Source organism: Carcharodon carcharias, chromosome 6 (genome assembly GCF_017639515.1).
Source record: "Carcharodon carcharias isolate sCarCar2 chromosome 6, sCarCar2.pri, whole genome shotgun sequence".
NCBI classification, from domain to species: Eukaryota; Metazoa; Chordata; class Chondrichthyes; order Lamniformes; family Lamnidae; genus Carcharodon; species Carcharodon carcharias.
Genome location: NC_054472.1, coordinates 82,824,282 through 82,968,460, shown reverse-complemented (window position 1 = coordinate 82,968,460; position 144,179 = coordinate 82,824,282). Strand labels below are relative to the sequence as shown.

Below are 144,179 nucleotides of genomic sequence, written 5' to 3'. Positions count from 1 at the left end.
CAAAGTCAACCAATTCGTTTTGTACGTTTCCTTAGTGCCCATCTTCCATTGCCTTTGCCTGTCTTAATGCTTTTACAGTATTAGACTAATGATTGTTGCATGGCTGGTAGAATACTCTTGAATTTCAGTGGGGGAGACTACAGATGGCCTTGTAGGATGACATCAAGCAGTATTCACACCAGAAGACATAGCTGCAGAATGCACCATTGCGGCAGGTGTGGCAGCAGTATGGGCTGGTTGGTTGACACTCAGGCAACAGCAAGGGCACTGGCAGAGTGGCAGTGATGGGAAAATGAATCCTGTCATCCTGAGACAAAACAGCATGTTTCTGCTCCACAGAGCCACCACCACTCTCATGGGGCAATTGTGCAATCCTTTCAATCTAGGTTTGCATAGGATCAAACTGAGCTTGCATGAAAGCCATCTGAGCTTGGGTTGCAGCAAGTGAGTTTGAATTACTTCACGGCAGTACCCAAATATTGGGTGGCTTTTGCTTGTGCTGCAATGGAAGCTTAGGCAGCAGCCATCGGACGCTGCACTACGAATGGTGCTGCAATCATTCTTATGGAGCTAGCCAACATCTCCGTGCTGGAGAGGATGGACTCCAAGCCCTGCACAGACATGTGCCAATTTTGTGCCAACTAGCTGAAATACTGAGTAGGTTAAAAAAAAATTATAAAGAAAAGGTACCAGAAAGGCTGGCTGCACTTAAACTAGATAAATCACCAGGTCTGGATGGGATGCATCCTAGGATGCTGAAGGAAGTAAAGGTGAAAATTGAAAAGACGAACATAGGTGCTAGTCATAACCTTCCAATCCTCCACTTATGTAGGGGCAGTGGGAAAGGAAGGGTGTGGAGTGGTGCTAGTACATGGGGATTGGGGAATTGCAAATATTATATCCTTATTCAAAAAAGAGCATAAGGATAAATCCAGGGACTAGAAACCAGTTAGTTTAATCTTGGTGGTAGGGAAGCTTTTAGAAGCAATGATCCAGGACAAAATTAACTTGAACAAATGTTGATTAATTAATGAAAACCAGCACAGATTTATTAAAGGCAAGTTGTGTTTAAAGAACTTGATTGAGTTGAGGGCTCTGCAGTTAAGGTGGTGTATCTGGACTTCTAAAAGGAAATTGATAAAGCGCCACATAATAGGCTTGTCAGCAAAGTCAAAGCCCTTGGGAAAAAAGGGGCAGTGAAAGGAAACAGTGACTTGCAGTGAATAGTTGTTTTTTTGGACTGGAGGAAGGTATACAGTGGTCTCCCCCAGTCTGTACTGAGACCACTGCTTTTCATGATATATATTAATGGCTTGGACTTGAGGTATGGGGCCCAATTTCAAAATTTGCAGATGACAATAAACTTGGAAGTGTAATGAACAGTGAAGAGGGCGATGATGGACTTCAAGAGCACAGACAGTCTGATGAAATGGGCATGCATGTGGCAGATGAAACCTAACACAGAGTTGCAAGAAGTGATATATTTTGGTAGGAAGAAAGAGGAGGCATATCAATTAAAGGCTGCGATTCTAAAGGGATGAGGGAACAGAGAGACACGGGCTTATACGTGAACAAATTGTTGAAGGTGGCAGTTCAGTCTGAGAAAAAAGGATCCTGAACTTTATAAATACAGGATTAGAGTACAAAAGCAAGGAAATTATGTTTCTTCTGTTCCTTCACTGTTGGTCAAAATCCTGGACCTACCTCCCTAACAGCATTGTGGGTTTACCTCATGAACTGTCGTGGTCAAGAAGCTGGCTCACCACCACCTTCTCAAAGGCATTTAGGAATGGGCAATACTGGCCTTCAGTAACCCTCACATCCCATAAAGAACAAAAAAACTTTATAAAACATTGGGTCGACCATAACTGTAGTATTGTATCCAATTCTGGGCACCTCACTTTTAAAAGGATGTGAAGGACTTGGAGAGGATACAGAAATTTCTTCTGAGTAGGTTCCAGGGATGAGGGACTTCTGTTACATGGATAGATAGAAGAAGAGGCAGTCAAAGAGAGGATCTAGACAGAGTAGATAGAGAAAAAAATGTTCCCATTGGTGGAAGGGTCGAGGACTAGAGATCACAAATTCGAGGTGACTAGCAAAAGAACTGGAGGAAAAGTTTTTGACTGAGTTTAGTGGCACTGCAATTGCAGAGGGTACACTTCCCACAAATGCATTTGCACTGCCTGCCATGTCAGAGCCAACAAATGAAGAACATTGATTATTAAAATACAGCATATCTGTAGAAAATTTGAAGTAGATTACTGCAATTCTCTCTGGATTATAGTGCATTGTTAGCCCTAGTAGAAATAGCTCAAATGGCAATCAGTAAACTTTGCTTACATTTTGCTGTACCTTAATTCCCAGACTGTGAACATGTTCACTGGTGCTTACACTGTATAATTTCCTACATTACTATTTTGAAAAAGTTGATTGTGGTGTGAAAGATATCGAGATTGCCATGCATGTAGTCAGACGCAATATTATTTTGGCACCCTAAAATAACTGATGTTACAACAGCGGACTAACAGTACCAATGATCTATGGGCAATTTTGAACTTTTTGAGGAAGACTTGTGTTCTTCTTTTAAAAAGAAATACAAGTAAAGACACTGAGATAAAGATAACTGATAATGTGCAGTGACTACGCCCTGGAAAATTCCATTGTGGATTATAGTTGACCGACTAGTCCTGAGAGAAAATGGAATGTTGCACCTGAAAAGTGTCATGGACTTCTTCAAACAGATTTGAAAAGGAGGTAGGGAAGATGCCAAAACTGAACTTCAACCTCCTGTGGTTGCAGAGACAAAAGACTGATTGCACGTCTCGGCAGACATCCGAAATCTATCTCCTGTTGATTTACACCTCAGAATGTGTAGATGGTTTGGGGTTAACAAACATGGATTCTGGTTGCAAGTCATTGTTTTTCCCTTCCGTAATACACAGTGAAAATTCAGTTAAAAAGCTGAGATGCTGGTGATGTGTGACTGAGTGTGACAGAAAGCAGAAGGACAAGCTAGCCACACCCCTCTTGCTTGCAGGTAATCTGACCCAGCCTTTGACACATTTTGATCACATTATCCATCTTCAGTACTCCTCCACTGTCACTCGACTGGCTGGGATTGCACTCACCTGGTTCCATTCTGATCTACCTAATCATAGCAAGAAAATCACCAACAATGGTTTCTCTTCCCATTCCTGCAGGGTTACCTTTCATGTTCCCCAAGGATTTACCTTTGGGTCCCTCTTATTTCTCATATACATGCTGCCCCTCAGCAGCACCATCCAAAATCACATCCAGTTTCCACATGTATGATGATGACACCCAGCTCTACCTCACAACGACCTCTTGACTCCTGCACTGCCATTAAACTATCAGGCTGCTTATCCAACATCCAGGACTGGATGAGAAAAAATTTCCTCTAAAATATTGGGAAGCTGGAAGCCATTGTCTGCAGTCCCCACCACAAGCTCTGCTCCCTCAGTGCCAATTCCATCCCTCTCCCTGGCAACTGTCTGAGACTGAATCAGACTGCTCGCAACCTCTGTATTACATTTGATCGTGAGATGAGCTTTCAACCACATATCTGCACTGTCACCAAGACTTCCTATTTCCACATCAGAGATATCACCTGTCTCAATATCTGCCTTAGATTTTCTGCTGCTGAAACCCACATCCATGCTTTGACCTCCAGATTTGACGATTCTAAGAGGACTGGCTGGCATCCCAATTTCCACCATCTGTAAACTTGAGGTCATACAAAACTGCCTGTGTCCTAATTGTGCTTCTGTGCTCACTGACCTACATTAGCTCCCAATTAAACAGCACCTTGATTTTAAAATTCTCATCCTTGTTTTCAAATCACTACATGACCTGGCCCCTCCCGATCACTATAATCTCCTCCAGCCCTGGAATCCTCTGAGATATCTGTGTTCTAGCCTCTTGAGAATCTCCAATTTTAATCACAATTACTGGCAGTGTCTTCAGTTGCCTAAGATCTGGAATTCCCTCCCCAATCATCTGTACCTCTCTTGCCTCCTTTAAGACACTCCTTAAAACCTACCTCTTTGATCTGTCCTAATATCTCCTGGGGATGGATTTTACAGACCACCTGCCAGGTATATTTTTGGCTAGGGGGTGGGGGGGATGGGGGGTGTGGACCATGTGAGATATGACAGGTGGCTAGCCCACCACCTTCTGCCCACCCCCAGCCCACCCCCTAAGGTATCCTTAGTACCCATAATACGGTGGCTGGGTGGGCACCGAAATCGGCAGCCCAACTGTCATTTTCCAATAAATAATTAATGAACAATTGAACTTCTTACCAAGCCAATTGACCTGAATATTATGCTGCCCATGCCTTAATTCGGTTGGCGTGGACAGGCGGGTGGGTGTGGTAGGCCATTTTAACCCAACTGCTTAAAAGGCAGGAACGTGGGGGTGCCCTGTGCGTATCATTGGCACCCCACCCACCCCCACCAAGATGTTAGCACACCCCTTTGTTCCTCCTGCCTTACCTCAAAAATCCATCCTACAACCATCCCCCCTCCTCGCCTCTTCCCTTGGTTTCCCACTCCTTCCTTGTCCAAAACCCGGGAATTATCTGGATCAGGAGGCCATATTGTCTTCATCCATAGGCCTAGTTGCTGTCACAGCTGTGCCTACTGTTGAGATCTGGCACTGCTGTGACTGCTAGAGCTGCCAGCCAATCAGATTTGACAGCAGCTCTCACAGGCGGGATTTCCTCCCATTGAGGGGCAGAATCTAACCCTCACTTCATTCATGCCACCCTCAGCATGCTATTGCTGCTGGGTGGTCTTGTTTAATGTGGGTTGGCTGGCGTCTGACATTTCTTATGGGGGGGTGAGAAATACGCTGCCCAATAAAATTCAGCCCCTCATGTGGCTCATTGTCATATTTTGCTTTATGATGCCTCTGTGAAGCACCTTAGGATATTTTAGCACATTAAAGGTGCTATATAAATAGCAGTTTTTGTTGTAGAGGTGGAAAAACTGACTGGTCCCTGGCTGCTTCATAGATAGGGATCTGCTGAAGATTCCTAGTAAGCTGTCACATGTTTCATTGATGTCTACAATGCAGCAAAGCAACCCTGATGTTCCTGCATATGAAAGCCGGAGACTGAACCGACATGCCTGCCAGTTTTTGCATGGCTTCAGAGGCAGATCATAATGCCTGCAAGTAGGAATGATGTTCCTCAAGCATTGTTCTTTTCATGCAAGTACCTATGAGCTCAGTGTCCCAAAACTTTGAAGTCATGAACAGTCTTCATCTACGCTTCTACTGTGGCGGTGGAAGATCCTTACTCTACACTCCTCCAGCTTCCTTATGCTCTATGCCCATTTAGTGCCACATCCTCACTAAGATTATATGATAGTGAATAGATTGAAAACATTTAATCTGGAATACTACTTTAAATTAACCAGTACATTTATGACAAGGGGATATTGTTCAAATTATTAAAGTTAACCTTAGTACTGACATTAAGAGATTTTTCTTCATGAAAGGCTTTAGAAACAATTGGATGCAGTAATGGGGGAAATGTAGGGCTGTTCTGGATGAATTAACTAAGTTGGGCCAAAGGCCTTTCTCATCCATAAATATCTTGTGATCTTGTGTCTCATCCTAGGCCTTTGCAGGATTCTATAACTCACATGTGTAGGGTTCTGATGTACTGGACAGAAACTCTGCAATCCATCATGAAGTATATGGCAGCTGCAGTAGAACAGTCCTACGGCAAAAAAAAAGTTATGGTCAGTCATAGAATTTCTCTGGAATGCTTATATTATTGACATGCAGTCTCACTGTCCTTGGACAGGAAAGATGATTATACTGAGGGAGTCATTGATCTTAAAGGATCATACAAAAAGAAAATACATGCTTCCCCAAGCACATGGGTCATCATACCTATCCAGAACTTCATATGAATTTGGTATAACTTCCCTGATTTTGCATTCAATACCATTATTTATAAAACTCAAGATCCCACGTACTTTGCTAACTACTCTCTCAATATGTCCTACTACCTTCAAATATCTGCACATGCACCCCAAATCCTCATGTCCTTGTATACTCTTTAGAATTGTGTCATTAAGACTATATTGCATTTCCTTATCCATCTGCCAAAATGCATCACCTCACACTTCTACTTGCCACTTGTCAGCTCATTCTACAAGCTTATCTATATCCTGTTGTAGTCTGCATTCTAATATGGAAGTCATTAATATATATGTATATATATATATCAAAAAAGCAGCAGTTCTAATACTGATGCTTAGGGAGCACCATTGTCTATCAACTTCTAGTCTGAGAAACAACAATTTAGGATGGCTCATTGTTTCCTGTCTTTAATTCAAACTGGCATTGACCCTCCTATTTCTTGAGCCTCAATTTTGTTAACCAGCCTTTTATGTGGTACTTTGTCAAACGTGTTCTTAAAATCCAAGTAGGCAATATCAGCTCCATTTTCTTCATCAACCTTCTCTGATATTTCATCAAAAAATTCAATTCGATATGTCAAGTAGGATCTGTCTTCTACAAATCCATGCTGGCTCTCCTTAATTAACTCAAGCCTCCAAGTGCCTGTTGATTTCTTTCCATGATTATTGATTCCAAAATATTACCCACCACTGATGTTAAACTGATTGACCTGTAATTACTAGGAGTGTCCTTACATTCTTTCTTGAATAATAAACATTTGTCACTCTCCAATCGTCTGGCACCTCCTGAAAATCAAAGGAAGGGTTGGAAGTTTATGGCAAGCCCTTCTACTATCGCCACTCCCAGTTCCCTTAGCAACCTGGGATGCAATCCACCTGGAACAGGTGACTTATCCACTCAAAGAACAGCCAACTTTTCCTGTGTCTCAATTTTTACCTTATCCATTGCCTCTACCATCTCTGTTTCTACCAACATTTTGCCAGCATCCTCTTCCCCAGTAAAGACTGAAACAAAGTATTCTAGTCTTACACTGCATCTCTAAGCATACCCTAATAGGACTCACTCTGTCTCTTACTACCAGTATCAAGATTGTTGGGTTTCCTTTCTGTTGATTGCCATTCTAATCTCATTTTCTCTCTTTGCCAGTCTTATTTTCCACTTTACCTCTCCTCTCAACCGATTGTATTTGACCTGGTTCTCACTTAATGAATTCACCTGACATGCATCATACACCCTCTTTTTTTGCTTCATCATATTCTCTATCTCTCTCGTTATCCAAGGATCCCTGGCTTTGGTGCCCCTACTTTTCACTCTTGTTGGAATGCACCAAGCCTATACCTGAAGCATCTCTTCTTTAAAGGTCACCCATTGTTTTGTAACAGTTTTCTTGTCAATCTTTGGTTCCATTTTACCCTGACTAGATCCCTTATCATCCCATTGAGCTTAGTCCTCTTCCAATTTAAAAGTTCGACTTTAGATTGTTCCTTGCTCTACTCCATTATTAATCTAGACCTTAGGATATAATGATCACTTTTACCCAAAGGTTCTCCAACTGATGCTTGGACGGAGTGTTTAGGCCCCAACATGGTGGCTGGAGGGGGGGAGCTTAAAAGGGGGTGAACCATTCAAAAATCCATAGACTTTGGCGGTATCGTAAAATGCTGCTGGCATAAAATTCCACCCTTGGTCTACTTGGCCCATCCCATTTGCCAGTACCAGATCCAGCTATGCCTCCTTTCTAGTTAGACTGAGAACATAGGAAATTCTCCTGAATACATTTTAGAAATTTGTCCCTGTGCTAAAATGGAGTACTATTTACCTTTAAGATAATGTAGTTAACTGACCATGTGACTGTATTGACTAATTGCTATACAGCGTGGGCTACTTGGGTAACTGTAAGTCTAGAGCAGGAGGTGATTGAGAAGCGCACATGGTGTTAGTGCTCTGTTCTTAGTTCCAATAAACCACCAGTGTTTATTCAGTTAATCAGTCTCTTTACTGATATTGTTTCAAGCACCAACTAATGTGTTAATATCAAGGGTGCAGCTAGTATTTGCTGGACAAAGTGAACCTGATAACCAAAAACATAAAACTGGTGATGAGGATAAACCGGATCAATTGATGGCAGTCAAGAAAGTCGTAGTAAGCCAGCTACGTTACTTCACCTCTACCTTGAAAGCAGTTTGAAAGCGCAGTCTTCTTAGTCATCGAGTATGCTGCAGTTTGGACATTTTGAACCATTCGACCCCGTTTTCGATGACTGGTCTCATTACGTTGAACGCCTAGAGTTCTTCTTTACTGTTAACGACATCGCGGGGGAGGACAAGAAGAGGGCAATTCTTTTGTCCACATGTGGGAGCAAAACATAATGGCTGATCCGCAGCCTCATGTCACCTAACAGCTCTGATACAAAAACTTTCGACGAGTTAGTTAACATTGTAAAAAACCACCAGAAGCCAAAGCCCTCAGTCACTATGCAGCATTTTAAATTCAATTCGAGGAATAGGCTTCCAGGAGAGACAATCGCTGGCTATGTAGCTGCTTTTAAGCGATTAATGGAAAAATGTGAGTTTGGAACTTCAATTAATGACATCTTGAGAGACCAAGTGATGTGGAATTGGGGATGATGCTATTCAAAAGCGATTGCTATCTGAAACTAATCTAGATATTAGTAAGCCTTTAGAGTTGGCAACAGCCATGGAGGGCGCAGCTAGAGACTCGGAGGCAATAAAAGATGCACAAACATCTTGTTGGGCGGGAAGGACCGCTAACAAAAGGTGCAAAAACGTTGGACTCTGCAGAAAGGCGGGAAATGTCCACTATGTACAGGCCATTGAGGAGCAACAGTGCTGTAGTGAAAACCCATGACATTAATGAGGGAAATGCATCCAAGCAGTCTGCATGCGATTAACAGTTCAGAAATATCGAATGTGTTTTCTGCCACCACAATGGTCACATAAAGCGGCTCTGTAAAAATAGGCTGAGGCAGCATTTTAAAAGCAAAGGTAGAAATTGTGAAATCTGTCTTGTTGGAAAACCAGAGGAAGCAGAATCTGACATCTATTCATTATACAACCTGAAAGTGGGTAAAACTGAGCCAATCCAGGTAGTCATTAGGGTCAATGAACAACCCATCAAGATGGAGGACGATACTGGGGCATCAATGTCTGTCATAGGAGAACATACTTTCAGATACTTGAATAAAGGAGTCCATCCTTTAAGTTTGGAAGAGTCAGGCACTAAATTAAAAACATATACGGCTGAAGAAATAAGAGTGAAAGGGACTTGTCAAGTCCTGTTGCAGTTTGGGAATCAGTCTGCAAATTTACCCCTTATAGAAGTAGCTGGGGTGGGCCCCAGTTTAATTGGTCGCAACTGGCTCAAATAGATTTAATTGCAATGGACTGAGATTTTTCAAATCAGAATGCGAAACTTACAGGAACTGTTACAAAAGTGTGCTCCCATTTTCAATGACAAGCTAAGAAGGATTTGTGGCCCAAACGAGGCGTTAGGGCCATCCCCAGAATTATCAGAGCCAATCGTTTGATTGTATCAATATACTTGACTACCCTTCAGGGTCTCATTGGTATGTGCTATTTTCCAGCATACCATGGAAATTCTACTTCATGGTCTGCCCCATGTCGTTTTTTATCTGGGTGATGTTTTAGTCACTGGACAAACTGATGAAGAACGCTTAGCTAATTTGGAGGAGGTGCTGAAACGCTTCTCACAAGCAGGAGCACGCTTGAAATGACAGAAATGTATCTTCTAAGCTAAGGAGGTTGTTTACTGGGGCCATAAGATCGACGCACAGGGCTTGCATCCCATGGAAGAAAAGGTCAAGGCTATTTGTGAGGCACCTGCACCGAGGAACACTACGGAACTAAAGGCCTTCTTAGGTATGATAAACTGCTATGGGCAATTTCTCCCAAATTTATCAACTGCACTGGCTCCATTATACACATTGCTTAAGAAAAACCATAAATGGATTTGGCAAGCCCTGCACCACGAGGCCTTTCTGAAGGTATATAAGTTGTTAAGATCATTGGCCCTACTGGTTCACTTTGACACAAAGAAAGAATTGATTTTAACTTGCAAAGCATCCCCTTATGGAGTAGGGGCTGTACTTTCATTTCAGATGGCGGACTGCTCTGAATGATCCATTAGTTATATATCTCGCTGCTCAGTGCTGACGAGTGATGATATTCTCAAACTGAGAAGGGGGGTTTGTCTGTTTTGTTTGGTGTTCGGAAATTCCATCAACACCTCCAGTGTTGCCATTTTCACATTATATCCGACCACAAGCCTCTGCTGGGATCATTTGAAGAAGATAAGGTGATATCCCCCATCACATTTGCTCGCATCCAGAGGTGGGCACTGATATTGACTGCTTATGAGTACACTTTTATTCACCGATTGGGAAGCCAGATTGCACATGCTGATGCGCTGAGCCGCCTCCCCCTGCCAGATATCAACGTGAAGGTTCCAATTCCTCAGCAACTTGTTTTAGTACTAAATCTTTTGGATTCCTTCCCTGTCCAAGCCAAACAAATCCATGAGTAGACACACTGAGATCCACTTTTATCTCACGTCCGGGAGCAAGTCTTGAATGGATGGTCAGGAGAACCAAAGTCTGTTGACATGAAGCCTTATTTCAATTGCAGATATGAGCTCACCTGCCAGGACGGCTGGGGAGCAAGGATTAACGTGATCCTGAGAGGGCAATACATAGCGCTCACCCTGGCATTAGTAGGATGAAGATGCTCATATGCAGCTACTTGTGGTGGCCAGGGATGGACGTGGACATCGAAACCCTAGTCAAAAGTTGTCTTCAATGCTAACAGGTACAAAAGCTACCCGCTTAGCTGCATTGTACACCTGGGAATGGCTGGGGCGGCCATGAGTGCGCCTCCATATCAACTACGTGGGGCCCTTCTTGGGCACGATGCTCCTTTTACTAATAGACACTCACTCCAAGTGGATGGATGTCTACGAAGTACAGTCACCCACGTTTGCTGCCAACATAGACCATTTGCGACAGAGTTTTGAGGTGCACAGGTTACCAGAGGTGCCTGTGTCATATAACAGGACTGCATTTACCAGGGGGGAGGGTGGAGAGAAACTAAAAGGCCCAGAAGACCAGACATGATAGCCATAGTTATGAAAGAAATTTCAGGGTGGGAGACACAGTTCTCACAAAGAACTTTGGAGGTGGGCCCAATTGGCAATTAGGCAAAGTGAGTGTCGTGACAGGACCTCTCTCCTATAATGTATGGATAAATGGGAGAATAATTAGATGACAAGGGTATTATCTCTGGAGAAGAGAGACAGTCCCCCAAGAAAGAATGCAGTTATCACTTGCACTTGAGTCTGCACCACACGTGGAAGAAATGCCACATGATTTGGAAGTACCAGTGGGGCTTATTGGACCTGAGAGGGCCAAAGACACAAATTTGCCCCGACTTCTACCGAAGAGCCTCGTGGACAGTTAACCCCCGAGAAGGGGGTCTTGGAAAAACCAGCCGAGATCGTTGCGCTACGAAGCTCAATGCATCCGAGGAAGCCTCCTGAGAGACTTGACTTGTAAATTGTTAATTGGGATGTTGTGAAGCTTGTCAATTGTACTTTCAAGTAAAGGGGGAGGGATGTGGTAAAGTGGAACGCTATGTACCTTTAAGATAATGTCGTTAACTGACCACATGACTGTATTGGCCAATCGCTATACAGCGCGGGCTACTTAGGTAACTGTAAGTCTAAAGCAGGAGGTGATTGAAGAAGCACAGATGGTGTTAGTGCTCTGTTCTTAGTTCTAATAAACCACCCATGTTTGTTCAGTTAATCGGTCTTTCTACCTATGTGGTTTCAAGCACCAACTAATTTGTTAATGTCAAGGGCGCAGCTAGTGTTCGCTGGACACAGTGAACCTGATAATCAAAAACACAAAAGTGCCCCTCCTTACTCCAACTCTAAAAATCAATATTTGAGTAATTAAGGTCCCCTAATATCAGCATTCCACCATTCTTAGGCATGTCTATGACTTCCCTGCAGATTTACTTTTTTTTATTCATTCAAGGGATGTGGGCATCGTTGGCTCAACCAGCATTTAGTGCCCATCCCTAATTGTCCTTGTTCAGAGGACATTTAAGAGTCAACCACATTGCTGTGGTTGCTTTTGCTTTTCCTCTTCCCTTTTTTCTCTCTCTCCCTTTCTCTTCTTCTCCTCTCATATCCTAATGCTTGGAGTTCGAATTTTTTTTGTTCCTGTTCTAGCTGCATTCTCAACAACTCTACTTATTTCCGGGTTCTTGCCTTACGTTCGCGATGTAATGTTTCAGCTACCCACTGTAATATTACACATCTCATCTCATTCGAGGGAATCTCTAGTCCTAAATGCCAAATTAGCTCTTTTAACACTTCGAGGGACAGAACTTTTAAATCCTCAAAAATAACTTCCCCTAATTCTTCTAGAAAGGACTGGCAGCAAATGTGGACATTTTTACACGTTAGTAGTATCGAGTCAAGAAAGCCTTTTTGAAGTTTCTAAAATTGGTTTCAAAGGAGCAATTTACTTTCCCCACTCTAGTTCTTTTGTTTCATCTGTGGGAACAATTCTGGCACTGAGCAACCAATTTGTTACGACCGGTCCCCTGGCAAGGTCCTGCAATTTGTCATGATCCTGGATGAGGTACCCTGAATTGCTATGCTCCTGGGTGAGGAGGGATGAACGGGCTCCCCTTCTTTTCTCAACCCCTCAGTTGGTCACAACAAGGTTAATTTAAAAAGGATCCCTTGTGGATACCTTTTCTCAGTCCAATTGTATTTATGTTTAAATGGAGCCAATTTAGCCAGGCTTTCTTGCGTGAAAAAAAGTGATTATTAGTTGCTAAAATGTGAGAAAAAAAATAAAAATGCAACACACATACACACAGATTAGAACTGAGAAGAGTCCAGAAATAAAAGTTAAAATAAAGATATACAAATTAGTCTTTTGGCTTATCCGTGAGAAGTAGATGGTGAAACGTTGCGGCCGTTAAGTTAGGTGATTCTGGTAGAGCTGACTTTGGCAGTTTAGTAGTAGATTTGGAGATTCTTGGTTCTGCAGGTTAGCTAAAAGGAGTTGTCCTATTTCCCTTTTGAGTGTGGCTTTGCTGACTTGTGACTTGCTTCCAGCAATCAGAGAGAGGACTTTTTTACTTGCAAGTGCAAGGATACATAGTTGGTGTTCTTCAGCTGTGACCTTCACAGCACACACTAGCACCAGAACAGAACACCAAAACGAGCACACAGAACTAAGGTTGCATTTGGCTTTTTAATCCCTTTTCTTGTGTATTCCTGGAAGGGAAAAACAAATCTTTCACCCAGATCTGCTTTCTTTTCAACTCACATCATGTCCACAGTCTGGGATTTAACTCACAGGGGATGGTTTCTTATGAGATGATAATCAGCCTTCATTATCTCCGCAACCACAGCAGATTACAGTTCAGTTTTTGCATTGCATATTTTCCTTTGAAGTGCCTCTGTCTGAAGTAGGCTGTATTACACCTTTTTGGTGCGACATTCCGTCCTCTTTGAACTAGTTGGTCAAGTAATCCATGTAGGAATTTTCCAGCAAATGGTTACTTTACAGTCTCAGCAAGATTTTGCTTATAGGTCCTTTTTTTAAAAAAGCACAGATCTTATTTAAAAGTTCAATATGTCCATAAGTGATCTGGGGTTTTGACCCATGGTCCTGACAAATGTCTCTTCCATTTCTCATTCCCCATGACAATTTCTCCTGTTTTTGCCTATAAGGGACCAATGTTTACTTAGATATTCACCTTTTTATATATTTCTAAAAGCTCTTACATTCTGTTTTTATATTCCTGGATAGTTTACTCTCAGAACCTAATTTTTCTCCCCTTTTTATCAACCTTTTGGCCACCCTTTTCTGGTTTCTAAAACACTTCCAATCCCAGGCTTAATACTATTCTTGACTACATTATAGTTCTTTGTTTTAATCTACTACTATCCTTAACTTCTCTAGTAAACCATGGACAGATCTTTCTTGCTGAGTTTTTGTATTTTAATGGGATGTATTTCTCTTGAATATTTTGACTTGCTCCTTTCAATGTTTGGCACTGTTTATTTATCGCTCGTCTATTTACCAATAAACCTTGGCCAGCTCTCCCCTCATACCTATGTAATTGGCTTTGGTTAACTTTAAGATTCTTGTTTGTGATTGGAGTATGTCACTTTCAAACTTAATCTGGAATTCAATTGTATCATGATCACTAATTCCCAGATCTTTTACTATGAGATTACGAATTAAACCTGCCTCATTGCACAACTCTGGATCTAAAATAGCTTTATCTCTAGTTGCTCCACAACATATTGTTCCAGGAAACTGTCAGAAAAGCACCCTACAAATTTATCTTCCAGGCTATCTTTGTCAATTTGATTTTTCTGGTTTATATGAAAGTTCAAGTCCCCCACAATTATTACATTGAATTTGTTACAAGCTCCAATTATTTCTTGCTTAATGTTCTGTCCGATGGCAGAACTATTGTTAGGAGGCCTGCTCCCACCAACATTTTCTGACCTGTGTTATTCATAATCTCCACTAATACCTATTCTACTTCCAGATCTTCTGACTTAAGATCCTTTCTCACTATTGTTCTTATGTCATCCTTTACTACGAGGGTCACTCCTTGTCCTTTTCCATTCTGTCTTTTTGAAATGTGTAACCTGGTTTATAGTTGAGGATTAATAGATCAGCCATGATCTCATTGAATGGTGGAGCAGACTAGATGGGTCAAATGGCCGATTTCTGCTCCTATGTATTATGATCTTATGGACGTCTCCTGTACTTTCACTATGGATTCGAGTGCTGCTGGGCACGGCAGGTGGGAGGGCAGGTCAGGTGGGCACTCGACCCCCGCTTTTCTGATGAGTGCCTTGCCGTCATCCTGGAGGAGGTGGCTGCCAGGAGGGACGTCCTTCTCCCCAAGGATGGGAGGAAGAGGCTACCACACCTCACAAAGAGGGCATGGGAGGAGGTTGCAGCAATGGTGAGCAGCTACGAACTGGTATGGTGCACCTGGGTCCAGAGCTGGAAGCGCTTCAATGACCTGCCACGCTCAGGAAGGGTACCATGTTGGCATGGGTCAGTGTGCAGAAGTGTTAAGGTGTGGCTGTCCCCCCATGGACCTCAGGGGTGCGAGAGTCTGAGTGCCGTCTATCAATGATGCTAGAGCTGGCCAAAAGGGTGAGCCCTGGCTGCATGGTCTGAGTGCCTTGCGGCTCGAGGCCCACAACTTGGACGTACCCTGCCAGGTGCTCCTCAGTTGTGATTGGCCAGGCTACAATGGAGCTGCAGGTACAGAGCGGACTAATCAATACTTCTCTGCTGTTTCAAGAGAAGAAGGCCCAAAACAATATTAAAACGTCACGGACCCGCTGCTTCTGAATCCTTTCCAGATACTAGCAAGATGCCCTGGAGCTTGAGAATTGGCACGCAACCGGGTGTGGAGAGGCAGAGGTGCCAGACCAAGATAAGAGTGTAGTGAACAGAGGTGAGATTTTCGGATTGTGCAACCATACTAGTGTAGTCTCTTCATTGATGTGACCCTTGAACCTGGAGTCCGCATTGATCATTGGAAGACGGGGGCACCGTGATGCAGATATCCATGCTCTCACCAGGGTACCTGGCATGCACAGTGACGGTGTGATGACTTTACTTAATGCCATTTCTTTGTCCTCCCTTTTAGGTTCACCAGCAGGCATGCACACTGCAGACACTGAAGGGCCATCCCTGAGACCAGAGGACCACTGAACTTCTGTTGCACCTGCATCACACCCGCGCTCTAAAGCAGGTACCAGTGCAGATACAGTACCTCGTTGGGCATTAGACCAGTAACGAGTACCTCAGTGCACTATGGTGAGGGCATGTCATACTCTCTTGACGTGCAGGCGGAGGCAGAGATTGCCCAGGGCGCCGGCAGTCGGAGGACTGCTGGAGACCAGGATGATGCTCAGTTGAAGGCTGATGATGAGCCTCTGGAGTTGTCCATGTGGCAACAGATGCTGGATGTCCAGTGAGATGTGCAGGAGGATCTGGCGGAGATCCTGAGGGTCTGCATGTCATGGTGTCCATGATGGAGGAGCCCATGCAGAGCATCAGCTCTGCGTTGACCTTCATGGCCGAGCACACTGCCTCCTCCGTTGAGAGAGTGACAACTCTCATGGAGACCGCAGTTCCAGGAACAGAATCAGGGATTTCTGGGGTTGTGCTCGGAACTGCAAGCCCTCACACAAGCACTGACCTCAGGTGGTCAGCGTCTGTGTGGGAAATGGATGCTGCACCCAGTATTCCAGGTAGGTGCCCGTCCAAGAATAGTGAGTAGGGAGGTCCAGAGCAACCTCACATTGGCGCACGAGCTGCATCTCTGCAGGCTCCTCTCAGGGTGCTCTAGATGATGGCAACAGCTCCTACACCCATCTGCCAGTGACTGTGGCACCTGATGAGGCTGCTGCAACTTGGGAGATGCCAGCCGTGGCACTGGCCGCTCCATCCCAGTCGGGGCCAGCACAGGCTCCACTTGCCATAGGACAGCCACCAAAGTCAACAATGCCAACAAGACACCAGAGTTATCAGGCTATCTCCAATGCCGGCTGTCTCCAATGCCAATGCCAACGAGAGGGTAGCACCAAGACGTAGCACTCACAAAAATAAGCTAAAAATATCATGAGCACAAGAGAGACAGGTCATGGGTGATTTTTATGTTCATTTATGTTGACTTTATGAATATTGGTCTGGGATTGAAGACCAGAAATGTTTATGTAACTATTATTGAACTGTCAGAATGAGATAAATTGTGTGTTTGTCATCATGGCCTTAGTATGTTTACCTTTTTATTTCATTGGTGCGGGGAACGCCAGTATGTAATGCTGGATGTAGGTGGCTCCGAACTTTATTGTACAGGCACTGAGTGTTCCTTGTGTTCAAATGAAAGGGTCCTTTCAGCCATCTGGGATGGAGATGGCAGCCTGGCATACGGTTGAAGGTGATCTTTGGCAGCCACCTGAAGGAGCATTGGATCAAAGCATCCCTGGTGTTCCTGCCTTCCTGCAGGTTACCGAGGTCAGGCTCTATTCCCCCAGCGTTCTCCTCATCGTGCTCATCCTCGAGCTCACTGCTGGGCTCATCATCTGTGGCCTGTATAGCTGTGTCAAGATCCTCTTCCTCCAGTGTGTCCCCTCTTGCCAGTTCCAGATTGTGAAGAGCACAGCATGCATCAGTGACCCCCTCTCTGGTGGGAGGTTATTGTAGTGCACCCACTGAATGATCCAGGCATTGGAAGCGCATCTTGAGAAGACCAATGGTCCTCTCTACCACTGCCCTTGTGGAGGCATGACTCGTATTGTAACATTTCTCTGCCTCTGTTCTTGGATGGCAAAGAGGCGTCATGAACAACCTCTTCAAAGGATAACCTTGTCACCCAGCAGCCATCCGTCCAGTCGGGCTGGAACACTGAAGAGCCACAACACCTGGGAGTGTCTCAGGATGTAAGTGTCATAGCAGCTGCCAGGGTACCTCGTACAGGCTGCAGAATATGCATCCTTTGGTCACACACAATCTGCACGTTCATGGAGTGGAAGCCCTTCCTGTTGACGAAGGCACCTGGCTGACCGGCTGGCATCTTGACGGCCACATGTGTGCAGTCGATTGCACCCTGGACGCAGGGGAACCCAGCAATTGCTGCAAAGCTTCTGGCTCACTTAGCCTGGGCTCGTCCGTATGGTTAAGGGGAAAGGTCAGGACCCACCTAAACAGAGCTTCTGTCACGAGCTTGATGCAACTGTAGACAGCTGATTGGGAAATTCCACACAGATCTCCCACTGACCCCTGAAAAGAGCCAGAGCCATAGAAGTTGAGGGCCACTGACCCTCAGAGACACTGGTATAGACTATCCACCCACACAGTCGGAGCTGATCTCAGGCCCTGTCATCTGGCAAATGGAAGTCTCAGTCTCGTTTGAGAGGTGGAGCCTCCTTCCGCATTGCACCTCAACATATTGAGGTAGCTGCATCACCGCCTGTAAACCTTGGCAGCTGGATAGTGGTATCTTCTGTGGCCCCTTCCGCCTTGAACTTCCTGCTGGTCTTGCGCCCCCTGTGCCTACACCTCTCTTCCCACAGGTGCCTCCCTGGAAGTTGCATTTGGACACCTGGCCTCCACTCCCTTCTGCCCCTTTCTTCCTCCTCAGAGGAGGTGTCACCAGCAGAGATCACAACCCCCATTACAGGGGTAATGACAGGCTATCTGATACTTGGAAGGGTCCACACGGTCTGAATCCTCCAGGCGCCTTGCAGACACCAATAAACCCTGAAATGAAGCCTGGAAATTCTAAGAATGAAGCCCTGAACAGAGGTGAGGCTGCCAAGTAGCAATAAGCATTCTGCAAAACTCCTCACCACTCACACTGGCGATGCTGCTGACCCTTTCTATCCTGCCCGTGGATGAGGTTTTGAAAATGTTGGCTGGCCGCCTGCCCATTTTGCCTGTATTCAGCGCGAAATTGCATGGACAAGGAAAAATCGCTGCCAATTGCATTGTCAAGGGTCTTAAGTGGCCTCTTAATTAATGGCGGGTGTGGCTCTGGCACCCATGTGTGCCCACCGATCGAAATATCGTGTGAGTGCACAATGACATTGGGACGCTCACCTGATGTCATCATGTGCAATTTTACACCTGATTGGGTCAGGCATGCACCCTCCCGCAAGACGTAAAATTATGTCCTAGATCTTGTTTGGTCTGTTTGCACTTTAGAACAAAGAACAAAGATAAATACAGCACAGGAACAGGCCCTTCAGTCCTCCAAGCCTGCGTCGATCATATTGCCTGTCAAACTAAAACATTTTGCACTTCCGGGGTCCGTATCCCTCTATTCCCATCCCATTCATGTATTTGTCAAGCTGCCGCTTAAACAACACTATCGTACCTGCTTCCACCACCTCCTCTGGCAGCGAATTCCAGACACTCGCTACCCTCTGCGTAAAAAACTTACCCCACACATCTCCTCTAAAGTTTTCTCCTCTCACCTTAAATCTATGTCCCCTAGTAATTGACTCTGCCACGCTGTGAAAAAGCTTCTGACTATCTACTCCGTCCATGCCACTCATAATTTTGTAAACTTCTATCAAGTCCCCCCTCAATCTCTATCACTCTAGTGAGAACAATCTGAGTTTCTCCAACCTCTCCTCATAGCTAATAACCTCCAGACCAGGCAGCATCCTGGTATACCTCCTCTGCACCCTCTCCAACGCCTCCATATCCTTCTGATACTTAAAGATTTCACTATGTGAATCATACCTTCATCCATGCTGTTAGACATGGAGAAGTAGCAGTTTGGTCTGTTACCCACTTCTCACACATGTCTCTGAATGCCTGACCAGTAAATTGTGGGCTGTTATCTGAAATTATCTGAGATTATACTGATGACAGCATTTAGAATATGTGCTACAGTGTCTTGATGTGTCTTCTGACTGGCAGATGATAGGATGCTTGGAGAAATAATCAGTGACAACTAAGAAATCATTTCCGTGGATGTGGAAGAGGTCTGATGCAATCTTGTCCCAAGAATGAATAGCAACTTTGTGTGGTAAAAGTGGTTCCTTGTGCCAATTTGGCATTTTTTCCTGACATGCCTTGCACTTCCTGACTGTGACTTCAGTGTCATTGTTCATAGCCAGACAATAAACTGTCTCCTTCTGTAGTTGCTGACACATCTGTTGTACTAAATTCATCAGCTCAATGGGTAGAATATCTTTGTTACACTTGCATGGTGGATCAATCGATGATATGGCATCCTCTCTCAAGTGTAACATTGAACTCCCTTGAAAACTGCTGATTATATTGAAACACTCGGGATACTGTGATGTCAGATCGCTAACTGAAGTCTTCTGATGCTGATCTGCCTTGTGGTATCTGGTTGATTTCATGGAAGGTTACCAACATGAAATTTCGACATGCCTGCTGACCTGTAATCGCTGGCCCTTTGGTTTCTACTACATAGGATATCTGTAACACATAGGATGACTGGCTGCATTTATACTCTGGCACAATGGATCCTACACATGGAATTACTGAGCCATTATATATTGAAAGCTTAATGATAATGGGTTTTGCTGTAATTCTCAGAGGCAGTTTGTTGGCACTTGCTCCTGTGTCTATTTTTGCTGATAGTGTTTCCTGACCTTTTTACTGATCAAATCTTTTTGGGATCTTTCTGTTCTTCTCCTGTGAGCCCAAATCTGTTGAGTTGATGTGAACCTTCATTTCCAATGACTAAACAATTTTTTATGGCCTGCTTGTCTAGATCAGACAGGCTGGAGTTAACAAACCATAATTCTGTGCGCTGTTTAAACCAGTTTAAACTCAGATAGTAGTTAGCCTCCTTCTAATTTAAGCTTTAGAATTTTTTGCCCATTTTTGCAATATTCCCTATCCCTTTCTTCTCCTCTGCCATTTAAATGAATATTCCTGCTATTTTACTGACCAGGATCTGAATACATCAAGCTCACGTTAAGTACGCTTTAAATATACTTCAAATACATGGCAGTGTGCTTGTTGCTTGTAGTTACTCAATTGACCACAGTGTGTTCCACTGCTGTTGCGGCGCTTGGGATGGTCATGTTGCCGCTAGAGCGCGTACTTCTGAAGCTCAACCCATGAAGCTGAGTTGTGGCAGGAACAACCATGATGCTCCACAAAACAAATGATGATGCTGAAGACTTTTCCAGCTTCCATCAACTCCTGATTTTGCTGGTCATCTTTGCAACTTTACTTGGCCCATTTTATGTGATGTTTCTCAGTTTTCCCTTGCCTGTGATTGATCCAGCCTACATTACAGCTACTTACCTTTCCCTACTGAGCACTTTCCAGCACTGAACCTCTTGACATGCTGTCTCTGCCTGTTGAACCCACAGAGGCTGTGCACTGCAATCTTTGGTTCAAGGCCACATACTTTGCATTGACTGAGTGGTTTTAAACTTCAGGCTTTTCTGCTTACCAGCTTCTTCTATCAGCACTGGCACCGTGTTGAGTATGGTGTGTGTAAAAATGTAAAATTCTCCATCACTAGCAATACGCTGTGTTTTTCTTCCCCTTTTGCTTATTAGATAAACATGAAGGCACCACAAGGCACCAACCACACACAAAAGATTGGTTAACACAAAAATACATAGGTTCATTTATTAAGAATTTGAGAAGTTGATAGCAGTATTACATAGTTTGAGAACTTGCACACGTCTGAGTTGGCAACTTCCTCAGGACAAACTGAGACTAAGTCTGAATCACACCATACCTTGCACCATTTCTCCTTTAGTACAGAAAACATAACCAAACCCCAACAACTTCTCCATCTGCAGGTGTGTAGGCACTGATGGTGAACATACAGCCTGACATTCTTTCCAATTCTTCTATTCTTCCAAACATATCAGACATGGAGATTCCTATCATGAAACATATTGGTTTCAGTAATGGTACCAGGATTGAAAAACAATTATTCTAGTTGGTGCAAAGTATTATGGGAGCCAGCAGAAAACTGTTCAATGAGTCTTGCTACTCAACTATTTAAACCATTAACCCTGACTGCTGTTATATTTAGGAGGAATTACATTTGGTGTTGTCAGTAATCATGGCCAGGAAATGATGGACAGCTTGCTGTAACTGCCACATGCTCATCTGGAAATTTGAGTTAGGTATATATATGGGACAGAGAAATGGGACAGGTTAGGGTGCAGCTGTCAGCAACACAGCAATGAGCCATGCGTGCTGATGGTTGCAATGGTCAACAGTTGTGAGAAACTAGAGATTTAAACTCAGCTGCTCATATAATGGCATAAAACTGCCATCATTGGCACTGAGAGGTTTGAATTTGTGAACAGTGAGCTATTGGACTCATGAGAAGGACATGACACTACTGGCATCACTTGGGCATCAGGGGTAGGTAAACGAAGCTATGATGAACCAATGAGTAGAGGGTGAGGGAGTTGAGATGGAAGCAGGCTACTCTGACATTGGAAAGAGTAGCGAGGAGGAACTTCAACAGATGTATCTTCCTGGTCAGCAGGAGGCCAGAGGAAGACAAACAGGGGCTGAAAAGGGAAGAAGGCACCACCCCAATGCATTGACTGTACTGTCAGCTATCTGCAAATACCAGACTGCCTATGCTACAGGAGACTGTCCATATTCAGGCCGTTGGTCTCAGATGTTTGCGTTCTGGTCCACAATGACCTGATACTTCATTTCCCCATATCAGTGCCCTACCTGCAGCCATCAAGGTCAGCATGGCATTGATTTTTCATGCATCTGAGTTGTTCCAAGGATCAGCTTCGGACCTGGACAGCATCTTGCAGTTGGCAGTTCATAATGCCATTTGGCAGGTCACAGATGTCTACTTCCAGAGGCGGAGGACTACATCGATTTGAGACAGATGGGCCAGCACAACCACAGAGGACACTGGGTTTTGCCACCATTGATGGATACTCTCAGGTCAAGGAGGTCATTGTATCCATGTAGCCATCAAGGCATCAACAGACTAGCAAGCCAGATTCCTGAATGAAAAAAGCTTCCACTCAATGAATGTCCAGTTGTGGTCTGTGACCACACGAAGTGTATCCTGCCCCAGATGCCGCACAACTTCAAGCCCACGTCCACTCTCCATGAGTGGCTGCTGGGGCTAAGGTTTATTCCTTAACGAGGCAGCTCCTTATGCCCAGCTGGTACCCAGCCAAGGATGCAGAGATGCACCAACTAAAGCCATCTACTAACATGTATCTGTATTGAACAGAACATTGTCATCTAGAAGACGCACTTCCATTACTTTGACTGCTTGGTTTGAGCCCTCCAGTATGAACCAGCCAAGATGTCTCATATTGTGGTCATCTGCTGTGCACTGCATAACATATATATATACTGAAAAGTCTGGAGCTGGATAAAAAGGGGAAGCTGGAATGCCACTTTTGCTCAGAGAAGGATGTGGGGGGAGGAAAAAAAGGGGGATGAGAGGAGCTCAATGCCCAGGCTTTGGAGGAAGTCTGCTGAGGCTGTTGCAGGGCTCAGGGCAATTGGCAGGCTGGCTAAATTCAGCAACCTTTCACCTGAACAGCTATTAGCCCTTATGACACCTTTCACCAAAGAGAGAAATTATCCAATAAACACATACATCTGAATAATCCCATTACCATTCTCAAGAACCTCCTTGTGTGTGAAACCCCCCAGGCCCAGCATCTATGCCCAGTGGAGCATGGCTATCTATGCCTGTCCCCCTCTGAAGGGGTTGGCCCACAGCTGAATCTGCCTCACCCTCCTCCTCCTGCTCACTGTGTGGTGCGATTCACTCAGTGCTCCCCATTCTAAGATACAGACCCAACCGAGGTGAGTGTGTCTGCGCTGATGGAAGGTGTGAGGTATAGTACGACAGTGCTGCCTCAGAGACATCTCTCCTTGCTGTGGAGTCCGGCAATGTCTTTCTTCCCCGCCTCAATTGGCCCTGTAAGAAACAGAAGAAGACAGCAATGAGAACTCAGGTCACTCAGCATGTGCCTCAGCACAAACAACCCAACAGCTGACAGTGCTTGTATAGCAACAGTGTGGGCAGGAGTGATCTCCATGCTCTTCACCTGTTGCTTGAGCTATAAAATGACCCAGCTTTGGACGACTTCTTGTCTTGTCATCACCCATGAATTGACGCCATCTCCCATGACTTGAAATGATCACCCTCGCAACCTCCAGTGCTGCCTCCCCTTTGGGGTTAGTGTGTGGAGCTGCAGCACATCATTATCCATCTGAGACATTTTCTTTGAACTATGTGCTCCCTTCTTTTGAGGGTGAAGAGAGAAAGATTTATGAGAAAACTGCCCTCCCTCACTCATTCCAGCACAACATAGACATAAGATGTCGTGCTCCTCAGTGATTCCCCTGTGTGAGAGTTACTGATGTTTTGGTGATGCAGCTGGCCACTCGAACTGAAAATGTTAAGGAGAACTTTGGGTACTCAGTCTGCTCAGTTCGTGTGTATGCTGGTACATACAGAGTTAGAGGCCTCTATCAAGGTGTTGCTTGCCTTTCCCAGACCTTATAAGATCATTGAAGTTCTTTCTGTACTGCACCCATGTCCTCCTAATGAATTCCTGGCTGTTGACCTCTGTGGCCAGCTCAATCCATGCCCTTTTTATATGGCTTGGAGGATTTTTCTTCCTGGTGGAGTGAAGAGCACAACTGTCTTCTTGGAGACAGCGTCCATCAAAGGCTCAAAGGAAGCAAGAGAAAAGCATAGGGTCACCTTGGGATGTCTGTCCACGCTAGCGTTGGCCCCCTGATGCTCCATACTTCCAGGCAATGGGAAGTCCAGTCATGGCTACTACTTGCCCTTTAAAATCACCTTCTGTAATGAAGTTATGCCTCCAGGCTGCTTCAAGCACTGTTAATTAGATGTCAAACTCACCTCTGGGACATTTAGGGCTTTTGTATTGAAAGATCATGCTGCATCATTGATTTTGATGCACATTGACGGGTTGTGACCCAGAAATGACACAGGCACTGGGTTCCTAACTCTGGATTGAAAATCCAAATCATGGTGTCACAGATCTGTGTCCCCTTTTCCATGCCATAACATCCCGTGAATTGCTCAAAGGGCCTTAATGACATGAAAATTGACCCCTTAGGTTCCAGCATCACTTAGTAGTTTCATAATAATATAACCCTTAAACTAGCATTGTTATTGCTCAATGTCATAATAACACATTCTGCCATCTTACCTTTATGTCACTATCAACACCTTCTCTAGTCTTTAACACTACCATTAACACTCCCTTTGTCCTGTGTCCATGATATCTTTGTTAAATTTCTCCTTAGCTCCCACCTATCCCTGACATTCTATTTTGCTCCACCTGCTCCACCCCCTCTTAAATAGTATAAAATCAACCACATTTCTACTTCTCTTTAGCACTGAAGAAGTCATATGGATTTGAAACATTAACTGTTTCTCTCTCCACAGATGCTGCCAGACCTGCTGAGCTTTTCTAGCATTTTCTGTTTTTGTTTCAGATTTCCAGCATCCGCAGTATTTTGCTTTTATCTTGACTTTGATGGTGCATTGCCTTGAAACATATAGGCATAAAAATGCTGCAATTTAGTTCAATGCATGAATGAACAGGCAAAACTGCCCATTGTCAGAGTGCCACCAGGGGCACAGGTCTCACAGGTACACAACGAGGAAAAACAGCAATAAGAGACCATTTTCCTGTGATGCTCAGCACAATAGTCATTAAAGGCATTATATAAATGTGAGGCTTTCTTTTGTTATGTATAGGGGACTTTACAAGATGTACAAATGTTTTAAAATATCTCTTTTAACTTAACATAAAACAGAATGTCCTGTATAGAGGAGATGGTGATAATGCTAACTCTGCCTGGAGACAGGCTCATGTGATCCAAATCAAAATCTATTGAAAATCATGTCACAGGTTTCAGACATGAGACAGCTGCTTTCAGAAACACAGAGATGCAGAGACATGGAGAGGGAGAGACAAAAACAGCTGCTGCTGTGAAGAACAGAAAAAAAGGCTGTTCTGTGTGAGTAAACAAGCAGGATGCGGGTGAGAACTGGTTCCCTGTTCAAAGAGAAGAGGCTTTTTCAGATTTAAGGAAGAAGGAGTCAACAAAATGGGCCTTGCTGGTAGAAGTCAGTTGAGGGATAATCAGAAGGCTGAGTGGAATGATTTTTGTAGGACACTCGGAAGACCTGACCTGGCAAAGTGGAGCCTGCATGAAAGCTGGGAGAAACCTGGAACTTCAAGGCTACATGTCTGCTGGAAACATGGCATGAGGTAAAAAATTGTCATAAAGCTTATTTCATTAGTTGCATTAGTTAGTTAATGTGATAGTAGCTTTCCTCTATTTTGATATATTAGTTGCCAGCAAAAATATGTTTAGTTTATGTTGATTCTAGCTTGTTTGTTAGAGTGAAAGGGTTAAAACATGAACTGTTGTTGTTTGGTTACTTCCATTGCTTGCTGGAAAATTCACCTTTAAAAAAAGTAACACTTTTGATTTGCTTTTCAATGTGAGTTAAATAAACTGATAATGGTTTTTCATTGAGCTAATGTTCATGCTTTGTGCTACATGAATACTTTCTCATGCCTTATTAAAACGTGTGAAGCAGGCTTCCCACCAGAAAGACTTCCAGCCTGTCAATCAGGAGCCCCACTTGAAGGAGCCCTGCAGTTAAATCCTGCAGAGCATTTGGGAAATCTACTTTCTGGGGTTCCTACCCTCACAACAGTACTTCCCCATCTGCACCTCACCACAGGCCATCATTCATTTATTTTTCATGACATCTACAAATGATTGTGCTTGTTATTAAATTCAATTTACAAATTGAATCTTTTTGATATTCATGTTACATCATTTCTGCAAACCCATACCAAAAATTAGAAATGTTAAAATGTAAACTGATACAAGGAGCAAACAAGAAAATGTGCGCTTGCATTTTCTATTACTTCTAAGTTCAAGATCTGTTTTATCCAAAGAAATGATTATGTCATTCACCAGTTGCATTGACCATTATTTAATCACTAATATTCAAACTCCATTTAAAACGTACCAGTCTGCTGCCTAAACACTTAAATTCCTTACAAACAACAGAATAATTTGTTTAGTTGTGTAAGCAGCAGTGAGACTGCATACAATAAAATAATGCATTCTGCTTTTAAAATGAATAAAAATTGATTGTGTCCCAATAAAATCTAAATTGGCAGAGTGTTAATTGAATTTCACATAAACATCTGTAGCAATCTGTGACTTTTTATTGTGCGGTAATGTAATATAGGACACTCAGGAATAAATGTATCCTCCAAATGATTTCAAAGAAAATTTCTAATGCTGCCTGATGAAATTGTAAAAATTTGATTATAAGGATGTGCTAATGATTCTTAAAACAAAGCAAAAGCATTTGAACACAAGAATAATTTTGTCTTACTGTCTGTTAGATAAATCATAAGTAAATTAATGTCATCTGAAAAACGTATGCCTTGAAGATATAGAGATCATTTAGTACAACAAATAAAAATATATTACGAATAGATAAGAATAGATTACTATCAATGAAGAAAAACATGCTCTAACAATTTACTCCATAAAGATAGTTTTTCTAACCTCTCTCTCAGTCTAACAGGCAATTTTAAATTGATGACCCCTTCATCATTGATTCTTCAACCAGGTAAAATGGTATACCCATAGAAGGTTAATTTGACTGATACCTGAGTTGGGGTGGGTGGTGGAGGGTGGTGGTGCAGTATGAGGAAAGGTTGGACAGGATGGGTATGCATCCATTAGAGTTTAGAAGAATGAGAGGTAGTCTTATTGAAACATATAAGATCCTGAGGGGACTTGACAGGGTGGATAATGAAAGGGTGTTTCCCTTTGTGAGAGAGACGAGAACTAGGGAATAGTTTAAAAATAAGGGGTCTCTCATTGAAGACAGAGATAAGGAAAATTTTTTTCTCTCAGAGTTCTCTTTGGAACTCTCTTCCCCTAACAGCAATGGAGGCAGGGTAATTGAATATTTTTAAGGCAGAGATGGATAGATTCTTGGCGAATAAGGGAGCCAAAGTTTACCAGGAGTAGGTGGGAATATGGAGTTGAGGCCACAATCAGGTCGATGGGCCGAATGGTCAACTCCTGCTACTAATTCATACGTGTGTATTCACATTATCAAATTCCTTCATCATTTTAAAAATACCTCTTAAATTTCCTTTGTGGTGAAAATAGACCCAGTTGGAGGATGAGTGGGGTGCCGGGCTTTTCAGCGCTTTCTTGAAATTCAACAAAGGAGGAGTTCAGGATCAGAGGACAAGACTTTTTATATGCAAACCATGCTTTTTATACAATCACAGAACTCCAGTTGAATTTCTGAGTACCATCTGTACTGGCATAAGGCACAGAACAGCCTCACTGGGAGATGAGGGGAAGGGAAGTGCTGGTAGAATGGGACCCAAATTAACCGTGGGCCATTTTGATTCATTAGGTCTTGTCTGTCAGCATCCCTTTAACAATTAACAGCTTATTTTGTGTTATAATGCTCCTCTTCATTGCCAATTTCCCTGTTGTCAGCTAGTTTCAGTCTTCATATTGTTGCTTTAAAGGATTTAGGGCACACATAGTGATTTCGCCAACTCGTATAATGATAGATTTTCCCTTCATGTGATTCATGGCCCGTTGCTCAATAGTGCTGGAAGTAGAAAATGTGCACATCTGGGCAACCTAGTAGCTTCGGGCTGCTGCAATATGAGGTGGTCTGTTTGGCTTTCAACCAGCCGGTTGATTAGGGTAGGGGATACAATGCAAAATGTGCTCGACACATGCTGCACCCAATGGAGCCCTAAAATAGCAAATTGGAGTTCTGTGATTGTATAAAAAGCATGGTTTGCATATAAAAAGGACCTACTATATGACTCAGGCAAGCAAGAGGTGGCTCAACACCAGCTTCTCAAGGGCAATTAGAGCTGGGCAATAAATACTGCCTTTGCCAGCAGTGCTCACATCCCAAGGACGAATACAAAAGATCATATCCCCTATCACCCACAGGATGGCTCATTGGATTTCAATTCTTCCCAACCCCAGGAATTTCAGGCCCACCTATGTAAGTATTTTGAAACATTTGTTTAAGTTCAATTTATGGACTTGGCTTTGGAAAACAGTGAAGTATCCCTCAATTCTTTGCTCTTGGAACAAAAAGCAGCAGGATCAAGAGGATCACCACTGAGGTGCTAAGCTAAACAGACACTTTAAGTCCTCTGCTTAGTGCCCATGCTTCCCTGACCACAGTTCCAGATGAAGGAACTGAGTAATGCGCTTTCGCCATGAAGAAGCAGCTCCGATGTAGCAGCTATCAGGTAGCTTTTGGCATGCCTCATAAGGGAGACCTTAAGCTAACTAAGATCTGAGTTCACTGCCAAATGAGTACTGCCGTCAGTACTGCTGACAATGATCTCTTCAGTTTGGAGTCATTCTGCTGCTCATTCACACTGGCGTTCCTCTACCTTGATCTAGATCATTCTGCACATAAACTATCAGTGTCAAAAATATCTGACAACAAAGGTTTCTTTCTATTGTTTAAAATTGCTATGCCTCCATTTTTGCCTACTCTTAACTGCTCTTTTAGTATCTCCCCTCTATTTAAAACAGCATGAGAGGAGAGTGGGACACTATTTTAAACAACCAGGGAGGAGAGTGGGACACCATTTAGAACAACATGGGAGGAGTGGGACACCATTTAGAACAACGTGGGAGGAGAGTGGGACACCATTTAAAACAGCGCAAGAGGAGAGTGGGACACTATTTTAAAAAGCACAAAATGAGAGCAGGACACCATTTAAAACAGCACAAGAGAAGAGCGAGGCACCATTTAAAAGAGTGTGAGAGGAGAGCAGGACACTATTTAAAACAGGGCGAGAGGAGAGCAGGACACCATTTAAGACAGTGCGAGGGGAGAGTGGGACACCTGTATGGAGTTCCAGGATTTTGACCCAGCGCCATTAAGGGAATGGTGAAATAGTTCCAAGTCAGGATAGTGTGTGGCATGGAGGGGAATTTGCAGGTGGTGGTGTTCCCTTTCATCTGCTGTCCTTGTCCTTCTAGGTGGTAGAGGTTGTGGGTTTAGAAGGTGCTGTCAAAGAAGCCTTGATGAGTTGCTGCAGTGCATTTTATAGGTGGTACATACTACTGCCACCGCTGTCAGTGGTGGTGGGAGTGCATGTTGAAGGTATTGGAGGGGGTGCCAATCATGTAGGCTGCTTTGTCCTGGATGATGTTGGGCTTCTTGAGTGTTTTTGGTGCTTCACTAATGAAAGAGGGGTTCCATTTTGTGGGGCACTGGCATCAGTATTGGAACAGGAGGGATCTGTACCGTTGGGACGGTCTCCACCTGAACCGATCTGGAACCAATGTTCTAGCAAAAAGGGTAAATAAGGTGGTCAACAGGACTTTAAGCTAGAAAATTGGGGGGGTGGGGGGAGGGAAGGGTAAAACTCCAAGAAGTATGGCTAATGGGAAACAAAGCAGCAGGTTAGTGTGTGGCGGTGGGTGGGGGGGAGTGGGGGGGGGATTCCACTTCATAGAAAATTTTGAAAATACTGAAAAGAAAGGAGAGCCCAGGAGAGGCTATTAAAGTCTCCAGAACACAAAATAGGACAGAGTGTTTGGAAAGGGCTAGGATCTAACTCCAAGCACATCCAAGTGAGAAAAGGGACGGGAAATGCAAGACTGAAGGTGTTGTATCTGAATGCATGCAGTATACGAAATAAGGCAAATGAGCTTGTGGCGCAGATTGAAATTGGCAGGTATGATGTGGTGGACATAACGGAGACATGGCTGCAAGGGGATCAGGACTGGGAGCTAAATATCCAAGGATATACATCCCATCAAAAAGATAGGCAGGTTGGCAGATGGGGTGGGGTTGCTTTCTTAGCAACAAATGAAATTAAATCGATAGCAAGAAATGACGTAGGGTCAGATGATGTAGAATCTGTGCGGGCAGAGTTGAGGAACTGCAAAGGTAAAAAAACCATAATGGGAGTTATGTACAGGCCTCCGAACAGTAGTCAGGATGTGGAAGATCAGGAGATAGAAAAGGCATGTAAGAAAGGCAAGGTTACAGTAATCATGGGGGATATCAATATGCAGGTAGACTGGGAAAATCAGGTTGGTAGTGGATCCCAAGAAAAGGAATTTGTGGAATGTCTACGAGATGGCTTTTTGGAGCAGCCTGTGGTGGAGCCCACTAGGGAACAGGCAATTCTACATTTAGTGATGTGTAATGAGGCAGATTTGATAAGGGAGCTTAAGGTGAAGGAACCCTTAGGAGGAATTGACCATAATATGATAGAATTTACCCTGCAATTTGAGAGGTAAAAGCTGGAATCAGACGTAACAGTGTTAAAGTTGAATAAAGGCAACTACAGAGGCATGAGGGAGGAGCTGGCCAGAATTGACTGGGAGATGAGCCTAGCAGGAAAGACAGTGGAACAGCAATGGCAGGAGTTTCTGGGAGTAATTTGGGAGACACAGCAAAAATTCATCCCTAGGAAGAAGAAGAATACTAAAGGGAGGACGAGGCAACCATGGCTGACAAGGGAAGTCAGGGACAGCATAAAAGCTAAAAAAAAAGCATACAATGCGGCGAAGAGCAGTGGGAAACCAGGGGATTGGGAAGTCTACAAAGACCAACAGAGGACAACTAAAAAAGAAATAAGGAGGGAGAAGATTAAATATGAGGGTAAACTAGCCAGTAATATAAAAGAAGATTGCAAGAGTTTTTTTTAGATATATAAAGGGTAAGAGAGAGGCAAAAGTGGACATTGGGCTGGTGGAAAATGATGCTGGAGAAGTGGGGAACAAAGAAATAGCGGAGGAACTGAATAGGTACTTTGCGTCAAATAGATAAAAACAAAAAAACTGCGGATGCTGGAAATCCAAAACAAAAACAGAATTACCTGGAAAAACTCAGCAGGTCTGGCAGCATCGGCAACTCTTTTCTTCTCCACCGATGCTGCCAGACCTGCTGAGTTTTTCCAGGTAATTCTGTTTTTGTTTTACGTACTTTGCGTCAGTCTTCACGGTGGAAGACACGAGTAACATCCCCAAAGGTCAAGAGAGTCGGGGGCAGAGGTGAGTATGGTGGCCATTACCAAGGAGAAGGTGCTAGGAAAACTGAAAGGTCTGAAGGTGGATAAATCACCTGGACCAGATGGATTACACCCCAGAGTTCTGAAGGGGATGGCTGAAGAGATAGTGGAGACGTTAGTGGTGATCTTTCAGGACTCACTCGAGTCAGGGAGGGTCCCAGAGGACTGGATAATCGCTAATGTAACCCCCCTGTTTAAGAAGGGAGTGAGGCAAAAGACGGGAAATTACAGGCCAATTAGCCTGACCTTGGTCGTTGGCAAGATTTTAGAGTCCATTATTAAGGATGAGATTTCAGAATACTTGGAAATGCATGGTAAAATAGGGCAACGTCAGCATGGTTTCATCAAAGGGAGGTCATGCCTGACAAATCTGTTAGAATTCTTTGAGGAGGTAATGAGTAGGTTAGACAAAGGAGAGCCAATGGATGTTATCTACTTGGACTTCCAGAAGGCCTTTGACAAGGTGCCGCACAGGAGGCTGTTCAGAAAGATAAGAGCCCATGGTGTTAGAGGCAAGCTACTAGCATGGATAGAAGATTGGCTGTCTGGCAGGAGGCAGAGAGTGGGGATAAGGGGGTCCTTCTCAGGATGGCGGCTGGTGACTAGTGGAGTTCCGCAGGGGTCAGTGTTGGGACCGCAACTTTTCACTTTATATATTAATGATCTAGGTGAAGGAACTGAGGGCATCCTGGCTAAGTTTGCAGATGATACAAAGATAGATGAAGGGACAGGTAGTATTGAGGAGGCGGGGAGGCTGCAGAAGGATTTGGGCAGGTTAGGAGAATGGACAAAGAAGTGGCAGATGGAATATAACGTGGGGAAGTGTAAGGTCATGCACTTTGGTAGGAAGAATAGAGGGATAGACTATTTTCTAAATGGGGAGAGAATTCAGAAATCTTGAGTGCAAAGGGACTTGGGAGTCCTAGTCCAGGATTCTCTTAAGGTTAACTTGCAGGTTGAATCGGTAGTTAGGAAGGCAAATGCAATGTTGGCATTTATTTCGAGAGGACTAGAATATAAAAGCAGGGATGTGCTGCTGAGGCTTCATAAGGCTCTGGTCAGACCACATTTAGAATATTGTGAGCTAGTTTGGGCCCCGTATTTCAGGAAGGATGTTCTGGCCCTGGAGAGGGTCCAGAGGAGGTTCACGAGAACGATCCCAGGAATGAAAGGCTTAACATATGAGGAATGTTTGAGGACTCTGGGTCTATACTCGATGGAGTTTAGAAGGATGAGGGGGGATCTGATTGAAACTTACAGAATACTGAAAGGCCTGGATAGGGTGGGTGTGGGGAAGATGTTTCCATTAGTAGGAGAGACTAGGACCCGAGGGCACAGCCTCAGAATAAAGGGAAGATCTTTTAGAACATAGATGAGGAGAAACTTCTTTAGCCAGAGAGTGGTGAATCAATGGAATTCATTGCCATAGAAGGCTGTGGAGGCCAGGTCATTGAGTGTATTTAAAACCGAGATAGATAGGTGCTTGATTGGTAAGGGGATCAAAGGTTATGGGGAGAAGGCAGGAGAATGGGGTTGAGAAACTATTAGCCGTGATTGAATGGTGGAGCAGACTCGATGGGCCAAATGGCCTAATTTCTGCTCCAATGTCTTATGGTCTTATCTGGGCAAGTAGAGAGTATTCCATCACACTCCTAACTTGACCCTTATAGGTGGTGAACAAGCATGGGAGACGAGTGGGTAACCATTTAAAACAGTGCAAGAAGGAAGAGGGACACTACTTAAAAGAGCGGAGGAGAGTGGGCCACCATTTGAAACACTGCAAAAGCGGGGCAGGACACCATCTGAAACAGCACAAGAGGAAAGTGGAACACCGTTTAAAACAGCTTGGGAGCAGAGTGGGACACCATTTAGAACAGTGTGAAAGAAGTGTGGGACACCATTAAAACATAATGAGAGGAGTGGGGGACACCATTTGAAACAACTAGAAATTAGAAATATTTTGAAAAATTTAAAAATATCTAAACCAATATATTTAAAAACTCCAGAAGCCTGACTCTCAATATAAAATGCCTCTTTAATCATATCAATAAAACATTTATCACATACTGCAGTACCACCCCATAAGAAATCATCGACATGCATCATGAAGATTCCTGGAAGATTCCCTTTATGATATCAATAAAACATTGCAGCATCTGCTTTTAGTGGAACACAGCCTATTTTCAGTAAACAAACCTCACCAAAAAATACCGCATCCTTGAAACATCATTCAGGCCATAGACGCATTTGTTTAGTTTCTATAGCTTCCCTTTTGCATCTCTTGGTCTTTAGGTGGTTTCAGAAGTACTTCTCTCTTAAAGTTATCACCCTGCAGTAATGCAGCTTTTATGTTGATTCATCTACACTTCCATGAATATGTGACCAAAAGAGTCAAATAGATTTTACTTTTCCCATTGAGAGAGTCCATTCTAACATCTGTATTACCCAGTTGCTCTTCAAAACCCCATGCAACCAGCCTTGCTTTAGCCCTTATAAATCCATCTGCAAGGACTCCTTTAGTACAAATCCATCTACATGACAAGGCTGGCTTTCCCATTTCAGTTACTTCAGAATAAATTCCGAATCCCTTCCAACTGTCTAATTCCCTTTGTTTTGCCTCTCTTTTTAATTTATCCTTAAGTTTATTGGCAACCACCAAAACTTCACGGTCATGAGGGCTTCTTTTTCTAGTCCTATCTCAAGATTGTTCTGTAGCCTTCATTTCTTTACATAATCTATGTAAGCTATGGCCTCTACTTGCACTTCGATGTCTTTCAAATTCCTTTTGTTTGCAGACAACACGTCCCTCTGTATGAATGGATGTTGCTTCTAGCACGAGTAAATGAGCATGATTAATAAAATCCATACACAGGCAAACAAAGCAAATGTGTTCAAGCCATGTGCCTTTTTTGAATTACTGGGCAGATTGTTTTCTCCATGGCAATGCCTTGGCCAACCAATCAGCACCCTTTTCTCTTGTAGTATAAATTGTGATTGTTTGAAATGTGATGTTCATGCATCTGTTCTGATGATTGCATGATGAAATTCTTGGGAAATATGTTTCGCTTTTCATCAATATTTAAGCTCTGAACTCCAAGTGATTGTTTATTTTTAGTTATCGTTTTCTGCTTTCTAAATTTTTCCCAATCCTCTGGGCTACCACTAATCTTTTGTCATATGGAGACCCAGAGGTAGTTAGTCAGTGGGCTCCAAGAAAAAGGAATTACCAGCAGAAGCAGCATAGTAGAGGGACAGATAGCAAATTCCAAACTAAAGTTGAAGCCAGCTACCAGGAGAAGCTGATCACAGAATACGGAACTGCAGGAGCAGGTTCCAGAAATTAAAGATGAAAGTCCCCAAATCCAGGGGAGTGGAACAGGAAAGGCCCCAAGAGGACAGTTAAGGACAAGGACAGGAATCTGTAAAAGGTCCTGTAAGTAAAGTTATGAGTGGGGCACAGAGAAAGGTTCCAAGTTTAAAAAGAGAAAGCAGCAGGATGCAGATTTAAAGTAATATAGGCCAGAATTTTCCTGTTGGTGTGCAGGGGCGGGACCCGCATGCCAATGCATAACATGACGCATGGTGATGTTGGGCGAGTGTCCCAATGTCACCACGGCATCACGCTATTTTGGTGGGCATGTGCGCGATGATCTTCGATACGTGTCTGCCATTAATTAATGGGCCACTTAAAGCTGTTGAGGCACCAATTGACGGCGATTTATCGGGGCCCGTGTGATCTTCGGGTTATCGCGCAGGTGCAATAGGCAGGCAGGCAGGAAACATTTATGTAAACCTCATCCACAGGCAGGATAAGAGGGCTCAGTGGGGTCGCAAGTGTGCTCTGTCAAATATTTAATTTGGAAAGTAATTGATGCTTGCCTGTGTGAGCTGAAATACTTCAAAACACATACCAGTTGCTTGGACAGGGCTCACAACCTTCAGGTCAGCACTCTGCAGTGAAGAATCATTTTGGGGCCTGCAGGTTTCAGGAAACCTTCCCTTAGCCTGGGAATGGGAGTTGAGCTTTCCACTGAAGGCATCTCCTCTGAGGAGGAAGGGAGAGCTAGAAGGGGGAGGAGGCCAGGAGTGTACATTCAGCCTCCAAGGGAGCTGTCTTTGGGAGGAGCTACCTCTATATGTCTGAGTGGCCGAAGGAGGTTCCGTCTCTCAAGGGAGACAGTCAACTACATCTGTCAGATGATTGGGCCTGAGATCTCCACTGTATGAATGGGCACCCATTGCCAGTAGCTCTAAAGGTCACAGTTGCCCTTAACTTCTATGCCTCTAGCTTCTTCCAGGGGTCGATGGGTGATCTTTGCGGTGTCTCCCAATCAGCTGTCCACACTTCTGTCAAGAAGGTCACAGACGGTCTGTCCAGGCATGCATTGACCTTCATCCAATACCGTTGGGACCAGGCCAGCCAGACACAGTGAGCCAGAGGCTTCGCGGCGATTGCTGGCTTCCCCTGCGTCCAGGGTGCAATAGACTCCACACATGTGGCCATCAAGGCGCCAGCAGGTGAGCCCGGTGCCTTCGTCAATAGGAAGGGGTTCCACTCCATGAACGTGCAGATAGTGTGTGATCACAGGATGCAGATTCTACAAGTCTGTGCAAGGTACCCAGGCAGCTCCCAGACATCTACATCCTCAGACACTCCCAGATACTGGGGCTCTTCAGTGCTCTAGCCCAGCTGGATGGATGGTTGCTGGGTGGTATGGGCTATCCCCTCAAAAGGTGGCTCATGACACCTCTCCGCCATCCAAGAACAGAATCTGAGCAGCACTACAATAGGAGCCACACTTCCACAAGGGCTGTGGGGGAGAGAGCCATCAGTCTTCTCAAAATGCGCTTCAGATGCCTGGACCGTTCAGGGGGCGCACTCCAGTACCTACCAGATCGTGTGCCTCTGATAGTGGTTGCATGCTGCCCTCTCCACAATCTTGCGCTGGGAAGGGGCGACATTGTGGACGAAGAAGATGTAGACGCAGTGGCTGCGGCTGCACAGCATGAGTCCAGCAGTGAGTCCGAGGATAAGCATGCACAGGAAAATGCTGAGGGGGTAGACACTAACCCGGGCATGCTCCAGGGAGGCAGGGACACCCGGGAGGCTTTAATCCAACAAACCTTCAGCTAGCACAACACATATGGACCTCTAGGACAAGCCTGGGCTGCAGGCTCCATACTTGATTCTTGCGTGCAAAATCTGCCCGGTTAGGAACATTAACTAAGAGCCCTGTCAATAAAACTGAATGTCACACAAATCACTCATCACATTATTGGTAACCATCCACCTGCAGAAGAAAAGAAGCACCCTCAGCCATGGTGACATGTCTGAATTTAATGGTATAACAAAAGGAACTTAAGAAAACAAAATGACAAAGGTGTTAAACATCACACCAACTCATAAAGACCTCATCTCGAGCCAACACAAAAGCACAAGTCATAAACCCATGGTGTGCCTAAGGTGCCTTATGTTTACGCTTTCGGGTGCTATGTCTTGGTGCTGTCCCCTTGCTGGGACTGGCATCTGAGACACCCTGCTTACTCTGCTGTCCTGTTGGCCTTGATGACTTTGGCGGCTGTCCTCTGGCCTGTGGAGCCTCTGCTGGCTCTGCTAGGAATAGAGCTGCCAGTTCCACAGCTGGCATCTCCCCAGTGGTCGCAGCCTCATCGGATGCAATGGTCACTGGCAGAAGGGTGGAGGAGCTGCCGCCCTCATCCGGAGCCCCCTGAGAGGAGCCCACAGAGATGACAGGCAGCAGCTGCGCCAACTTGAGGTTGCTTCAGACCTCCCTGCTCACCATGGATGGATGGGCACCGAGCTGGAAAACTTGGTGCCCAGACCGTCTACTACACTGACACTGACCAGCTGAGGTCAATGCCAATGTGAGGGCTTGCTGGTTTGAACGCATCCCCAGGAAGCCCTGATTGGTCTCTTGGAGAAGCCTCTCCATGAGAGTCATCACCACTATCTCCATGGAGGAGGCATGGCGCTCGGCAATGCGGCTCATTGCATCGGCGATGATCCACGTAGACTCCTCCACCACGGACTCCAAGCCAAGCAAAGCCTCATGTATCTCCCCCAGATGCACCCGCACACCCTGCCGCATTTCCTGCATTTTCTGCATCGCAGAGGACTCCAGAGGCACATCATCAGCCACCAACTGAACACGTGCCTGGTCCCCTGCAGTCCTCCAACTGCTGGCACCATGGGCACTCTCTGTCTCCACCAGCTCCCCCAGCGACTGTGAAATGCCCTCACCGTTGTACCCCGGGACACTAGCCGATGATTTAATTTCCACCAAGGTGCTAGTATCTGCGCTGGTGCCTGCCTGGCAGAGATGGTGTGACGCTGGTGAGTCCGAGACCTGAGGGCCCTCAAGTGTGAGAGGAGGCCCCTGCTGCTCCTCCTCCTGGCCCTGCTCTGCTGATGCTGAAAGGAAGAACAAGGACATTTGATTGGTTAACATGGAGACAATGTCATTGTGCATCCCTGTTCCTGGATCATTATGCGCTCATCCTTCCATAAGCAATGGTCTAGCCATGTTGCAAACTTCAAGCACTGAACATTCAGCACTGCCATGGCTGTTCGGAGAACAACAGTGACCTCAGTGCTGGGCAAACATACCTACCCATGGCACCCCAGCCTCACCGACATCGGTGGACCTGGACATATGGCGCCTCTCCAGATCTAGGGCCTTCTGCTTGAACCAGGTAAACATCGCTACCTGGGCCGGCCCTCCACCAGTCCTCACCCACGTGGCGGCATTATGTGTATTCTTCTCCTGATAAGAAAAGAAAATTGATTAGCACTACTTGTACCTGGACTCTCTTCGCAGATAGCCCACCTCAACTAGAGTGGGCCATTGCAGGGCTCCGGTGTCTCCTCACCCCACTGCTGCCGAACACTCACACGCTCCAGTGTCTCCCCCCTGCCCCTGGCCAAATGCTGCCTACATCACATGGGCCATCACACGGTCTAACCTTCCAAAGCAAGGAGGCGCAAGCACATGCAGCAGGTCGATCCGTGCTACACCACCTTAAAGCTCCCCTCCCAGCATATCATCACCCTGACTTTGACATGTCCTGGAGTTCCAGCACTGCGCCTAGGTGCAGATCCTCCAGGTTACCCCCAAAACAATCATGTGGGGCTCTTCACCAGCCTCACAGGGTGACCTCAGCATAGGCAATATCTGCTGGCTCACCCAGCAAAGGACACATGCCATCAATGATTCAATGCAGTCACTACAATCAGGCTGGGCAGGGTGGGGTGGGTTGGGGAGGTGGTGGGGGGGGGGGGGGGGGGGGGGGGGGGGGGGGTGCCCACCAGGAGGGAAAGCCTACCTGCTGGGTTAAATGACCAATGCCAACATGGTACTCACCTTTCGAGAGTTCGAGAGTGCAAGAGGTCGTTGAAGCGCTTGCGGCACCGGATCCACATGCGTTGCACCACGTCGTGGGAGCTCACGACCTCCGCAACATCGTCCCAGACGCGTTTAATCATGTGGGAGGGCCTCCTCCTCCCATCCTGGGGCATGAGGGCCTCCCGCAATGCTGCCACTCCTTGAGGAGGGCAGCAAGGCAATCATCTGAAAAACAAGGGGCACAGTGCCCCCCTGCCCTACCCTCCTGCCTGGCCTGCTCAGCAGCAGCACTCTGGGAAGCTTCCAGTAGCCATGTTTGACAGCCTTTGAAAGGCTGCAGCTGCTTTTTTAAACAGGCCGCTGGGTTGTCATTGGAACTGGCGGTCATTGCAGTCCTGCCGCCGCCCGCCTACTCTTGCTGTCCTTGAGAGCTGCTATTCACAGGCCTGCCTGTGTAAAACAGTGGCGCGGAGCCGATTGCAGGTGGCAATTGGGTCCACGCCTACTCCCACTCTGCCTGCCCTACAGGCAGAAAATTCTGCCCATAGTCTTAGGAGAAGCCAGAAAATCCAAGGGGCAGCCGAAGGTCTGTAACTCTTTACTATGGACATCTGAAGCAGTGGTGTTCTGTTGGCATGGCTGAGTCAATGAGAGACAGTGCATGGAAGGAAGTTTGAATGCACTTGATGATCCAGGAGAGCTCGAAACCCTGGAGGTGGACCCTTGTGGCAGGCATCTGTGAGAAAGCGTTACATGAACTGTGTACTTACTGTAAACATTAGAGTATAAAATAACTTTTGTAACTTGTGATATCATTACGAATCTGTATTTATTTGTAAAGGTATAGTGGTGAGTAAAGGAGTATCGTAAGCAGTCTGGGGAGAGTGTCCTTTGCAGTCACCGTCGCCATGAAGCAGTCTGGGAAGAGTGTCCTCTGCAGTCACCGTCACCATAAAACAGTCCAGGAAGAGTGTCCTCTGCAGTCACTGTCGCCGGGAAGCAGTCTGGGAAGAGTGTTCTCTGCAGTCACTGTCGCCGAGTGAAAAAAAAAGTGACATGACAGAAAAACCGTAAGTTCATTGGTTGTTAAATAACTGCTAGTTTGATCTACCTATTCTAAGTTGTTTTCAGATTAAAGGTGACTACTGGGGTCAGGATCGGAGGCCCAACACTTCAGCTTCAACTCAACAGAGAGAGCGAGTTCCAGCTGATTTTAAAAAGTGCATTTTGAATCTCTATTCTAAATTGCTTTCAGATTAAAGGTAAATAGGAGAAATATTTTACAGACTGATAAACTAAAGACCAGTAGGAAATTTAAAAACAAATTGAAAAACTAATTAAATAAAATAGAGATGCAGGGCCAGGCGATGTATTGTAGCTGCATGATGTGGGAGCTGGTGGACCCCACTGTGGTTCCTAGTGACCAAATCTGTAGCAAATGCTGGTTGCTTGAGGAACTCCGGCTCAGAGTCGATGAGCTGGAGTCTGAGCTTCGGACACTGCGACACATCAAGAAGGGGGAGAATTACCTGGAAGCTGTGTTTCAGGAGACAGTCACACCCCTTAGATTAACTACCTTAAATTCGGCCAGTGGTCAGGGACAGGATGGTGTGGCTATGAGTGAGGCAGGTAGAGGGATCCATGAAATAGCACTGCAGGAGCCTCAGCCCTTGCCCTTATCCAACAGGTTCGAGATTCTTGCTCCCTGCAAGGATTAGAGGGGGGACTGTAGGGAGGATGAGCAAACTGAGCATAGCACTGTGGTACAGGGAGTCATTCAAGTGGGGGGAGAAAAGAAAAATGTAGTTGTAATCGGGGATAGTACAGCTAGGGGATAGATACTGTTCTCTGTAGCCAGGATGGAGAGTCCCGAAGGCTGTGTTGCCTACCTGGTGCCAGGATTAAGGATATCTTGTCTTGGCTGCAGAGGAACTTGGAGTGGGAGGGCAAAGATCCAGTTGTCGTGGTCCATGTAGGTACCAGCGATATAGGTAGAACGAGGAAAGAGGCTCTGTTGAGGGAATATGAGCAGCTAGTGGCTAAATTAAAAAGCAGAACCAAACAGTTAATAATCTCCAGATTACTACCTGAGCCGTGAGCTAATTGGCACAGGGTCAATAAGATTAAAGAGGTAAATGTGTGGCTCAAAGATTGATGTGGGAAAAATGGGTTTGAATTCATGGGACACTGGCACCAGTACTGGGGAAAGAGGGAAATATTCCGTTTGGACGGGCTACATTTGAATCATGCTGGAACCAGTGTCCTGGTGAATTGCATAACTAGGGTTGTAGATAGGGCTTTAAACTAAATAGTGGGGGGGGGGAGGGTTCAGTTGCATGGAAATACAAAAAATCAAAGTTTAGGGAGAGGGTAAGAGTGCAGGTTAGTGACGAAGCTGATTGTTACCAAAAAGTGAAAGGAAGGGACAGAGTGTGTGAACAGCATACTGCACCACAGAATCATATAACATTAGGGAAAATTGACAATATGGCAAACTTAAAGGCTTTGTATCTGAACGTGCATAGCATTCGGAATAAAACTAATGAGTTAACAGTGCAAATAGAGATAAATAGGTATGATTTGGTGGCGATTACTGAGATGTGGTTACAGGGAGAACAGGTTTGGGAGTTGAATATCCAAGGATACTCAGTGTTTTGGAAGGATAGGCAGGAAGGAAAAGGAGGTGGTGTAGCTTTGTTAGCAAAGTAAGAGATCAGTGCAAAGTGAGGAATGATACATGCACTGGAGAGCAAGACATAGCGTCAGTCTGGGTAGAAATAAGAAATAGCAAGGGAACGAAGTCCCTGGTGGGAGTAATCTATAGGTCCCCAAACATTAGTTCAGCAGTAGGGCACAGTATAAACCAGGAAATACTGGGAGCATGTAAGAAAGGCACGGCAATAATCATGGGTGATTTTAATATACAAATAGACTGGACTAATCAAATTGGCAAGGGTAGCCTCGAGGGACAGTTCATAGAGTGTATTGGAGATTGTTTCTTGGAGCAATATGCTGTGGAACCAACCAGGGAGCAGGTTATTCTGGATTTGGTTTTGTGTAGTGAGATGGGATTAATTAATGATCTCAGAGTAAAGGTTCCTCTAGGCAAGAGTGATCATCGCATGCTAGAATTTCAAGTTCCATTTGAGAGCGAGAAACTTGAGCTGCACACTAATGTACTGGAGTTAAACAAAGGTAACCAAATAGGCATGAGGGCAGATTTGGCCCTAGTGGACTGGGCAGGAAGACCACAAGGTAGGACAGTTGATGAACAGTGGCAGATACTTAAGGAGATGTTCAATTCCTCCCGAGTAAAATATATTCCAAAGAGGAAGAAAGATGGTAAGAGGGGGGGAATAGCATCCATGGCTAAACAAGGAAGTTAAAGATAACGTAAAGGCAAAAATTAAGGTATACCAAATTGCAAAGGTCAGCGACAGACTGGAAGTTTAGGAAACTTTTAAAGATCAACAAAGGGTTACTAAAAAATAATAAAAAGAGCAAAGGTAAATTATGAAAGAAAACTAGTGCAAAATGTAAAAACTAATAGCAAAAGGGCTTCTACAAGAATATAAAAGGAGAATAGCTAAAGTGAATGTTGGTCCTTTGGAGGATGAGACTGGAGAGGGGAGTTAAGGGGACCAAAACTGTGCACAGTACAGTGGGGAATGCAGAAATGGCAGATACGCTTAATCAATATTTTGCCCGTTTTCACGGTGGAGGACACTAGTACCACCCCAATAGTAACAGGTAGTGCAGAGGGAATAGAGAAAGAGGAACCGAGAACAATCACCGTCATTAGAGAAAAAGTACTGAGCAAACTGTTGAGATTAAAGGGTGACAAGTCCCCAGGACCTGATGGCCTACATCCCAGGATCTTAAAGGAAGTGGCAGCGAAGATAGTGGGTGCATTGGCTATAATATTCCAAAATTCCCTAGATTCTGGAAAGGTTCCAGTGGATTGGAAAAATGCTAATATAACACCCTTATTCAAAAAGGTGGGGGGAGGGAGGCAGCAAGTAGGAAACTATAGACCAGTTAATTTAACGTCTGTCATTGGGAAATTGTTGGGATCCATTATTAAGGAAGTAGTAATGGGGCATTTGGAAAGTCAAAATGCAATCCATCAGAGTCAGCATGGTTTTATGAAGAGTAAATCGTGTTTGACTAATTTGCTAGAGTTCTTTGAAGATGTGACAAGCAAAGTGGATAATGGGGATCCTGTAGATATACTATATCTGGACTTCTAGAAAGCCTTTGATAAGGTACAACACAAAGGATTAATACACAAGATAAGATCATATGGAGTTAGGGGTAATGTATTAGCTTGGATAGAGGATTGGCCACCCAACAGAAAGCAAAGAGTCGGGATAAATTAGTCTTTTTCTGGATGGCAAGTTGTAACTAGTGGGGTGCCACAGCGTTCGGTCCTTGGGCCCCAACTATTTACAATCTATATTAATGACTTGGATAGAAGGTACTATAGCTAAATTTGCAGATGACACCAAAATAGGTGAGAAAGTAAGTTATAATGAAGAAATAAGAAATTTACAAATAAATATGGACAGGTTAGGTGAATGAGCCAAAATTTGGCAAAGGACTTTAACGTGGATAAGTGTGAGGTTATCCATTTTGGTTGGATGATAAAAAGGTAACTTATTATTTAAATGGAGAGAAACTTCAGAATTTTTCAGTGCAGAGTGTCCTCGTGCATGAATCGCTGAAAGCTAATATGCAGGTACTGCAGGTAATAAGGAAGGCAAATCAAATTTTGGCATTTATTGCTAAAAGAATAGAGTATAAAAATAGGGAAGTGTTGTTGCAACTGTACAAGGCATTGATGAGACTGCACTTGGGAGTACTGTGCACAGTTTTGGTCCCCTTACTTGAGGAAGGATGTAGTTGCATTGGAGACGGTTCAGAGGAGGTTCCCTAGATTGATTCCAGAATCACGGGGCTTGTCTTATGAGGAGATATTGAGCAGTTTAGGCTTATACTCGCTAAAGTTTAGAGGAATGAGAGGAGATCTAATTGAGGTATATAAGATGCTAAAGGTGATAGACAAAGTGGACGTGGAGTGGATGTTTCCCCTTGTGGGGCATTCTAGAATGAGAGGCTACAGTTTTAGGCTAAGAGATGTAGATTTAAATCAGAGATGGGGAGGAATTACTTTTCTCAAAGGGTAGTGAATCTGTGGAATTCACCACCTCAGAGTGCAGTGGATGCCAGGACACTGAATACATTTAAGGAGGAGATAGATTTTTAATTAGTAACGGGTTGAAAGGTTATAGGGAGAGGGCAGGAAATTGGAGTTGAGGCCGAAATGAGATCAGCCATGATCGTATTGAATGGCAGGGCAGGCTCGAGGGGCTGAATTGCCTACTCTTGCTCCTAGTTCTTATGTTCTTATATGTAGTTAATTTTTTCTTGTTTAATAAATGTTTTATTCTTTCGTTAAAAGTTCATCAGCTGACTCATATGACTCTGTTCAGTAGCCAATCTCCACATATCTAAACAAAAAATAAAAGTTAGGATCTATCAAGCTGGGTTCCACCCTGAGATCTGGCTTGTCAAGTAAGAATGTCAGTTGGGATCATAACACTGGTGCAGTGGTGGTGTTCACTGGACCTCAATGGTCCAAGTTCCAAAAGTGTGAATCAAGTCAGCCAGATGGTTGTTTGATGTCAGGTACAGTCAAATCAAAAGTTTCTGGTTCCCACACAGCATGCCTGTGCAAGCACACTTTTCTACAGCGGGCGCTGTGTGCGTCACACTGGAAATGGCCAGAAGCACTGCATGTATCATTTTATGACTTTTGCCCTTGAGCCTGCTCCAACATTCAATAAGATCATGGCTGATCAGATTGTGGCCTTAACTCCATTTCCTTGTCTGTCCCCGATAACATTTGAGTCCTTTATAGATCAAAAATCTGTCTAACTGAGCCTTGGATATATTCAATAACCCAGTCTCTACTGCTCTCTCGGGCACAGCATTCCAAAGATTAACAACCCGCTGAGGCTGTCTGTAGTGCCAGCATAAGCAGCGCTATGGAACCCAATTTCACATCCTCCAATTCTTCATTCAAGTCATTAAAATATATATAGTGAAATGCTGAAGCCCCATTACAGAATATCAGTTGTCACATCTCATCAATCTCTTTCAATCAAATTGTTTTTTCCTATCTCAGGGAGCAATATTATGGAGGAGACAAGGGTTTCGGCCACCGCCGGGAGAGCCAGCGAGAAACTCGTGCTGGCTTCTCTGCAAAGGCCCGCTGGTTTTTAACATACCAATCAAGCAGTTGAGAGCGGGCCTTCCACAGGATCGGGGGTCCGGAGAACTGCCTGCTGAAAGCTGGCAACCAATCAGAGGCTGGCAGCTCCTTTGCTCAGCAGCACCACCAGGAGGTGGTGGATGCTGGTGGAAGGACACCCATGGAAGCCCACAATCATGGAGCAAACTAGATCAGGAGCAAGTAATGGTGGAGGGGTTTTGAAGCTTGGGGTTGCGGGCCTTTGTAGGTGGCAGGGGACGGGTGGTGGTTAATGGCAGGGAATGGCTCCCAATGGCCCCCATTCCCAATGCTGGGTGCCTTTGAATGAGGGGCCCCATCAGGAGACCCACAAGTAACCCACACAAGTTTGCTTGTTGTCCTCCCTGTGTTGCGATAGGTGCGTCCATCAATGGGTTCATACAAGCGGTGGCGGGAAGAAGCCCTTAATTTGGCATTAATCAGCCCTTCAGGCCCTCAATTTTCAGCAGGCCTGGAAGGCTGTCCATGGGCCTTCTCAACATGGACTTAATTGGGCTGGAGGCAAGGTCCCCATCTGCCACCATCCCGCCCAATTAAATGCCCTCCCCATCTCCAAACTCACCTCGGGAGAGAGAATAAATTACCACCCTCTGCTATGACCTAAGCCATTACCACCTCTGCCACAATTCTATGCACTCTCATTTTTGCTAATAAGCTCTTGTGTGGAATCCTATGAATTGCCTCCTGGAAGTCTAAATTGAAACATCGATAGACTCTTCACTATTTATCATGTCACTCAAAAAATTAAACCAGATTACTCAGACATGTCGATTCACAAATCCATGCTGACTCATGACATCCCCACAGTTGATGTGGAACTGACAAATGTATGATTATTTGATTTCTCCCTTTCTTCCTTTATAAAAAAAATTTTGCAATTTTCCAATTCAAATACACAATTCCCGAATCTAGATTTGGGTGATTATGGCTAATATATCTGCAATTCCCTTATTATTTTAATACCCTGGGGTGGAAACAACCACATTCTGTAGATTTTTCAATTTTTAGTTCCATTATTTTCTTAATTGCCATTTTTAGGTTCCCTTATACACTAGTATTTTGTCCTCTTTCTCCACGGTGAAAATAGGCACAAAGTACCAATTTATCAAGTCTGTTATTTTCTTATTATCCGTTATAACGTCACCTGCACCTGCTCTTTATATGTAAGCATACCCATTTACCACACACACTTACTTTTCAAAATATTCTTCTGTTAACTTTGATATCCCTTTCTTTCATATCCCTTTTGCACCTGATTAATTTCACCCAAAAGATCTCTTGCCACCATTTGTGTTCAGTTCTATCACAATGTCTGTGACTTATCTAAACAAATATAAAGCTCAGCAGTGGCCATGGTAAATGGTTGTGCTTATAGCTGTCCAGGCTTCTACATTATTCGGTAAAGTGCCAACTGCATCAAACGCGTTTTGCATTGTGACAGGATAATTGTTAGAAAGTTCTGAATTCTCATGCACATGCTGTGCATCATAATATAAGGTTGAAATCAAGAGAGAATTGCCATTTTTGCAAAGACAAGATGTTATGTGTGACTCTATAAACCCATTATTATTTAACATAGAATTTCTTTGTAGTGAGATTTGTATTATCTATTTTTTGGATCTCCTGGGCTCCTAGGAAACCAGCTCAGAACTTCACTTTCATTTCAAACAAAGTGCTAGGGCTGGGGTGTGAGAAGTGATTTTTGTGGAATATTTTAGGTTTTAAAAAATGGGGTCTTATGATGGGGTCTTAAGCCAAAACAATGGTTTCACCTGCATTCAGCCCAATATGTCATCTTGATACAGGACTTGAAGTCAGTGCTGGGAGTGGCCATTTGGTGGCTTAAGTAGTTGCTTGCCTCTTAAAATACCTGCTAGCTCTTATTAGAGTCTGCACAGCAGTTTGCTGGCTGGTCCTTTAACTAATGTGTTCTCCTAATATTTGTTGTAATATGTGTGCATAGTTCAGTTGGCTCATGAAAAGGTTCTGAGTCTTGTATAGTTAACAGTGAGTGTTTATTAACCACTTGTAACTATATGCTTATATACAGTATAACGTCTAAGTTAGGAGCTGTCTCCAAGCTTGCTGCTACATACATCTCCAGTATAAGACTGTCCTTTAGACTCAGGTCATGTGTTACTTCACATCATACTGTGGGTGATACTATATTCAGTCCCACATTAACCCTTTCTTTACCAGACCCTTATACTACAATATTGACCCAATGGTTGGGAGTAAACTCAAGCTCTATTTAAAGGGAAACTCACCACTTAAAGGAATACTCACTATTTCATGATCACTGCTGCTAGAGCTGTGAAGAAAACCTCTTAAGTTCATTGAGAAACTTTCTGGGACACTTTGTCAAGACTTCACCAACACTTGAAAACATTTATCCCAGACATTCTCTGAAGATGACACCTATAAAAAGTAATTATTGTACTACATGGCCTTTCATTGGACATCCTATTCAGAAGAAAGCCAGTGCTAGTCATGGGAATCTTGCTAGAAATCCAGCTTGGTCTGGACAAGGAATGGGAGGAGAATATGAGGCCAGGCAGAGTAATAATAGCTACTGCAGAAGAGAGGGATAGGAGACCGAGGTGGTTGAGGTAGCATCCAAGTGGTAGCATCCTCCTCCCCTGGGGATTCAGGACATTTGTCCTCCTCTGAATATCCTCCATATGGATCTTCAGTACCATATTCAAGAAACTGTGCAACCTTTCTGAGTCCCTAAGCCATTTGCAATGTGATGCTGCATGCCAGTCAGAGCACTCCGCACATTCAGTAAAAACGGATACACACCTCCACAAAAATTGTACCTAATGAACACTTGAGGGGAAGAATTTTGAGTTTGGTGGGTGTGGGCCCGGGATCAGCCAGAAACAGGCCACCGCCCACGACTGGCCACTGATCGCAATTTGAGGCTGGCGGGCCAATTAAGCCCAGCTAGGGGCCCGTTCATCAATAGTGAGCAGGGAGATCCAGAACAGCCTCATGTTGGTGCACGAGCTGCTTGTCGTTTCTGCGGGCTCCTCTCAGGGCGCTCTGGATGACAGCAGCAGCTCCTCCGCCATTCCGCCAGCGACCGTCGCATCTGATGAGGCTGCAATGACTGGGGAGATGCCAACTGTGGCACTGGCCGCTACCTCTCAGGCCAGGCCAGCACAGACTCCACTGGCCAGAGGATGAACACCAAGGTCATCAAGGCAAATAAGACAGCAGAGTCAGCAAGCTGTCTCCAATGCCGGTGCCAGTGAGTGGTGGGGCACTAAGATGTAGCACTCAGAAACGTAAGTTAAAAGTACGATGAGCACAAGAAAGACTTTTCACGGGTGATTTTCTTTTCATTTATATTTGGTTTATATGTCTGCTTTATGGGCATCAACACTAGTAATGGTAATGTCATTATGCATTCAATGTGACAATAACATTAAATTTGCTTTGGTTCTGATGGCCTGAGTTTTTCCTTTCTAGTGCAGGGAAAGCCAGTATGTAATGCTGGACATGAGTGGCTAGATACTTTATTCTAAAGGCATTGAGTGGAGTTTGGTTGCAAATGAAAGAGTCATTTCAGATATCCAGGATGGAAGAAGTAGCCCTGGCATGAGGTGGAAGCAGATCTTTAGTAGCCTAGCTGAAGGAGTGTCGGATCAAGGCGCCCCTGGTGTCCCTGCCTCTCTGGAGGTTACCAAGGTCTGCCTCCACAGCATCAGTGTTTTCGTCACTGGGCTCCTCTTCTGACTCACTACAAGATTCATCATCTGTGGCCTGTGCAGCTGCATCAAGATCCTCTTCCTCCAGTAGGTCCCTCTTGCCAGTGCCAGATTGTTGACAGCGCAGCATGCAAACACTATCAGTGACACCCGCTCTGGGAGGTATTATAGTGCTCCCCCTAAATGTCCAGGAATCGGAAGCACATCTTGTGAAGACTTATGGTTCTCTCTACCACCACCCTTGTGGAGGCATGACTCCTATTGTAATGCTGCTCTGCCTCTGTTCTTGGGTAGCAGAAAGGCATCATTAGTCACCTTTTCAATGGATAGCCCTTCTCACCCAGCAGCCATCCATCCAGTCGGGCTGGAGCTCTGAAGAGCCTCAGCATCTGGGAGTATCTCAGGATGTAAGCGGCATGGCAGCTGCCAGGGCAGCTTGCACAGGCTTGCAGGATATGAATCCTCTGATCACACACTATCTACATGTTCATGGAGTGGAATGCACCCAGCTGACCCACTGGCATTTTGATGGCCATATGTGTACAGTCGATGGCACCCTGGACGTGGGGGAACCCACCAATCACTGCAAAGCCTCTGGCTCGCTCAGCCTAGCTGGCCTCAACTGTACAGTAAAGAATAAAGGTCAGTAGCTGCCACAATCAGATCAATCACGATTTTATAGAATGGCAGAGCAGGCTTGAGGGCCAAACGGCCCACTCCTGCTCCTATTTCCTATGTTCTTCTGCCCTTACATGTATATGTTTTAGTTTATTCAGATTCAGTTATGGTAAGACAAGAAATTATGTTTCTAATGCATACTTACGTGAAAGAAGAAAAATAAATACTTCCAATTATAAAGCATCTTCACAATCTCAGGGTTAGCTTAACATCTGACATAGGGAAAATGCTAGAAGCTATTATTAAAGAAGTTAAAGCAGGACACTTGGATAAGCTCAAGGTCATCAGGCAGAGTCAGCATAGTTTTGTTAAAGAGAAATTGTGTTTAACCAATTTATTGTAGTTCTTTGAGGAAGTAACGTGTGCTGTGGATAAAGAGGAACCAGTGGATGTACTGTACTTAGATTTCCAGAAGGCATTTGATAAAGTGCCACATCAAAGGGTATCGCAGAAAATAAAGGTTCATGGGGGTAACATATTGGCATGGATAGAAGATTGGCTGGCTAACAGGAAGCAGAGAGTCAGCATGAATGGGTCTATTTCAAGTTGGCAAGCTATAAAGAGTGGTATGCCACAGGCATCAGTTCTGGGATCTCAACTGTTTATAATTTATATAAATGACTGGATGAAAGGATTGAAGGGATGGTTGCCAATTTGTTGATGACACAAAGATAGGTAGGAAAGTAAGTTGTGAAGAGGACATAAGGAGGCTACAAAAAGATATAATTAGGTTAAGTGGGTGGGCAAAGACCTGGCAAATGGAGTATAATGTGGGAAAATGTGAAATTGTGCAATTTGGCAGGAAGAATAAAAGAGAAGCATATTATTTAAACAGTAAGAGATTGATGAGCTCTGAGGTGCAGAGAGATCTGGGTGTCCTGGTGCATGAATCACAAAAGGCTAGTATGCATGTAAAGCAAGTAATTAGGAAAGCTAATAGAATGTTATCATTATTGTGAGTGGAATTGAAAACAAAAGTAGGGAGGTTATGCTTCAGTCATACAGGGCACCAGTGAGGCCACATTTAGAGTTCTGTGTACAGCACTGGTCACTTATTTAAGGAAGGATTTAAATGAATTGGAAGCAGTTCAGTTTTACGAGACTAATACCTGGAATGGGTGGGTTGTCTTACGAGGAACATAAGAACATAAGAAATAGGAACAGAAGTAGACCATTTGGCCCCTCGATCTTCTTGTGCTTCAATTTCCACATTGCCACCTAACCCTGATAACCTTTGATTCCCTTGCCTAACAAGAATCTGTCCACCTCTGCCTTAAAAATATTCAATGACCCCGCTTTCATCACTTCTGAGGCAGAGAGTTCCAAAGTCACAAAACCCCCAGAGAAAAAAAATTCTCATCTCTGACCTAAAAGGGTGACCCCTAATTTTAAAACACTGCCCCCTAGTTCTGGACTCATTCACAAGAGGAAGCATCCTTTCAACGTCCATCTTGCCAATGCTGTTTAGGATCTTGTATACATCAATCAAATCACCCCTTACTCTTCTAAACTCCAGTGGAAACAAGCCCAGACTGTCCAAAGGTTTAGAAGAGTAACTTTAATCAAGTGACTTGATTAAAACATAAGATCCTGAGGGGTCTTGACAGGGTGGATGCAGAGAGGATGTTTCCTCTTGTGGAAAAATCTAGAACTAAGGATAACTGTTTAAAAATAAGGGGTCGCCCATTTAAAACAGAAGTGAGGTGAAATCTTTTCACTCAGAGGATCGTGAAAAGGTAGTGGAAGCAGAGTCTTTGAATATTTTTAAGGCAGAGATGGATAGATTCTTGGTAAACAAGGGGATGATAGGTTTTCGGAGGTAGGTGGGATGCAGATTTCAGGTGTCAGATCAGCCATGATCTTATTAAATAGCACATCAGGCTTCAGGGGCTGAATGTCCTACTCCTGCTCCTTGATCGTATGTTCTTATGAATACCCAATGCACTTTACAGCCAATGAAGAACTTCTGAAGTTCAGTCACTGCTGTAGTATAGGACAAGAAGCAGCCAACTTACATACAGCAAGGTCCCACAAACAGCAAAGTAATAATGACCAGATAATCTCTTTTTTGGTGTTGGCTGAGGAACAAATATTGGCTAGGAAATGAGGGTGAACTGTTCTGCTTTCTTTGAAACAATACCACAAATCATTTATGTCCACCTGAAAAGGGACCTTGATTTAATGTCTCAGTTGAAAGACAAAACCTCTGACAGTCCAGTATTTCCTCAGTACTGCAGTGGAGTGTCAGCCTAGATTTTGTATTTATGACCAGAATTTTCCCATCGACGATTTGGGGGCGGGGCCTGCTCGCCGACAGGAAAATGATGCGGGATGACGAGAGGAACCCCAATTGAGGCCATTGACAGGATCATTAAGCTCATTGAAAGACCTGCCCCTCCAACCTCAAGGCTGTCGGGCAGGCCAGGAGCCTCAGCAGGCTTCTGAAAAGAGATAAAACCTCATCCATTGGTGGGATGAAGTTTCATCTCAGTTTTTAAAGAGTTTATTAAAGTTTCACTCATATTTATTGACATGTCCCATCTCGTGTAACAGTGTCACATGAGGGGGACATGTTAATAATGTTTTTCTTTCTCTATTTTTAAAGTTTTTCAAACATTCAGCGCTCTCCCTGAGACAGCACTTAGTCTCAGGGAGCAGTGCGCTTTTTCATGCGCATGCACGAAAGAGCGCACTTTGACAGATGGGGAATCCTTCCAGCAGCCCCCCCCACCCCTCCGCACAGGAAGCTTGGGTGGCCTTCTGGGCAGGCCTTAAATGGCATACCCACTCAAAATGGCAGTTGGCCTCGTTTCAGCAGCGGAATTCGGCTGCCCGCCCGCCGCCAAGCTGGTGGGGCCTGCCCGCCCATCAAGGTCAAAATTCTGGCCTAAGTCTCTGGAGTGGGTCTTGAACTCACAACACCTTTTGATTCAGGATGCTACCAATAAGTTAAAAACAAAAAAACTGCAGATGCTGGAAATCCAAAACAAAAACAGAACCACCTGGAAAATCTCAGCAGGTCCGGCAGCATCGGCGGAGAAGAAAAGAGTCGACGCCTCGAGTCCTCATGACCCCTCGACAGAACTTGCGTTCGAGTCCAAGAAAGAGTCCTTTCTTGGACTCGAACGCAAGTTCTGTCGAGGGGTCATGAGGACTCGAGGCGTCGACTCTTTTCTTCTCCGCCGATGCTGCCGGACCTGCTGAGTTTTTCCAGGTGGTTCTGTTTTTGTTTTGCTACCAATAAGTGATGGCTGAAACCTTAAAGTTCAAAAATGGAGAGAAGTATTCTGGCTAGTGATAAATCCTGAGAAACTGGATACATTACACAAGCTCAGACCTAATATCCAGGCTTTGGCTAACAGTAAATGAAGGGGTTGGAAGACAGGAGGCCAAGAAGCAATTGGAGGCCAGGGGGAGAATAGGAGGCCAGAGGTTGGGAGATAGGAGATGGGGGATTGGCAGGGTGGGACAGAGAGACTCACTGGGTTGTTCTTCAAAAGAACGATTCAATGGGCCCCTTCCATGCTGTACTATTCTATGATTCAAAATGCTGTAGGCACAATTCCAACCTCAGAGCAGGGCCAGGATTGCATTTCCTGTGGCTTTCAAAATGACAGTAGCTCTTAATATACTGAGGCTCTCTAAGCAGAGATTCATCTCATTCCCTTGTGCCAGACACAAGCAGGCGGGGTGAGCACGAGGATTTTCAAGGATTGCAAGCTTCCCATGGAGCAGGGTGAGATTGGTTGGACACACATTGCTTTGTGGGCCTCATGCGAACTTGGAAACCTGAACCGAAAGGGATTCCACTGCCTCAATTTGCATCTTCTGTGTGACTGCAGGCAATGCATCATGCAGGCTAATGCCCAGTATCGTAGCATGATTCATTCATTCTGCAACAGTACTCTCTGTTAGCTAAAATGAGTTTCATTTCTTAGATCAAAAATCGGAGAGCCTAGAGGTAAGGGTTCATGAACCTGGGAGAGATTGGCAGTGGAGCAGCAGAGCAACCGGAGAAGAGCAACAATCTGAGAGTCCGGAGGTGAGGTAGCACGAGGGAAAGAGGTTAAAAAAAACTAAAGTGACATTAACAGAAGGAAAGGAACTGACTGGCGAGGAGCAGGTGGATTTTTTTCCCCCAGATAAGGACAGGGGCAAGTCTTAAGTTTATTTCAGGAAAGTTTAGATATCATAGAATCACAGATTTGTTACAAAGAAGAAGGGGGCCATTCAGCCCATCATATCTATACCAGATCTCCAAATGAGTAATTCACTTAATGCCATTCTCCTGCATTCTCCCTGTAACCCTGTACATTCTTCCTTTTCTGATAACAGTCTAATTCACTTTTGAATGCTTCAATTGAACTTGCCTCCAACACACTCTCAGGCAATGCATTCCAGATTTTAACCACTTGCTGTGTGAAAAAGGTATTAGTCTAATGAATTGAGACATTTAAAAATTTTCTAGTATTTTAATGTGTAATGCAAGTTAGTTTGTAGAAAATGAAAGAAAAAGATACACTTCAGCAACTTGCCAAGGCTCCTTCAACAGCACCTTCCAAATCTGTGATCTCTACAATAACTGCTGGTTTTACCAGTGATGCTCACATCCCAAGAATAAATAAAAAAGCTGGTAGACAACATACAAACTAAAAAGTACACCCAGATACTATAATTAATCTAGATTCTGATATGGCAGGGCATTGTCTGGACTGCAGTATGTGGGAGCTTGTGAATAGCAAGACTGTCCTGAGCCAACACATCTACAGTCGATGTCTTGTGTCACGAATCTCTCCAACTCAAGAGTCATTGAGTGGAGTGCAAATCGGAGACACTCCGATGCACAACGGAGGGGAAGCAGTATCTGGACATTATGCTCCAGACTTTGGTCACATGTCATAGAGATGTGTAGTTTCAGAACGGGGTTTTTGTGACCAATAGTGTGCAGAGGGGAAAGGAGATCAGACACAGAACGAGGAACTGCAAAACTGATCCTGCCTATCAAGAACAGATTATTTAATGTGAGGATAAGGGTAAAGCCTGTTGGAAAGCCAGCCACTATAGGGGCCATGGTTCCTCAAAGCAGGAAGCTGTCCAAAGGAGGGTGAGGAGGAGGGGGAGTGAAATATGTCAGAAGGAGGGGATTCAATAATTTGGGATACAGAAACTATTCTTTGCAAGCAGAGTTGTAAGCAGTCTCACGTTTTATGTTGCCTACCAATTTTTTTTTCATGGGATATGAGTATCACTGGCAAAGCCAGCATTTATTCACCAACCTTAATTGCCCTTGAGAAGGTGGTGGTGAGCTACCTGCTTGGCCTCTATAGCCCATGTGATGTAGGTAAACTCACAGTGTTGTTAGGAAGGGAGTTCAGGGTTTGACCCAGTGACAGTGAAAGAACAGGATGGTTTGTGACTTGGAGGGGAACTTGCAGGTGGCAGTGTTCCTATATGTCTGCTGCTCTTGTCCTAGTTGGTAGAGTTCAAGGGTTTGGGAGGTGCTATCAAAGGTGTGTTGCCAAGTTGCTGTAGTGCATCTTGTAGATGGTTCACACTGCTGCCACTATGCGTCAGTGATGAAGGAAGTGAACGTTCAAGATAATAGTTTGGCTGTCGATCAAGCAGGATGTTTTGTCTTGGATGGTGTTGAGCTTCTTAAGTCTTGTTGGAGCTGCACCTGCCCAGTGTATTCCATTACACACCTGACTTGTACCTTGTAGATGGCAGACAGGCTTTGGAAAGTCAGGAGGTGACTAACTGACTACCCTGAAGAACTCCTGCAGCATTGTCTGGGGCTGAGATGTTTGGCCTCCAATAACCACAGCCATCTTCCTTTGTGCTAGGTATGACTCCAACCAGTGGTGAGTTTCCCCCCCGATTCCCATTAACTTCAACTTTGCTAGGTCTCTTTGGTGGCACACTCAGTCAAATGCTGCCTTGATGTCAAGGGAAATCACTCACCTCTGGAATTCAGCTCTATTATCCATGTTTGGGCTAAGGCTATAATGAAGTCTGGGTGAACCCAAACTGAGCATTGGTGAGCAAACACCACTTGATAGCACTGTCAATGGCACCTTCTATCACTCTGCTAATGATTGAAACTAAGCTGATGGGGCAGTAATTGTCAGGATTGGATTTGTCCTTTTTGTAGATGGGACATAGCTGGGCAAGTTTTCACATTGTCTGGTAGATGCCTGCATTGTAGCTATACTGGAACAGCTTGGCTAAGGGTAAGGTTAGTTCCAGAGCAGTCTTTAGTACTACAGCTAGGGTGTTGTCCAGGCCCATAGACTTTGCTGATCTAATGCCTTCAGCTCTTTCTTGATATCACGTGGACTGAATCGAAAGGTTTGAAGACTGGTACCACCCAGGAAGAGGCCAGATAGATCATCCACTTGACACGTCTGCTCCACGGGAGGTTTCTGTCCTCCCTAAGCTCTCTTTATGTGTCAAGTGAATGATCCATCTGGCCTCTTCCTAGATGGTACCAGTCTTCAGACCATTCATAGTATGTCATAAATGATCAGCTGTCCTTTTTTACTAACAGGCAACTTGATGTTCATTCTTGATCATGCACAACTTAGAATTATCAGAAAGCAAAGCATGATTTTCTTTAAAAAATTAAGAAAAATAACATTCAGGATTAAGATCATCAGGTTTTAAGTTACAGCCCAAAAGGAACATGAGAGAAGCAGATTTGTTGCTGACATACAGCAGACTACAATCTTCTTTTGCACTGATATGCTGTACTCAACCATCATTGAGGTTAGGGATGTGTTTGGAGCCTCCTCTTCCTGCTAGTCATTTAATTACTCACCACCACTCACGACGGGATGTGGCAGGACTGCAATGATTCATGGTTGTGGGTTTGCTTAGCCCTGTCTATAGCAAGCTGTTTTGCATGCATGTAGTCTGTTTCACGGCTTCACCTGTTCGGCATCTCATTTTTAGGTAAGCCAGGTGCTGCTCCTGGCATGCCCTCCTACAATCCTCATTGAACAATGATTGGTTGCCTGGCTTGATGGTAACGGTAGAGTGAGTAATATGCTGTTACAGATTCTGGTCAAATACCATTCTGCTGCTGATGATGGTCCATAGCGCATCATGGATGCTCAGTTTTGAGCTACTAGATCTGTTCTGAGTCTCTCTCATTTTGCATGAGAGTATTGCCATGTAACACAATAGAGGGTGTCATCAATGTGAACACAGGACTTCATCCCCAAAAGGATTGTGCTGCAGTCATGCCTACCAATGTGGGGAGCTGGGAGTGGAGGGTGGTGCGCGTGGGAGATGGCTCAGGTGGGAAAAGTAGCATAGATAATAGTTTTAAAACAAGGAAATGAGTAAGAGTAACAGAAAATGTGTTTAGGCACCACAGGCAAAAGATGTAATGAAACCACGAGAGAGGAAAAACTAAAGCTAAAGAACAAATAAGCACATAAAAACAAATTGAATGAAGTAGAGGCACAAATTCAATTTGGGGCATATGAGATGGCAGCCTTTACTGAGACATGGGGCTGGATTTTACAGGGCACTTCGTTAAACCAAAAAGTTGACTTTCAGCCTGCGCACCCAAAGCCTAGCTGCCCTGCAGTGATATTACACTGGGAGTAGCCTTAACCGTTTCAGAGTGGGACTTCCACCCCATCTAGGAAGAAATCCCACTCTATAGAGCTGCTGGCCAATTTGATTGGCCTGCAGCTCTGTTGTCCCTGCAGTGCCAGGTTCGAACAGTGGCTACTGCTGGAACTATAGGCTGTCCCCAAGGAAGAAGACTGACGGAACCTGGACTTAAAGGTAAGCCTGGGATTCTGGATGATAGACCCCTGCAAGGGTACAGAGGAGGGTGGGAGGAGCCGGATTTGACGGGCCGGGGAGGGTTAAAAGGAGGGTACGATCTTGGGGAGGAGATGCCTCCGATGGGTAAGGGTCCCTTCAAAGATGGTACCACCCCCTTACAGCTTGACAGCAGACTGCGCAATGAAAACTGCTGGAATACCATCTTGCCTCTGCCTTCCTCTGCAGCAGGTAAAATATAGGTCTCAATAGGCCTAAGGGTGGGTTGCTGCCTGACACATATCTTTGTCCTCCATAACATGAGAGACTGGTCAGGGCGGGTGGGAAGGTGGTGGGAAGGCCACTCGCTTTATTTAATGAGCCCCATGCCTTCACATGTCCTGGAGGGGAGGGGAGGAGGTGGGGGGGGGGGGGGGGGGGGGGGGGGGGGGGGGGGGGGCGGTGCGGTGGTATACAGTCCAGCCCATGGTTGCAAGATAGTCAGGACTGGAGGCAAGTATGCCTGGTTATAAAGGTCTACAGGAAGGATCAGGAGAATACTAACAAAGAAGAGTAGCTTTAGTGATTAAGGATGAAATCACATTAATGGTAAGGGGGAATATCATGAGACATAGACAGTGGAGACTTTATAAGTAGAATTAAGGAACAGAAATGGATTTGAGACTATAGAGGGAGTGCGTACAGGCTCTCTGGTAGCAGCTGTGAGGTGGTAAATTGTATAAATGCTGAGGTTAGACAAGCATGTAGTAAAGGCAGAGTGGTTTTACTGTGGGACTTTAATTTTCATATAGATTGAGATAAGCAAATAGCAGATGTCAGAAAAGTAGTGAATTTCTTGATTGTGTCCAGAGTAGTTTTTTACAACCCAACGAGAGAGCATTCTATAAAAAGATAAAAATAAAAAACTGCGGATGCTGGAAATCCAAAACAAAAATAAAAATACCTGGAAAAACTCAGCAGGTCTGGCAGCATCTGCAGAGAGGAACACAGTTAACATTTCGAGTCCGTATGACTCTTCAACAGAACTAAGTAAAAATATGAAAGAGGTGAAATATCAGCTAGGTTAAGGGGGGCGGGGTGGGACAGGTAGAGCTGGATAGAGGGCCAGTGATAGGTGGAGATAGCCAAAAGATGTCATAGACAAAAGGACAAAGAGGTGTTGAAGGTGGTGATATTATCTAAGGAATGTGCTAATTAAGGGTAGAAAGCAGGACAAGCAAGGTACAGATAGCCCTAGTGGGGATGGGGTGGGATGAAGGAATCAAGAAAGACTAAAAGGTAGAGATAAAACAATGGATGGAAATACATTTAAAAATAATGGAAATAGGTGGGAAAAGAAAAATCTATATAAACTATTGAGGACAAAAAGGGGGATCGGAAAGGGGGTGGGAATGGAGGAGAGAGTTCATGATCTAAAATTGTTGAACTCAACATTCAGTCTGGAAGGCTGTAAAGTGCCTAGTTGGACGATGAGGTGTTGTTCCTCCAGTTTGCATTGAGCTTCACTGGAACAATGCAGCAGGCCAAGGACAGACATGTGGGCATGAGAGCAGGGTGGACTGTTGAAATGGCAAGCGACAGGGAGGTCTGGGTAATGCTTGCGGACAGACCAAAGGTGTTCTGCAAAGCGGTCACCCAGTCTGCGTTTGGTCTCTCCAATGTAGAGGAAACCGCACTGGGAGCAGCGAATGCAATAGACTAAATTAAGGGAAATCCAAGTGAAATGCTGCTTCACTTGAAAGGAGTGTTTGGGCCCTTGGACGGTGAGGAGAGGGGAAGTAAAGGGGCAGGTGTTGCACCTTCTGCGGTTGCATGGCAAGGTGCCGGGGAAGGGGGTTGAGGTGTAAGGGGTGATGACGGAGTCGACCAGGGTGTCCCAGAGGGAACGATCCTTACGGAATGCCGCCGGGGGGGGTGAAGGGAAGATGCGTTTGGTGGTGGCATCATGCTGGAGTTGGCGGAGGATGATCCTTTGAATGCGGAGGCTGGTGGGGTGATAAGTGAGGACAAGGGGGACCCTATCATGGTTCTGGGAGGGAGAGGAAGGTGTGAGGGCGGATGCGCGGGAGATGGGCTGGACATGGTTGAGGACCCTGTCAACCACCGTGGGTGGAAAACCTTGGTTAAGGAAGAAGGAAGACATGTCAGAGAAAATTTTTTTGTGAAAGTGGTATCATCAGAACAGATGCGATGGAGGCGAAGGAACTGAGAGAATGGGATGGAGTCCTTACAGGAAGCGGGGTGTGAGGAGCTGTAGTCAAGGTAGCTATGGGAGTCCGTAGGCTTGTAATGGATATTGGTGGGCAGTCAATCACCAGAAATTGAGACAGAGAGGTCAAGGAAGGGAAGGGAAATGTGAGAGATGGACCATGTGAAAATGTGGAGGGGTGGAAATTGGAAGCAAAATTAATCAATTTTTCCAGTTCCAGACGACAGCATGAAGCAGCACCGAAGCAATCATCGATGTACCAGAGAAAGAGTTGCAGGGAGGGGTACCCGCATGGGCCCCAATTATGCCTGTCTCTTTATGGGGTGTGTGGAACATTCCTTGTTCCAGTCCTACTCCGGCCCCCTCCCACAACAATTTCTCCGATACATCGATGATTGCTTCAGAGCTGCTTCATGCTCTCGTCTGAACCTGGAAAAATTGATTAATTTTGCTTCCAATTTCCATCCCTCCATCATTTTCACATGGTCCATTTCTGACACTTCCCTTCCCTTCCTTGACCTCTCTCTCAATTTTTGGTGATAGACTGTCCACCAATATTCATTACAAGCCTACCAACTCCTATAGCTACCTCAACTACAGCTCCTCACACCCCGCTTCCTGTAAGGACTCTATCCCATTCTTTCAGTTCCTTCGCCTCCATCGCATCTGTTCTGATGATGCCACTTTCAAAAACAGTTCCTCTGACATGTCTTCCTTCTTCCTTAACCAAGGTTTTCCACCCACGGCGGTTGACAGGGCCCTCAACTGTGTCCGGCCCACCTCCCGCGCATCCGCCCTCACACCTTCCTCTCCCTCCCATGATAGGGTCCCCCTTGTCTTCACTTATCACCCCACCAGCCTCCGCATTCAAAGGATCATCCTCCGCCATTTCTGCCAACTCCAGCATGATGCCACCACCAAACACATCTTCCCTTCACCCCCCGGCATCATTCCGCAGGGATCGTTCCCTCCCGGACACCATGGTCCACTCCTCCATCACCCCCTACACCTCAACCCCCCCACCCACGGCACCTTCCCATGCAACCGCAGAAAGTGCAACACCTGCCCCTTTACTTCCCTTCTCCTCACCGTCCAAGGGCCCAAACACTCTTTTCAAGTGAAGCAGCATTTCACTTGCACTTCCCTCAATTTAGTCTACTGCATTCACTGCTCCCAACGCAGTTTCCTCTACATTGGAGAGACCAAACGCAGACTGGGTGATCGCTTTGCAGAACACTTTCGGTCTGTCCGCAAGCATGACCCAGACCTCCCTGTCGCTTGCCATTTCAACAGTCCACCCTGCTCTCATGCCCACATGTCCGTCTTTGGCCTGCTGCATTGTTCCAGTGAAGCTCAACGCAAACTGGAAGAACAGCACCTCATCTTCTGACTAGGCACTTTACAGCCTTCCCGACTGAATATTGAGTTCAATAATTTTAGATCATGAACTCTCTCCTTCATCCCCACCCCCTTTCCGATCCCCCTTTTTTTCCTCAATAATTTATATAGATTTTTCTTTTCCCACCTATTTCCATTACTTTTAAATGTATTTCCATCCATTGTTTTATCTCTTTTAGCCTATTTCGATCCCTTCCTTTCACCCCACCCCACCCCCACTAGGGCTATCTGTACCTTGCTTGTCCTGCTTTCTGACCTTAATTAGCACATTCCTTAGATAATATCACCACCTTCAACACCTCTTTGTCCTTTTGTCTATGACATCTTTTGGCTATCTCCACCTATCACTGGCCCTCTATCCAGCTTTACCTGTCCCCACCCCACCCTCTCCCCCCCTTAAAACTAGCTGATATTTCACCTCTTTTATATTTTTACTTAGTTCTGTTGAAGAGTCATACGGACTTGAAATGTTAACTGTGTTCCTCTCTGCAGATGCTGCCAGACCTGCTGAGTTTTTCCAGGTATTTTTATTTTTGTTTAAGAGAGCAATTGTTAGATTTAGTAATGAGTAATATTTAATTAACTATTTAAAGGTACCGGAACATTTATCTAATAGTAATCATAACATGATTGAGTTCAACATAGTGTTTGAAAAGGAGAAATGTGAAGCAGCTCCTAAAATTTAGGTAATGTTGACTTTAATAGGATTAGACAGAGGTTGTCCACAGTTATCTGAGCAAATTTGTTAATGGGTAAAATGAGGTGGTTGGTGGGAGGTGTTCAAAAATGAATTTAAGTGATACTTAATCAGTTTACACCCCGAAGGGGCAAGAGCTTTACCTGCCAAAAATACAGACATGGATAACCAAAGTAGTAAGAGACAACTTAAAACCAAACGAAGGCATACAACAATGGAAAAAAATAACAGAGGTCCTTGTTAACAGGAAAGATACAAAGTACAACAAAGGGTGACAACACAAATAATACAAACTATAAAAAGGGAGTATCAAAAGAAACTTGCAAAGGACATTAAAAATAACACAATCCTATTTTACAATTATATTAACAAAAAGAAGTGGCATGGAGTAATGTAGGTCTCTTGAAAACTGATAATGGTGATATTGTCAAGAAAATAAGGAAATTGCTGAATAATTAGTTTGCATCCAATTAACAGAAGTAGAATAACAATAATGAAGAAAGTAATGGCACCAAAGAATGACAAATCCCCAGAACCAGATGGTTTCCATCCCAGTGTTTTAAAGGAAGTAGTTGAGACCACTGCAAATGCAGAAATTATAATCTTCCAAAATTCTCGATTCAGAAATCGTTCCTTTAAATTGGAAAGTTGCACATGTCACTCTACTATTTAAGAAAGGTGATAGATGGAAAGCAGCAAATTATAGACTAGTTAGCCTAGCATTTGTTGGGAAATCTCCAGAGTTTATAGTTAGGGATAGGGTGATTGAACACGAAAATTTTCAGCTGATCAAGAGGTCCAGCAAATGTCTATGTATATTATTTATATGGACTTCAGGAAGACATTTGATAAAGTCCCTCAAAAGAAACTGTTAGCTAAAGTAGAAATTCATGGAATTTTTAAGGAAAATTATTGCCCTGGTTAGGAAATTTGCTGAGCAGCAGGAGAAAGAGATTGGATAATGGTCAGGCACTCTGACTGGCAGGATGTGACTTGTGGTGTCCTGCACATATTTATCCTGGGCTTCCATATTTATAAATGATTTAGATGATGGAATAGAAGCCACATATCCAAATTTGCTGATGGCATAAACATGGGAGGACATTGTAAGCAGTATAGATGGAAGCATCAAATTAAAAATGACATTGATAGATTAAACGAATGCAAAAACTGTGGAAAATGGATTTCAATGCAGGCAAATGTGAGATTGTCCACTTTTGAAGTCCAAAAGGATAGAACAGAGTACTTTATGAATACTGAAGATGTAAAAAGAGCGGAGATTCAAAAGACTTAGGATCCAGATACATAGATAATTACACTATCATGAACAGGTTCAGAAAATAATCAGAAAGGCTAATGGAATGCTGGCATGTATATCTCGGGAACTAGAATATAAGCGCATAGAAGTGAAGCTGCAGCATTAAAAAATGCCTTGTTTTATTTTTACATTACTATTCCATGGAAGTTTGATACAATTCAGTGGCTTGCTAGGCCATTTTAGAGGGCAGTTAAGAGACAGCTATATTAGTGTTTTAATAAAAACAGATAATGCTGGAAACACTTAACAGATCAGGCAGCATCTATAGAGAGAAACAAAGTTAACGTTTCAGGTTGATGATAACCCTTCATCTGATGCTGCCTGGCCTGCTGAGTATTTCCAGCATTTTCTGTTTTCATTTCAGATTTCCAGCATCAGCAGTATTTTGCTTTCATATCGATGTGGGTCTGGAGTCACATGTAGGCTAGATTTCCTTCACCCTAAAAGCTGTACAACTTTCCATCAGTTCTGGAATGTAAGCAGACACCCTCTGTAGATAACGTGAAGGCACATGACAGCAGTAAAGAGAAGAATATGCCAAAGGGTGGCCTGAACACAATCCTGTTTGACCCCATTGTGGATCTCAGAGGGTTCCGATGTTGCCGTGTCATAGCTGACCTTGCCCATCATGCTGTCATAAAAAGAGGTCACATTGAGCAGCTTCGACGGGCAACAATATTACTAGTGCAGTAACAATACTGCCATTCCCATCACAGCAGCTGGTGAATTTAAACTCATTAATTAAATAAATCAAGCGTTAAAAGCTATTATCAACAATGGTGAACACAAAACTACTGGATTGTCCTAAATCCCAATTGGTTCACTAAGGCATTTAAGGAAACAAATCTGCTGTATTTTACCCAGTCTTATCTATATAAAACACCAAACACACAGCAATGTGGTGGACTCTTAACCACACTCTGAAATAGCTGAACAAGCTATTCAATTGCACCAAACTACTAAAAACAAAATTAAGAAAAGTTAAATAAGATGAATCATCCAGCATTAACCTAGGCACCAGGCACAACAATGCTACACCATGCAAAGTCCTCCTCACTAAAATCTGCAGAGTCAGAGTCATAGAGGTCCACAGCACAGAAGAAGGCCCTTCAGTCATTCGAGTCTGTGCCAGTCAAACAAGTATCTAACTATTCAAATCCCAATTTCCAGCTCTAGGCCCAAGGCCTTGTATGTCATGGCATCGCAAGTGCACATCCAAATATTTCTTCAATGTTATAAGGGCTTCTGCCTCTACCACACTTTCAGACAGTGAGTTCCAGGTTCCCACCACCCTCTGGGTGAAACACTTCTTCCTCACATACCCTCTAAACCTCCTGCCCCTTACCTTAAATCTATGAACCCTGGTTACAGATCCCTCCACCAAGGGAAAAATTCCTTCCTATCTACCCTATCTATACCCCTCATAATTTTATACACCTCAATCATGTCCCCCCTCAATATCCTCTGCTCCAGAGAAAATAACCCAGTCTATCCAATCTATCCTCATAACTAAAACTCTCCAGCCCAGGCAACATCCTGGTAAATCTCCTTTGCACTCTCTCTAGTGCAATCACATCCTTCCCATAATGCAGATTCCAGAACAGCACGCAACACTCTAGCTTTGGCCTAATCAGCGTTTTATACAGTTCCAGCATAACCTCCCTGCTCTTGTATTCTATGCCCCGGATAATAAAGACAAATATCCCATATGCCTTCTTAATCACCTTATCTATCCTGCTACCTTAAGGGACCTGTGGACATGCACACCAAGGTCCTTCTGATCCTCGGTAATTCCCAGGACCCTACCATTCATTGTGTATTCCCGTGCCTTGTTTGTCCTGCCCAAGAGCATCACCTCACACTTATCCAGATTAAATTCCATTTGCCACTGATCAGCCCATCTGACCAGCCTGTCTATATCCTCCTGTAATCTAAGGCTATCCTCCTCACTATTTACCACTCCACCAATTTTCGGGTCATCCGCGAACTTACCGATCAACTCTCCTACATTCATGTCTAAATCGTTTATATATATACCACAAACAGCAAGGGACCCAACATCTGTCCCTGTGGAACCCCACTGAACACAGGTATCCAGTCACAAAAACACCCCTCAATCATCATGCTCTGCTTCCTGCCAGTCAGCCAATTCTGGATCCAATTTGCCAAATTGCCTTGGATCCCATGGGCTCTTACGTTCGTTATCAGTCTCCCATGAGGGACCATATCAAAAGCCTTGCTGAAGTCCAAGTAGACTACATCAAATGCATTGCCCTTATCTACACATTTGGTCACCTCTGAAAAATTCAATCAAATTGGTCAGACATGACCTCCCCTTAACAAAACCATGCTGAATGTCCTTGATTAATCCCTGCCTCTCCAAGTGTAGATTAATTCTGTCTCTCAGAATTGCTTCCAATAGTCTCTCCACCACTGAGTTTAGATTGACTGGCCTGTAGTTCCCTGGTTTATCCCTTCCTCCCTTCTTGAATAATGGTACTACATTGGCTGTCCTCCAGTCCTCTAGGCCAGAGGAGAAGTGCCAGAGATGTATTGAAAATTATTGCCAACGCCCCCTGCTATCTCCTCCCTTGTCTCACTCAACAGCCTGGGATACATTTCATCCGGGCCTGGAGATTTAACTACTTTCAAGCCTGCCAGACCACTTAGAACCTCTTCCCTTTCTATGCTAGTTTCTTTGAATTATTTCACAGTCCTTCTGCCTGATTTCCATGCCCATGTAGACACAAAGTATTCATGTAGAACCGTACCTATGTCTTCCGGCTCCTCACACAAATTACCACTCTGGTCCTTAATGGGCCTACTCTTTCTCTAATTATCCTCTTACTCTTAATGTGCTTTCAAAATAACTTTGGATTTTCCTTTATTTTACCTGCCAACGTCTTTTCATGCCCCCTTTTTGTTCTCCTAATTTCATTTTAAGTTCCCCCCTACATATTCTATACTCCTCTAGGGCTTCCGCTGTTTTGAGCCCTCGATATCTGCCATAAGCCTCCCTTTTTCTCTTTATCCAATCCTGTATATCCTTCAACATCCAGGGATCCCTGGATTTGCTGGTCCCACCTTTTATCTTTACTTGAATATGTTGGCCCTGTACTCTCCCTATTTCCTTCTTGAATGAGTCCTACTGCTCTGACGCAGATTTACCTAAAAGCAGCTGCTCCCAGTCCACTCTGGCCAAATCATACCTGAGCTTATTAAAATCAGCATTCCCCCAATTTAGAATTCTGATTTCTGGCCCATCCTTGTCCTTTCCTATAACAACTTTGAATCTAACTGAGTTATGATCATTATCTACAAAATGTTCCCCCACTGATACCTCTACCATTTGCCTGGCTTCATTTCCCTAAAATTAAGCCCAGGATCTCTCTTGTAGGACCTTCTACATACTGGCTTAAAAAGCTCTCCTGGATGCATTTTAAGAATTCCGCTCCCTCTAAACCTATAACATTATGACTAACCCAGTTAATGCTGGGGAAGTTGAAATCCCCCACTATTACTACCCTATTATTTTTACACTTCTCTGAAATTTGCCTATATATCTGCTCTTCTATTCCTCTGACTGTTTGGGGGCCTATAGTACACTCCCAGCAATGTGATTGCTCCTTTTTTGTTTTTCAGTGCTACCCATATGGCTTCATTTGAGGAGCCTTCTAAGGTGTCATCCCTCCTTACTGCTGTAATTGATTAATATTACAATACCTCCTCCTCTTTTACCTCTTTTCCTGTTTCGCCCAAAGATCCTATATCCTGGAATATTGAGCTGCCAATCTTGCCCCTCGCTCAATCATGTCTCTGTGACAGCAATGTCACCAATGTCCATGTGTTAATTTGTGCCCTCAACCCATCTGCCTTATTTGTCAGACTCCTTGCATTAAAATAAATACCATCCAACAATGCCAAACTCCTTTGAGCCTTAACTATAATTTCTATGCCTTCCAGGCTCACTTGCTCTCTCTTCTAATTTTGGCTGTGCATCTCCCCTTGCTGAACCTCCTCTCAGGATCCCATCCCCCTGTGAAGTTAGTTTAAGCCCTCCGCAACAGCACCAGCAGACTTTCACGCAAGGGTGTTGGGCCCAAGCGGTTCAGGTGCAACCCATCCACCTTGTGCTTGCACAGGAACAGGACAGTGAGCACATCCTGAGTGAGGCACAGCCAGAGTGGGTATTCGGAATTTGATGCAAAGCGGGAATTCGGTGCATAGGGGACGAGATGCTCTTTGCATTTTTTCCTTGCTATCCAACTTCTTAAATCTTCAGACCGTGCTGCAGCAGTAGAGGCTACAAGGGAAAGGAAGCACTGGTAAGTAGTGGGTAAGGTACTTTAATCGCTTATAGTTAAAGGTCTTTTTGTGATTTACAGTTTGTGTATTCTACAGTAACAAGGATCAGGAAAGAAGGGCCCTAGAGTAATTGACTTAAATGGTTTAATTTAATGGGATAAATCATGGCAGGAGCGCTCAAAGCTGCGGTGTGCTCCTTGTGCTCCATGTGGGAAGCCAGGAACATTTCCAGTGCCCAGAACCAGCAGGTGTGCAGGAAGTGTGTCCAGCTGCAGCTCCTGGAAGCGCGGGTTTCAGAGCTAGAACAGCGGCTGGGGACATTGTGAAGCATCTGCAAGTCTGAGAGCATCGTGGATAGCATGTTTAGAGAGGTGGTCACACTGCAGATGAAGGGACTTGAGGAAGGAAGGGAATGGGTGACCACCAGGCCGTCCAAGAGAAACAGGCAGGTAGTTCAGGAGTCCCCTGGGGTCCCGCTCGCAAATCGGTTCCTCCAGAAAGTACGGACAGAGCCAAGCTTCTGGCACCACAAGCAGCCTGTCTGTACAGGAGGGGAGGAAAGGGGGAAGAGCAATAGTAATAGGGGGTTCTATAGTCAGAGGAACAGATAGGCACTACTGTGGCCATCAATATGACTCCAGGATAGTATGTTGCCTCTCTGGTGCCAGGGTCCGGGATGTCACTGAATGGCTGCAGGGCATCCTGAAGGGGGAGGGTGATAAGGCAGAGGTTATGGTACAGGTTGGTACCAATGACATAGGCAGAAAGAGGGATGAGGTTTTGCATCAAGAATTCAGGGAGTTAGGCAGTAGACTAAAAAGCAAGATCTCTCGGGTTGTAATCTCTGGATTACTCCCAGTGCCACATGCTAGCGAGCTCAGAAACAGGAGAATAACATAGATGAATACGTGGCTTAAGAGTTGGTGCAGGAGGGAGGGTTTTAGATTCTTGGATCACTGGGACCGTTTCTGGGGAAGGTGGGACCTGTCCAAGCGGGACGGTCTACATCTGAACCAGAGTGGGACTAACATCCTTGCGGGCGGGTTTGCTAGTGCTGATGCGAGGAGTTTAAACTAATGCGGCAGGGGGAGGGGACACAGAATATTAGCAGAATAGGGGCACCATCATAATACAGTAAAACAATCAAGTCAGAGGCAGTACAGCTGCATTAAGTTTCAAGGGAGTAAGGCAAGGCTGGATGGCCTCTACTTTAATGCCAGGAGTATTACAGGTAAAACGGATGAGTTAAGGTTGAGGATTGACACGTGGAATTGTGATATAGTAGCCATCACTGAGATGAGGTTGAGTGAAGGGCAGGATTGGCAGCTCAACATTCCATGATATAGAATCTTCAGGTGAGACAGGGGCGGGGGTAAAAGAGGAGGAGGCATTCCATTATTAGTTAAAGAGTCAGTTACTGCAGTAAAGAGAGATGATATCTTGGAGGGGGCATCAAATAACGCTTTGTGGGTAGAGCTTAGGAATAAAAAAGGGGCAACCACATTATTAGGTGTTTATTATAGACCCCCAGATAGTCGGTCGAAAATTGAGGTGCAAATATGTGGACAATTTGTGGAGGTGTGTAAAAACAATAATAGGGTAATTTTATTAGGTGATTTCAACTTTCTCAGCATTAATTGGGATAGACATAGTGTTAAGGGCTTGGATGGGGTGAATTTCTTGAAATGTGAACAGGAGAACGTTTTAAGTCAATATGTAGATGGTCCAACAAGGGACGGCACAGTGCTGGAACTAATTCTGGGGAATGAAGCTAGACAGGTGGCTGAGGTGGGGGTGGGGTAGCATTTTAGTGATAGCGACCACAACATGGTACAATTTAAGCTTGTTATGGACAAAGGAATCGACAAGTTCAATAAAATGTTTTGGATTGGGGGAGAGTGGATTTTAGTAAAATAAGGCAGGATCTGGCCTTAGACTGGGAACAGTTACTTGTGGGGAAACCTACAGAGGAACAGTGGGGGGCTGTTCAAAAAGGAAAAGGGGAGGGTACAGGCTCAATATGTTCCATCTAGGGTGATAGGAGGAAGTAACAAGCCCAGAAAACCATGGATGACCAGAGATATTCAGGTTACGATGAGAAGGAAAAGAGAGGCTTTTAGCAGGTACAAGGGAAGCAAATTAGCAGAGGCACTGGTGGAGTAAAGACAGTGCAAGGTGGAGCTTAAGAAAGCAATTAGGAGAGCAAAGAGGGGATATGAGAAAGCTCTGGCTAGTAAAAGTAGGGAAAACCCCAAGATATTCTATAAGTATATCAATGGGAAGAGGATAACCAGGGAAGGAGTAGGGCCCATAAGGGACCAAGGGGGAAATCTATGGGTGGAGCCAGAGGACATTGCTAGAGTGTTGAATGAATACTTCACATCCCTCTTCACCCAAGAGAATGAGGATGAAGGTATCGAACTCAGGGAGAGAGACTGCGAGGTTCTTAAGCAAATTGATATAGGGAGTGACATGGTATTGGAGGTGTTGGCAGGCTTAAAAGTGGACAAATCTCCAGGTCCAGATGATTTGTGTCCCAGACTGCTGAGGGAGGCAAGGGAGGAGATCGCAGGGGCTCTGACCTGAATTTTTAATTCCTCTCTGGCCATGGGGGAGGTGCCAGAGGACTGGAGAACAGCTAACGTGATTATGCTATTTAAGAAGGGTTGTAGAGAAAAGCCAGGGAACTACAGGCCAGTGAGTCTCACGTCAGTGGTAGGGAAAATATTGGAGCAAGTTCTGAAGGAGAGTATCTATCTCCATTTGCAGAGGCAAGGTTTGATTAGGGATAGTCAGCATGGCTTTGTCAGAGGGAGGTCATGCCTAACAAATTTGATTGAATTTTTTGAGGAGGTGACCAGGTGTGTAGATGTGGGTAGTGCAGTTGATGTAGTTTATATGGATTTCAGCAAAGGCTTTGACAAGGTCCCACATGGGAGACCTGTAAAGAAGGCAAAGGCACATCAGATACAGGGTAATTTGATAAGGTGGATTCAAAATTGACTTGGTTGTAGGAGGCAGAGGGTGATGACAAAAGGATGCTTTAGTGACTGGAAGCCAGTGTCCAGTGGTGTACCACAGGGATCTGTGCTCAGTCCCCTACTATTTGTCATTTATATAAATGACATAGGTGACTATGTGGGGGGTAGGATTAGTAAGTTTACAGATGACACAAAGATCGGCTAGGTGGTTAACCAGTGAGGTTGAGTGTCTTGGGCTACAGGAAGATATAGATAGGATGGTCAAATGGGCAGATAAGTGGCAGATGGAATTTAATCCTGAAAAGTGTGAGGTGATACACTTTGGAAGGACTAATTTGACAAGGAAGTATTCAATGAACGGCATGGCACTAGGAAGTTCTGAGGAACAAAGGGACCTTGGCGTGTGTCCATAGATATCTGAAGGCAGAGGGGCATGTTAGTGGGGTAGTGAAAAAGGCATATGGGACACGACTTTATCAATCAAGGCATAGTTTACAAAAGTAAGGAGGTCATGTTGGAGTTGTATAGGACCTTGATGAGGCCACAGCTGGAGTACTGTGTGCAGTTCTGGTCGCCACATTATAGGAAGGATGTGATTACACTGGAGGGGGTGCACAGCAAATTCACCAGGATGTTGCCTGGGACTAAACATTTAAGTTATGAAGAGAGGCTGGATAAACTTGGGTTGTTTTCGTTGGAGCAGAGAAGACTGAGGGGCGACCTGATCGAGGTGTACAAGATTATGAGGGGCATGGACAGGGTGGATAGAGAGCAGCTGTTCCCCTTAGTTGAAGGGTCAGTTACAAGGGGGCATAAGTTCAAGGTGAGGGGGGGCAGGAGGTTTAGGGGAGATGTGAGGAAAAACTTTTTTACCCAGAGGGTGGTAACGGTCTGGATTGTACTGCCTGGGAAGGTTGTGGAGGCGGATTGCCTCAAATACTTTAAAAAGTACCTGGATGAGCACTTGGCATGTCATAACATTCAAGGCTATGGGCCAAGTGCTGGTAAATGGGATTAGGTAGGTAGGTCAGGTGTTTCTCACGTGCGGTGCAGACTCGATGGGCCAAAGGGCCTCATCAGCACTGTGATTCTGTGATTCTGGTACAGGTCCCACCGTCCCCAGAAACAGTACCAATGTCCCAGAAATCTAGAGCCCTCCCTCCTGTACAATCTTTCCAGCTACGCATTCATCTGGACTAACCTATTTCTATACTCACTAGCGCGTGGTACCAGAAGTAATCCAGAGTTTAGTACCCTGAGGTCCTATTTTTTAATCTGCTTCCTAGCTCCCTAAGTACTGCTTGCAGCGCCTCAGCCCTCTTTCTACCTATGTCATTGATTCCTTGATCAATATTGCGAAACCCCCTCTTCTTTTACCTCCTTCCCTGTCTCACCTAAAGACCCTATATCCTGGAATATTGGGCTGCCAATCCTGCCCCTCTCTCAACCATGTCTCAGTGACAGCAATTACATCATACTTCCATGTGTTAATTTGTGCCCTCAGCTCATCCACCTTATTTGTCAGACTCGTCAGACCATGATCTCTGTCTGTTTGCCCTCCCCCTTTAGAATGCCCTGCAGCCGTTCAGTGACATCCTTGACCCTGGCACCAGGGAGGCAACATACCATCCTGGAGTCACATATAAGGGCGCAGAAACATCTGACTGTTCCCCTTACTAGTGAGTCTCCTACCACTATTGCTCTTCCCCTCTTTTTCCTCCCCCCCGTGCAACTTAGCTACTCACGGTGCCATGAGCGTGTCTGCACTCCCCAGAGGATCCGTCACTCTCACTGTTTTCCAACACAGAAAACAGTTCTCAAGCGAGATGCACCCTGGGGATTTCCTGACTATCTGTCTGACACCTTTCTTCAGACAGATGGTCACCCATTCCCTCTCTGTCTGCACTTCTATAAGCTGTGGGGTGACCACATCTAAAAGCGTGCTATCCACGAAAGTCTCAGCCTCGTGGATGCACCTCAGCGCCTCCAGCTGCCACTGAAGCTCCGAAACTGGGAGCTCAAGTAGCTGCAGCTGGTGGCACTTCCTGCACACGTGGTCGGTCAGACTGCAAGGAGCGTCTAGGACTTCCCACATGTAGCAGGCGGTACATAATATGGGACTGAGCTGCCCTGCCATGCCTCTAATTGAAAAAAAAAACCCTTACTTTAAGTTAAATACAGTAAAAAAGTTAAATTACTTGACTTGAGTGAAAATTGCAACAGCTGTCCCACAGACTCATCAAGCCTGATGTAGTCATCTTCACAGAATCATACTGTTTAGCCAATGCACAACAATCCTTCATTACCATCCTTTGGTCTTTTCTATCCCACCAGCAGGACAGACCCACCAGATATACAGTCTGGAGGGAGTATTAAATATTGGCTCTGGATCCCATGAAGTTTCATGGTCTCAGGTCAAACGTGGACAAAGGAAACTCCTGTTGGTTACCACCCATTCCAGGTTGAAAAGAATATGTGCAAAGCCCTGTGCCAAGTTGGTGCTGTGCTTCTTCAGGCTCCTTGACATTGAACACAAGTTTTACAAAAGGCTTCCTAATGCATACACCAATCAGCCTTCTTCTATAGCCTGGCCCATTGAAGTCCTCATCTGTGTTCCCTGCAGCTGAACTAGTGTGCATGTTCCCTGCAGCAGAACTAGTGTGCAAACTCACCCTCTGGTGAGCTGGAATCTGCCTCTTGTGCCTGGTGTCTCAGCATGTGTAGGATTGCCTCTGTCCTAGCTTCCAATCGTAGCTTTGTTCATCCTCCTGAGCAATCTCCAGTTTTTGAGTATCTGTAATTAAAAAGAGATAAGGGCTGTGTTGTGACGGGGGAAGATAAGAAAATAAGGAGTGCATGCTGACATTTATCAGTAGCTTCTAAGTCATAGATATTGAGGGCTGAAGGAACAGTGGAATGAAAGGAGGGTTAGATATGTAAGTACTCTCAATCTTCAGTCACTTCAGCCCTGCCGATTGCCAAAGCCTCAGCTATGGTGCTCATCATAATGGAAAGCCTTGTCTCTTCCATGGGAATTAAAGACATGCCTTCTCCCCACTCACTAATTTCTGCTGCCTTCTATTTTATGTCACCTTCTCCCTCAAAAAAGACGATATCACAGTGAGTGCTGTGCAAACCTTTGGGTAATGTGGCTGTCTTGGTTGAATAACTGCCAGTGTATACAAACTTTGAGATGTTGATGTGAGGCTTGTAACAATGCTAAATACTTGAAGGTGAGGTAAAGGATAAGAATGTCATGGATAAGTACTAATTGATATAACCTGTTGGTAGGTGAGTGATGGGGGTGTAGTGAATTGAGTAGATGAGGTTAGTTGTGCAGTAGGTAAAATATGACATTTGAATATGCATTTGCTAATCTTGATTCATGTGAGATAATTAAATATCTCATTGCACTGCACCAGTTTGTAGAGGCTAAACTTCTGGCACTGATATGTACGGTTTTGTCTTCCCACTACTGTTTGCCTTTTGAGCACGTCTGTAGGGCCTCTGACTCTCCTAGGGACACAGGATACCCCCTCATTCTTTTCTCTCTTCCACCAAGAGCTTGATGCACGCTCCCTCCTATGGTCAGCCATTGTTTATTTTTCCAACAGCACAATATCCAGAATGATCTCAGCATTACCAGCAGCATATCAAGAGGTACATGCTAGCTTTAAGTAGTGCTAGGCACTCACGATATTGGGCCTCTAATGCTTTCTGCAAATGACAGTGCGAGGAGTGCTGGTTGCATGTAGCAATCATGGCATGAACAGGCCTAGATTCAAAAATTGGAATCTAGTTTGCACTGCATTCAATAGGCATGGAAAATCACACATCACGATCCCTACGCTCATGTTTGGACGGTATCCTATTTAACTGCCCAGTTCCCACAACATAATTTAAATTTCAAATGGTCAGTTTTGCTACTGCAGTTGATCAGAGAATTATCAACTTCATTAAGGAATCCACCATATTTGAAAACAGACTTCACTTAAGGGGGCAGGATTTTTACCTCGTCGGGCAGGCATAGTGGACAGGCCTGGGAGCTGTTGCGAAAGCGACCGCCGCCCACGATTGGGCCCAAAACCACGATTTCATGCTGGCCAGCCAATGTCAATTGTGCGCTGCAATGCTGAGTGCTGCCAGGGTGGGGGCGGGAGAAGGGCGAGTGTAGAGGTTTGTGCATGCGTGCGGGTGTGCGTATTGAAAGCTCCCTGAAGGCACAGAGCTGCCTCAGGGAGCTGAAGATTTATAACAGTACAAATGAAGGTGTAAAAAAATAAGGTGAACATGTCCCCTTATGAGCACGGTCTTGCTATAAATAAGATTTAAACATCTTTATTTTATTTTTTAATTCCTGTTGGGAACTTCATCTCGCCTGTGGTGAAGTTTCATAAAAAGTTCAAAGGCCACTTGGCCTTTTCACCCACCCGCCAACCGAATGGTTGGATGGGCAGCGAAAAATCTGATTTAATTGATTAACAGCCTTAATGGGCCTCTTAATTGTCGGCGGGCACATGAGAGAGGCAGCAGCGCACCCACCAAGCGAAATATCGCAAGAATGCGCAATGATGTTGGGATGGTAACCCAACATCATCGTGCACTATTTTACTCTCATTTGAGTCAGGTGCACGCCTGCCTGATGAGAGAAAATTTCTGCCCTTGGGCTCGATCAGCAAGCCAACCTATGTGGCAGCAGAGCATTAGAGTGACTTTTATTCCCCCTTCCAACTGAAGTAAATGAGTCAGGGCAGTAGCGCAACCAATGGATGGAATTTCCATCCACTGTGCTTCTGCTGGTATTCTAGATTCATGGGAAGTTCTAGGTCAGTATAGTGTATTTTTGTCTCCCACAGCACCATTGCTAGGGTGTACAATCAGATACATTTTGAAGCAAGAAACACCAGACAAAACTAAGTTAGAATAGAATTATTCTGTCCTTTCTGCCCATTGCATACTTTCTATGCAGTGCAATGCACTAGTGAAAATTAGTATGTTCATGACAAAAGGATTATTCCAATAAATTGCTCTAAATTTTCTATGTGAGTTCCCAGATTTGGGCTGTTGGTTCTTTGAGAAATGTTCCAATTCCTCCCTGCATTCCCCACCACTTTTCAAGAAGTTTATGCTTGGGATTTGGCTGATGCTGACAAAGCTGGAACTCATTGCATAGTTTCCTTTTTGGGGATTTTCTGCCAGATGTCATAGAGATTTTACAGTGCATCCAACCAAATATTGACAGGTGTATTATGATGGAATACAAATGTATGGAAATATGCAATTTTCTTCATTTGTTCCGAGCAACACATTGCAACAAGAAACAGCTGTTGTCCAGTTGCAATGAGCAATAGAGGGTGGTGCAAGTGAAATCAACCACACATCTACATTTTTAAAATTATCAAACAATAAAGTAACAGAACAGACTATAATCTCACAAATTCCTCTAACTTTCGTTCATAAATTTTGCCTAAGTAGATGCAATATTTAAAAAATGCTCAAGCTCATCAAGCAGCAGAGACAACATCCAAGCTATGCTGAGGAAGCCCCCCACAAACTAATGCTATCAATCTCCACCAAACAAAATTTTCACTGCAAGCCTGGGTTTCCTCACACCATCAACAATAATAACAACTTGCATTTCTATAGCAGCTTCAACACAGTAAAATATCCCAAGGTCCTGTACATAAGTGTTTTAAGACAATTTTTGACAGAAGGCCACATTTAGTGATATTCTGATGGATGACCAAAATCCAAGTCAAAGGGGTAGGTTTTTGGGGAGCATCTTAGGAGGGGGAGAGAGAGAGAGAGAGAGAGCGAAGGGTAGAAAGGCTGAGGTATAGAGAGGGAGTTCTAGAGCTTAACATCCAGGCAGCATAGGCACGACTGCCAGTAGTAGGGCAATGGAAACCAGGGTGCACAAAAGGCCAGATTTGGAAGAATTAAGAGACCTTAAAGGGTTGTAGAGCTGGAGGAGGTTACAGAGATAAGGTGGGGCGATGCCAGGGAAGGATTTGAATTCAAGCATGAGAATTCTGAATTTGGGTTTTGCTGGACCCAATGTACATCAGTGAGTACACGGGTGAAGGGCAAACAGGACTTTTTCACAGGTTAGGACACAAGCAACAGAAATTTGGATCAGCTGAAGTTTACTGAAAGGTGGCTGAAAGGCGAGGCCCAACAGGACAGCATTGGATTAGTTGAATCTGGAGGTAGTGAAAGCAAGGTCCATAAAAGCACATTATAATCAATCAAGATTATAATACTGCCTAGATCCCCTTGTATTATGGAAGTTTGATAAAAGCTGTAGTTAAACAAATATTGTTCTCATTAAATTCAACTTCATGTGAAATAGTAAAATGTTTACACTTGCTCAGAGGCTACCACTGTGGAAAAGTGTTCAGCCAATGTCAACAATTTACATCATGTGTTTTAATACAACCAGCTGCGTGAATATATGTGAAACTAATCCAGCTTACTTGAAAACGCTTCATAAATCTGTTGCTCACTTTTTAGCAGTAACAGAACACAGTACATAGATTTTTTCTTCTTATAAATCTTCAAGGCCATTGTCCTGTTTAAGGAACCATGTTTGTTGATTTTGGCCCATTCCCTCCCTCTTCCCTGAAGCTAAGTTATCCTCAGGCATTGAGGATGGCAGGCCAGCTAGGACAGCATTGGAACAATTAAGAGGTGAAGAGTCACAGATGTGGGTTTCTGCCACAAATGGGCTGACATAGGATAGAGGCAGGTGATGTTATGGAGGTAGAAGCAGGTTGTTCTTTTTTGATGGACCACATATGGGGATGGATGCTTGAGCAATATACAACAAAGGTGCTGCTAAGGGTTAGAATTATCTGATTCAGCCTGAAGCAGGGACAAGGATGAGAGCAGTGTCAATGATATGGCGTTTGTAGTCGCAGCTGAAGGAGATGATATTATCTTCCTAATGTTTAGCTGTGATTGAGCATGGCACAGGAAACACCAAGTCAGTAAAGAGGTCTAGAGAAGTAATGGAGAAATAGAGACGAATATCATCAGCATACATTTAAAAACTGATCTATGGGAGGAATTTAATAACCTCTCCCAGATGAGTTTGGAGATGGAGGGCATTTAATCGGGTGGGAGGGTGCCAAGTGGGAACACCATCACCCTCTACCCTGATTGACTGGGATGGGAAGGCTTTTGGACGGCCTTCCCACTCTGCGGCTAATTAATGCCCACTTAAGGACCTCGTCCTGCCGTTGCTGGTATTCAGCCAGTGGTCAGTGTGGCATATGGAAAGCCTGAAAGGCAAACTCTGTCAGGGTAGCTTGCAGGCTCTCTGGGTGTGGTGGTGGGAGGCGGGGGGTGCAGAATCCCCTGTTCAAAAGCACTCAGAACCTGATCGAGGGACCTGGCACTGGGAAAACGGTGCAAGTCCACTGAGAGCTCCCATGTCATTGTTGCCAACAACCCTTCTCCGCTCTCCCATAGCTCCCACCCTGCAGCCTCTATCTTGCCCTCACTCACCAGTGACTTGGTCCCTCTGATTGGCTAGCAGCTCTCAGGAGGGGCAGGGCCCTGATCCTGGGGGCAGATACTGGCAACTCAAGTGCCTGAATGATACTTAATACCGACAGGCTTTCCGCAAAGGAGGTTACGTGGGGCTATCCCTTGCTCTCCAACCGGTGGGTGAGACCCTCATTACTACACCACCCTATGTCTGTGACTGATGTCACTGAAGGTCAGCAAAATAAGAGAAAACGGAACCAAGAATCGATCCTTGAATGATTTGGGAGATAATTGTATGAGGTAGGAACATTGCAAAAGTTGCCTTGTTGACAATCAGATAGGTAAGAGTGGAACAAAGTTAAGACAGTCAATGACTACAAGAAGTTGCATTTATATAGCACCTTTTAAGATAGAAAATGTTTCAAGATGCTTCACAGAGTCATAATCAGAAATACATTGATGCCTAGTCCCACTAACCTAAACAAAGGGCAGGAATTGAAGATGAATGGTGTGGTTAGAGTATATTAAAGGCTATAGAGACATCAAGAAGGGCAAGGAGGAATAATGCACCATGGTAATACTCAAGAGTGGATGTCATTTGTGACATTGATTAGAGCAATTTTGGTGTTTTGCTAAGGATAAAAACCTAATTGGAGAGATTCAAACACAGATGTGGGAAAAATGGGAACACATTTAAGACACATCATCACATTCAAGGATTTTGAGGGGAAACTGAATTTGCAGATGAGGCAGTACTTTGTAAAGGAACTGAGGATGGTTTTAAAAGGAAGGAACAAATACCCACAGCTCAACACAAAACTATCCACTATCATCATCAGTGAAGGAATGGGTAGTTTTGTTTAATCTTTCCATACAACATTTTAATTTTGGATCATCCAGTTCGCTCTTGGCAAAACCCAATCTATCTTCATCTTCTGGTAAAATGGAGACTTGCTGAGGAGCCACTGACAACTGGGATATCACGGAAAGTTTAATTTTGGAAAATCACAATTGGCTGCAATCATTAGACAAAGATATTGTTCCACTATGATACAAATAGTCTTTCATAGATGTCTAGCAGCAAAAATAACATTTCTTAGCAACACTACAAAAGCTATGTGCTGCTAAGGTTTCAACTGGGATTTCTCATAATACACTAGAAAAAACAAGCTCTTCAATTGTGATGATGTTTTGCTGGACTGGTGCCTAAACTGTCTCTTGACAGGGAACTCTAATGAGCCAACTGTGTAAATAAGAATGCACTTACAAGATCTGCAACCCAAGTGGGCTGTAATTATGAGTAGATATTTTGTGAATACCCTGAAGGCTAATGAAAGGCCGCAGAGAAGTATTTTGTAGAATTAATTGTGCATTTGGAAGACTTTTGATGATGAAGTCAAATGACTACAAAAAAATTAAATTACAGGTGAAGTCACAATAGAGTAAGTTTACACTGATCAGAGAATGTGGATTTTATATACATTATGGGGTAATATATTTTATTTGCTTAAGCCGGATTTCCACTGAAGTTGCGGAGTGAGGGAAAGTCCAAGGAAAGTCACTGTCAGGTTCTCCACTCTATCATGCAATCCAGAGCCTTCCTACAAATTTAACAGAATTTTTTTTTCAAAAGTAGTATGTCCCCAGATCAATTAGTCAGTTGCCTATGAGAGACTAGCTAGGAGAGATCTCAGGGCAGAATTTTCCATGCTCGCTGGCGTCAGGCATGTTTAGTGGCATGAACGGACAATATAGCGCAAAGGCCAGAAATCGGTCTCACAATATCATGAAACCATTTTGCAGTCGTCTGCTCAGCTCGTCGATGGCGGGCTGCGTTCCCTGCCATCGACATCGGGAACTTCATTGTAATACATCTGCATATCATTATAAGGCCAGCCCGCCAGAATCATACGCCGCCCCGCTGATCGTCCGTCCACGTCACCCTGATTGTACGCCGGTGCAGGACATATCTTGACAAGGATGATCTGCATGAGTTGTGACTTACCGCCAGGACCTTGCTCACATCGTGGAAATCTGAGGAGCAGAAGATGCTGGAGCCTGACAGCAAAGCCACACTGGAGGAACGTCCATGGTATGCTGGGTGGACTTTCATGGACATGGCTCTGCTGCGAAGCAGCGCACGGATGTTGGAAAGTCACTGCTGAGGGTCTGCTCACAACAGATGATGGAAGAGGGGGTGGAAAGGAAGGTCCAGCTGCGTTTGGGAGAGGAAGATGACCAGGAGGTGGGAAATGAAGATCTAGGGTCGACTGGGAGCGGAAGAGGTGTCAGGATGGGGTGAGGTTGGAGGGGGGGCGAAAATGAAGATGTCAGTCGGAGGAGGGGGAGTAGGTAGCAGAGGAGAAGACAGCAAATGGCGAAGTATTAGTAAGGTGGGGGGGGGTGGAAGGTGTAAGGGAAGGAGTGCGGCTGGAGCGAGGAGTCAGGAAGGAGGAAGGACTAAGCAGCGGTGGAGTCCAGTTTTTGGGAGGAGTGTGGGGAGGCAGGCGGAAGGACCAGGCGTGTGGGGGGTGGGGGGGGGGTGGTGGTGGTGTCAGAGGGAGGGTACGAGGTTGGGGGGTGGGTTCAATGTCCAGGTGAACATGCAAGGGAGGGCTCTGTCAGGCAAGGAGTACATGACTGTCTCCTGGGGAGCGTGGAACAAGGGAACGGTGAGAATGACCAAGGTCAGGGTGAGGTAGTACGGTGGGAGGATGAAGTTTCGAAGGTAATGGTAGAAGGGACAGCGAGGGTGGTTGGTGGGGACTTGGAGCCAGACACGTACCCTGGGGGTGGGAAGGAGGAGGACTGGGAGGCGAATGTGGATGGGGGTGGGATTTTCGGGAAGGAAGGGAATGTGCACGTTTACCTGGTCATCCCCGAAGGAAAAGGGTTGTGGCTAGTAGGTCACAGAGAGGAGGTGGAAGGTGATGCTGGGGGGATCAACAGTGATGGGGGAAGGTAAGTGGGCGATTGAGAGAGAGGAAAAGATGGGGGAGCTTACGAAAACTGAATCAAGACCATTCTGTCCAAATTGAAAGTGAAACAAGAGTCATGGTTCGCGAGATCAGGTGCTGCATGTGAGAATGTGAACATTGGGTGGGGGGAGATGCAGGTCAGCTCAGTTGGACAGCCAAAAGTGAACCCCAGCAGGCAGCAAAAATGCTTAGGACATTGAGGTGTGTATGATGTGAAGGATCTGCCTGCGTGGGAGAGTGCTTGCACGAGGATCCAAAAGGCCCTGCCACACACATACTTCTCCCTCCACAATCAATTGTTGGCCAGCTGCTCCCTCTACGGGGACAAAGGACAAGGCTGAGGGTCGCACAGGCAAAGGGGTCTCGGAGGGAGAGGACCGCCTTTGGGATTCCTGAGTGAGTGACCCAGGGGTGTCCAGCTGCCGCTCCTCTTCCCTTTGGGTGCCCAGGTGCCCTGGCCTGACTCCTTGAGTGGAAGAAGCATCTAGAGGGATGTTGAGCTGCCCCGTTTCGCTCTTGCATTGCCACTGCAGGATCTCAACGATGGCTATAGCAGTGGAGTGCAGGGATGCACACTTCTCCGCGTTCTGCTGGACCAGGGTCTCCATGGCATCTGCCATCCTCCACACGGAGGAGATTTCCATACATGCACATGTGGGCATTACTTCAGGGAGCAGGTGGACACACTCCTCCGACTCATGTGCCACTCTATTGAGGGCTTTCAACAGCTGTGTGTGGTGTTCCCACATCTCCTGCTGACTCTCCAGGATGAGTTGGAAGGCTCTTCATCTGACTCAGACCTTCCGGATGCCTCTTCCCCACCAGTCCTTAGAGTGCTGGGGAGTTTTGTTGAAGCTGCCTCCACCTGCTGCGGGCAAGTATCTGTGCAGTGAACACCAGATTGTGAGCTCAAGCCTGCTCTAGATCTAGGTCCCATTGAGGTGTGCATCTCTGTGCTGGTGCAGGGTGTGCGTAAGCACTGTGCCGGGTCTTCCAGGCTGTTTATTTCCAGCTCTTCAATGCAGGAGGTGTCCATTTGGCTGGAGATGAGGACCTGGATGGCGCTGAGGGACTGGCTGGTTGAGGGTGACCCTATGAACCAAAGACAAGTAGTGCATGGTAGCACAGTCAAAAGCAGAAGAGAGAGCACTCTTATTGCATTGAGAGCACAATAATAAAGTGATGTGGTGCAGAATCCTCATGAGGGTGTTCACCGCTGACCTCACTGTCACCACAGGAATGGTTCATGTCCTTACCAGCCAGCACGATGGCACACTCCTCAAAGTGAGTGAGGGGCCTAACACGTGCCATTCCATCCCCTGTCTTGGATCTATTCCTGCTGAAGTGAGCAGGCTTCTCATGAAAACAGATGGAGACAGTGTGTGCAGGACACATGGCACTGCGTGGAATGTTTTTGTGGTGAGTGGAGCTATGGACAGGATGAGGACGTGAGCTCGAGAGGGTATGAGCCTGATGGAGATATGAGGGTGTGTGAGAGTTAGTGACATTGTCCCTTGAGGAATGAGATCCCTGTGGATGTGTGATGGATTTAAGAGTGAGAGAATTGAGAGTGATAGGAAGAGTGACTGACCCTGGTGGAACAGATGAGACCATTTATCCTGTGGCAGCACTGGGTGGCTGTCCTCTCTTGCAGGGCATTGGCACTCATCACCGCTGCCACCGCCTTCCCTGCTGGATTGGTGATGCAGCTGCCCATCCTGCAGCCAGAGCCAGAGTAGAGAACACCATAGCAAGCCTCCACGGCATTCAAAAGGCGTCACTAAAGTGGGGGGGTTTCAGGGCTTTCCTGTCTTCCATGTAGCAGTCCTGCGCTGGAAACACAGGGGTGTGGACGCAGCTGCACTTTAAATGTGGCACCCCTGCATGATGTAGTAGCGAGGTAATGGCATGGGGGTAATGAAAGCCTGCACACCATGAAACAGCGTGCTTGCTGGGAATGCATAATTAAATTTAGGGTGTGAGAAGGTGCCATTGCAGTCAGCTGGTAAAACATAGTTTTACCCGCCCGCTAATGCACTTAATGCAAATCTGGGACGGCTCCATGCAGGGATACCTGCTTAGGAACTCTCAGAACACAAAATATCATTGAAGGTTTAGCTGATGATTACTGTTGCTGGTCTTCTTAATCAAAGCAATTTTTCAAAGATCCTCTTTCATTTTTCCACAAAATGTGTTCCTGAACATTCACCTACGAACTTGTTGGTAGTTGGGTTGAGATTGGGAGTAGCCATGAAAAAGTTGCTGACTCAAAGATTGCAGATGTGCTATAGCTTATAGTGAGCAGATTTGCCCCAGAGCACCATTGCAAGATGTCTCAAAAGACTGTGTTTATGCCATCTGAAGTCCGGAAATACAGATTTCTTCTGATAAAATAAGCTGTAAATTTAACTTGGCAGGTGTTGAGGAAAGTTCATAATACAAAGCTATGCATCTGATGCAAAGGACTTGCTATGCCTTGACTGTTGATTTGCTATTTTGACAATGGCAGGAAATGCTTACAGGATTTTGCTAAGGCAATAACAGACTCTGGAGTCACAGTATAAATGACTAGAACTGAAATTTCCTTGTGCACGCCCCCAAAAACTCCTTTGGTTATTATCGATAAGGAAGAGGATGAAAAATTGCAAACACTGACACAGTCAACCTCTGAAAGATACAGAGCAGGCGTTCATCCCAGTTGCTGGATTCAGGCCTGGATTTAAAGAAACTGGATAAAGAGACTGTGGCCTGGAAATAGTACGACTTCCAAATTAAGGTAAAATCTATTGCATAGCTCACAGCAGACAAGGAATAAGGCCACTAGGAAGACCAGGGCAAACTTGTCTCATTAGTAAGGTACTGATGAGTTGCAGGTTAAAGTTGTTACCCCAGAGTCAGCTCAGTCATGAGGCTGGGTCAGTTGAGGGGCGATGGGAAGAGGGGCGGTCCAGGTTTGTGGGTTATGCCACACCAGCCGATTAGGAAGCTGGGAGACTGGTTGAGGATCTAAAATGAGTTCGCAGGGGAGGAGACAACTGAATGGAGGGCAAGGGGTATTCAGCAGTGGCCTGCATTTTCAAATCACTCCATATTTAAGTATTATTTCATAAATTTACCTTTTTAGGGGTAGCTCCACGAGAACTATTGATTTGGAAGCCTGTAGACCAGGTAATCCTGAACATTGTGGTCTGAGATCTGTTAAAAGACATTAGCCCCTTACTGGCATATTCAAGACCCTAGGGCAGGACTTTAATTCTCAAATGAGGGTGAGTACAGAGGAGGGTGGGCATGAAAATTAGTGCCATCCTGCCTCCTGGCCATTTTCCCAAAGACAGGATAGGGGTCAGTAGGGCCACCCATCCACAACTGAGGTAAATTAATGGCCTATTAAGGCCCCCCTGCTATCCCCCTACCATCACACCCCCCTCAACATCCCATCCCTCCAACTCCCTACCCCCCCACAACCCACCAGCGAGGTGCAAGGATCAGTTCAGCTGCCTGGAGACACAGTCTCATGGAGATCCAGTGCACCAAGCAGGCTTTGAGGCATTCTCCATCTGCCTGGTCATAACTGTGGCTGCAGGTCACTCTCTGGAGGGACAATAGGCAGATGGAATCTGAGATCCTTTGACTCATTTTCAAGTGGGCTAGAGTCCGAGCTTTGCCCATGTGGACTGAATTTTGAGTAGCAAAACCAGCAGTTCTTAAAAGGACCATCACAGACCTCTCCTGGGGCAAATAAAGAGATACCTGCAGCACTGATTTCTGTTAGGCCAGAAGGTACTTTCCTGCTTCTATTTGTATCACAAAAATTGTGCTTGTTGCAGTTTTCCCATCAATGGAAGCTGACCCATGGATTCCACCACAGGGTCCTAGCGGATAGCCTGGAGAGTTTCAGCTGCCACTGTGGATTCACAGTCGAGGAGTTGTTCAAAATGTTCTTTCCAGCAATGATGGATGGCATTGTCAATGCTAAGAAGAGAAACACCAGCCTGTGAGCAAAGGCAATTTTGTCCATTTGACCTTGGTCTATAGATGGCCCTGGTGGCTTCAAAAAACATTTGTATGTCATGATGGTCTGTATGAAAAACAGAGTGCAGCTGACTGAGCGAAGGCTTGAAGTTTGATGAGAGGGGAGTTTTAAGTGTTAATTTTGTTCTTAAATTTTGCTCTGAAAATCTAATCAAGTCTGTAATTAGCAGTAACTGGGAAGTGCTATGTAAGCAGGCTAAATTCTTTCTTTCTTGCAGTTTAGACAGGGTAAACTCATTCTCAGCTGCAGGAGCAAAGTAGTTAATTAGCTAACTAGTTGAATCTGGTTATTGCAGCCCCAGTTCAGTTTACTATAAATTCAGGGTTCTTTAGTGCAGCTGACTGTGTGAAGACTTGGAGTTTGGTGAGAGGAAAGTTGGGACAAGGGCCAGAAGTTTTACCTCGTTGGACGGGCATGTGCCCGATCCGAACAAGCATAAAATAACATGCGATGATGTCGGTGAGTGTCCCAATGTCATTGCATGCTTGCGCGATATTTTGGTCGGCAGGTGTGCACAGGAGTTGGCAATGCGCCCGTCGACCGAAATATCGCACGAGCGCGCAATGACATTGGGACGCTCACCTGACGTCATCGCACATCATCTTATTCTTGTTCGGGTCGGGCCATTAAAGTACCAATTAAATGTAATTTTTTGCTGCCCGTCCAACATTTACTGTTGGCGGGCAGGCGAAAAGGCCAAGCAGACTTTGCATTTTTTAGGAAACCTTGTCCACAGGTTGGATGAAATTTCCAATAGCAATTAAAAATAAAAGTTCTTACTTTTAATTAATAACATGTCCCCTCATGTGACACTGTCATGTGAGCAGGGACATGTCTTGTAACATTTTTAAAATATTTATTTTTGATTTTTTACATCTTCAGCTCCGAGGCAGCTCTGTGCCTCGGAGCTTTTCCTGCACGAAGTTCCCCACTTGCCCTCCTCCTCCCAACTCCCCCCACCCACCCAAAACAGGCAGCGCTGAGCACTGCAGCGCACATTCCACGCTGGGTCTTAATTGGCCCACCAGTGTGAAATCATGGTCCGGCTCCAATCACTTTCCAAATGGCTTTCCGACCACTCCCGCCAAACCCGCCCGAGTGCAAAATCCTGGCCAAGGAGTTGTGCGTTTCCTCTTTCTATCTTTCTCACCCCATAGAAATTGGTTCTTGGTCTACTACAGGGAAAGAAGCAAGCTGATGGGTGAATATCTGATAAGTTGGTAAGTTCTATTATATCCCTAAGGTTTAAAATAGTACATAATTTGGTGGTAAAGCTAACAAAATATATAAGAAAGCAACATTACATAAGTGACTAACATAATTAAGTAATTATTTAAAACACGTTGAGTATGGCAGAACAGGTGGTGTGTCAAGACTGCATCATGTGGGAGCTCCTGGATAACATTGTGATACAGGGCAAACATGTCTGCACTACGTGTTAACAGCTTGAGGAACTTCAGCTCAGAGTCATTGACCTGGAGGCTGAACTGCGGATTCTGTGACACATCAGGCAAGGCGAAAGTTTCCTGGTATAAAGCATCCAGGTAGCAGTCACACCACTTAGGATAGGGTCTTCTGATTTGGGCAGTGGCCTGGGACAGGAGAGTGTGATTGTGAGTGAGGCAGGTAAGGGGACCCAAAGGGCAGGAGTGTGAGCCTCTGCAATTGTCCAACAGCTTTGAGGTTCTCTCAGCTTGTTTGGACGAGAGTGGGGGCTGCAGGATGGATGAGCAAACTGACCATGGCACCATGGTACAGGAACCCATCCAAGTGGGGAGATCAAAAAGGAATGTAGTGGTAGTAGGGGACAGTATGGTAAGGAGGATTGACACTGGGAGGAGGAGGATCCAGTGTTCGGGGTCCATGTAGGTGCCAACGACATAGGCAGCATGAGGAAGGCGGCTCTGCGTAGTCAGTATGACAAGCTAGGCACCAAATTAAGAAGCAGAATCTCAAAGGTGATAATTTCTGGATTATTACCTGAGTCACGCATAAATTGGCATAGGACAAGATTAGAGAAATGAATGCATGGGAGAAATGGGTTCCAGTTTGTGGGGCACTGGCACCGGTGTTAGGGAAAGTGGGATTTATACTGTTGGGACGGTCTACACCTGAATCGCGCTGGGGCTGGTGTCAGTGAGTCGCCTAACTAGGGAAGTAGAGGTTTTTTTTAAACTGAATAGTAGGGGCAAGGGATCAAATTTGGGAAAATGTAGTAAGCCAAAAGAGTAGAGACAAGGCAAGAGAGACAGGTATTAATATGAGAAATGATAAACAGACTGTGACAGGAAGGGACAGAGTGCAATTCTAAGAATAAAGTAGCAGATAAGGCTAGACCCTGCAAAAATAATAAAAGGGCAAAACTAAAGGCTCCGTATCCAAATGCATGTAGCATTCGAAACAAAACAGATGAACTGACGGTGCAAATGGAAATAAATAAGTACCATTTTATAACCATTAGAGACATGGCTATAGGATGACATAGAGTGGGACCTAACTATTGAAGAGTTAGTGACATTTAGGAGGGACAAGAAGTTAAGAAAGCTGGAGGGGTGGCTCTATTAATTAATGATGGTATTAGCACATTAGAGAGGGATGACCTAAGTTCAGGAAACCCAAGATGTAGAAGCAGTTTGGGTTGAGATGAGGAATTTTAAAGGCAAGAAGTCACTTTTGGGAGTGGTGTACAGGCCTCCTAATTGTAACTACACAGTAGGACAGAGTAGAAGAGATAATGGGGGCTTGCCAGAAAGGTACAGCAATAATCATGGGGGATTTTAATCTACATAGACTGGAAAAATCAAATGGGCAAAGGTAGCATAGATGACAAGTTCATAATATTTTTGGGAAAGTTTCTTAGAGCAGCACATTCTGGAGCCAACCAGAGAGCAGGTTATACTAGACCTGGTTTTGAGCAACGAGATAGGATTAATTGATAACCTCCTAGTGAAGGCACCCCTGGGTAGCAGTGATCATATGATTGAATTTTGTATTCATTTTGAGGGAGAAACGAGTGTGTCCAAGACTAATATTTTAAACATAAAAAGCAGAGCTAGCTGAGGTGAACTGACAAATGAGGTTAAGTGATATGTCAATAGAAGTTCAGTGGCAGACACTTACAAGGATATTTCAGAATACACAGAATATACACATTTGAATGAGAAAGAAAAAGTCCAAGGTAAGGGCTCACCATCCGTGATCAACTAAAAAAGTTAAAGACAATATCAAACTTAAAGAAAAAACATATAATTACGCAAAGATGGGTGGTAGGTCAGAAGATTGGAAAGAATATAAAGAACAGCAAAGAATGACAAAAGGATTAATAAGAAGGGAAAAATTAGAGTGTGAGAGAAAGCTAGCTCGTAATATAAAGATGGATACTAAGAGTTTCTACAGATATTTAAATAAGAGTCAACAAAGTGAGCATAGGTCCTATAGGGAGAGTGTCTGGGGAATTGATAATGGAAAGTAGAGATGGCAGATGAGCTAAACAGGTATTTTGCTTTGGCCCTCACTATAGAGGACACAAGTAACATCCCAGAAATAGCTGTAAATCAGGACATGGAAGAGAGGGAGGAATTTGGGAAAATTATAATCACCAGGTGGTGGTATTGAGCAAATTGTTGGGGCTGCAGGCTGACAAATTCCCAGGTCCAGATGGACTTCAACCTAAGGTCTTGAAAGAAATGGCTCCTGAGATAGTAGATGCACTGGTTTTAATTTTCCAGAATTCCCTAGATTCAGGGAGCGTTCCATTAGATTGGAAAATAGCAGATATAACTCCTTTATTCAAAAAGAGGGGGAGACAGAAAGCAGGAAACTATAGGCCAGTTGGCCTAACAGCTGTCATAGAGAAAGTGTTAGAAGCTATTATTAAAGATGTTATAGCAGGGCACTTAAGAGAAATTCAAGGCAATCAGGCAGAGTCAACACAGTTTTGTAAAAGGGAAATCATGTTCAACCAATTTATTGCAGTTCTTTGAAGGATTCACATGTGTTGTGGATAAAAGCAAACTGGTGGATGTACTATACTTAGGTTTTCAGAAGGCATTTGATAAGGTGCCACATCAAAGGTTATTGCAGAAAATAAAAGCTCATGGTGTAGCGTGTAACATATTGGCATGGATAGAAGATTGGTTAGCTAACAGGAAGCAGAGAATTGGCATAAATGGGTCTTTCTGGTTGGCAGGATATGACGACTGTTGTACCACAGGGATCAGTGCTGGGGCCTCAACTTTTTACAATTTATATAAATTACTTGGATGAAGGGATCAAAGGAATAGTGACTAAATTTGCTAACAACAAAGATAGGTAGGAAGGTAAATTGTGAGGCTACAAAGTGACATAAATAGGTTAAGTGAGTGGGCAAAGATCTGGCAAATAGAGTATAATGTGGACAAATGTGAAATCATTCATTTTTGGGAGGAAGAATAAAAAGGTTCTTTGTTCTTTTGTCTGTGACATCTTTTGATTATCTGCTCCTATCACTGCTTGCTTGTCCCTACAACCACACCACCACCCCAGCCCCCACCTTAAACCAGCTTATATTTCACCCCTTTCCTAAGCTTCACTCAGTTCTGTTGAAGGGTCATGAGGACTCAAAACGTCAACTTTATTCTTCTCCGCCGATGCTGCCAGACCTGCTGAGTTTTTCCAGGTAATTCTGTTTTTGTTTAGAATAAAAAGGTAACTTATTATCTAATGGTGAGAGATTGCAGAGCTCTGAGATGCAGAGGGATCTGGGCATCCTAGTGCATGAATCACAAGAGGTACAGCAGGTAAATAGGAAAGCTAATAGAATGTTATCATTTATTGTGAGGGGAGTTGATTAAAAAAGTAGAGAGGTTATGCTTCAGTTGTACAGGGCATTGGTGAGATCACATCTGGAGTACTGCGTACAGTATTGGTCTCCTTATTTAAAGAAAGATGTAAATGCGTTGGAAGCAGTTCAGAGAAGGTTTACAAGACGAATACAGGAATGGGCAGGTTGTCTTATTAGGTAAGGCTGGGCAGGTTTAGGTTTGTATCCACTGGAATTTAGAAGAGTAAGAGGTGACTTGATTGAAACCTTTAAGATCCTGATGGGTCTTGACAGGGTGAATGTGGAGAGGATGTTTCCTCTTGTGGGAGAATCTAGAACTAGGAGTCACTGTTTAAAAATAAGGGGTCACTCATTTAAGACAGATGGGGTGAATTTTTTTCTCTAAGGATAGTAAGTCTTTCGAACTCTCTTTCTCAAAAGGTGGTGGAAGATGATTCTTTGAACATTTTTAAAGCAGAGCTAGATAGATTTTTGATTAACAAGGGGGGTGAAAGGTTATCGGGGGTAGGCAGGAACCTGAGGTTGAGGTTACATTCAAATCAGCTATGACCTTATTGAATGGTGGAGAAGGCTCAAGAGGCCGAGTGGCCTACTCCTGCTCCTAATTCGTATGTATGTTCATATATAACAAAGACTTTGGCACCAATGGTATACAAGCAGAGGTCTTCAAACATCACAGACTTGCTCACATCAAGATTCCATGCACTCAACTTACAAATTTGGAAGGAAAAAAATTCCTCCTCCCCTGACCAACTTCAGGAATGCAACAATTAAAACTTCAAGAAGGGATATTATCATGCTATGAAAACTATCAAGGTATTTCCCTCTTGTCCATAGCAGGGAAAATCCTGACATGCATTCTCCTGAATAGCCTACTTCCTATGGCTTAGAAAATCCTCCCAGAGACAGTGTGGCATCAGCCTTCCAGAGAAACCTCTGTTGCCAGACAGATCCAAAGAAAATGTTGAGAACACCACAAGGAACGCTTCATTGAGTTCATCAACTTGACCAAAGCATTTGACTCAGTAAACGTGAGGCTCTGTGGATTGTGCTCTAAAGATTTGGATTGCCTGGAAACTTGGTCACAATCTTGCAACTGCTTCATGATTATATGATTGCAACTGTCTTGTGTGGGAGATGAAACAGGCGCCTTCAAAATCCAGACCATTGCCAAGCAAGGTTGTGTGATAGTCCCCACACTATTAACAATCTGCCTGCCAGTGGTTATTCACCTCACCGAAGATCAGTTTCCCTTGGGTATCAGTATTAAATATTGCCTAGATGGAAAACCTTTTAACCTCAGCTGCCTCTGTGCCAAAACTGAACTGACCACCTACAAACTGTTGGTGATGTATGATTACTGTAGCATTGCTGCCCACTCTGCACCAGATTTGCAAGCCACTCTGGATTACTTTAAATCCGCCTACAAGAAACTTGGTCTGTCCTTGAATGTTGACAAGAGAAAACTCATATCAATCCACACCTAATCAGCCAAATATTCCCCCTGCCATATATGTTGAAGGAATATTTGGCTGACTAGGTGTGGATTGATATGAGTTTTCTCTTGGCAACATTCACTCTGAACTCTGGAATATGTTGAGCACTTCCCATAACTTGGCAGCCACCTCTTTCAAAAGGTCACCAGTGAAAAGCTGCACCAGCTCGGCCTTCTACAAACTACAGCAATCACCGTTTGACAACAAAGACCTTCACAGGTAATGAAAGTCCTAGTGTACAGAGCAGCTGTCGTCATCATACTCCTGTACTGCTGTGAGACATGGACAGCGTATCATATAAACATACGAATTAGGAGGAGGGGTAGGCTACTTAGCCCCTCGAGCATGATCTTTCATTCAATAAGATCATGGCTGATCTGAGTGCAACCTCAACTCCACATTCCTCCTACCCCTGATAACCTTTCAACCCCTTGCCTATCAAGAATCTATCTATCTATCTAGCTCTGTCCTAAAAATGTTCATTTTGCTTTCACAGCCTTTTGAGGAAGAGTTCCAAAGACTCACCAACCTCAGAGAGAAGAAATTTCTCTTCATCTCTGTCCTAAGTGGGCTAATCCTTATTTTTAAACAGTGATTCCTAGTTCTAGAATTCTATCAGCGACACATAAGAGCACCAGAAAAATTCCATCAGCGGTGCCTCCACTGCATCCTTTGGGTTCAATGAGAGAACTGTTGAACAAATACTACTGTCCTTCTTGAAGCCAGCTCCACAATTATTCAGGCAACAGTCCTGCAAACCTCACTAGACCTAACACTGTGTCCTATTGGCCACAAACTATCCATCAATTCTCAATGGCCAACGTTCCAGTGAGGACCAAGAAAACACTTCAAAGACACTCTGAAGCTCTCGTTGAAGCATGGCAGCATTGACATTAATGACTGGGAAGAACTTTCTTTCAGTTATTAAGAAGGGCAACAACTTATCCATCAAGCTGCATCATGCTTTGAGTCACAATGTCTTAATAAGGCAAAGCAGTGGCAGAGAAGGGAAGAAAAGGAAGCAAATCCTGCACTTGGGATCCCTCATGGGGATACATCGTGGGACATCCTGTCCCATGTGCCCAAAGATACGCCGCTTGGAAATTGTCCTGTTCAGTCACATCAAGACCTGTGGCTGAGTAGACGTCATCCTGGAATTGAGGGACAGCCAACAACCAGAAAAATCTCAGCCCACAGCCAATTTTGCTTCCCACTATTGGGATTTTATCCTCCCCTCTTTAAGTGACGACTTCCAGATTAGCTTCAAGAAAAAGCCATTGGATTTTCAGTTCATTGAGCATTGTCCATTAAATGGGAACCAACTATGATTCACGTCAACAGGCTGGCCTTTGCTCTGCCTGTTTTACACCCAATGTACACCATATCTGAAAATTAATCCCAGTGTTTCATAGTTAAAATGGTATACAAAGAAAGAAGGTATGCCATTGCAGTCTGTAAAGAAGAACTTGCATTTAGATAGAGTCTTAATACACCCTCAGGTTGTATTTGACAATCAATTAATTTCTTATGTACATGAATACAGAAGCCAATTTACATTCAAGATCCTGCAAATAGCAAATGAAAAGAATGACTAGTTAACCTGAGTTTTGTTCTGATTTTAATCCTGGTAAGAGTCTAATTGTTCTCTGTTTCACAAGCTTTGTCTCTGTCACATGCTTAACTTATAGTAGTCACAACCTACATATTTGCTCACATTTTTAAGTTACCTTTCCATTTGTCTCAGATACTGGCACATTATCATGAACCATTAAGAAACTATATATATATAATTTATCTCAATTACTAGAATAAGCTGGAATGTGCTAACAAAACAACTTTTTCTGAAAGTACCAAATGCTAACAAGTTGGTGGAACAAAGTTTTGTAAGGATTCTGAGAAATTCCTACACTGGGTTTTCTTGCAAATTATCAAGAGCTAACTTCAATACAATGACTGGCTGGACACTTCTTTAATTTAATTTTGTACTTAATCTTATACTATTTTAATCCTGCTTATAATACGCTCTAGTAAAAGAGGCTGGGCGGTGACTTGATGGAGAATTGTTGTATGGGCCTTCACTGCTGCATGAGAACCAAGCAGTATTCCAGGGCCCAGATAGAGGGCAGAGAAAGCAATTGCGTGTAGACCTGAGGCTTTGGAATGTTTGAGCTGATAGGAGTCTGAGTATGGGAAGCCAGAGATCTTGAGAGTTTGACCTGGCTTGGGTGGGCAAATGAAATCTTATGTATTTAGATTGTTCAAATAATAGCGAGGTAATGCTTGGGGTTAAATCAGTCTCCATATGCTTTGCTGTGTAAAGAGAGAACATGAGGAGATTCCCCAAGCATAAAGTTTATAGCAGTATTACATGTGGCATTGACTGATGTGACAGTACCTGGTGTACAGCTTGGGAGCAGTTACGTGAAGATGGCACGTCTACCCAACAACGCTAATGCTGCTGCACTTTGATACTACTGTTCAAAGATTAGCATGTGTTAAGTCTTATTTATACTGAATAAAATACGACCACTGTGAACAATAAGAATTATCACTTCAAATCATATCAGAACTTGAGAAAAAGGTTAAAGAATGAAATTGACTTTGTATCCACAATTCCAATAGTTTGACTTCCCAGCTTTGCTTGAAATGCTAAACGCAAAAATTTAGGAAAGGGAAATCATGTTTGACAAACCTATTGGAGTTCTTTGAGGACGTAACTAGCAGAATAGATAAGGGAGAACCAGCGGATGTGGTGTATTTGGATTTTCAGAGAGCTTTTGATAAAGTCCCACATAAGAGGTTAGCATGTAATCTTAAAGCACATGGGATTAGGGTAATATTGGCATGGATTGAGAATAGGTTAGCAGACAGGAAACAGAGAGTAGGAGTGAAAGGGTCTTTCCCAGAGTGGCAGGCTATGGTAGACCCCAACTATTCACAATATATATCAATGACTTGGATGAGGGAGACAAATGTAATATTTCCAAGTTTGCTGAGAACACGAAACTTGGTGGGAATGTGAATGATAAAGAAGGATGTTAAGAGGCTTCAAGGCGATTTAGACAAGTTGAGTGAGTGGGCAAATATATAACAGATGCAGTACAACGTGTATAACGTGGTTAAGTGTGAAGTTATCCTCTTGGGTAGGAAAAACAGAATGGCAGAGTATCATTTAAATGGTGATAGTTTGGGAAATATTGATGTACAAAAGGACCTGGGTGTCCTTGTATAACAATCACTGAAAGCAAGCATGCAGGTACAGCAAAGAGTTAAGAACGCAAATGGTATGTTGGCCTTCATTGCGAAAGGACTTGAGTACAGAGCAAGGATGTCTTACTGCAGCTATACAGGGCCTTGGTGAAATCCACACCTGAAGTATTGTGTGCAGTTTTGGTGTCCTTACCCAAGAAAGGCTATCCTTGCATAGAGGGAGAGCAATGAAGGTTCACAAGACTGATTCCTGGGATGGCAGGATTGTTGTATGAGGAGAGATTGGGCCATATAGGCCTACATTCACTGGAGTTCTGAAGAATGAGACGAGATCATAAAATTCTGACAGGGATAGACAGACTGGATGCAGGGATGATATTTCCTCTGGCTGTAGGATCTAGAACAAGGGGTCACGGACTCAGGATACAGGACTGACCATTTAGGACCGAGAGGAGGAGAAACTTCTTCACTCAAGAGGGTGGTGAACATATAGAATTCTCTACCACAGAAGGCTGTGGAGGCCAAGTTACTGAATATACTTAAGAATATACTTCTGGGCTCTAACGGCATCAAGGGATCTGGGGAGAGCACAGGAGTACGGCATTGAGATAGGGGATCAGCCAGAGGCTCTGCTTTGTTTATTCAGAGATTATGTACTATGTAAACTACAAAACTAAGTTTAAGCACATAACACCCAGAATACACCAAGCAATTCCACAGCATGACTCATTCCAATGAAAGTATACTTCTGGGGTGATTTCCTGTCACCATCCCATCCAAGTGCAAGCAATTGGAAACCAAGTGGAGAAAAGGGCTACCACTTTACCACACCGACGAGGATTTCAATCCTCTTACCTTACCAGGGCTGCATTGGCTGCCCCTTCCCCATCAACAGCATCAAACAGAAACCCATTTCTGCTTCCTGGGTTATGAGGAAGGTGACAAAAATAAAAATTATTGTGGATGGTGAACATCTAAATTTCCATAACTCACCAATAACAAGGTAGACTTGCAAAATTACCTCATATTTGTCTAAATCAAAAAGATCATTCAATATTACAGCCATCAACAATTCTGTTTCTATAAAACTTGATTCTATGTATTGACATATTGAATTTACATATAGATAGACACAGACCTCATGGGAATTTGTGTACATTGTAATTAATCTGTTGTGCATAATTTAAAATTTACACAAATCTAATTATACAATCTGATATTAATAACAAAAACAAAAATTGCTGGAAAAACTCAGCAGGTCTGACAGTATCTGTGGAGAGGAAGGCAGAATTAATGTTTCAAGTCCATATGACTCTTCATCAGAACTAAAGAGAAATAGAAATGTGGTGAAATATAAGCTGTTTAAGGGGGGTGGGTCAGGTGGAACTGGATAGAGGGCCAGTGATAGGTGGAGGCAAAGGAGAGATTGCCAAAGATGTCATAAACAAAAGATCAAAGGGGTGTTGATGATGGTGATATTAGCTAAAGGATGTGCTAATGGTGATATTAAGGGTAGAAAGCTGGATGAGCAAGTGACAGATGGCCCTTGTGGGGGTGGGGTGGAAGGGATCGAAATAGGCTAAAAGGTGGAGATAAAACAATGGATGGAAATAAATCCAGCTCCAGCTGTCCCACCCCCCTTAAACAGCTTATATTTCACCACATTTCTATTTCTCTTTAGTTCTTATGAAGAGTCGTACGGACTTGAAATGTTAATTCTGTCTTCCTCTCCACAGATGCTGTCAGACCTGCTGAGTTTTTCCAGCAATTTTTGTTTTTGTTTCAGATTTCCAGCATCCGCAGTATTTTGCTTTTATCTATGTGATATTAGCATATTAATTCTTAATGTGTTCATTAAAAATTCTGTTAAACATCTAAATTTTAAAGGTGTTAATACCTTTGTTAAAACACAGATTAGATGAATTGCAAGTTGAAGAAATGTTTTGCACTGATGGTCCAGAAAATTATTCAAAATATGGACAATTAGAGGGTGAAGTTGGTCTTCTGTGGTCACACCAATGAAAGAGAAAATTGGGCAGCTTGTAAAACAGTTTGCTTATTCAGTAATGTTGTTTTATGCTAATGCTGAACACCAACTTTGCCCTTAAGCTTTAAATACTTCTCAAAACTGCGAAACAGACAATTTCAGATAGGTTCTTGTGTAAATACAGGTTGCAAAAGCAGTCATATAAAGTTAGGTCCAGGATTTTTATTAGAACAGTTATCTAACTTACAAGCTCTATTTAGCTGGGCACAGATGCTGAAAAGGGGAATACGAGGCATGCATCAGCAACTTAGCCAGGTACTGACAGATGTGCCACACACACACGCACACCACAATAACGGAGAGAATAGAGAAGACTAACTCCAGCATGAATGGATGGGTGACACAGGAAATTGCGAGAATGCATCTCATAGGGCTTCAAGCAAGTCTCTCAAATAAGTCCATGCAGGTCATAATCACAACCACGCAAAATCTGGAAGCTAATTTACCTGCCCCTTAAACAAGATGAAATTCTATATCCCTGGCTTTACAATGGGTCACTGATCTCCACCAAGCAGGCCTGTAGCAGAGTTGTAGGAGTGCTGTGGTGCATGCCCAGGAAAGTAATGGCGAAACTGGACATGTAAGTGGCAACTTCATTCACAGTGATCACACTTCTCACCCATTGTCCTCATCCTCAGTTAGGACCCAACACATGCCTTGTTTTCCTGATGTCTGAGTCTGCCTCTGTACAGGTACATGTAGAGCAGTATTTGTCAGGGTCCTCAGGCGTTCCAAAACTCGAGGCTGCTTCAAGGATTTGAGTAGCCTATATCTCTCTGTGAAAACCAAATGGGACACACCATGTAGAAGTGATAAGTATAACTTAAATAAAGCTTAATTCACTAAAATATGCATAATATTAAATGCTGTTAAGTTTCCTTTTCTTACAATGTTGCGTAATCAACATAAGATCAGTTGATTAGTATCACTTCCACATCTTGCCCATTACTGAATCTCAAGTACTAACTCATCTTTTCAATTGTTTTATATGTCAATAAATTACAGAACCCATTGGGCAGATGTGCAATGGGTGAATGAGCTATTGACAGATTGATTAGCGTCAAAGAGGGAGGGGGATTGGGGGTGGTCCTGATAATAAGAAATGAAAACCAGTGATCCTGTCCTATGTTTTTCAGGTGAATGTTCATGATATTAGAACATCCCTGGTAGCAATGCAAGCAACCGTTTGGCAACAGGTATCCTATCATCAACTTCTTCCTCCTCTATTTGCTCCTCATAAAAATATATTTGATGAGCCCCTTCATCCTCCTTTACTTGCAAACTTCTGTTGCACAGGACAAAGCACCTCACTATTATTCTGGACACTCATTGGCAAGTACTGAAGGACACCTCCAGACCTATCTAGGCATTTGAAATGCACCTTCAACATTCCAGTGGCTTGCTCTATGTCACACAAGTGTCATTTGGATCTTGTAGCGTTTCTGCGCCTCATTGGGGTGAAGGGACTATTCCTTGCCCCAGTGAGCCAGTCCTTAATTCTGCTTCCTGGAAGAAAAGGTTTTGGTATGTTGGACTGTGCGGTATGAAAGAATCACAAAAGCTCCTAGGGAATCGGTGCACAATTGCATGAACCTTTTCTTGTGCTTGCACACCAGTTGCTCATTGATGGAAGAATATCCTTTGTGGTTCAAAAAACTTCTCGTTGCTGTGTTAGTGTGTAGATTGCCACATGTATGTAATTGATGGTATCCCATACTTGAGAAACCACATAGAGAGGAACATCTTAGTTCCCACTCTTCCTACAATGGTCATCAAAAGGGAAAAGTTACAAAACGACTAGGCCTGGCAAATAATCCATCAATCACCAGCCTTCTGCATTTATGACCAACAGACTGCTCAAGTAGTGAGCTTTTATGCAGATGGGGCAATGACAAGTTTAAATACCCAACAAAACCGGAGGAAACCCATGCTGTGCATGTTAAATTTAGAGCAAGGTTAAAAAAATTACAAGGACATCATTCATGTCACCTAAGAATGTTAATTGCAGCCAGAACTACCTGTCTGCCTGCAATAATTAAAACTCCAACTGTGGCAAGAATGTTTCCTGCTGGCATTCAAATGGGCCTCCATTAAACCCAGAAGTGAGCATGTTTGGAACCATCTTACAATCCAAATTGAGAACTGATTAATTTTAAACCCACCTGCCCCCAACCAATGAACTTTGGGTGTTAAAATTCACCCCCCCACCACCTTTTTGATTCAGGACATCTACTTTGACATGACCTAATAATTTGGTCAAGATATTTTGTCTGCAGGGATATTTTGATTTCTTCAACATGTGTAGGTGCTGTGCTCAGCAGAGGGCTTTTAATGGCCAAACCAGAGGTTAATTGTTCAGGGGTTTGTGGTTGATGTGGATAAAATTGAAGATTCAGGATGATTGGGTTTGGGTTGGAGGAATATAATGCTTATGAGAATATTTCAGGATACCTCAAGAGAAAGTTGCATACAATAATATTCGGTGAAAGAATTTACCTGCTCAAAAGGGTCCTGCTGCTGCTGCAACCTGACCATCTTCTGGCTCTTCAGGTCTCTCCTCCCTTTTTTCTTTGAAAGGGTTTTATTGCTATCCCTCCAAGACAGTACTGAAGTTGATGACCAGACTATGAATCATAAAGGATAGTCATTATTTTGGCTGCTTTTGTTGATCAGTCAGCGACCCCTAACTTGTGCGAGTATCAATGTATGCCTATTGTAAACTCTATATAAGGCATCAGAATCATTGAACTTTCTCTGTTCAAAAGTTTGAGAGTGGCACAAAAGGTGCCATCAGCCAAGCTGTATTGGATATCTAGGACCCAGAAGGCAGCCCTTCAGGGTGTGTCCACTAACAGTGGGAAAACTATTTATTTGTAAAGAATTGAAGCATTGTGCATGCTATGTGGGCATCTAGTATTCATATGCATATAATTATGAAGGTGATCCCCAACAAGTTGCATATTAACAAAGCACAATCATTTCCTATGCTTTCCATTGCAGCAAAGTACAAATAGAGAGGTCTCGTGGCTCAATGGGTAGTGTCCCTCCCTCTAAGCCACAAGTCCCACTCCAGGACTTATTGGTCACAGAAGGAGCATTCATGGCACAGCCAAACAGATTGCTAATCAACCTGTTAATCCTTCCACCACACCCATGGCAGGCAATAAGAGCGGGAGAGATTCCTGGTCAGCAATGCTTGATGTGAAGTGGTACCCCTTAAACCATAACTACTTTCTCTTTCTGAAATAAATGAGAAATGTCTACGGTTCCATGTGGACTATGGCAGAGAGTACAAATGCCTATATCCACTGCTAACTCCATGGTCTTTTAGAAACATTTGGAAGGAGCTTAATGTACATGCATTCCATAGGGAAATTGCCAAATACCCCAGCTCCAGCCAACAATCTATTTCTCACTGGGTGAGTGCACCTATGGACTATACACTGACTTACATTGCAGGTATCACCCATGAACCCTTCTCCCCTGAAGCAAATGCAAGTGATGATCGTCTTTACTTTGACAGACAATGGGTTTGCCAACCTTGTATTATGGCTCCAATTCAACCTGCAAAGTGTCACATTGTACCTTGTTAAGCTTTAACAGAGAGGTTATACAGGAACCAATGTGTCCTGAAGCTTGATAAACTAACTATACATTGTTCATCAGTTAGGCTTCAAGAAACCGCTGCAGAGATGGTAAATGCAGCCAGCAGGTTAGGTGCAGGAAGGTGCCCTTCTCCATCTTGATGCCTACAAAATCCATCACCAGGAATAGTCACCTGCATGTCGTCTTCATCTCCCCATTATATACCAAATACAACAGAATGCAATTCTTGTGTCTAGAAAAGAGTTATTCAGCACTCAACTGTCAAACCTGGCTGTGCAGTAGACTGAGGCTAGGATGCTTCTAGTAGAGCAAAAACAGAAGAAAAGAGTTGACGTTTCGAGTCCTCATGATCCTTCAACAGACTCGAAACGTCAATTCTTTTCTTCTCCGCCGATGCTGCCAGACTTGCTGAGTTTTTCCAGGTAATTCTGTTTTTGTTTTGGATTTCCAGCATCCGCAGTTTTTTTTGTTTTTATCTCTGCTTTTAGTAGAGACTGTTCATTGCTCACTACAGAGTTTTCTTCTCTGCTATAACATCCGCCCTAACGCTGGCTGACTCTTCTTTATCTACATCTAGGTATAATTAACTAATCAATTCTCAACATCTGTTCACCTTATTGCCTAAGCTATTTAACATTCATGAACAGAATGAATTAGATACTAAACAAAAACAAAAACAGAATTACCTGGAAAAACTCAGCAGGTCTGGCAGCATCGGCGGAGAAGAAAAGAGTTGACATTTCGAGTCCTCATGACTCTTCGACAGAACTTGAGTTCGAGTCCAAGAAAGAGTTGAAATATAAGCTGGTTTAAGGTGTGTGTGTGGGGGGCGGGGAGAGAGAGAGAGAGAGAGAGAGAGAGAGAGAGAGAGAGGTGGAGTGGGGGTGTGGTTGTAGGGACAAACAAGCAGTGATAGAAGCAGATCATCAAAAGATGTCAACGACAATAGTACAATAGAACACATAGGTGTTAAAGTTAAAGTTGGTGATATTATCTAAACGAATGTGCTAATTAAGAATGGATGGTAGGGCACTCGAGGTATAGCTCCAGTGGGGTTTTTTTTAAAATAATGGAAATAGATGGGAAAAGGAAAATCTTTATAATTTATTGGAAAAAAAAAGGAAGGGGGAAACAGAAAGGGGGTGGGGATGTGGGGAGGGAGCTCACGACCTAAAGTTATTGAATACAATATTCAGTCCGGATGGCTGTAAAGTGCCTAGTCGGAAGATGAGGTGTTGTTCCTCCAGTTTGCGTAGGGCTTCACTGGAACAATGCAGCAAGCCAAGGACGCAGCACCGCCGTACCCTTTCTCAAAGCTGCGCGTGCCCCCAGTTTCATTTTATCCTTCGGCTCATCCGACGCCTCAACAAGAAACTTTTTCTCTTTCTCTCAAGTGCTAAGGAACGCAAGCGCCAACAATTCATCGACACCAACACCCATCTAGGACCCTCCACCCCGGCCTGTCCCTCCGTCCCCACCCCGTCTTCCAATCCCAGCCCCAGCCGTGTATTCACCATACCCCCTGACCTTCCCCTCTCCGATGCTGAACCTTCAGTGCTCAGCAAAGGACTTGGTTTCATACCCTTACGCCCTCACCTCAATGAATTTCGGGCTCGGCATGATGCTGAACTCTTCTTCCGCCGTCTTCGTCTCCGGGCTCACTTCTTTGGGCAGGAGTCCTCTCCCAGTTCAACGGATCCTTTTACCCATCTCCAATATTCTCCCTCCACCTGGACCCCTCCCTCTGGATTCTTACCTTCTCTTGATCTTTTCATTGAGAACTGTCGGCGCGACATTAGTCGTCTCAATTTCTCTGCTCCTCTCACCCATTCTAACCTGTCTCTCTCTGAACTTACTGCACTCCATTCTCTCAGGTCCAACCCTGACATTGTCATCAAACCCGCTGACAACGGTGGTGCTGTTGTTGTCTGGCGCACTGACCTCTACCTCGCCGAGGCTGAGTGTCAACTCGCAGACACTTCCTCCTACCTCTCCCTGGACCATGACCCCACCAATGAACATCAAGCCATTGTTTCCAGGACTGTCACTGACCTCATCTCCTCTGGGGATCTCCCTCCCACAGCTTCCAACCTGATAGTCGCCCAACCTCGGACGGCCCGCTTCTATCTCCTACCCAAAATCCACAAACAGAACTGCCCCGGTAGACCGATCGTCTCAGCTTGCTCCTGCCCCACAGAACTCATTTCTTGTTATCTTGACTCCCTTCTCTCTCCCCTTGTCCAGTTCCTTCCCACCTACATCCGTGATTCCTCTGACACCATACGTCACATCAACAATTTCCAGTTCCCTGGCCCCAACCGTTTCCTCTTCACCATGGACCTCCAATCCCTCTACACCTCCATCCCCCACCAGGATGGTCTGAGGGCCCTTAGCTTCTTCCTCGAACAGAGGCCCGAACAATCCCCATCCACCACTACTCTCCTCCGTCTGGCTGAACTTGTTCTCACGCTGAACAATTTCTCCTTCAACTCCTCTCACTTCCTCCAAATAAAAGGTCTGGCTATGGGTACCCGCATGGGCCCCAGCTATGCCTGTCTCTTTATGGGGTATGTGGAACATTCCTTGTTCCAGTCCTACTCCGGCCCCCTTCCACAACTCTTTCTCCGGTACATCGATGATTACTTCGGTGCCGCTTCATGCTCTCGTCGGGACTTGGAAAAATGTATTAATTTTGCATCCAATCTCCACCCCTCCAGCATTTTCACGTGGTCCATCTCTGACACTTCCCTTCCCTTTCTTGACCTCTCTGTCTCAATCTCTGGTCATAGACTGTCCACCAATATCCATTACAAACCCACCGACTCCCACAGCTATCTCGACTACAGCTCCTCACACCCCGCTTCCTGTAAGGACTCCATCCCATTCTCTCAGTTCCTTCGCCTGCATCGCATCTGTTCCGATGATGCTACCTTCAAAAACAGTTCCTCTGACATGTCCTCCTTCTTCCTTAACCGAGGTTTTCCACCCACGGTCGTTGACAGGGCCCTCAACCGTGTCCGGCCCACCTCCCGCGCATCCGCCCTCACGCCTTCTCCTCCCTCCCAGAAATGTGATAGGGTCCCCCTTGTCCTCACTTATCACCCCACCAGCCTCCGCATTCAAAGGATCATCCTCCGCCATTTCCGCCAACTCCAGCATGATGCCACCACCAAACACATCTTCCCTTCACCCCCCCTATCGGCATTCCGTAGGGATTGCTCCCTCCTGGACACCCTGGTCCACTCCTCCATCACCCCCTACTCCTCAACCCCCTCCTATGGCACCACCCCATGCCCACGCAAAAGATGCAATACCTGCCCCTTCACTTCCTCTCTCCTCATCGTCCAAGGACCCAAACACTCCTTTCAAGTGAAGCAGCATTTCACTTGCATTTCCCCCAACTTAGTCTACTGCATTCGTTGCTCCCAATATGGTCTCCTCTACACTGGAGAGACCAAACGTAAACTGGGCGACCGCTTTGCAGAACACCTGTGGTCTGTCCGCAAGAATGACCCAAACCTCCCTGTCGCTTGCCATTTTAACACTCCACCCTGCTCTCTTGCCCACAAGTCTGTCCTTGGCTTGCTGCATTGTTCCAGTGAAGCCCAACGCAAACTGGAGGAACAACACCTCATCTTCCGACTAGGCACTTTACAGCCATCTGGACTGAATATTGAATTCGACAACTTTAGGTCGTGAGCTCCCTCCCCCATCCCCACCCCCTTTCTGTTTCCCCCTTCCTTTTCTCTTTTTTTTCCAATATATTATATAGATTTTCCTTTCCTATTTCCATTATAAAAAGAGAAAAAGAAAAAAAATATTTATTTATTTATTTTTTACATCTTTTATGCTCTCCCCACCCCTATTAGAGCTATACCTTGAGTGCCCTACCATCCATTCTTAATTAGCACATTTATTTAGATAATATCACCAACTTTAACTTTAACACCTATGTGTTCTTTTGTATTATTGTTGTTGACATCTTTTGATGATCTGCTTCTATCACTGCTTGTTTGTCCCTACAACCACACCCCCACTCCACCTCTCTCTCTCTCCGCCCCCCACACACACACTTTAAACCAGCTTGTATTTCAACTCTTTCTTGGACTCGAACTCAAGTTCTGTCGAAGGGTCATGAGGACTCGAAACGTCAACTCTTTTCTTCTCCGCCGATGCTGCCAGACCTGCTGAGTTTTTCCAGGTAATTCTGTTTTTGTTTTTGTTTTGGATTTCCAGCATCCGCAGTTTTTTTGTTTTTATCTGAATTAGATAATAACAGAGTCCCATCTTGTCTTTAAACTAAATTGCAATGCAAACAGGAGCTATTCATAAAAGATACAAAATGTTGTTATCTTACTACACAATCAATCTTTAACCTCTTTTCCTTAACACTCTTTGTCGAATGGACATTGTCCCAAAGTGATGATTATCTCTATAGCAATCTATAGGCACATTTTTCCCTGGTTGCCCCTTTATATAGGAGTTCCTTTAAAATATATAGCAATATTTGTCACTTCCACCAGTGCAAGTGCCTCCACAGCTAAGGTGTTCTTAACTACTCTATTTTCTTTGATTCCTATGCAAATGGGCAACATTTAGTTTCTTCCCACTAAAAATAAATGAATCCTGCTGTACTCAAATAACCATCAGGGAGGTTAGTGTGTGAGGCGTCACTAAAAACAACTAATGTCATCTCTTCTGGGTCACCTAGGTCTGGAAATCTAAGTGTACATTCCTCTAAATTTTATTTCTTCAATGTCTTATTTGTTTTTAACACTTCCCCAACAGTAGCATATTTCAGCATGGTGCTCAATTCTGAAACATCATAGCACACAGTTTGTGTGCATAACCAGTTTAATTGCCCAATTAAGTTTTTAAATTGATTATAGAATCTCAAGTCTGAGGGGGTCTGGCCCAATTTAGATCGGGATCCTATTAACATTTGCTAGGTAAAATAGCGGAGTTAGGGTTATTCCCAACTTAGTCTGACTAATGTCCTACCTTGTAAACTTAAAAGCTCCAGAAGCCCGCTTTCCAGTTTTGAATTCACTTTGAATTCCTTTATAATTTTATCAATCACAAATTTCTCAAATGTTGCAGATCCCCCACACTGGAAATCATTTATGTGCATTAAAAAAATGCCTGCTAGTTTTCCTTCATCAAACCGATGAAACATTGCTGGATCTGCTTTTAGCTGAAGACAACCAGCTTTTAGTAGGATGGAGCTAACTGAGAAATACCATAGCTTGGATATATTGTTTAACCTGTAAATACACTTATTTAGCTTCCAAAATTCCCAATGTCTCCAGCATTTTTTGGAGGCTTCAAGAATATTTCTCTTTCAAATTGCTCCCCTTGGAAAAATGCTGCTTTGACGTCAATAGATTAACATTCCCATGAGTATGTCGTTAAAAGTGCTAGGAATATCCTCAAACTTACTTTTCCTGCTGTTGGGGAATCTATTCTAACTTCCTGGTCATTCCATATTGCAAGATTATTGTTTTTCCATCATTGCCTACAACCTTTCCTGGGCCTCTCCATTCTTTCTGCCCTTCCCTTTTATAATACGCCATGTCTCAAGGCTTAAAAATAATTTCTGACAGTCTGATTCCACACCTCAAAGCTCTCCAGATTTTTTCTGAAATCTTCGCCTTAATAAATGCCCTCCTCCCTGCATGCTTGGCATTCAAATGTTCTGCAAAAATGGGACTAATGGTAGTCCCTCCAAAGCTGGGAGATGGACCCATGTTATTAAAGGTATCTTCGGATTCTTGCCATTAGCTAATTGATAGGGGCTGTAGTCCCCAACTATCTGAAGTGTGTTTTTTGCATGTACTGCCCGTGCTAGAACAGTTGCAATTTACAATTCAGTTAGTCAGCTAAAATCTTTTGGAGCATTTCATCAATCACGGCATGATTTCTCACACATATCCCATTGCTAAAAGACTTTCTGCTGCTGAATGCATCACGACAATATTCAAATTTTCATACATACTCCTGAATTCATCATTGGCAAATTCTCCTCCATTGTAAAGAATTTAGCTGATTTAACTGGTGCTCCCAGCCCCATTCCTATCCATCTTTCCATTATCTTATTGATAATTATTTTTTGTCTTTACTATAAATTACCATTGACAGACTAAGTCTAATCGCTACATCTACAAAATGCAGAAGAAAAATATTTTTTTCTTTATCCCTTACTTTGACGTCCATTGCCAAAGTTTCATTAAAGTCTCTCGCCAATGGGAGGCTTACTACTGGTCATGATGACATTCTCTGGTACTTTTTACAAATATCCCATTTTTCACTAATATTCTTGATAAGTCTAGTGTATTCCTCATCCAGTACCCTTGCATTCTTTAACAGAATCTTCAACCTATGGCCAGAGAGATGTGCAAATTGTCAATGTAGTTTTGTAATAATTTGCTTCTTCCCCTTTAAATCCTTATCCCCAGCTGTCATTAATGCCTCCCTAAAGACTATTATCTCTAGACAGAATGTTAAAGGGATACAATAATGTCCTGACTATGAATTACAAATCTACAGATCTCCCAAATACAACCATTTTATTGTGCTCCATGTCCAAATTCATTTGGGCCTTTTTCATTGAAGGCTTACTTAACAGTAGAAGTATTTCACTCGATACATCATAAGTACTGATAAAATGATTTACCCCTGCTATTTTACACAGAATTACTATTCTTTTTAGTGATTTCAACATGTTACCATCACCCAACCTGAAACAAATATAACTGTCATATTCATTTCTTTCTGTCTTCCTTACTTAAAGAATTCATGTAACAGTTTAGCCAGTCCACTTCACATATTGTGAACGAATGCCCACTATCTAAAACTGCGCAACTGAATGAATCTGCCACTAGGATATTCATTGCTGGATTGAAGCTTCTGGGGACCAATACAATTCCTTCTGATTAGTCATTATCGTCCTCTTCGCCTTCCATACCTTCCACGTCATGCGTTGTCTCAAAAACCACTGTTTTTTCAGTTTTGGGCAATTCAATGCAGAATGATACTTAGAGTTGCATCTGGAGCACTTGTTCGCCACCCCTTGGTTATTCCACCCTCCTTCCATAATTGCCCAACTCCTGCTGCCTGTTCCGGCTCCTGGGTTCATCTTCTTTCCATAATTGCCCAACTCCCACTGCCTGTTCCAGAAACCCAATAGGGTCTCTGTCCTCAGACTTAATGTCTGTAATTCTTCTTCCATATAGACGTTTGGGCCCTATTCAAACAGTCCCAAAAAGCAGCTGGCATTGTATCCTCCATCTTTGTTGTCACAGCTGAAGAGCCCATATGCACCATAAAAGTGGCCAGAAATGAATGCTTTCCCTGTAATTTTTAAGGCTTCAGACATTTGATCCAAAAACATTTCTCTCTCGTTGCATTTCACTCTGGTCAAAACCAAGAGCCTATCCATGTTTGATATCCTAGCACAATCCAACAATTTAAAGGCAAGTACTGATTTAGGAATTTCCAAGCGGAATCGCTGAAATCTCATATATAGTTGGTTAAACTCCATGATGTATAGAAGAATCATCCATTTTTCTAAATTAATCAAAGTCTGACCAAACCTCACAGGCATTCAGTAAGACATTATTTTAAATGTTATCCATGAGGTTTAATAGTAGATCCAAACCTTCATCAGTATCCAACTGACTGGCAACTGGTTGATTTTACTTTTGTTAGGAAGTGATAATGCCAAGGCTATACCTTGTTTTCTCCTTGGTAGGGACGTGACCCATTTTCACATATCCACTTTGCTTTTCCATTCCACAAAACAGTGGTGGAAACACATATCCTGCCACCTTAAACCTGGTTTCAGTCATCTTTCTTCAGACGCTCCAATGAGTCTTCTTCAGTCAAAAAAATTAACTCCAATTCTAACCTTCTCTCTGGAAGTAAATCTTAGCCTCCAATCTCCAAGTTCAGGTAACCAACTTCAGCTACTAGTGTCAGAGGTAATTCTGTGTCAAGTAGGCACAGAGACTAGAGTGATTTTAGTAGAGACTGTTTATTGCTCACTACAGAGCTTACTCTTCACTAAAACACCCACGCCAGTGCTGGCTGACTCTTCTTTATATACACATCTGAGTATAATTATCTAATCAACACCCAACACCTGTTCACCATATTACCTTAAACTACTAAGTATTTAACTTCCACTAACAGAATCTATAGGATATTAACATCAACAGCACCCAAAGCAAGAAAGTTGATTTAAGTCCAAAATCATTAATGCTGTATTGGAACTCAGTAATACGTCTATCAGGAGCAATCATCAGTCAGACATTCGCTTTAGAAATGTTTGCTAGCTGCTCCTATTCAAATAATGGCCTCAGTAACAGTTTCTCATTCCTTAGTGCCCACTATATAGGGACAAATGTGTCATACTTACACATGATCTGCAAACAGTGGAAGTAATGGAAAGTAGGAACTAAATACAGTGTCAAATGCAAATTCAATGTCTAACTGAAGCGACAGGAGATGTGGAATTCATAGTAAATATTGCCGCTAAACAGGTGCAAACTGGTTTCAGTGGCTCTGTACCCAATTTCCTTCCAATTGTGCCCAAAAAGAATTTTGATATGTTTTCTCATTTGTCAATTTATTGGGAGTTAATTGTTAAATCTCAGCTGTGCTAATTTCCATATGAAAAAAATAAAGACACAAATTTCAGCTCATTTTTATGGAAACTGTAGTTAATCCATTTATACAATAATAAATCCCAAATTGCAACAAGGAGTTCCAGTTTTGAGTTCTGCATGAGAGTAAACCACTTTGCTGCTCGATTTCAACAAAGTGAGAATACAGGGACACCAAGAAACATGAAACAGGGTGTAGTTTGAGCATGCAAAGACAAATGAGGAAAATTCAAAGGAACAATAGCCTTGGCAATGCTAATAAAATTAAACAAAGTCATGATACATTGTGGTGGATGTTGGAAGCTACAATTTAGTGAAAAACTGAAATCAGATGATGCTTTTTCTTGTATACTTGTTCAGAAGTGTGAGAAAGATGCTGAAAGGATCAACTAGCTGTGGCAACAGTATTAAGTCTGGGCTTTAGAGAAAGCAATGCTAAGGGGAAAAGAAAGAAGAATCCAAGTTTCCTGGAGATGAATTAACAATGCAGATAATGCAGGAGTTTGACTTAAGGTAAAATGGGAAATTAGATTAGGAATGTTGATAAGTGAAAACATGAACCGGGTATTACCATCAAAAGACAAAGATGATAGTTAATGATTAGACTTACCAAAAACTCGAATAAAACATGGCCTGGAATTTCCTTGGACTTTCTGCTGCTGAACTGCTTTAATTTTGTTGGAGGTGTGAAAGACGCCACATTTACAAGTGCAAAAGGAATTTCTACCGCACCACTGATGTCAGCTGTTGGCTAGTTGGGAGTACTATTGCCTCTGAGCAAGGTAGTTGTGGGTTCAAATCCTACTCCCAGGCTTGAGGACATAAATCAAGACTGACATTCCACAGCAGTACTGAGGGAGTGCTGCACTTTTGGAGGCACTGTATTTCAAATCAGACATTAAACCGAGGCTCCATCTGCCCTCTAAGGTGAAGGTTAAAAAAAATCACATGGCACTATTTTGAAGAAGAGCAGGTGTCCTCACTCTTCTTGGTGTCCTCACTTATATTTATCCCTTGTTCAACATCACTAAAACAGATTACCTGATCGTTATCACTTTGCTGTTCGTGGGGGTTTGCAATGTGTAAATTGACTGTTGCATTTCCTATATTGTAACAGTGACTTCACTTCAAATATACTTCATTAGCTGTAAAGAGCTTTGCGACACCCTGAGGCTGTGAAAGGTACTATATAAATACAAGTGTTTCTTTCTTGCTTCCTCTCAGATTCAGATGCAGCAAAAGCCCAAAAGAATTCAGGCCTTAAATCTTTGAAGAACATGCCTTTATTGCCCATTAAGGGGCTGAGCAGTTCCTCTTCACCGGGAATTATCCTGCCTGTACCCTCAATTTTTCTGTCCAATTTGTTCCACTTCCTTGTTTAAAAAATGAAGTATTTATCAAATTCCATTTTGAAAGTTACTACTGAATCTGTGTCCTCCACTCTTTCAGGCAGGGCATCACAGCAACTCAAAGTGTGAAAAAAAGTGTTTCCTTACGTCATCTCTGCTTCTTTTGCCTATCATCTTAAATCTTTGTCTTCTGGTTAGTGATCCTTCTACCACTAGAAACAGTTTCTCCTTATTTACTTTCTCAAAACCATTCATAATTTTGAGTGGCTCTATCAAATCTCCTCTTAACTCTGTCTATGGAAAACAACCTCAATTTCTCTACAGAAAATGCTGGAAAAATTCAGCATGTCTGACAGCATTTGTGGAGAGAGAAACAGAGTTAACGTTGAGTCCGTATGAGCTGGAACCTCTGAATAAGAGTCATACGGACTCGAAACGTTAACCCTGTTTCTCTCTTCAAAGATGCTATCAGACCTGCTGAGCTTTTTCAGCATTTTCTGTCTTTATTTCAGACTTCCAGCATCTGCAGTATTTTGCTTTTATCTGTTTCTCTAATCTTTCCACATAACTGAAGTGCCTAATCCTTTTTGCCATTTTAGTAAATCCCTTGGCAGCCTCTCTAATGCCCTTCTTTCAAAATGCAGTGCCCAGAATCCGATGATGTCTGCGCTGGTTTGGAAACATCCATCAGTTGGATGATGGCCATATACCCAAAGACCTTCAGTACAGTCAACAGGCCACTAGGTCACAACCTTCTGGGTGTCCATACCTCCACTACAAGAACACCTGCAAGTGAGGTACAAAAATCAAGGACAATGACACTGACAACTGGGTAGCAGTTGCTGACAGTCATGACCTCTGTTTGGAAGGGCATTGGAAGAGGCGAGCAGAAATGAAAAGCTCAGCTGGCCATGAAAAGGACCCAGAGAAAGCAGAGGCTAGAAAATCGTGCATCTTCACAGCCCACTGTCTTCCTCCTGCAGCAGATGCAACAGAGACTGCCATGCCAGTGTGGCTTTCCCCGAGTCGAAGGGTCATGAGGACTCGAAACGTCAACTCTTTTCTTCTCCGCCGATGCTGCCAGACCTGCTGAGTTTTTCCAGGTAATTCTGTTTTTGTGATGCTTAACATGGAGTTGCCCTCAGGGGGAAGACAGTGAAGTAGTAGTAATGTTACTGGACTAGTAATCCTAGCCCTAGGTTAATTTTCTGGGGACATGGGTTCAAATCCCACCATTGCAGCTGATGGAATTTAAAATTGAAAGCTAATTTCAGTAACGGTGACCATGAAACTATGATCAATTGTTGTAAAAACCGATCTGGTCTACTAAAGTCCTTAAGAATAGAAAATCTGCCTTCTTACCTGGTTTAGGCTACATGTGACAGCAGACCCACAACACTATTGTCAACTCTTAAATGGCCTAGCAAAACATTCAGTTCAAGGGTAATTAGGGATGAATAACAAATGCTGGCCTTGCTAGCAATGCCCACATCCCATAAGAGTAAAAACACAAAAGCGCAAACAATGAGACAGAAGGCTGCCACCACTCCATTTGAGACTTAATCATTGTTCTATAAAGGTTTAGCATAATTTCCTTACTTTTATAACCTATGCATCTCCAATCCAATCGCCCAGATTCTTTTGCTATTTCCTTCTGTTTTTCCTTTTCAAATATTTACCCAATTTCCTTTAACCCTTTCAGACAGCCTGCTTAATGGATCAAATGGCTTCCTTCAATAAAATTGTATGATTCCAAATGTGTATGCAGGGCATGAAAGTGATAGAAAAATGCGTACAACATAGGATGGCATCAGAACATCAGAAATTTTTTAAATAGCTCTGTTGCATGTTTCACCAGGCCATGACCGAGATCTGGCTTAACTTCAATGGTGTACAGTCTGTGCTGAATGAAAATGAGTGTCAATAATGAGAAAGGACTGAATTTGAACATTGTTGGTCTGTGCAACATTGAGCAGTAATTTGTTGAGCTATAGGAGAGCAAGTTGAAGTTTTGACTTGATATTTTTAATAAGTTAACAGTAGGTATACTTGTCACTGAAATAATAAGGAAAAAGCACAATGGAGAAATATTGTTTCTGTTTTTAACTGTATATTTCATTTATACTGGTGAAAATTTCAGGCATTTGGCAACAGAAGCCTATTTTGGATTTAAAAAAGCACCATTAATCAATAGTTCAATAAGCATTAACAAATACTGTCAAAGAACAATTCATTTGTGGTAATGCTGAATCATGGTTGAGAAGCAACTGCACTTTTACAAGGGTAACATCCAGCTATCATTCTTCCCTAAAGTGGGAAGAACAGAATAGAACTTTGATGCACAGCCTGCAATGGAGTTATGCACTGTGTTGGCCAAAGTTCTCTTAATAAAAAAGCAAAAGGAATGATTCAATATAAACCAATGTTCCTCCAAAGCAACAAGGACTTATTTGCCGTTTGCCCAATAGAATTTTGACAAGAGTTCATGTCCATAAGTACAAGTATTCATCACGGTGTCCGAAGGTCCCCACATTAAATAAAATCACGTGCATGCAGTCTCTAGCAGGGTGCATTTGCCAAGTCCTATGGTGATGGGGAATTGGCAATGAGGGCAGGACTATGAACCTGGGAGTCCCTAGTCAAGGGTCTGCACACAGGCAGCAGATGTATAAAGGTTATTGTCCAAATGTACTTGGTCAGCAGCATCTGTGACTGAGCAGTTGTCTTCACGGTACCCCGCTACTTATCCTAAATGGGGAGGGGGCTAGAAAAGGTGCCCTAAAAATAGGCTGTCCCACATTTTCCTAGCTGGGGAACCACGCCCTGCAGGGTTAGCATCTTCATGGTCAAATAAAGAAGACCTTAAAATTTTGAAACTTAGAATTTTAGAACACTCATGAATAATCTCAGGAGTGATTGTTAGGCATTGGCACCACCATTTTTTGAATCAAAGATCTAAGTGATATCTGCAGCGCTCATTCCATGCCTGCTGGACAGATGTCTGATGCCCGCTGTACAGATCATCGACTTGATCAATCAGTGATGAACTTCCACTTAACACCAAGACATCACAGGCCCAAAAGCCTAAGAGAGTGAAGATCAATGTCTCAGTCCTAAAGCAGCCCAACTGAAGAGAGGAATTCCAAGTGCAATTCACAACCAATCTGGAAAATTTTCACACATCCAACTCAATCCCAGATCAGTGAGATCAAATAAATATAAAAAACTGCGGATGCTGGAAATACAAAACAAAAACAAAATTACCTGGAAAAACTCAGCAGGTCTGGCAGCATCGGCGGAGAAGAAAAGAGTTGACGTTTTGAGTCCTCATGACCCTTCAACAGAACTAGGTGAATCCAAGGAAGGGGTGAAATATAAGCTGGTTTAAGGTGTGTGTGTGTGTGTGTGTGTGTGTGGGGGGGTGGTTTGGGTGGGGGGAGAGAAGTGGAGGGGGGGTGTGGTTGTAGGGACAAACAAGCAGTGATAGAAGCAGATCATCAAAACATGTCACAGACAACAGAACAAAAGAACACATAGGTGTTGAAGTTGGTGATATTATCTAGACGAATGTGCTAATTAAGAATGGATGGTAGGGCACTCAAGGTATAGCTCTAGTGGGGGTGGGGGGAGCATAAAAGATTTAAAAATATTTAAAAATAATGGAAATAGGTGGGAAAAGAAAAATCTATATAATTTATTGGAAAAAACAAAAGGAAGGGGGAAGAAACAGAAAGGGGGTGGGGATGGGGGAGGGAGTTCAAGACCTAAAGTTGTTGAATTCAATATTCAATCCGGAAGGCTGTAAAGTGCCTAGTCGGAAGATGAGGTGTTGTTCCTCCAGTTTGCGTTGGGCTTCACTGGAACAATGCAGCAAGCCAAGGACAGACATGTGGGCAAGAGAGCAGGGTGGAGTGTTAAAATGGCAAGCGACAGGGAGGTTTGGGTCATTCTTGAGGACAGACCGCAGGTGTTCTGCAAAGCGGTCGCCCAGTTTATGTTTGGTCATCAAATAAAGTCAGCTGTATGAGACTCCTGTGTCAAATCACTGTTTGAGCACCTTCGTCACCAAGACTGGTTTGATGCTGAAATACGTGATCTCCTGAGAACAAAAACTAGTAGTCTTCATTGTCTGACAGAACAAACCAAGGTTGCAAGTCAAGGTGACAGCATTCCAAGAGCTCAAGGTGACTCCCAAAGACAAATCTGGAAGATAAATGACATGTGGAGAGAAGAAAAAGTCAGAGACATCCAAACGCATGTTGACCATCATGACATACAAAGCCACCATGGGCCATCTATAGACCAAAGTTAAATGGACAAAATCTCCTTTGCTCATAGGATTGTGTTTCACTTCTTAAGGACAACAATGGCATTTGTCAATGCTGGATAGAACATTTTCAACAACTCCCAACCATGAATCCACAGTGGCAGCTGATGCTCTCCATGCTATCCCCAGTACTCTGTGGTAAAATCCATAAGTGAACCACCATCGATGGGAGAGCTGAAATAAGCAATCAAATGGATGAAACACAGCAAAAATTGTGGCCTCGATCATATTCCAGCTGAGGTCTTTAAAGCTGGTGGACTTTTGCTCATATCAAGACTTCATGCATTCATCCTATGGATTTGGGAATGAAAAGAACTGTACCCCTCCACAGCAACCAACTCCCCTCCCCCAACTTCAGGAATGTGACGAATATGACAATTCTAACCACCTTCAAGAAGGGAGATAAATCATGCTGTAGAGACTATTGAGGCTATTCCCTCTAGTCAATGACACGGAAAATCCTGATGACTCCTGAATTAACTACTTCCAGAGGCTGAGGAAATCCTCCTAGATCTTCCAAAGGAACCTCCAACAGGCTCTTTGTTGCGTGACAAATCCAAGAAAAATATCGAGAACAACACTTGGAACTCTTCATTGCATTTACTGACCTGGCCAAAACATTTTTTTCAGTAAAATGTGAGGCTCTGTGGATTTTGTTCCAAAGATTTGGATGGCTAAGAAACTTCATCACAATCCTGCAATTGCTTCAGCCTTCTACAACCTACTACTGTGTTTGACAACAAAGACCTCCACATGTAGCAAAAGGTCTAGCTTACAGAGTTGTTGTCACCACTCACATACTGCAGTGAGACCTGGTCTGTGTAACTGCGACATGTAAGAGTGTTAGAGAAATTCCATCAGCAATGCCTCTGCCACTTCCTCCAAGTTCAATGGGAGGACCATCGAACAAACGCTGGTGTCCTTCTTGAAGCCAAAATTATTCAGGTAAAACTCCTGAAAAATCAACTTTGATGGACTGGAAAACAGGTCCTGTTTTCTCAGCTCAAATTGCCAATGTTCCGGGCAAAGACAAAGAAAGACTTTCAAGACACTCAGAAGCTCTCCTTGCATTGACATTAATGAGTCAAAGGAGCTTGCTACCAATTGTTCAAAATGGCAACAACTTGACCATCAAGCGGCATCACGCTGAGCACAATGTCTTAATGATGAGGTAGAGCACTGGCAGAGAAGGAAAGAAAAGAACATAGATCTTGTACATCCCCCTACCTTGTGGGGCATTCTGCCTCAAAAGCCCAAAGGTCTGTGGGTTGAGAATTGGCATCTTCATTCACATGAAGACCCATTGCAGAAACATGCCAACCTGAATGCACATCATCCTCAAATCGAGGGACAGCTGATGAAAATGAGTGTCTTTGCCATCATTACAAAACCATTCACATTTTGGTTCTCTTCCACTCTCTTCAAATAACTCAAATTAAAAAACGAAGAATTATGGTTTCCAATTTAAATGTATCTCCTCAATCTCATTTTGCAATGGACATTATCCCAGACAAGGTCACAGTTACAGTTTCTGATCACACAAGACAAGCAGTAGTGGGTGAAGAAGTTCCCTTACAGAAATCCGTCTGTTGTACGAAGTCAGTCCACTCACCCAGGTGAGTACAGTACAGCCGAGCCGGTTGTGAGGGTTAAAGTGAGTAAGAATAAGCCAGACAGACCAGAGCAAGATGCTCCTCTATCAAACTGCTTGCCCGATAAATAGCTGAATGATCAACACCTCACGGGCTAGTTATACTTAAAGTCTGTGACCCCGCTTCCTATTCAAACTCCACCACCGCGGAATAGGAATGTAACCCGAAATAATCAGGCATCCCGCAACACAAAGCTTAATCTCCCCAGGGGCAATTTGTCATTTTGACATGAGGAAAATTTGATAAACTCTGCTGGAGGAGGACCATGCTCAGTCCCCGCGGCTGCATTGTGGTTCACAATTGCTGCAGGATGTCTATGAGGCTCCCGCTGAAAACTCAAATACATAGCAAGTATATTTTTATACTTACTCCATCTCGACGGAACAGTGTGTCGCCGAGAAGGGAAAGTTCTTTAAATAAGGAACAAAATTAGAACAAGCAGATGAGTCTGTTATCCGGATGGTTAAGAGAAAGCGGGCTCCCGCGGATAAAGTTCACCTGCGTGCACGAGACCCCCTAGCCGCGCGCCCAAGCGGCGTGCTTGCGCGCGTGAGTGACCGAGAGTCCCAGCATCTCGCGCTTCATTGCCCGGATGTCCCTCAGTGATGGTAGCCACTGCCTGATGTGGCATGTGCGTAGCCGAGTAACGGCTTTCAGAGCTCCGACTCGCTACATCAGCCATTCAAACACTTTTCACACCCAAGCAGAAAGCATTGCCCGAGCAGTATGTACACCTTCCAGGGTTCATCACCCACCCCTGCCATGCCCATTACTGAGAAGAGGGGGATAGGAAGTAAACACTCACGCTACTTCAACCCACGCGTCCAATAACACAGGAAACACGAGCCGCGAATCAGATCTCGAGCGAAGGGCCCGATTGGCTGAGTTCTTGCGGCTGAATTAACCATTGGAAACGCCGCCTGAAGTGACCACCTGACCGGATCCAGGCGCCTGCAACGGGTGCGCGCGCACACTGTCATCCGCATAGTCTCGGTGGCTGCATGAGCAGCTGAGTGACATGCGGGATTCTATTCCCGGACTGCTGCGAGAAGCGGGAGCCATTTACCTGAACCAGTGTCTCTGACGGGAACACCTACAAACACATAAAAACTGTCATGATCACAATCATACCACTATATCGATATAAACAAACATTTTTATATAAACCAATTTACGCAATTTTCAATTTTCTGTATAGCTTTGTGCGTATATTTGTTGGAAGATTTTATTTACACACATGATAAAAGTTGTCAACCTCTGACCCCAGATCGCGGCTAGACGGGCTTTTTTTTCGGATGCATTGCGTAAGTATACTTTCTGTTCATTCGCCCTATCAGTCATTTAAAAAATGGTTTGTCGACCCATTAAGGATAGAACCCATTTAGTGTGTGTTTGACCTTGCCTCCTATATTGCAGTCACGCCAATATAATGCACTTGGAGTTCCTGCGTAAATGTTCTGAATTGTTTCAAAGGCAGCGTTACCTGATTAAAATTATCAAGGAAAATACATTTTTAATGTCGTCTTGCTGTACTTGCTGAAAACATCGCCGGTGACTTTCATGGTCCATTGATTCAAAGGAGCAGATGGAATCTAAAAGATTTATCAATAACATGAATTGAATAATCTCATGTTAAGAATGTATTATAATATGGGATATACTTACATTATTTTTTTAAAATATCAATATTGTGCAGATGGGGAGCGCCTGAACAATCCAGTCTTCACTTTTAGTCCTTGTAGCATTTCAGCATTATATCGTCAACTTATGATTCAAAAATCTTTAATGTTATTTTGACAATATGATACTATAGATGGTTGATTCATGCATTCAATCTTGTAAACTATATGATGACCACCCGCATTCATGTACTTGCTTAAGTAAACACGTTAAATATTGAGGAGGCAAGTTTTAGATTTAGTACATAGCTATTAGCCTGCTATTTTTGTGTCTTTTTTTCGAAGAGACAAGGATTATCGTGTCTCTGGATGTCAGCATCCTGAACTGTTTAGTTGCTGCAGTTCAGTTTGCCAAGAAATAATTTCAACTTGTGAAAACAATTCTGTTGGTAACAGGCATGTTTAGCCCTTACGTTATGCACAAAGAAATACAAAGAAAGACAAGCGGTGTATCTTATTTTCTACACCAATGCAGTCTGGCCTCTATTGCTCTATTTGATTGAAATCTTTATAAATTTGACAACATTCTGCTCCAGTAAGCGTGTTCTTTGAGTCCTGCTAGTTGTTCTGAAGGCATAAAAAAGTGAAGTTACAGGGTGAGCTGTTTTTAATTTAGAGAATAAACACGGGTTCTGCGCGCAGTTAATACACACAAACATGTCTTTGTCTCACGACGCCAGCCAATATAATTGAAAACAGTGCGAAGTGGAAGTGGTAAACTGCTTTTTTTTTACAATCTACAAATCACCGACTGCCGATGTCCTACCATTGATAAATATTGACTTCGATCGTTTACAAGTATATATAATCGCACTGAAAGGAGCCATTGTGTTCGCTGTATTTCAAACCACCCACATACTGTTTGCTGTGCAAAAATAATCAACTCGGATATGATAGAGCGTTGTTATATTTCAGATGTGCAAATTGCACGTTAAAAAATCATATAGCCGTTATACCAATAAAAAAGTGAGTTTTAATTATATCAGCATTTTCAAATCAGCTTAAACTATGTTTATACTGTAGATTGAAATACCATTCTTCGTGTTTCACGTGTCTGCTGCCAACTTTTAGTATCGCTCGTTACAACAGAAATGTGTGCTTTTCAGGTGCGTACGTATGGCGGAGGCTCACCAAGCAGTATTTGAATGCGTCATGTGAAACTGTAACTCTGATTTTTACAATGATATGTCGGTTTTGACTTGTTTCTCTTTCCCCCGAAGGTGGTATGTTCTTACGCTGTACCGTCTGGAATGCAAAGATACTCTGGATGGTTTTGTAGTGTGTGGAATACAGCAAAATGTTCAGTAATCGTAAACACCACAATAATGGCGTTGTTACATGTGGCCCATAGATATATAACAAGTTTGAAAGCACGGTTCATCACAGAAATAATTAACCCTGAGGGTAGAGTGTAATTTTTGCTCACGGATTTCACTGAGACGCTCGGCACAGTGACGGCGGAAAATGTTCATTCATATTATCATTTCTGTCGGAAACGAATTATATTCCCTCTAGTTGTCAGACGCACTTGGTAGCCTCAATCTGTTAGAATTATATGATTTAATTCTAAATTATTCAAATATTCATTCTTGGCGTCAGCACAATAAAAAAAGTTGGTAAAACTTAGAACAAACTAGCATTTTAGTTGTAACGTAGCGATATCGGTTCTCTATCGTCACTATCTGATTGATTTTTGCAGTTTGGCGCGCGAAACGTAGAAGAATGTTAATATTAATAAGATAGATGAGAAATCATTGTATCGGAAAGCATCATTATGGATTTTCGGAGATAGTATGTCACACTAGTTAGGACTTATAGTCGTTAACAGACAATCCAAATGTGTCTTTTAAGACTTATATACACATTTTCCACGTAATTGAGGATAAATTACCTGTAAAATAAACTGCATCCTAGTTCATACTTTAATGTTTTAATCTTAATGAGAAGAGTCTCGTGGTAAGCAACACTGCGGAATTCAGTTATTATCAAGTAAACATATTGGAGAGTGCATTTTTAGAAGATACAGTTAAGTATAACTTTCGGTTTTCCCTGCAAATAAATTGTGTTAATTCAATGGTTATTAAAATGATTATATTATATTCGAAAACCTTACTAAACATGATAACTAATGTGTAAGCGAATATAACCAGGAACGATCTAGTGCAATACCACTTGCTCTACTGCTCAGCTCACTGAATGCTGTAAGAACTAGCTGTATATCTCCAAGGATATAAAGTAGTACTAGAACTAAGCGGAATAGCTCCGAGTATTGCTTCAGTCGGAAATAGAATGATAGTGCCTAAAATTATACGGAAATAATATCGCATGTAAACATCTCCAGTAATATTACCTTGATTTCTCCTGGAAACAGATTTAAATTTGCAATAACAGAATCAGAAGAGTTAATTATTTGTAAAAATAATTTGTAAAAAATCGATATTTTGTACTATCTTTGTAGACCATTGAGATGCATTAGTCACTTTTATGATGCTTTGGTAGCAACCGAAAGACACCTTAAGTATTATCATTGAATAAATATGCCACCGCTGTTTTTTTTGTGTTGGTGCAAAACGCACCTTCGAGCACCGTGCCTGTGAGAGCATTTTCGTCACTTTATGCGTTTAAAGATTTTAGCCATAGTATTACGCTCTCCTGATAAACTTAGTGGATAATTTGGGATGGGGAAAGCAATTCTTTTATGTGGCATGCTTAAGATTTACAGGAACCAACTTTTGATGCGTCAAGGGTCATTTACCATTTTTTTCCTTTAAATTAAATTAGAAAGCTCTTTCTAATGATCAAAAGCAAATTGTAGGAAACACCACTATAATTGTGACCAGGAATTTGCCTTGTTGAAAATAGATGGAGTAAGAAAATTATTTGGCAGCAGCACTGATCCGATATTGGGTCAAATTCTTTGGTTAGCTCAGTTTTTAGCGGGAGAAAATTCCCTTATTGGATTGTCTAGTTTATATTACCTCGCACTTTTTTTCTGCTGATAATGTATGTATAGACTTCTCTAGCAATAAATTATAGCAGTAAACAATACAATTATGCAACGGAATTAGACTTGTACTCTGGATCACTGAAATATACCCACCCTCTGAAGGAAATGTTCCCAGCTTGAACAATTCAAGTGTGCATTTCACTTTTTTTTTGGTTTAGAACTACGTCCGGAAATTATATGAATTTTAATTGATGATTACTTTAATGTAGAAAGGTTTCTCAGCACAAAACAGTGGAGTTTGTGAATGGGTTGGTAGCATGCACTGATTAGATTAAATTTTGCAGTTCTAATCATGGCCCTTGTGACCCCTGGGGCCTCTATCCAGAAAGGAAGGTGTGGGGACATGGATGGATGTTTGCAACAAAATACCTGCAGAAACATGCCTGTCTGAATAGAGCACTCCAGGCAATTACATGGGTGGAGAAAGATCATTTGCAACCTGAAGATTCACATTATTTAAATTCTAGCAGCAAAAAAAAACTCTTGTCTCTTCACGTTGTGGCCTCTCTCCTCCACTATTAATAAATAAACATAACAGCTGTTGGACATCTGCCAAACTGAATTGATATTGCATGGGCTGTGTACTAATGTGTAATCACATGTACTTATGGCATACCAACTGTGTCCAATGTTGAGTTAAGATGCTAAGTCTTTGGCCTGAGCAGAAAGGTTCTTTCTGAATGACATTTTCTTGTCAGTATCTATTTCTAATATTATAAAAGTGCACAAATATGATAAAATAAAACAATGATCAAAAGCTTTCTCTCTTTATTAATTAACAATGAAAAATGTGAAGTCAGAAACAAAAGAGTTGTTCAATAACACTGAAAGAGCAATTGGTATTCTGTTGGCTTCAGTGAAATATTGAGTTGTCTTATGGATTTACAGTTGTGCTTTCTATTCATTTTAATCAATAAAAGTAGTTATTTTCCAGAAGATTTTCCAAATGCCATTATTTTACATAGATGGATCATGGGATGGAAATATATATTTTTACACCATTTAACAGAAGTAATTATTCAGAAATGTGAATCTGCTGTCTGAGAATTGAGTGTTCTTACTCAGATGGACACTGCAATATATTGGAAATTTCGCAAATTGACTTGAAACAGTTATACTTTTATAGTTACAATGAATGATTAATTTTAATCTTTGAATAATGCAACAAGGTCTAAAAGTTCTCTCTACATCCTCACTATATTGAAATGAAGACTCATTACACTGTCCTCCAAAGCTTTCTTCACCAGGATCTCAAAAATGTAAAACATTATCTCGCACCATTTCCTATTATAATCTAGGGTACTTTATTAATAATAAGCTATCCAACTACTCAATCTCCCTTCTTTCTATGGTTCACCATGACATGCTTCAAGTAAGCACAAGACACTTGATGGTGGAATATGGAATAGATTTTATTGATATCCAGCACCAGTGATTGGCCTAACTAAACACAGAATGTGCCTTCCAAAGAACTGTTGAATTCCTCAATATAGCTTATTTTTGCCTATCTCAAAAATACAGGTCACAGATAAGACCTCATGATGTATCTGTCCATGAATCCTTTGAAAACATGCTGTTTACATAAACAGTTGTTGACTTCAAAGCTATTTCTCTTAAACAGAAAGCTTAAGTATTCTCAAATCTTTTGAAGATTGTGTTTTATTAACCAATATCTTTCTGTACTACAGTTAATAAATCCATCTCCCTACACTGGCCACTAAAGTTCTATTTTTATCACCCATAGTGGGTGTATTACCAGTCACTTATGGAATTCCTTACACAAACACTTCTCTTAGATAATACTTAAACATCAAAAGCAGGAAAAAAGCTATGCTTTCTTCTGTATCATTCCAAAGTTATATTGTTTATTGTGGAAAGCCTGTTTTATTAACCCTTAACTGTACAACCCACAACTTGCCAGGATGATCAACAAAGTTTAATGCCAAATCTTGGCATCATCTATTTACTGCTTCTTGAGATAACTGATTTTTTTCTTCCATTCTTTTCAATCTTTAAAGTGAAACCAACTGTTGACTTTGGTCCTTCGCCTAGTTTTCCGAAATAAAACATTGATGTCAATGGTAGCTTGGTGCCAGCACTCTTCTGTGGGTCAAGTGTTTGAAGATTTGTTCTACTCCAGAGATATGAGTGTAACATCTAGGTTGATACTCCATTGCAGTACTGTGCTGTCAGAGGTGCCATTTTTTAAATGAGATGTTAAACTGAAGCCAAGTCTGCTATCTCAGGTGACTGTAAAAGATTCTATGGGTATGGAAGGTGGATTTGTCCCTGATGTCTTGGCCAATGTTTATCTCTGAACCAACAGTGTGAACGTAGATCATCTGATCAGATAAGAACATAAGAAAAGGAGCAGGAATAGGCTATTGGTCCATTGAGCCTGCTTCACTATTCATTTAGATCTCCCATCTCCACACCTAACTCCAAGGTTCAAGCAAAATTCTCTCTTGGAAACAAGAATGTTGCTGTTGAAAGTGTGTACAAAAAGATTGATGAATTACAAATGACCAGCAACAAATGACACAACATTAAATTAAACGGAAGCAGCAGCTTCCCACTGTAGTCAGCAGGAGATCCATCTCAGTTCCTAGGTCACCCTTTATTAAAACAGTAGAGGTGATCTGCCAGCATGAAAAATGCTCCCGGTAGGCAGGTCACCAATTAGGAGGAAGAAATTGGGTGCTGGAATAGGTCGGTTCTCAAGTGCCAACTGCAGCTTGAAGAGAAGGTGCTTTTTTGTTGGCAGAAAGGAGAAACAAAATTGTTGCACGAAGATGTTGATAGAAACATGAATTCCAGCACAGCCCCAAGTGTGTTTGAATCCAGCCACAGAGATTCTGGCAGAGAAAGTGAGCAACAGAAAGGAGGTACCCTTCTCTACCAAAAGTAGGTGGCTGCCATGACAAATTAGTGAATGGGCATAGCAAGAGGTGCGTAACAGAATATGGTAATTCCATTTGCATTTTCACAAGAGGATGACTATAGTATCATAGCAAATTTAATGATCTTACCAGGAGTGCCACATCTCTCATTATTTCTCCACAGCCCTAGCTTAGCCTTAGCTGCATCAATCCTTCCCTTTCATAAATTATCAGGGGAGACTTCAATGTGCTTCTTTTCTGCTTGTACTCACATTCTTAAAAGCAGCTATTTCCCTCACGATTACCTTCTGATGATTTTCACTTGCTGCTTCTATATGACATCATGCATGGTAAACTGGTTCATATGTATTGTTATCGAACCCTATGTGGGATACTCAACTGCAGTGGTTATTGAGGTGACCACATATTGCATGGTTGACAGCAGAACGCTGATGCCAGGACTGAGAACTCCACACAGTTGGCAGTGGTCTCCACTGTACAATCTGATCTGTTTTAGAATCTCCCCACCAGGCAGTCCAATGCATTCAGGAATTGTTGGGGCATATAACTCAAAACACATATTAACACATTTCCACTCTTCTTGCAGGAGAAGCTGGCACACAACAAGACAGCAAAAATCCACATAAACAAGAGATCCCATTACACTGCCAATACTAACACCAATAGAAAAGGCCACCATTGACATTTTTAGTGGACTAAGAATGTGTAGCTTCCAACCTCACAATCTCTGATGCTGCACATTCTTTGTCTGCTTAATATGCCAATGGCAACCTTTTCCACTTGCTCTTACTCTGCAATGCACCAACACAGAAATCATCATTTTGGTTAGTGAGCTCAAGGATACTGCATTGGGAGATTCGCCAATCACAACTGAGCAAAAGCAGATAGGTGTGACAGGGAACATAAGAACGTAGGAAATAGGAGCAAGAGTAGGCCATTCAGTCCCTCGAGCCTGCTCTGCCAGTCAATAAGTTCATAGCTGATCTGATGTAGTCTTAATTCCACTTTCCTCCTTTTCCTATATAACCCCTGATTCCCTTGTCAATCAAAATCTCTCTAGCTCAGCCTTGAATATATTTAAAGACTCAGTCTCCACTGCTCTCCAGTGGAGAGAGTTCCAAACAGTAATGACTCTGAGAAAAGAAGTTCAACCTCATCCCTGTCTTAAATGAGAGACCCCTTATTTTGAAACAGTGTCCCCTAGTTCTAGATTCCCTCAAGAGGGAAAACATCCTCTCAGCATCTACCCTGCCCTGCCCCCTCAGGATCTTATATGTTTCAATAAGATCATCTCTCATTCTTCTAAATTCCAATGAGACAAGGCCCAACCTGCTCAACCTTTCCTGATAAGGCAACTCCTTCATCCTAGGAATCAGCGTAGTGAATTGCCCCCAATGCAAGTATGTCCCTCCTTAAGTAAGCTGAACGAAGCTGCACACATACTCCAGGAGCGGTCGGTACAGTTGCAGCAAGACTTCACTGCTTATATAGGCCATCCTCCTTGCAATAAAGGCCAATGTTCTGTTTGCCTTCCTAATTACTTGCTGTACCTGTATGCTAACATTTTGTGATTCATGTAGAAGTACACCCAGGTCCCTCTGTACTGCCATATTCTGCAGTTCTCTCCATTTAATACTCTTTTCTGTTCTTCCAGTGAAAGTGGACAACCTCACATTTTCCCACTTAAACTTCATCATCCAATTGTTTTCCCATTTGCCTAATTTTATCTATATCCCTTTTCAGATTCTGTGCATCCTCCCTACAATTTGCTTTCCTATCTATTTTCATATTGGCAGCCAATTTGGCTACAATTATCGATTCCCTTCAACCAAGTCATTAATATAGGTCATAAATAGTTGAGGCTCCAGTGACTGTTCCCCACAGCACTCCACTAGTAACAGTTGGCCAACTTGAAAGTGACCCATTTATCCCAACTTTCTGTTTCATATTCTTTAGCCAGTTCTTTACTGATGCTAATATATCATCTCCAACACCATATGCTCTTATCTTGTGTAGTAACCTTTGATGTGATACATGTCTTTTTGAAATCAAAATACACCACATCTACTGGTTCTCCTTTATTCATCTTGCTTGTCACATCCTCAAAGAACCTTAGTAAGTTTGTCAATCTCGATTTCCCTTTCGCAAAACCATGCTAAACTCTGCCTGATTGTATCATGATTTTCTAAGTGTCCTGCTTCTACCTCTCATAATGAATTCAAGCATTTTTCCAATGACAGATATTAGGCTAACTGACCAATAGTTTCCTGCTTTCTTCTCTCTCCTTTCTTGAACAGAGGTATTACATTTTGGTTTTCCAATCTGCTGGGATCTTTTCAGAATCTTGGAAATTTTGGAAGATTATAACCAACACATCCATTATCTCTGCAGCCACTTCCTTAAAGACCCCAATGTACAGACCATCAGGTCCAGGGTACTTTTCAGCATTAAGTCCCATTAGAATTCCCATTATTTTTTCTCTAGTGATAATGGTTGACCAAAGTTCCTCACTCTCTTTTACCTTTTGATTTTGAACTATCCTTGGGATGCTTTTTCTACCATCAAGACAGATACAAAATAATTGTTCAAAGCCTCTGCCATTTTCTTGTTCCCATTACTAATTCCCCAGTTTGGCCTCTAAGTGACCAATGCTCACACTAGCTACTTTATTTTTTTTCTATACATTTGTAGAAGCATTTACCTTTTATCCTTCTTGCTAGTTTTCTCTTCTACTCCAATTTCTCTCTTTATTATTTTTTAGTCATCCTTCACTGATTTCTAAAATGTTCCCAATCTTTTGCCCTGCCACTAAACTTTGCAGCATTGCACACCTTTTCTTTCATTTGGACACCACCCTTAACTTCCTTAGTTAGCTACAGATGATGCATCCTCCTGGAAAATCTTTCTTCCTCAATGAAATATATCCTTGTTGAGAGCTATGACCACATCAGATCAGCCATGAACTTTTTGAACAGAGGGCTCAAGGACCAAATGGCCTACTCCTGCCCCTATTTCCTATGTTCTTATGTGCATTGGTAGTGAGGGAGTGGATGCATGTGGTTCAGATGCTGATCAAGTGGGTTGCTTTGTCCTGAATGGTGTCCAGCTTCTTGAGAGTTGTCGGAGCTGCACTCATCCAGGCAAGTGGTGAGTATTCCATCACACTCCTGACTTGTGTCTTGTAGATGGTGGACAGGCTTTGGGACATCAAGAGGTGAGTTACTCTCCACTGACCTTCTCTTGTAGCGACAGTATTTATATGGCTGGTACAATCATTTTCTGGTCACTGGGAACTCATAAGATATTGAAAGTGGGGCATTCAGTGATGGTAGTGTCATTATTGCTGTATGTTTCTTGCAAATCCCTATTATTTTGTGATGTATACTCTGTCTTACTGTGTAGCTACTGTTAGGGGACCTGTAGACTACTCCCACCAGTGACTTATTTCCTGTGTTATTTCTTACCTCTACCCAAACTGGTTCTACATCTTGATCTTTTGAACCAAGATTATTTCTCAATTTTGTAATGATCTCATCCTTTATTAACAGAGCTACCCCAGCTCCTTTTCCTTTCTTCATATCTTTCTGAAATGTCAAATGCCTGCGAATGTTCAGGTCACAGCCTTGGCCACACTGCAACCATGTCTCTGTGATGGCTTTCATATCATACCCATTTATTTTTATTTTTTGCTATCAATTTGTCTATCTTGTTATGAATGCTATGAGCATTCAGATAAAGAGCCTTTAACTCTGTCTTTTTACCATTTTTGCTTATTCTGACCTTAATTTCTGGTGTACTTTTATTATTGTATGCTTTGTCCCTGCCTATCACAATCCGGTTATCGTTGTCTGCAGCAGTACCCTGCACTATTGCTTTATCCTATGTGCCTAACTTTCCAAATCTCCCCTCAAGTGAACCATCACCCGAACACCTGGCTCCGCTCCCCCCTCCCCCCACATCCCCTACACTATTTAGTTTAAAGCCCTTTCTACATCCTAATTATATGATTTGCCAGGACACTGGTCCCAGCATGGTTCAGATGAATGCCATCCCATTGGTACCGCTTCCTCTTTCCCCAGTACAGGTGCTAATTTCCCATAAATAGAAACCCATTTCTCCAACACCAGTCTTTGAACCATGCATTCACTCTCCGATCTTATTTATCCTATGTCAATTTGCTCATGGCTCAGATAAAATCCCGAGATTATTACCCTTGGTTTGGCTTTTTCACTTAGCCCCTAGCTGCTCATACTCCCTTTGCAAAACCTCTTTCTTAATCCTATCTATGTCATTGGTACCTACGTGGACCACAGCAACTGGATCCTTCCCCTCCTATTCCAAGTTCCTCTGAAGCCCTGAGGAGATGACCTTAACCCTGGCACCAGGCAGGTAGCACAGCCTTTGGGACTCATACTCTTGGCTTCAGAGAACCATGTCTATCCCCCTATATACTGACAAACGCCCAATGTCATCATGCATCATTTTACATGTCAGTGTGTCGGGTCCACCCCCACCCCCCCCCCCACTCCCCCAACCCCACATTCCAATGGCAAAATTCTGCCCAGGGGCTTCAATTGAATCTCAGCATTTTTAGGGTCTGCAGATCTGTAGGTTAGCTGAGCCTTACCCCAGTAGTAGTTACATTTTCTACTAAGATATAGATCCAAATATTCACCCAAAAATGGGAAGGAAACGTGAGGACAGTAGTAAATAACACACCAGCAACATTATGCAATTTAGAAACCTGTTAACAGCCAGTCATAAATTCAGTAATAATATTGGGCTTTGTGTCTGGATAAATTATTGGTAGGCATGCCTTCCACACTTATGACACAATTTGCCAGTAACTACTTAAAGCCTCAGCCCAGTTCTCAAGGAGGCTGTGGTATAAAGGTATATGAGAGAAGATTGCCCTCTGTTTCTCTCATCCTCCCTTGAAGGTGCAGCAGATGAATCCTCTAAGGGAAAGGAAGGATGCGCTGTTCCTCACAAGAAGCAAACTGTTACATAACGGTAGCCTGGATAGAGAAAGTGAGTAATAGGAGCATCATTCCAAGATCCTCCTGACCCAATATTAAAACCATATAGGTAGCTGCTGGCTACCACTACCTATTTCACCAATCGCTGCCAATATTCCCAAATCACTGCTGTTATGATATGGCAGATGATTTGTGCCAGGCAAGTCAAATCCATGAGGGAAACTTGATCTTGCTATCACAACAGTTTTGCAATTTGTATTTATTTCAAGATGCATGCACTGAATTCAGAAGTAATAAGCCCACCAAGACTTTAAGGATTAAAGAAAACTAAATTAAAATATTTATTAACAAAAGAAGAGATTTCAAGCACATACATAAGTCTACAAATTACTACTATAATAACCCCTAAAATCCCTAATTAACCTGACTCCAAGCTATGCCCCCTTTAAGGCAACTGTCCAAAAATAGTTTTTAGGTTTTAAACAGATCCAGCAAATTAACACAATATTCTGGACAGTAGAATTCAAAATGGCTCCCTTCAGCTTTGGTTTCTGTAGACAGCAGGCATATGCACAAACACTGGAGGCTTCACACACTTCTGCTAGATCTTATGATGCCTCCTCCTGACACATATATAAAGGAGAATGAGGCTATGTTTCACCCTTTTTAATATGGAAATTCCATTGGCTGAATTTTGCTCTTGATGTGTGTACTCGGCGGGAGCGTTCGGGAAGCTGAATGCTGCCTGTGATCAGACCCGGAAGGCAATTTCATGCTGATGGGTCAATTAAGGCCCGCCCAGCATGAAAGGCGAGCAGCAGCACTGAGTGCTGCCTGTCTGGGCAGGTGGTGGGGGAGAAGGGGGGGTGGAGTCCAAGCCGGGCGAGGATGACCTTGGCGCTTGCACGCGAGTGCGCACTTCATATTCTCCCTGAGGCATGGAGCTGCCTCAGAGATATGAACTGATTTTTTAAAAATTAAAGATTTTATAAATGTTATGAAACATGTCCCCTCATGTGCCTCTGTCATAAGCAGGGAGATGTTATTAATGAAAAAATAAAATTTTTATTTGATTTTTATTTGCTTTTGGAAACCTCATCCAGCATGTTTTTCCAAGTTGAAATGATCAAGAAGCTTGATAATCAGTATGAAAATTCACATCCAAACCAGACCTGACCCAAGGGCCAAGGCCAGTTCCTTATTGTAATGTCTTGATGGACCAGACAGGTTTCAACAAGAAACAGATAAACTTTATTATGGAGAGCTTTTTAGATGCTACATGCTCGATCAGGACTCTTGTCAGGAAGTCCCACACCCCTTGGATTGCCCGTGCTTAGGGCTCATTTGTCAGAGCCTCCAAGAGTATCACGTGACTCCCAAGAGACAGGAGAGGCTATACCTTCAATTATTACTTACCCTCCCATTTTATTTTTTTTACAGTTTCTATTTACAGAGAACATTTGATTATCCAACAACATATACAAATATACAACTTCAGGTGATTAAAAATTAATTTTTGAGGTGCTTTCCTTATTCAGTTAGAGCAGCTTAGCTTGAACACTTGAGGCTCACCCACAGGATCGACATGATCAAGATCTGCAGCCCACAAGATACATTATTTGAAAGTGGCAGTTCTGGGTCAGGCATCACCTCAGAGGCATCAGGCATGTCTATTCTAGGTCGATCTATCACCTCAGGGATTGATGGTTCAATGTTAATCACAGTTGGAATAGTTGGTTGTTGGAATGTCTCTCTATAATGCAACTGGTCCATGTGTTTTTGAACAATTCTGTCTTCCACTTCCAGCTAGAAGGATAAGGGACCAATCCCTGAGGCAATGGTTCCAGGAACCCAACAATGTTCACTACCGAAATTCTGCACAAATACTGTGTCTCCTTTAGTGAAGAGTGTGCAAGCTTTGCTGTGAATATTATGATTCAAATTTTGATTACACTGATTCCTCTTTACCTTACCCTCTAAGTTTGGAAACACCAGACTTAACCTTGTACATAAGGGGGATTTCATCAATAATTCAGATGGTGTTGAACCCGTAGTGGAATGTGACATTGTGCGATAACTGAGAAGAAAGTGGGAAAGTCGAGTTTCTAGTGTACCTTCTGATAACCTCTTCATTCCAGACTTGAAAGTTTGCACAGTTCTCTCAGTTAAACCATTTGATGAGGTTTGGTAAGGGCTGTTTTAATATATCTGATTCCATTCAGATTCATGCATTTCTGAAACTCTGTGCTGGTAAAGGCTGTACTGTTATCAGAAATGATGATTTCCAGTAGGCTATGTATGCTAAAACAATGATGCAACTTCTCGATAGTTGAGCTCGATGTCGGTGATCTGACTTTGTATACATCCATCCATTCAGAATGTGCATTTATGATCAACTAAAACATGATACCTAAGAATGGTCCTACATAATCAATATGTAGTCTAACCCAGGGTCGACCAGGCACTCCCATGGATGCAGTGGAGCTGAAACAGGCAACTTCTGTTGTTGCTGACAATGGAGACAGTGCTTGACCATGCTTTCAATGTCACTGTCAATGCCTGGCCACCAGACATAGCTTCATGCAAGCATTTTCATCTTTGATATGCCTGGATGCACACTGTGGAGCACTGACAAGAGTGTTTCTCTTCCTTGCCAAGGGACGACAACTCTTGTTCCCCACAACAAAATTCCATCTTGACAACGTAACTCTGCTTTTTGGGCATGGAATGGTCTCATCTCTTCAGATACAGGTGGATTTGACCACCCTTGCAAAACAAAGTCTCTGACTTTTGACAAAGTTGGATCTCTGTTCATGCAATTTCTAATTTTCTTCACACACACGGGTAAAGAATCCAAGAAATTTAGTACTAGCACAGCTTCTTGTGGCACTGGAGCGTGTACAATGCTATCTAGTAGTGGGGGACGACGGAGTGCGTCTGTTTTTGCAAAATGTAAGCCAGTACGGTACACAAAAGGTATACTCATATGCAGATAATATCAAAGGCCAACATTGTATTCTTGTTGATGCTGTGGTGCCTTATCCTCACTGGATAAACCCATTAATGGCTTATGGTATATTTGAGGCATCTAATGCTCTTCATTCTAGCTCCTCGAGCTCTATTTTTGGGTTAGCTTTTTCTAGTCTGACTTCTGTCTTTTCTTTTTCTGTTTGCTGCAGAGTTTTGCCTTGTCTTTCATTTTGATTTCACAACCGGCTAAGTTTCCCTCTGATGAAATCTTAACTTGGTTCAGCTCTGTAGTTGAGCTACCCATGGCTTCATTACCCATTTGCATCTTGAAAAGTTCCATGACTTTTCATCCTAATGCTTGTTTTGTTTCATTCAGCTAATTCTTCAGCACTTATTCTCTTTCTTGTGTCTCTTGGCTGCCTTCTGAAATATTGAACATGGTTGTGTCTTCTCTGCCAACTGTTTTTTCAGTTTATTTTTAAGATCCCAGCTGATGTTACAACTGGACAGGCCTGATCCCAGAGTGGAGCCCGGCTTGATAGATCCTAACTTTTATTCTTTGTTTAGATATGTAGAGAGTGGCTACTGAACAGGGTCACAGGAGTCAGCTGATGAATCTTTAACTAATGAATAAAACATTTATTAAACAAGAAAAAATGAACTATATTACAATACTCCTTCACTCACAACTATACAATTACAGATATATGCAGATTTGTAAGGATGACGTAAGTTAAGAAACTAACTTATATTCACAGAAAGTATACACTCCTTGTAAAGCAATTGGCAATCTGTGGTCAGACACACCACACTCTGAAATCAAGTGATATATGCCACTCCAAACAGATACTATGAATCTCTCATCAACTCCCCCAAGATGTTTGTTACACTGTGAGCCAACCTGTCTCACTGAACTCCTTCTTTCAAATGCGGGTTTCCAATCTCCAAGAACTCGCTTTGGAATCATCTCCCAAACCAACACTTCCTCTCAGGTGCCTTCCACTAGGGTCCATCTCCAGGGTTTCGAACTCTCCTTCCAATGTTCCTCTCTCCTGGGTCACCACATGCGTTCAAGCTTTCCTCTATGCACTCTGTTTCACTGAGTCAGCTGTCAACAGTACACCACTGCTTCACATGCCCAAAGCAAAGAGCTACAGTTGTCTCTTTAGCTTGAAGCCTTTCTCTCTGCTCCTTACTTTCACTTCCACAGAGCTTGTTCCAGGTTCCTGTCCTTCCTTTAACTAGAAGGTTTTCTTGAGTCTTTCTCCTAGTTCTGTTTCACTCCTTTGGCTTTGGGACCTTCTAGTTCTTTTGGGAAATCTACTCTTTCTGTCATTCTCTCTCCCAGCAGCTGTCTTCAAACCAACTTTAGCTTGGGACTGACTATCTGTACCTTCTAGGCTGGTTCTGCTTGGCAGCTGTCTTCAAACTGAACTCAAAACTGGTGTTTATTTAGTTTGTGTGTGCGCGTGCATGTGTGTGTGTGTGCATGTGTGTGTGTGTGTGTGTGTATATGTGTGCGTGTGTGGTGGGAGTGGGGTGGGGGGTGTCCTGCCTCTCTGCGCCTCTGTTGCTAGGCAACAGTTTTTTTCTACTCTTGTCTGCAATGTCAACAATGGCAGTTCCAAGGATGCAGTGGTGGACTGTTCTTCTCTCACAGTGTAACTATAACATTAAATATCGTTGATCAAAGGAGAAGGCTATAGCTGACACATTGTTGCGTTTGCTGCACGAAGACTCAAAAATAAGCTGTGAATGGTCAAAACACCAATGCTGAAAAGACAATAAATTAGTTAAGATCCATTTTTCCTTGTCGTGATTTATCAAAAGAGCTTGTCTCAAATAAAAGCCCTCAATTTCATTTTGTCCCTTTACAGAATTCATAAAACAAAAAGGTATCAAACAAACCTCACTCCTCCAAATTATCCGGTGTCAAGTGGAGCAGCAGGAACCTCTGTGAGAATAGACAAGAAAGCACTCAAAAGGACAAGTGCTAGATGGATTTTCAAGTTTTAGCATGAAACAGATATGAGCTAATTTTCTGCTGCCATATAGGACAACTCCACACTGAACTACAAGGTATATGCCTATGGCTTAACAAAGTGAAGATTAAGAAAAAAATTCAGTTTAGTTCTACCAAAGCTGACTGCTAAAGTTGAACACAAACAGTTAAGTCAGTAATGTCAATATGACACAAACAAAAGAGAACATAATTACGCAGGAGCCTGGGGAGCCTATGCTCCCCCATTGCTTTTTCCATGGCAGTGCCTCAGCCAATCAGAATTGACTTGCCAACCAATATGCACCCTTTTCTCTTATCATATAAATTGTTGTGATAATTTGAAATTTGGCATTCTTGTGTTTGTCCTGATGAGTGCAAGATGGAGTGTTTTAGCAACACGATGCTGTTTTCAGCAGTAGAATGTAGTTTCAAGAGAAATGAACATGTTCGGGTTCTGAGCTCCAATCACAAGTCATTAAAATAGGATGTAGTATTATGAACAATGTATAACTTAAAGTTGAATTTAATATATATGTATATTGTGTTAAGAAATGTAAAAATGGTTTCAGTTTCACTTAGTTTTTGTTTATGAACCTTGTTGCCTGGGTGTCTGGATAGACCTTGACGGAAACTTTTGTTTGCACATACACATTTCTAATGAGGTCTTAGAACCTCTGAAGTTAAAGAGGTGGGTTAAAAGTTCAGAAATTCTGGAAACAAAACATTGGGTAGAAAAGCTTTACTGTTGCCTAGCAACAGTGATCCAGTGACACAGACACAGAGAAGCCAGGAGTGCAGAGGGATTGTTTATTCTGTGTGTCAGAGACATGAAAGGGTTTTGAAGTTCTCTGAGAAAATAAAATTGCAAGGCTAGTGGGACAGTGGTTAACTGAATAATCATTTATAGGACTCAGTAATGTGATTAGGTTAGCAGAGGTGAACATAAGAACATAAGAAATAGGAACAGGAGTAGACCATGTGGCCCTTGAGCTTGGTCCACCATTTACTAAGATCATGGCTGATCATCTTGTATTTCGATTTCCACATTCCCATCTACCCCCGATAACCTTTGATTCCCTTGCCTAACAAGAATCTATCTACCTCTGCTTTAAAAAATATTCAATGACTATGCCTCCACCACCTTCAGAGGCAGAGAGTTCCAAAGTTACACAACCCTCTGAAAAACTTTCTCCCCATCTCTGTCCTAAAAGGACAACCACTAATTTTAAAACAGTGCCCCCTAGTTCAGGACTCACCCACATGAGGAAACATCCTTTCTTATCGAGGTCATTCAGGATCTTGTATACTTCAATCAAATCACCCCTCACTCTTCTAAACTCCAGTGGAAACAAGCCCAGTCTGTCCAACCTTTCCTCATAAGACAACCCACTCATTCTAAGTATCAATCTAGTAAACCTCCTCTGAACTACCTCTCAATACATTTACATGCTTCCTTAAATAAGGAGACCAAAACTGCACACAATATTCGAGATGCAGTCTCACCAATGCCCTGTATAACTGAAGCATAACATTCTTACTTTTATGTTCAATCCCTCTCGTAATAAAGAATAGCATTCCATTAGCCTTCATAATTACTTACTGTACCTGCGTACTAACTTTTTGTGACTCATGTACTAGAACACCTAGATCCCTCTGCACCTCAGAATTATGCAGCTGCTCTCCATTTAAGTAATTAAGTTTCCGGTCAGTGGTAACCCCTAGGATGTTGACAAAGGAAATCCATAGCATTATCATTGCTGAATCCCAAACTATCGACATCCTGGGAGATACATTTGGCCAGAAACTGAACTGGGCTATACATGTAGATACTGCGGCTACAACAGCAGGTCAGAGGCTCAGAATCTTATGGTGAGTAATTCACGTCTGACTCCCCAAAGCTTGTCCACCATCTACAAGGCTCAAGTCAGGAGTGTGATGGAATACTCCCCAATTAGCTGGATATGTGCAGCTCCCACAACACTCAAGGAGCTGGATGCTATCCAGGACAAAGCAGCCCACTTGATTGGCACCCCTTCCACAAGCATTCACTTGGAGCATGCGGGTCCTCATCAATTACTTGACCACAATGAATGCCACCTTAAATAGGATGACTGATTCCCTAGCCTTGGCCATTTGTTACCCCAATGATATGCAGCAAGGTGTTCTCCTGTTCATTAATAACAGGGAGGTGTGGCTAGGCCATGAAAGGGAGAATGATGAAAAAAAGTATGAAAATGGGGACTCGGCTAAAAAGTGCTGTCACTTCTCACCCATTACCCTTTCGGTCAAAATCCTGCATGCTGTCTTGTGTCCCAATGTCTAAGTCTGGCCTGGGTAAGTGCAGGTGGAGCAGTCTACCGAGGGGTTCTCAGGGCCTCCAAAATACAAAGGGCACTGGCCAAGGGCATCTCGGCTGTCAGAGCAGGGATGTAAGCAGCCTGCCTTAACCACTGCTAAAGCCATAGAATCGCACCATTTAGAAGTGGTAGGAAAAGGAAGAGTAAAGAATTGTATTGGCACAAGTTTATGCACATGGGTGAATTTGCACATTGTTAGAATGTTAACCATTGTTCTTGTGCCTTTTCTTTTTCACTTCTTAATTTGTTATTCAAATGTCTTTATTTTAGCTTGCCCTCTTCAGTGTTGATCTTCCTCCATTTTCTCCATTCTTCCATCTTTTGCAACATTGATTTTGTGATCCTCTTTCCTCTTTAAAGTGCCCTGCTATTTACCCCTCCTTCCTTGACAGATTCTTTAATTTGTTTCTATTGCTCATTCCTGTTGGTTGTATCCTTATCATTTCCAGCTGGTGCTTTGTTTACAAATTCTTCATTTATTTCTTTCAGCCATTCTAGGTTCCACTGTTTTCTGCATATTCCACCTTGGATCTTCTTCAGTCAGAGTACTGTTTCCATTATGATCTAAGTTTGCGTCAGCTCCCAGTTGGGCTTTCGAGCTCTTAGCACTACCCCTGCATCTTTGTCTCATCATTATACAGTCCAATTGAAATCTTTCTGTATCGCCAAACATTTTCCATATATACAACATCTTATTTAAGGATGCCTAATGCAAAAGGCATTATAAGATTAATGAGTGAACACAGCTTAGACATGAGGTACATGTTTGTTTTATTGATTTTAAAAAAGCATTCAATCAGGTTGACTGGATTAAGTTCTTGACAGTGCTGGAAGACATTGGAATAGACTGGAGATACAGGGCAAAATTTTCCATGCCCACTGGCAGCAGGCAAGATGTATGTGGACCATATGTTGTGATTGGTTTCATGATGGCGAGAATACAGGTCGTGATCGTCCACTCAGCTCACCAATGGTGGGCCGCGTTTCCCACCAACGGTTGTTGGGGAGCTTATTGTAATACATCAGCATATCATTAAAAGGCCATCTGGCCAGGTCTTGGACCTTCACTTTGGGGGAACTGGAGATGAGTGAACAGTATCGTTCTGCAGAGCTCGCCAGGGTCATCCATTGTTTTTCAGGCTTCAGGGGCACTGGAGGGCTGGGATGAAGTGCCGCACTGCCATGGAGGCGACTCTTGTCCAGGGAGGCGGGGGGAGCGGTGTCCGGTGGCAATTGCTGCCCAGCATTGGAGGCGATGGTTGTCGGGGGGGGGAAGGGGAGAGGCAGCTTCTGCCCTGGCGTTGGATCCCATGCACAAGAAATCGAGGCAGGGGGGCAGGTTAGGCAAGGGAAGTGGCCACGCAGTCGAGACGCCTATAGAAACTGACGATTCCTCTGCGACTGAGACAGCTCAGGTGCATCCATAGTGATATGATTGGGGTTGGGTTCCTAGACTGTCCACCCTCTCAAGCAACGAAGAGGCATGAAAGTGCCACCAAGGGCTCCCGAACTTACCCACCTCCCCCCCACCCCTCCACTGCCCCACTCCGGCACAGTCTGCCAGTCCAGGATCACTTCACTGGACCGCAGAGCAGTTGGATTGTACATGTTGTACAATTTCCCCGCCAATGCTGGCCATGTAGCAGTCATTGATGGGGGCGCTCACATCCTCTTGGAATGTCAGCATCCCGATTAGGAGCAGCCTCCCTCATGTCACAGGCTGACAGGGCAGCAATGCAACGCACTCATCTCTGGCCATCTGAGAGGTGACCAGCATTCTCTGGGAAGCATTAAGGGGCAGTCATACAGGGGCATGAAATGTGCCAAGTACACCCATACTAACCATGTCTCTCTCTCTCTCTTTCATGCCGCTGGAGGACCACATCAGGAGCATGGAGCCTGGTGACCTAGCTGTATGCCTGATGGCCTACAGAGTATAGAGAAAAGGGAGGAGAGCGCGGCTGAGGCTCCTGGCCACGCAAAGGCAGGAGCAGCAACCTCATGAAGAAGGGGCTGCTGGGGCTCCCGCACACGCTGCCCAGGAGCGACAGTGAGTCAGTCCTAGCAACACCCAGAGTCCTTAGATGCCAGTCATTCCTGCAGATGACTGAGAACCAGTGACTGCACATGTCTAGGTACCTGGTCACTTGCATCTGCCACTTACTGCAGGACTTGGTGCCAAGGGGACATGGAGGGCATCCACTGCCAGTGGCTGTGCAAGTGACCAATTTCTATGCCAGTGGCTCCTTTCAGGGCTCCACAGCTGACCTCTGTGGGATATCACAAGCTATCACCCACAAATGCATTGATGAGGTTACAGATGCCATCTTCTCGAGGGCACACAACTTTGTGCATTTTGCCCTGGATTGTGACAGCCAGGTTGCAAGGGCCATTGGATTCTCATGGATCTTGGATTCCCACAGGTGCAGAGTGCGATTGACTGCACTCCATCGCTACACACGGTGAACTTCATCAAGCGCAAGGGTTTCCACTCACTGAATGTGCAGCTGGTATGTGACCACCAGAAATGCATCTTGCAGGCATGCGCATGGTTTCCAGGGAGTGTGCATGACACCTACATCCTGAATCGCTCGCAGATCCTTGCAGTCTTCCAGGGTCCACAAAAGCTGCAGGGATGGCATCTCGGGGACAAAGGCTACCCGCAGAGCCATGGCTGATGACACCTGTGCAACCGGTTCAGACTGCAGCAGAGTGACACTATAATGAGGCTCATGCTGCATCTCATAACTTGGTGGAGCAGACCATCGGGATGCTGAAGATGAGGTTCCAGTGCCTGGACTGGGCTGGTGGAGCTTTGCAATACAGTCCACAGAGGGTGTCATGCATCCTCATCATCTGCTGCGCCCTTTACAACCTGGCTCTGCAATGGGGAGATGAGCTGGCTGAGGAGGAGATGGAGGAGCTGCATGTCTCCTCCGGCGAGGAAGACGCCAATGAGGGAGAGGCTGAGGAGGTCCTCTGTGGAGACGATGTTGGTGTTGAGGCCCTTGCACTGGCTAGGTGAGGCAGGCATGCTCGGGAGGCCCTCATAGCTGTCAGATTTGTGGAGGGTGATGACGACATGCAGTGTGGTGACCCCATAGATCCTCACATTGCAGTTGTGAACATTTGACCCCAGTCTGGTTTCTGGCAGTGCAAATCCCCTCTGTGAGAATGCTCCTGTCATGGAGATGCAGTAGAGGCCCTAAGAGTTGCTCGACTGCAGGAGGATGGTGATGACATGCAATGAGGACACTCCATAAATTTTCACACAGCCTCTGAGAATGTCTGACCCCCGTCTGGCCAAGGGCAGCTCACTTGTGCTCTGTGATCAGGGTCATATCATAGAGAAGCAGCCATGAAGCTGATGCTTTGTCCACCTTCAGCACCTGAGCCATTCAGGAGCAGGAGCACAGCATCACTGGTCGCAGATGCTGGTGTAATGTGGGCCAGCCCTCCTTAAAAGGTGCTGAGAGCACATCAAGAGAATGACAGAACTTTGTGATGCCTGCCCACAACATTCTGGCAGCAATAGTAAGCACTGCTGAGGTGTAGGCATCAGTAATGTTTGCAGGGAGTGTGAGGCCTGTGGTCTGAAGGCTGTTTGGAGCAATGGAAGAGGTCCTGGACTGAGACACCTGCCTTTATCTTGTGCAGAAAGGTTTCACATCTGAGTATCAAGAACACTGCTCATCAGAACAAGGAGCCACAGGCAGGGAGACATTCTTGGGAGTTTATTGACCATAGTGAATAGTATGCACAAGTGATTAACACCGTAGCCCAGGCTGTGCAACTAATTCTCCTCACCCGGTGCAGAGAGGGGCCGAGAAGGAGGAGGACCTCCTCATGAACCTGTTCCTGGGCTTGGAGTTAGCCATTAACAGGTCCAGGCAGCGGGCAATCGAGGGGGTTGTCCCATCTGACTGTTTGCCCCTCTTCTGCGGCTACGTTTGTGGACGGGTGTCTCTGGAGAGGGAGCACGTGATGTCTGCCGGCACCATCAAGGCCTTCCATGCCCGATGGGCGCCATGTGGACTAGGGTGCTTTATCGATCCCTTTAATGACATTTTGATTTGATGTTTGTAAGTTTCCTTTAAATTTTGTCTTTGGTTTCGCAGTTCCCTAATTTAGGGGATATGTTTATTTTGTTCCTCGTTTTGTTAATTTAGTTTAATTGTTTGACTCCAAAAGAGTTAATTCTCCTCACCCAGTGTGAAAGGGGGCTGGGAGGGAGGAGGACCTCCTCGTAAACCTGCTCCTGGGCCTGGCCAAGTTGGCATTAACAGGTCCAGGCAGCGGGTGATCAAGGAGTTCGTCTGACGCGACTGTCTGCCCCTCTTCCGTGGCTATGTTCACGGCTAGGTGTCTCTGGAGAGGGAGCATGCGGTGTCTGCTGGCACTGTCGAGGCCTTCCGTGCTCGGTGGGGACTGGGATGTTTTATCGGCCCTCTTAATCACATTTTGGGTTAATGTTTGTAGGATTCCTTTAAACTTTGTCTTTGTTTTTGCAGTTTCCCTAATTTAAGGGGCTGCTTTTACTTTGTCCCTGATTTTGTTAATTTAGTTTAATTGGTTGGACTCAAAAGAGTTAATTCTCCTTAACTTTCCTAACCCTGCCTCCAAGGAGGTGGAGGCAGCCTCAACTGTATTGCCCTGTCTGTGATGACTTTGGCGGGTGTCCTCGGAGGGCTGAAACTTGGAGGGCCCTGACCTGCTTTCGGGGTCCAGCTTTGTGGCAGTGGCACCCTCCTTGGCCTGTGGAGCTGGAGCTGCTGAGGTCACAGGAAGAGGGAAGTCAAATTGGCTGGACACTCTGAGTCATCTGGATGGATGGGCCTGGAGTGTGCACCTGCTGATCCTCTTCCCTGTGGATGTCCGGGGGCCCCAGGCTGACTCCTTGAGGAGCAGGGCAGCTGGAGTGAGATTGAGCTGCCCGGCACCCCTCTCGCATACACATGGTTGAAGGCCAACTATGGCATCGGCGACGGATTTGAGCCCGCACAGGAGTTCAGGAGTCCTGGACCAAGGTCTCCATGGCGGCCACCACCCTACCAGTGTTGACCTTGGTGCGTTACAATGCCAGTGCTACCACCTCAACCTGAAGGTGGACGGACTCCTCCATCATGCCTTGCAACCTGAGGAGTGCAGCGGACATCCCTTCCTGATATTCCCGAGCTTGCCTTTGCAGCTCCAGCAACTGTGACATGACTGAGTCCAGAGGCTCATCATCTAACTCGGACTCAGCAACATTCTGTCCTTCAGCAGTCCTCCGAGTGCCAGACACCTGGGAAGTCCCTGCCACTGCCTGCTGTGGATCAGACAGTGCGATGTGCTCACCAGATTGTGATCCCAGGGCTACTCTAAAGCTAGGTCCCACCGAGTCGCGTGTCCCTGCACTAGTGGAGGCAGTGGGTGAGCGCTGTGTTGGGACTTCAGGGAGAGTGCCTCCAGATTACTCTCCAGAGGTTTCTTTGGGGCCTGATTGGCTGACATGGGCTCTGTCAGCTGTTTGGCAGATGTGTCTGCAAAAACAAGGGGAGATAATTAGTGTATGTCAGTGGCCTGTGAAACAGGACACATCACTCACAGCATGGTTGTCTGATGGATGTTGCACTAATGAATCCTCACTTTGCAGAGAAGGCCAACTCCACTGTCAGCACAGCACCGGTCCAGGTTGTGACCAGCCAGCTGGATGGTTCTGTTTTCAAAGTCCGTGAGGACCTTGATTTCGGGCTTTCTGCCACCAATCTGTGACCTCTCTCTCTTATTCTGTGCCAGCTTGCCCTGCATGATAGAAATGGGGAAAGAATAAGCAGGATGCCTGCCGGCCAGATGATAAATATGCCTGGCCTGTGTGGATGGTAAGTGGTCCCATGAATGGGACGAGGACAGTGAAGGTGTGTGTGGGAGAGTGAATGGTAATGTCCCTTGAACTAGCAGTGAGTGAGATCCCTGTGGATGTGTGATGGGTTTGTGAGTGTGTGAGTAGAGAATGATGAGAAGATTGATTTACCCTGGCGGAACGGAGAAGACCATTCATCCTCTTGCGGCACTGGGTAGCTGGCCTCCTCTGAAGGACATTGGCGCTGACCACCGCTGCTACCACCTCCCAAGGTGGATTGGTCACATTGCTGCCCATCCTCCGGCCAGAGTAGGGGTACAGGACATCCTGGTGGGCCTCCACAGCATCCAGCAGTCGCTCGAGGGACTCACCTTTGAAGCGGGGTGCTGTGGTCTTTTTTCCTTTCCTGGCCGTGTTTTCTGTGCAGCAGTGCTGAGCTGGGAGGAATGAGTGCTGTGCTTGCGGCTGGACTATGAACATGGTGCCTGGTGTAATGTGGTGGCGGGGTGATGGCCGATGGGCGAATGTGAGCTTGCTTGCCATGGAAACAGCATGTTTCCTGGGAATGCATAAATAATGAGCTGGGTTTGGGACAAGACAGCATGAAAACCTGCCATCGCGGCTGGCGGGTTATCTGCCCGATATCGAGCTTAGTGCAAATCTGAAAAAATTCTGCACATAGACCACTCATGCGTGGGACAAACAGCAACAGCAAGAGTAGCTAACAGCGTGTCAGAACCACGTGTAATTAGAAGAGAAATTTGACAAGGATGTTATTTATCACCAGTCCTCTTCAATGTCTGTGCAGACACAATGTTAAAGAAGCATCTAGCATTAAGACTGGGGAAAATGATAACATCAGTTTGATTTGCAGATGACAAAGCACTTGTAGCAATGCACAGAAGATGGGTTACAAGAACTAGCCAATAGACTAGTGACAGCAGGCATGAACTTTGGAATAAAAGTGAACATTGACAAAACCCAACTGATGCATAACACAAAATCACCAAGAAATGTTCATACATTAATAGAAGGAAAAGAGCTAGAACAATTGCAAGAATTCAAGTATTTAGCAAACACAATATCTACAGATGGGGGTGCAACAAAGCAGTAAGAACAAGGCCAGCAATGGGAAAGGCTGTATTTAGTAAGAAGAGACAGTTACCAACCGGAAACAGAATAAACAACTTAAAGAAACGACTTGCAAAGAGCTTTATTTGGAGTGCTGTTTGGTATGGATGAGAGACTTGGACCTTATGGAAAGGGGAGACCATGCTGCTAAATAGCTTTGAAATGTGGGTTTTGGAGGACAATAGAAAGGATCTGCTGGAAAGAAGAAGTAACAAATTATGGAGTGCCGAGGAGAGTGAATGAATAAAGAAATTTGCTGAACATAAATAGGAGACTGGGCAGGGCACAAAAGGGAATAAGAGACGCTATGCAGGGAAGATTTCAAGGAAAAAGGGGAGGAGGAAGGATGAGAATATCAATGTTGGTAGGCTGGACAATTGAATGGAGTTACTGGAAGTGAAAAGACTGGCACATGATAGTGTCATGGAGAAGACAAGGACCTGCCTTCAGGCAGAACACACACGTGATGATATGAGAATGTTAAGTTTCTGTTTTATGTATGAACCATATAAAGATTATTCTTTTGTTTGCTGGCTGGCAAGTGGCCTTCTCAGTTGTGTGATGATGAATGGAAAAGCATAATCTGTCACACAACACCAGGGGAGCTGGGAAAGGGAGGCTTGGCTGTTTGCAGGGCTGCCTTATGTTAATGAATTGATGGAGTTTGAAGGAGGGAAAAGTGGATTTTGCACAAAGGTGCACAGGTAGAACCTAACTGAACTTTGCAATAATGAGGGTATCCCAGGCAGCAATGTCTTCCTTTTCCTCCATGGAATTATCCAAGTAGACACTATGCTCTACACCATGTTCCTTCTGCAAGATCAAACCTCACTGCTGTGCAATGTCGTGCAAAGTGCAGCACCCCACGACCATTCTGGAGACCCTGGCTGGAGACAGTGAAGGGCATCTCCAGATTTGTCCAGGCACCTGAAGCATGCGATGGCTTGTTCGTTGACACATCTGGTGATCATATGATATTCATTGTATCATTCTTAGCCCTATTCCTTGGGTTTCTGAGAGGCATCATCAGCCATATTTAAGTAGGTGCCCCTTGCCTCTGAGCAGTCAACCAGTAACTCTGCTTCCAGGTGTGAAAACATTTGGGAGGGTGGACTGCCGCAGGAAGAAAGCATTCCGGAAAACTTCCCAGGAATCTTGCACACAGCTGCATAAGGATCT

General features: G+C 43.8%; 2 long non-coding RNA genes across 2 annotated transcripts; both read right to left on the bottom strand.

Annotated features, from left to right (window-relative positions):
* Positions 1–23,122: 23,122 nt before the first annotated feature.
* Positions 23,123–117,069, bottom strand: LOC121279368. The gene is made up of 3 exons (XR_005943374.1): positions 116,939–117,069; positions 73,132–73,253; positions 23,123–23,492 (listed from the first exon to the last, which is right to left on the bottom strand). It is a non-coding gene; the product is annotated as an uncharacterized LOC121279368 (long non-coding RNA).
* On the bottom strand, positions 96,684–99,158 carry LOC121279366. The gene is made up of 2 exons (XR_005943373.1): positions 99,033–99,158; positions 96,684–97,312 (listed from the first exon to the last, which is right to left on the bottom strand). It is a non-coding gene; the product is annotated as an uncharacterized LOC121279366 (long non-coding RNA).
* Positions 117,070–144,179: the final 27,110 nt, after the last annotated feature.